A 117368-nucleotide genomic window follows, 5' to 3' on the forward strand; every position below is an offset into this window, starting at 1 on the left:
CAGAGAAAAATTTAAAACATATGCAGCTGCCAGATGGAAGATGTGCTTGAAGAGCTCAGAAAACTGCTGCAGAGCAAACACTGCTGAACAATAGCAACTGGGGCCTGCCTTGGCACTAGTTATCTATTTGCATTAAACAGGGCACAGAAGAGATATTGCTATGGTCTGCTAAATGTTAGTGCTGGATTAAGACCTATTGTAAGTTATGAAAAACACTACAGCACAAGCAGCTATAATGATTTAAGAAAATATGACTGCTGCTGTTGTTTCATCTAGGAGGATGGCACTTATAAAAATACAAATTACTTCATAAAACTGATTTCTGATCTACATGGAATCATACAACCGCATCATGCTATCATGTTTTGCAATGATATATACTACTATCGTTGGCCAGGTTTATGGAAGTAGTCTCAGAAATTATCTTTCCTCAAGGTATCAATATGTAAGAAGACAGGACCTTGGTTTGTGCTTAATTTGCCTAATCAGCTTGGATTAATCTATGTTACCAAGGGTTATTTCTGAAGTCAATTTATACAGATGCTTTGTGTGATATGGGAGATATAAAAAGAATGTCTCCAAAGTAAGATATGTAGAAGAGAAGCACAGAAGTTGAAGTCAGATGAAGGAAAGTTTTTTACCACTCTACCTCATATTTATTGATCTATGAAAACTGATAATATGTAGTTCACATAGTTGATGGGATAATTTAATTAAACACCATAAAAGAAGGCTCTGATCATAATCTGGTTTATAACAAGGTAGCAATCATGACAAGAAATATTTGATTGTTGTTAACAGTTTCCTTTTAGACCTAGAAATATAAACTATGAGGAAGGAATGATGGTCTCTCCACCAGGATACCCACAGAGGGAAGCTGGCTACTCTTTACCACTCTCCAACCTCTACCCCATATCACCCGCATATCTCAGCATTAAGTTATGGCTTATTTAACCCCATCTGGGGAATGATTTATGCACCCCTGCAGGCTAAACCCCAACTAGTATGGACACTAGTCAAAAATGTATTAATGGTTTCCTTCCTAGCAAGTGGAATATGGAAATAGTTCACAGCTGCCATCAATGCCTGATGAATGAGTTTCTGGAGGTGTCCAGAACCCCAGATGCCTGTGAGAGCATCGTGCTGAAACTTTTTGACCTACACCAATGCTGTGCAGTATCTCCACTTGACTAACTACAAACTAAACTCCCTCTGATAGGCTGGGAATACTGAGTCTCTGACCTTAGTTTGCGGTCATTCCCCATCCTTCTCACAAATGTCTCCTCTGTTGTTCTCAAATTCATAAGGTCACACAAAATGCCTGCCCTGTTTAGAACAGAATTTTTTGGAACTGATGTCTACCTAGATTAGATTTGAGTTTAGCCAGTGTCCCTGAGTTTTATGATACTGGATTTACACAGCCATTCACTCCTTCCTCACCTTATGCTTGCACCTTGTCTTGGTTGTACTCTCAAATCCACATAAACTGTTTCCAGCTCACATCCATCTGGTTACTGGCTTTCCATTCTTGGAATAGCTCCTCGTGTCAATAATGCAGCCCAGGCCTACAGTTTAAGTCACTCTTGGTTGCTTTATAACAGCTCATTTAGCATAAAATTCATGCAATGGGGGAAGTTGTGGCTTCTACTTCTTATGAAGTAGTTTGCTTAGGTTAACAAACTGGTTTTCCACTGAGACTAATTTCTTCACTTCTATCTTATGCTCCATATTCAGCAAATAAAAGATTTTAGATGAAAAGAACCACAGTGTTCTCCACACGTAGTACAAGAATTCACCCTGGGTTCCGTAAGAAGGAATAGGGTACTCTACAATACAGTGGCTTAGGAAGAATGTGAAAACATGTATATGTAAGACAACAAAGAATGAATGTCTGACTCTCCTGTGTCCAGAAAAATAGAAGGCCCAGAAGTGGAATATTATGCTGCATTATAGAACATTATTGAAAAGTCTAAACTGTTCTTTAGAAAAGTTTTATTTTCCAAGTTATTTGTACCTATTCATTTAGACTTCCTAACAAAACCTGTTGGGCCACACACTATTCACCTGCATAAATTTACTTGTTAGAAGCATCCAAATTAGGCATCATTAGGCAGATTACACTTTTAGAGTTTAAGACACTTGAAAATATTATTTAAAAATAACTAGTAATAATTTTTAAGATATCTCTATTATATGGGAATGTGTAAAAGAAGTAGAAAGAGGTAAATATCTCAATTTTCTAAAAAGATAATGGATAGATCCCAGTAGTGTGGACCTAAATAGATATATATTAGTTATAATGAAACAAAAACTAAAATACTACATAAGTGGTCTAGGAAAAGTCAAAAAGAATGAACCTCAATTAATTGTAGAATAGATTAGTAAATATTAATTATAACTCATTGTGTCACATTCTGGGGGTACCAATCTGGTCTCGCCCCAAGCATTGCTCAATAGATTATTGGATAGGAATGGGCAAAGGACTTGAATAGACATTTCTACAAAGAAGATATACAGATAGCTAATAAGCACATGAAAAATGCTCAACATCACTAATTATTAGGAAAATTCAAATCAAAACCACTTCACACCCATTAGAAAGACTATTATAAAAAATAATAATAAAAAGGAAATAACAAGTGTTGATGGGGATGTAGAGAAATTGGAACCCTTGCACATTGGGAATATAAAAAACCACTGTGGAAAACAAAAATTACCACATGCACCAGCAATTGGTCTTCTGGGTATATAACCAAAAGAATTGAAGTCAGAGACTCAAACAGATATTGGTACACAAATGTTTATAGCAGCATTATTCATAAGAACTGAAAAGTATAAACAGCCAAGTGTCCACTGACTGTCCATCAGTGGGTAAACAAAATGTGAAATATACACACACTGTACTATTATTCAGCCTTAAGAAAGAATTAAGTTTTGGCACCTGCTATAACGTGGATGCACCCTGAAGACATTACACTAAGTCAAGTAAGCCAAACACAAAAGGACAAACGTTGTATGAATCTGTTTCTCTGAGGTAGCTGGAGTGGTCAAATTCACAGAGACACAAAGTAGAATGGTGGATTCCAGGGGCTGGGGGGGAGGGAAAAATGGAGAGTTATTGTTTAATGTGTATAGAGTTTCAGTTTGGGAAGATGAAAACGTTCTGGGGATGGATGGTAGTGATGGTTGCACAACAATGTGAATGTATTTAACGCCACTGAACTGTACACTTAAAGATGGTTAAGACGGTCAGTTTTATGTTATGTATATTTTACAATAAAACAACAACAAAAGCAACAACAAATAGATTATTGGGTAGGAAGCGTTATCTCTGCAAAGAAGGAGTATGCCTTATCTGCAAAATGAGTGAAGTGACCAGTCATGTCCTTGTATTTGTCCCCTATACCCTGATTATTCTCATTACCTTTCTTCTTTTTGTCCATATTTGTAGCTGAAATCATGCTGCCTGGGAACAATAAGGAGTCACAACCTATTTCCATGATGAAAAGAACAAGGAGGGAAAAGGTAATTCGTCATAGTTTTTCTTTTTCCTCATTCCTCTTTGTTGTTACATACTTCCCATAGTGTTTTCCCTCTCCTTTTATTATTTATTTTGTCTTCATTTTCTTCTCCATCTACCTACTCCTCCTCTTCTTGATCATTTCCTTTCAATCAACGTCATCAATACCTCTTCTTTTCTTTTTCCATTTCTTTTCTTCTCCTAAATAATGGCAAAAGTATGTATCAATCATTAACAAGCTTGGAGCAAGTATTCAGCATCTTCATAGGATTCATAGGTCAAGATATCAAAAGCCCACCACTAGGAATATTTTAAAGTCTTTGTGAATAAACATTGTCAGCTCCCTCACAAGACCACCAAAGAAACTGTTAACCCAACTGAGTTCATCAAGCTTATTGAAGCAAGGGAGATCACCACCTTAATAGTTTCAATAATGTCTTAAAGGGGAGAAATTAGGGAAGGTTTTGGTCTTTGGAGTCTGAGCTAAAGTAATTTAAGGAAATTAACTGGGGTTGGGAAAAGTTTGTGACATATCATTTAAAACTGTTGCAACAGCAGGTTGAAGATCTTAAAGCAAATCTTGATAATCAAACTATTGCTCTGATAAGCAAGCTGTGTGTCTATGTAAATGAACTGTCATGAAAATCATTCACTCAGATATGTACTTTAGTCTGTAAAAATTTATTCAAGCAAAAAAATGAAATTATTTACTGATTTGCCAGTTTATCTTTCTGGTGAAAAATTTCCTGAGCAAACAGTTAAATCATATTGACACAGATGGTCTCAGTTGCTAGTCCCAATAGTTAAATTATGTGGAGGCAATGGTCTTAGCTCTTACACAAGGAATGGTCTTAGGTCAACACAAAGAGACTGGATTTCAGAGAAGTAGTGGGTAAAGACTCCTCTGATATACTCTGGAAAGAAGGTAAAATATAGGCTGGATAGTTCTCAATCAGGGAAGGTCTTGTATACTGGGGGCATTTGGAAATAGGTATAGGGAGTGCTATTTGCATTTAGAGAGTTGTGTCAAGGGATGGTAAATGAACTGCAATATGCAAGGCAGTCCCACACAACAAAGAATTGTGGAAACTAAAATACCAGTAGAGCCCATATTAAAAAGTCAATGGCTGGATAATAGTAATTTTAGGTAGAGTTGCAGTTGTTTAAAAACCACACTAGAAGACAGCAACTTGTCACTTTACATTAGTCATCTCCATTAACATGTCAGCAAATACTGTATATTTTTCAGCATTCTGAAAAAGACATTAAGGAAGAACTAGGAAAAATGAAATAAAGTTGGAAGGGATAGCTAGTATTACAGGTGACACAATAACGTTCAAATTTTTCTCAAAGAATAAAGGAAATGGGAAACTTAACAGAGATAACATATAGATTCAGTATATACCCACCAAAATGAAATTAAGTCAGCTTCTAAAGACCATGCTTAGAAGCAGTTTAAGCAGGGAAGATTTAAAGATTTTGGCAGATTACAAAATCAATATGATTGGAGCACAAATTTCAAAGCATATTAGGAGAATTGTATTGAATTGTGTACATTATATTTTAAGAGAGATATTAGCAAAACAGGGTGAAGCCAGGAGAAAATAACCAAGATGATGAAGGATGTGATGAAGAGTGTGGAGACCACAGCATATCCAAACTGTATGAGAAATTACTAAAGTAATCAAAGACTTTTAGCTTGGTGATTAGAGAAATAGAAGTTAAGGAGAAATTGTTGTCTTCAATAATATATTAAGAACCATCATCTTAAAAAGAAATGTTTGACATTATTCGAGTCTTGCGACTCAATGTGTGGTCCACCTACCAGAAGAATTGGCATCACCTGAGAGCTCCTTAGAAATGCAGAATCTCAGGTCTCATCCCAGACTCATTAAACCAGAATCTGCATTTTAACAAGATCCCCAGATGATTCTTTGTGTCTGAGAAGTGATTAGAGAAGTGTTTCCCAAACTTATCTGAGAGCAATAATCACCTGATATATGTGATAAAATACAGATTCCCAGAACCAAACTCAGACTTTCTGGTTCAGAATTTCCCAAGGGAAAAGGCCAGGTAATTTATAGGTTTAGCAAGTGCAAAGGGTGATATTAATCACACAAATTTGGGAAACTCTATTCCCATTCACAGAACTAGACCTAGAAAGACTACCAAAATCAGATTTTGACCACAATTTCTGAAACTCTGTCCTATCATAAGAATAAGCTGCTTTGGGAGGTAATAAGCCCTGCTCATAGAGCTTTTATAAGCAGAGGCTGACCATCTTTCAGAAATGACAAAGGAGGGAAGCTTATTCTTTGTGGGAGGTAGAACTTAATGAGTATATGTTTCCTTCCAAATATAAAATCTAGATTCTCCTAAATCCAGCTGTGATTTCTCAATTTGTAGAGACACACTTAGTAATAAAAGCCAGAGGCAAATCCAAGAATAAAAAAGAGTTGACCCCCATTTCTGTAGTGCATTCCCACTGATGCCTTTCATGAGCATTTGCTGGTAATTCATCTAAACTGTGATCCCAATGACACCAGGAACTGAAAATAGATCCACAGGTTCCAGGAAGTAATTAAGGGTTTTTCTTCTGAGCTCAGCTTGAATTAACTTCATGGGGTCTTGCAGCTGCTTAGATTTTTCACACCAAGTTATGTCATGGTACATAATTTGATGCTGTAATTTATTCACAGTTAATTCTTATTAAATGGAGCCCAGTGGCAGTTTTACTGTAATAAGGAAGAAAGTACCGCTTGTTTTATTGCCAGAAAAATGTTCACTGAGGTGAAAAATCGACTCACCTATGATCAGCTAATATACAGGTAATTGTTATGTGGAGTTCTCAAATTGAGCAGCTACAAGAGTTCTCAAATTGAACTTCTATGAAATTCCACCCTTATTTCTCTTTTATTACTCTGGTTATTTGAAGATTAGATTCAATTAGCGTTTTGCCCTTCTGTTTCAAATTCTAGCACCAAGTTACACTGCTCACTCGGAATTTTGCAGCAGATACTATAACAAAATCAGACAGCCATCATTTCAGTCAGCCATGCTCTCTCTCTTTTTTATGTACGAAAGCTATTATAGAGGAAAAAATAGTTGCTCTGAGTAAGGAAGGAGAGTGGAGCAAAAGGGAGAGGATCTGATGGGTGTGAAAATTGGCTTTGCCAGTCTAAAGTGTGGACCTTAAATGCACAACCCATTATTCCATGCAAGTACACATCACTTGTGTGAGTATGAGATTTGTGTTGGAGGTATGGCTATGACTTGACAGAAGTATAAAGAGGGGAGAGGAATTATATGAGGTTCTGTGGTGTTCAAAGTCATTTGCTGATAACTTCTTTTTAAGGAACAGTCTTTTTCTTAAGTTTGAATCTAAGAAGTAACACTCAATTCGGTCTCATTGCATGGCATTACCACTCATCAAACATTTCATGCTAGAAATCTCCAAATCGTGCTCAGCGCTTCTTCTTCCCCACCCCATATTCAAATGCTCACCACATCCTCATTATTTCACCTATTAAAATGCCCTTTAAAACAGTACATTAACACATTTCTGAGCACCAGGTATGTGTTGCACATAGTCTCACACTAAAGACTAAGGTCGCCCCTAATCAGCTAGCCCCAAAATTATATAACAAGCCTTTATTTCCTCTCCCTCATTTAAATCTTTCTTTTCCTCAAGAAATGAATTTCTACCAGGATGATCTTTATGAAAGATCTGACTCTTATAAAGTCTAAATGACTCCCAACCGGCTGAAAAACAAAAAGTTTCCCATGTGAGTAATCATGAAAATTGCCTGAGTTCTTTTGAAAGACAGAGAAAAAGGAAGGAAGGAAGGGAGAGTTTTACTCAGGCTGCTATAACAAATTACTATAACAAATTACCATAGACTGGTTGGCTTAAACAACAAATATTTGTTCTCACAGTTCTGGAGGCTGGGATGTCCAAGATCAAGGTGCTAGCAGATTTGGTTCCTAGTGACAAACCTATTCCTGGTTTGCAGGTGGCCATCTTCTCATCGTGTCCTTACATGGCAGAGAATGAGAGAAGCAAGCTCTCTCTTCTTACGAGGGCACTAATCCCATCATGAACACTATCTCTCAAAGACCCCCATCTCCAAATAACATTACATTGGGGATTAGGGTTTCAACATATAAATATGGTGGGGGGAGGAACACAAACATGCAGTTTATAACAGAAAAAAGAAAGGAAGGAAGGAAGGAAAGAAAGAGGGAGAGAGGGAGGGAAGGGAGGACGGGAGGAAGAGAAATCTCCAGGCCCCTCCCTTGTCAATTCTTATTTGGTAGGTTTGGAGTGGGGTCAAGAAAGCTGATTTTTTTACCAGTATCCTTGGAATTCTTATAATTAGGCATGTTTAGGAAACAATAAAGAATACAGCCAAAATATATACCTTGGCATTCAAAATTTCCAATCCACCCTGACTCACCATCTACATAGTACTTCACATTCTTTAAGGTACTTTTTCTTCCAGTCCAGTCATTCACAATTTTGTCTGCAAACCAAAATAACTGTGAGGCTTTGTAAATAACCCACACATGTATCCCTTATCCCTGTATCCCTGGAGTACATGATTCTGTAGGTCTAGTGTGTAGCCCACGAACAGCCTAACAGGTGATTTTGATCACAAAGCAAGATTGAAACCTGCTGCTCTAACCACATCACATTAGACTACCAGCCTTCACTCAAACAGCTAGTCCCTTTCCTTTCACCATGATGATATTTTCTTCTGGCTGGGATACTCTACTTTTCTCCTTTTTCCAACCTGGGAAACTAATTTTCAAAACTCTCTTTAAATTTTCACCTCCTCTTTGAAGACTTTTGTTTCCCCCATCTCAGTCTACAAAAGATTCCCTCTTTTGAGTTTTCTTAATTTGCTCAGATTGCCAGCCTCTTAGTGCATGGTCTCATATCCATTAGAATAAAATTGCCTCTTCTAATAGATTGTGAGAGCCCTCTTTCCAGAGATGGTGACATTTCTTCCTTATATGCCTTGTATACTAGCAACACATCTGGAAAAGGGATGGAAAGTAGAATGGAAGGAACGGGGCAGTCATTGAGAGGGGGTGCAATGGGGGGCATTTGGGGTGCTGGCACTATTCTTTTGATTTGTGTTCATTTGTTTATATATGTTTTACCTCAATGAGAAATTTAAAAGAGAGAGAGAGATGGAATAAAATTGTCCACCATAATGAAGACGAACCTGTGGTTCAGACTCAGAAAGGAGGCTGCCTTGTTACTTGTCTCTCTTCTGTATTACACTTTGCCTGACATCACCTTTAGAGAAGTTGAGGTCTGTGTTTCCCTACCTACTGGTTGCCTCTTTTACTGATTAGAGGCATGGAATTTATTACATAGTTTTTGCCAGTCTGGTGTGTCTTTTAACTTAGAGTCAGATTACTATTAAATAATTATTTAACTGAATCAAAAATTTGGAATATGATCAAATTCTGAGTCAAAAATTCTGATTTCTATGCCTTTCATGCCTCCACAACAATTTAGTAGTTGTGAACTTCAAATATGTTATTCTGTTTCTGAGGCCAAGGTTTCCATAGGATGAAATTGATTTTCATTCATTAAATGTACTATATGATAAACTCTAGTACTATATGCTAGACTCAAGGTTCAACACTGGAGATCAGACAAGCTTGCTGCTCTTAAAATCCTTACAGACTATTAGAGGAAAGAATTATTACAATATAGAGTAAGAAGTATTACAAAAGCCCCCTTGGGAGTGTGCATGTGCCTCAGGAAAGATTATTATCTCCTGTCCAACCCACCTCACATCAGAGTCCTGTTGTGCACTTCTAAAGAGATATGTACTCTTTGGTCTCATCTGGGTGGCAGGAGAGGAAGAGGGACAAATCATAGAATGGAAAGCACATTGTAAAATTTAAAGCCTTGGGAAAGATATGCTGTTCCTCTTGTAATGTTGTCTCTTGATTGACTTTCGACTGGTGGTTGCCTATTACATTGGCCATTCACTACTTCAACTAATTTTTACTGAATCCCAATCATTTGCAAGGCACTATGTTAAAGACTAAGAATAAAGCAGAATAAAGACAGTTTGTCTCTGCCTTTGGAAGATCACAGGAAGAACAGACAACCAGGAAATCAAAATAATGTGGAAAGTGCTATGATAGGGAAGTAGAGATTGCATGTTCATTTCTGAGAGAAACTGACCTAAACTTGGTAAGGTGGGAAAGTCTTTATCTGAAGGATAAAGCGGAACTAACCAAGAAAGGAGGGGAGTATGAAGTTCTGGGACAGTGATTTGGCCAGAGGGAACAGCACAGGCGAGGATCCAAAGGAAAAGAATGTGACAAATTCAGGGAACTGAGAAAAGTTTAGAATGTATGTGAGGAGATAAATTGTAACTTTGGAGGCTGCAGAGGCAGGCATGAACCTGTTTGTGATGGACCATCAAAAGCTTTGTAAACTTGGTTTCAGAGTTTTGACTTATATTCTGGAGGTATATAGCAGGAGATAGCAGAACCCCTTTTAAGTATTTTAAGCAGCAGAGTGATATTATAAGAATTATAATTAAGAGAAAAAAATCACTTTAATTGCAGTTTGAGAAGTTCACTGTGGTTAGGGCCAGATTGGGGCAGGAAGGTAAACCAGGCTTCTCAGCAGGATATATTCACCACCTAGCAGATGGTGTGCTAGGGTATGAGTGAAGGCACCGGATAAGCATTCTTTTTAAAATTTTTGTTGTAGTATAGTTGATTTACAGTGTTGTGTTAGTTTCAGGTGTACAGCAAAGTGAATCAGTAGATACATATATCTACTCTTTTTATAGAGTCTTTTCCCATATATGCCATTAGAGTATTGAGTAGAGTTCCCTGTGATACACAGTAGGTTCTTATTTGTTATCTGTTATATATATTGTAGTGTATATTGTCAATCCCAATCTCCCAATTTGTCCCTCCCCCGCTTATTCCCTGGTAAACATAAATTTGTTTTCTACGTCTGTGTAGCATGGTATGTTTTCAAGAAGTAAACATTTTACTTAGAATTTGGGATAAAATAAGTTTTGTGTTCTGTATTCCTAAGAAGTTTCACCACACACCTGTGCATGCAAGTCAGCAGAACCTTGCTCTTCTCGGTCAGTCAAGCTTATATTTTCATCATGAAAGTTTGGAAAGTAGGACATTTTATTTGTAGCAACAGATTAGAAAACTTGCCATTTTTGTCTAGTCCCTGAGGCTTCCCACAAAATAACAAAAAACCCAAAAACAAAACAAAAACTTGAAAGCAAAGATGATATTACTTCTCAGCCAGGATTAGTGACTCGGTACTAAGCAACAGTCATCAACATAAAAAAACACAGGATATACTGAGATATTTATTTAAAGTATAGGCTTTATTATTGGGGAGATGCAAATTAGACAATTCCAGGATCTGTTGTGTGAAAAAAAGAAACTGAACAATTACTGCAGGAAACACTTTTCCAGCAACATTTAAAAGCCAAGCATGCAAATTTTGAAGGAAAAATCATCAGCAATTTTGGAGCTAAAAAGAAATGTCTTGACTAGGAGCAAAACAAAAAAACCTGATCAAACAAACAAATGAAAAATTGTCTGATACTGCCTTCAAGATCAGTTTCAAAACCTTCTTGGAAAAAAATCTCTCATATTTAGAAGTACATTTAGAAAAGTGCTGTGCTGCAGATATGGCCAAATCTATCTGAGTCAAAAAGGGGAAACCAAATAGTTCCCTTAGAGATCTCACCAACCAACACTTTTTAATATATTCTAAACATAAGAACAATTTGATAAGAGACTGAGGTAAACCTATTTACTTTTGCAACTGCTTGAAAGAACATACCATAATGATTTGGCTGTTTTACTGGTTGGAAAACTAAGTAATTGAAAAGAACTTGTTAGTGAAGTAATTATTATTGTAAAGACATTTTCCACAATTTGATGAGTTTTCTAGGAAAAATGAGTTTTAAATTATATGTAGAAATTTCCTGGGTGAATATAAGATTATTTATGACTTCTGATTTTTCTGTGAGCCAAGAGTTGTCCCAGAATACTCGGTGTCATCAACACAGTCTGCAACTATTCCTGTTGTTCCTTCTCTTCTTATCTTAAGCATCTTAAAGACCTCTAGACATTAAATAAGTAAAACACATAAACCCTACAGATAGAAATAATTTAACACTTTCTAACATAAACCTAAGTAATTATGTTTCTTTCTCATACATCTGCAGAACCACTCCAACAATTAGTGCTATGATAGCAGCAATCAACACAGGGCGTGGGTATTACACTAGAGGTAAGCTATACCAGGGCAGGGACAATGTTATTACAGGAAGACTTAACTCTGAAGAGGGCTAATGAGAGAAGGCACAAAAGTGACAGAATAACTTATGTATATGCTTTAAAAGTTTATAAGTGATTTGGACTCTAAAAGTGTCCAGATGCAAATTTTAATTCATGAGGATGAGGTTAACCACTCCTCTTCCACCCCACTCCCACCCAGTCAAGCGAATTCTCTGACATCAACTGAGTGTCCTACAATTCAACTCAATTCTGACACTATCTACCCAAAGATAGTGTCAGATTCCACAGGTTAAGGGTTCAGTCCTACAAGACTGCCCTCCCTCCCCTGCTTCCGATGTCAGTTATAAATCCAGGATGTTACCTATACTTCTGACCAACTGGCTATAAATCAGAGGGTCCCAAGACTCCCTCCTTGGGTTCAACTAATTTGCTAGAGTGGCTCACAGAGCTCAGAAAACCCATTTACTCACTAGATTGCTTGTTTATTATAAAAGGATATAACTCAGACACAGTGAGATGAAAGAGATGTATCAAGCAAGGGATGGGTAAAGGGCATGGAGCTTCCAAGTTCTCTCTGAGCATGCCACTATCTCCAAATCTCCAAGTGTTTACCAACCCAGAAACTCTCCAAACCCTGTCCTTTGGGGGTTCTATGGAGGGCTCATTACATAGGCATTATCCATTAAACCACTGGCCATTGGCAATTGAACTCAATCTCCAGTCTCTCTTCCCTCCGCAGAGATGACCAAAAGTTCCAACCCTCTAATCACTGGTTGGTTCTTCTAGCAGTCAGATCCCCCCCATCCCTAGAGTACCTAAGGGCTTTCCAGAAGTCACCTTATTAACGTAACAAAAGACATCTTTATTGCTCTTATCACAGCAAATTTCAAGGAATTTAGAAACAGTGAGAAATATATTTTGGTCATCTGAATGACCAATATATGTTTCTTATAAATCACAATATCACAAATTCATAGAGGTTTTGTTTAGTTTTGTTTTTTTGGTTGTGTTTTACTTGTATAATGTCTAGATGTATATAGGAGTCTTAAGAAAATGAAGGCACTCAGCATTGACATGGCTCTGAGGACTTCCACATATTGTGGAGTTAAAAAAGCACCCGTTTTGGAACACTAGGGACATGGTATTTCTATCAGTTTCTTTTATTTTCAGTATAAGCCTATTTTCCTCTTTAAGCCAGTGTGCCAAGGGACCCTTGAGCAATTGAATGCACAGGCCCTGGTGACCTTTTGGCCATTTGCCACATAACTCCTTTTTCAACTACAAAGCTACACCACAAAATTGTAACTAGAAGAACATGGTATCCCCGGGTTTGGGCAATTCCATTTCAAGAAATAATTTATGTAATTAACAATAAGGAAAAAAACAAAAAATGTGAGATATTGTACAGTTCTGTATCCAAAAAAGTTTTTGAATGCCTTTTACTTCATAGTATTTCTATTAGAGACTAGTGGGAGCCTGACTGTCAGTGCCTCAACTAAGAAAATTTGTAAATTAACTTGCCTGTAGACAAATCTTTTTTTTAACCCCTCCTTTCTTAAAGCAAAAGGAAGTCTTTACTGCTCATATGTAATATCTGATTATGCTATATTAGGTGTAGCTTTTGACAAGTTCATTTGATTAATGTATATCTCTGGAATTCTGAATCTTCTCTCACTACCTTATTTTTTTTTTTTAAATGAACCATCTAATTCATTTAGTACTTAGCAAAGGTAAAATTTCCTCTCCTGTGATCTTGTCTGTTTAAGCCACTAGACTATTATTTGAAGGCAGGTACTTGAAGGCATGTGTATACAGTTGACTCTTGAACAACAAGAGTTTGAAATGCATGGGTCCACTTATACACAGATTTTTTTCAAAGAATATGTACTACAGTACTACTACACAGTTGGTTGAATCTACAGACACAGAAGGGCATATACTGAGGACCAACTGTAAAGTTATACTTGGATTTTCAACTGTGCAGTGCCCCTAATCCCTGCATTGTTTAAGGGTCAACCGTGTATACATGTATATACAGTTATATATATATATATATATATATATATATATATATATATATATATATATATAATATATGTATAAAATATATTTATAAAATCTCCCAGCAGAGGTCTCACACAGAATGGCTGTGCCAATAAATTTTGATGAACGAATAAATGAAACAGGAAAAATTAATAAATGTCTAAAGTATTGCTGAGCTCATGATACATACGAAAAAGTTATTTGATATGCAAATTAGTGATTATAAGGCACATTACAAAGAATACCTAGGACGCTGTTTTGTTCCAGTGGTTGATACAATTTTGTCTTCTATGAAATCATCCTGAAAAAATAAATTGTGATTATTATTTCTAAATGACTCAAAAAATGGGAACCCCATAGACATTACTGGGGGGCAGGGGGAGATGAAAGAAGTTTCACAGAAATAAGAATAAACAAACAAAGCTCAAAATTATGATTCAAGAAAATTATGGTGGTAGTAGAATGTCTGAAACAAATTATCAACTTTGTCTTGACTGCTGATGCTAAGGAATCTATATGTCAGTATACACAGTAATTTGTACATACAAGGCATTTCTTTCTCTGTCAAGCAGATTATGGAGTTCTTAAAGAATTTAAAAATGCAATCAAATTGTTTGGGTTCTGCTGTCAAAAAAATATATTTATGAGAATGAGAAAACATGCTCCCAAATTGCCCCGAGCTTCCATTTCTGATATCATTCTACATCACAACTTTCTTCTTCCCTGTAGGTATCTCCTCCACTAGAACATAGACTCTAGTGGAAACTATGCCTGATTTTAATTTGTATCACCAGCAACCAGCTAATGCCCAGCTCATAAGGGGTTAAGTCAGTAGATATCTATGGAATTAATAAGTGAAAGAATGAATGGGCAAAACATGCCTCTGTAATATCTGTAGAGTTCAATTTCAAGTTTATGCACTGGCAGATGAAGCAAGACTACCGGAATTAATCAGAAATGAAAACTATATTCTACTATACCGCCAGAATGCAAGACATTTGCTGTGATTCACGTGGACCTGAGCTTTACTGTCTCATTTCCCCTGCTATTGGGATTTCAACATGGTGAAGGAAAATTGAACACTTACAAGAAAAATTACTAGGAGACCAAATATGTGCAATAATATAACCACAAAATGAAGAGTAAAAATTTAGGCTACCTTATCTGAAATTATTATAAACAAACATTTTGATTAAATAGCAATGCTTTTATCAAATGGGAAAAAATGACCCACACAAGCTTTATAATTTTCCAGCACTTTTCAATTAGTAAATCATCTTTTAAAATTAAAATTAGCAAGCATATATTTGATGCATAGAGAGATTCCACATATAGTGCTATATATAGAGATTTTATTATATATTGATTAAAATGAATATCAGATAAATATCATTTGAAGTTCATAATACCTTTTGAGATAGCTGAGTCAGAAATATTATTATATTTACAGGTCAGGAAAATGAGTGTTAAGTTAAATTACTTGCTCACCTATGCAGGACCGAGATTCAAGCATTGATCCTGTCACTACTCGTGTGAGAAGAAGCAGCTTGCCTGACCATCAATTTCCAGAGACCTTATAAAAGGTATGTGGGAGGGAAACAGCATTTAGGTCTGACCTTCACCCAGACCTCTTTCCCGTGTGCTTGCTTGACTTGCCTATGTCTCCATGGCTTCCGATCCACCGAGGGCACCCGTTCTCTCACTCTTTGCATACCCAGTTATCTGCTTTGGTCATACCCTCCCCCAGCCTCAAACGCAGCCCTGAATTAATTATACTAATCCTTTTGCTTCCAACTGGGAAAAGGAATCAGATATTCTCCTGAGATGCTGGCATCCTGGACTGTCACTGGGATCAGGTGTAGCATATTCAAGAGCAGTCCGGATGCTAAGTTGTTTGCTGTTCCAGGGTGGAATCCTGGCACTGAACCTAGCTGTCTGCCCTCTGAGTTTAGGCACCAAAGAGGGAAGCAAGCATTCCACTGGCACATCTGTGCTCATTTCTGAGAGTCTCAGGAAAGGGCATGATGCTACTCAGCTTCCTTCTGCAGAAACAGAAGCATGGACTTCAAGATATCCATTCAATATTCATCAGGGACACAAACCATGTAGGTGTTATCCTCCTATAGCCTGGAAACCACAGAGACTATGCCGGCTTCCTACCTCCCCAAGGATAGTCTTGCCTACTAAAATATTTAAAAACAGACTCACAATGTTTGTCAAGGAGGTAGAATCATCGTGAACCATAAAAACTAGATTTGCTCCACTGCCCATCCCCAGGGCTTTGCCCCACCACTTAATCAGTGCCTTAACTTGTCCTACTTGCCTCCCTACCACCTCCTTCCAACACCATGGACCTCAGCCCAGAAGGCTTCTTTCTATGGTACCTTGTACTAAGGACCAGAAGCACCTCCCCTACAGCCAGACCATGGGAACCTCAAGCAGCAGCTCCTTGTAAAAAAATTTGTCTCACTTCATCCTTAAAGAACCTGTAGTGAATTTTCAATACAAAAGTTAGAATTCTCAAGATTTCACAGATGAGAAAGTGAGCTTCAGAAAAATTGGAAAGAATGTCACAAAACTATTTTAAGTCAGAGCCTGAACTTAAATGTAGACAGTCTGATTTCCAGCTCTGGGGCAAGGGAAGGGGAGTAGGGGGGCCAGGGGTTACAGAGAATAGAGGCTTTACCTCCACAAGGTGATGCTCTGATACTCACCGGCCTAGGCAGTGACAAACACTGAGGAGGTCTTTATTGTCATAGGGATTAAAGTTCAGTAATGCTGAATTAGAGGTGACCCACTGGTAATGGCAAAAAGCACCAAGACAACATTTGGACAGTTTTTAATCCTGGTTGTTTTAGTCTCGGTGGACTGTTAGTGGAACCACACAGGGAGCAACCACAGATCAAAGGGCTTCAGAACCAGGACATATTGGAGAAATTCTGGTTTTCCCTCCAACAGCCTCCTTTCTTAGGAAAAACTCTCAAACCTTTTGTGACAAGGATTTTTGCAGAAAATGGAGCATATTCAGTGCCTCCCAATTACCCAAGAGCCCAGTTCCCAAACATGGCTTCCAAGGCCTTTGTGCTCTGCCTCTGCTCACTTCTCTACCTCATCTTTCACCTCCAGCTCCACACTGCAGTATGAACTGCCTGCAGTTCCACAAAAGGCTTGTGTTCTCTCTTATTTCCAGGTCCTTGGTCAAACTTTCATTTCTGTGTGGAACATTCTTTTCCATTCTCTTTCTTCTTGTGTCGTCTTTCACAAATAAGCCTAGTCATTATTATGTTTGGAAAACCCTTCTGAATTCCCCTAATAACACATTAGTTACCCTGATGTGTCTTTCTCTTATCATACACTGTACTATACCCTCTTTGTAATGACATCACTCACTCAAAGGAAAGCTCCGGAAGAACAGAGATCATTTTCAGCTGCTAGAAATATGTCTGGCATGTAGTATGCATTCTAAAAGTATTTATTGATTTAATGTTGCTGTTAAAGAGAATTTTAGCTCCAGAATTATCTACATTTATAAAAATTGGAATAGTAGCAAATAGGAATGCAAATAGAAGGATAGAACCAGAATACATGGCAAGTTAATATAGAGTAGATTGGAAGTGGCCCTTGTGCTGGATATTCTGTTTGACCCCTTCCCAATGCACACTCCACCTTAATCAACCCTGCTCTGGGTTCCAGGAGGCCAAATTTTGGGGACCATATATATACCATGTTCTCTTACCATCTGACTTCCTATTAGGTTCTGCCAGTGGATGCAGCAGAAGATTATGAGGCAGCAGGAGTGATTGATAAATTGAGACATTTGTCTCCTTGGCTCCCTACTTTCCAGGCTGCATCCCAGCCATTTAACTACCAAAGTGACCATCTCCTACAGGTGCATGTCTCTCCCAATTCAGGGACAGAGGCTAAGGCTTAACCACCAAGTGTGAATTCCTCCTTCCCCTCCCCCCCCCACACCTTTGTAAACAGTTTCTTTTCAGTGTACCATCTTCCTACAAGGACCCTAATCCATAGAGCCTTATATTTTGTGAGATTTGGACTTAACTCTGCAGGAAGTGAGAACCAAAAGCTTTTAGAATATAAAGATATCCATACAGTTCGAATATTAGCAGAAGAAAATAACCTATTACACTACAGGTTCCTCAGGAACAGAGCCTTTGCCTTATTTGAGTCCATAACCAGTGCCTAGAAGAATGTATGATATACATGGCCTACAATACATACTTATTAAATAAGTAACCTCAAAAACAATTGATCAAATCTGTGTAGCCTAAAGCTTGAATTATAATCAAGTGCAGACAAAGCGCCCCTAGTAGTAACAAAACAGGTAGATTCCAGAGAAATCCTATAAACTAAAATCAGGCCATCTAAATGAGTGCTTCCCTGAGAGAGCAGGACCTGAAAAGGACCTCTTCCCATATAGGTGTTGTTCCAGCCCTTATACAGCCATCTTACCATGTCCACAGATAATTCCTTCTCGGTGATTAACTACACTAGGACAGTGCTGCAGTGAGCAGTTATTGCTTTACAATCCATAAGGACAGACTTGGAATTGAAGGCAGCATTGTCAGCAAGGCACCACTTACCTCATCCTGCAGATATCACTCTGATATCGAAAGGTGATGGACTTCGATAAACTATCCAAGTATAGAGCCTATAAGGGTATTTTTAGAATCAGGAAGCCTGAAAGACAGGTACAAGATGCCAAACAGAGCTGAGGAAGTGAGGGGGAAAATAAGGAGGAGAAATTAAACAAAGAAAAACACTGCTGGATCTCCCGAGCAAGTTCTTCTACCTCCCCCTTGTGGCCAAATTTTCCTAGAACTAGGTATTTTTTTTCCCCCCCCTCAAAATAACATTTATTAGTATTTAGGTCACATTATAAAAATGAAACTTGTTTATTGCAAACAGAATAGAAAATTCACTGGAGTGGATAGGTAGAATACCATGTGAAAATGTGTAAATTCTGCAACCGAGTTTTAAAAATGAATTAATGTTTCAACAAAGGCTTAACCAAGAACAAAGAGATTCATCCAGAGTTTGACTGGTACAGAGTGGCGAACTTCATCTTCATAGAAACTCATGTAATTCTCATGATAACCCTTAACAGTAAATATAATTGTCCCCAAATTAGTAATCTAAGAGTGGATATGAAAGCTTTCACATATTTGGTGCCTACTGTGTTCTAGCATGTGTAAGAATTCTGCATAAACTCATTTAATTCTTAAAATATCCCTATGGGATTAGGTAAGAATAGCAATTTTTATTAAACTTCCCAAGGTAACGTAGTTTATACATTACACAGATGGGACTTTAATTCTCCCGTATTTCCGCTATTCCATGTTGTTTCATCATATTCTTTCTGAATTCCCCTTTTAACTTTCTACCAGTATTTCTTAAAGTTGGACTTGCACACCTCCAGTAGGGACACCTATGACCTCTAGGAGATTCTCCTACCTTTATACTCTTCTATACATCTTATACCTGCCAAAGATGAGGTAGAGACTCTCCTCTTGACCTTATGCATTAGTTACACATTCATGTTAATAATTAGTGCAATAATCAGAATTAGAAAGTACACTTTGTTCTCTTTAACACTCCCCCCGCCGCCCAACTCCTAGAGTAGGGAACACTCTATGGAGATAATGGTGCAGAATTATTCCCTTTAAAATTATAGTAGACACATTTGGATTCAGTAAACAGTGGGAGTTATCAAATTTTCTAAGTTCAAAGTGGAATAATAGAGAAGTGAAGAACTTGTGAATTACTGAGTTTGAGGGCATACTTGAAAAAAACTACAAAATCACATATAGCTATTCAAAACACTATATAATAAAGAGGGGATAAAGGAATGTATTATCTGCTAGTTTATCTCTTTTATCCACACCAGAGAATCTTAATTCTCATTTTCTAGGACTTCTGGGTGTGTTTAAGTCTGCCAAATTAACTCATAAATTTTAAATGATAACTATATATTAATTAGCATTTTAAAAATATGTTATGCAGTTTATTGGAAGAGTTGTTATAGGCTAGGTGGATGGTAGTAAAAGTAAAAGACACGGGAGAGGTTATTATCAAATTTCCAAATGTTTAATAATTTATTTCTTCAGTGCAACAGATCACCCAGTAATGCATAAGAGTCCAATTCTGCTTGGGTTTCGTTCCTGGCTTTGCAACTCACAAGATTGTGACCTTGAGCAAGTTATTTATCCTAGCTAAGCCTCTTATCCCACATTTGTAGTGATGACAACAAAAATCTATTGTGAGGAGGCTCAAATAAATGAGCAACGCCCTTAAGCACTTTAGTATAAGGAAGTTTCGACTGATGTTTGCTCTTTGTATTTGAGCTTGAAAATTACTTCACCCAAAATTTACCTTCAAGAGAGCATCTACTAACCACTGGCTAACAGTGGTTATACCATGGCTGGGATCAAAGCCAGGAACACTCTGGATAGCAGTATTTCTTTGGTGGATTTTCTGCTAATGAGACTCCTTTTCATGCTTTCAAACCTTGATAATATATCTTGTATTTGTATAACAATTACATATTTTCAAATACAATGGTATACATTTTCTTATTTGGTTTGACAACCAACACTTCAGCTTCATGGCTACTCTGCTGTTTCTGTGGCCAGTCCTGCCACTGCACTCTGAAGCTTTAAGTACATGTTTACCCAGTACATGAAGTTGGATCCTAGGCTGGAATTTGGAAAATCACCAAAAGTACACATGGCACCTCCCTGACTTTTGCCTCTAAACACCCATATATTTGCTAAATACTTGCTGGGCTATGAGATAACCTCCAAGAGGTTGCAAATTAAGTGTGTGACACTAATATTCATTGTGTAAGTTAAAAAATAAACTAATATTATAGCATTTGTCTGATTACAAAAGCAAAGCAACTATAGACATATAGAAAAGAAAAGAAAACAATCCTTTTGTTGGTGAGAGTAGATAGATCCTGTTAACATTTTAATGCATTTCATTTTACTATTTTTCTATGAATATTTGTGGGTTTGCTTTCTTTTAAACAGGGGGATTAAAACACATAGAGAATTTTCAATCAATCAATAAGTAAAAATATACGTATCTTGTTACAGAGTCTTTTCAGACAGTGGATGTGATTATCTGAAGTTGCAAATTCAAATATAAATTGTTCTTACAAATGACCATAGTACTGAGGACCCTCCTACCCACCCCCATCAGCACTATGAAGACCAAAACATAGTTATGTTAGTTTCCTCCTCTGTGTCCTCACAGTATTTTTGTCATGTATTCCTAACAGTAACAAATCTGTCTCTCTGAAACTACACTGTGAGCTCTTTGAGGACAGAATTGATGGGTGGTTTATCTTGGGGAGATAATTCAGTGTAATAGTTAAGAGAGAGAATTCTGTAAGATTGCTTGGGCTGGTTTGTTAACTCAGCTATTTGACACTTGGAGAGTTACTCAGCTTCCTCGTTGGAAACTCCAAAGGCTTGTTTCAAGAATAAGATGAGATAATCCACATATGAAGAAGTTAGTCCATAGTAAATGTTCAGTAAACATAATGTTGTAGATCCAGAACCTGACATTGAGCATAGCATGGAGAAGATTCCAAAAACTTGTTGAAACAGATATTTTCAGCGTGAGCAATAATTATGAAGCTGACATCTAAAAGGTCTGATCCAGGCCTGTCACTGACTAGTTATGGGATTTTGTACAAGTCAGTGTCTCTGGGTTTTGTCTTTCTCATCTGTAACATGGGAATAATGAGCGTTTAAAAAAATCAAACTATAACAAGTGTTTCACAAAGACATTATGCTTGAACACCGTGAATAGATTTTCCTGAGAATGAATTCTCAGAAGTGATACTAATGAATCAGAGACTATAAATGCTTTTGAATTTGGTGTGGGGAGGTACATTTTACCTCTCTCCTTTCCAGAAGGGCTATGCCAATTAGCAAACTCAGTAGCATTGTAACAGAATTCATATTTTACTCTCACCAAAAAGAGGACTGTTATTTTTTAAATGATTTGACCAGTGTGATGTTTTCTTTGGTTCTTGCCATTTTAATAGATGCTTTTTTGTTGCTGTTGTTACTGTTGAGGTTCAGCTTTTCAGGTTTTTACAGATGTATTGACAATTTATATTTTTGACTTGTTTGTGCACTTTCTCTTTATATCTTTTGTCTATTTTCCTATAGAACCATTCAACACTTCCTTGTCAATGTGTAATATCTCATGACATATTAAGAATGTTAATGCGGTGTTATATTTTCTAATCATTTCTTTCGAGATACTGACATAAAAATGTTTACAAAATAGAACAGAAGAAAACACTAAACCATAAAGCTCTTAATAAACATTAGCTTTTAAAAAATAATCTCAAAACCCTAAGTACAAACCAAATTTAGACTTCTAAAACTCATTTCTATTAGCCCTTATATCCCAGAGAGTTTATGGCCTTCTATTTATAAACATTATCTCATTAGGAAAATCCAAAATTTCTGGGGCACCCATGAAAAACTGTGTGAAAAAGAGCTTTAAATTTGTCAAATTTTAAAGTTGTCACATTACCTTAAAATAGCCTGCTTTTGCAGTTAAAAGCTTGAGTGAGTTCTCACTGATTAAAGTTAAGAACCTCTTAAAAAATTTAATGAACCAAAACAGTTGTTCTAATATTAAACATTGTCTCAGTAAATCTTAGAGGTTTAGTACTGAACCAGAATAACCTTTTTTTTTTGTAAATTCAACCATTTATTTTAATGCATATTAAAAGATTTTGAAACATTTTGGCAAAATAGGATTAGTTTTCTTTTTCCTCAGGGTTACCCCCCAGACCAGAAACCCCAAAACAAAAAACTCAAACCAAAACAAAAAAACCCTTAACTTATAAAGAGAACACTTGGCTTTTATTTTTTAAAATAAACCACTTAGTAATTGGGTTTCTCTCCTGAAAAGTCATCTTTCTGTTAATGGATTTTTTTGTAGCCCTTAGTTCAGTGCCATTAGTGACCGTTTTATTCACCTTCCTTTCTCTGTTGCCAGAATACCTGTGTTTATGTGTTTATGATCCCATGAACTAATCTTGGGTTGGGAAGAAGTGTTGGTTTTTCTGTTCCTAGAGCCAGCACAGGACTTGGTCCATTACAGATACTAAGTAATGTTTTATTGAACTGGGTAATGGTAAAAACACATACAAGGTCCAAGGTATGAACTTACCTTCTGCCTTCCATAATCTTCTGAGGGCAGATAAAAACAATTTTAAAAATGTTTAGCCAACATTTTCCAAATTGAGATTCCATGGAGTAGTGTTACAGGAGATTTTTGTAGGCCTCCACATGTTCAGCAAAAAGAAAATTAAGTATTTGGGAAACATTGCTTACTTTAGGAGATGCATTATGCACCCATGTACCTATGAAGCCTCTGAAGGGATACTGTCGCATAAAAAAGGGGACTATTTCATACACACCTCTTTCAGTTTCTAACATAAAAAGATGTTTGATTGGTTCATTTTAAAAGCTGCAAGAAGATATTGCCTTATGAAAGAAGAACTGAGAGCTCAAAGTGAGGGTCAGTAGAGAGAAGTATAGGTTAAGAAGCAAAGTGAACTCATTAAATTAATTAATAAGTAATAGAATTGACTTACAGAAAAAAAAATCAGTAATATGGAAAATAAACTGGATAAACAAGAATGCAAGCTAAGAAGATAGATAAATATGATGAGATAAACATTATGATAAACATTTTGAGCAGAACGAAGATTTAACCTATGACTCAAATGTGCTACTCTTGAAAATTAAGACCAAGATATAATTTAAATACTTCTGGGAGAAAAATGAATAAAAAACTGGAAATTACACATTAAATGACTTACCAGGTTATGTGAAAAACACATCAAATAAATCACACCCAGATTTATCCTGGGTCTTGGAATTTTAACTACTTATTTTGGAAATGTACAAACATACGCAAAAATAAAGTGAACAATATAAGGAAACTTCAGGTGTCCATTACCCAGCTTCAGCAATTATAAACATTATTTTAGTTTTTCTCTAATTGTATCCTCTTTTCCTTTTGGGGGAAATATTCCATACAGTTTGTCTATAAATATTCAATACACACCTTCAATAAATAAGAACAGATTTTTTTATATAACCACCATAATATTGTCATATCTAGCCATGTTAATAGTAAACTCAGTTTCCCTTTGGCCTGATCAGAGGCCCTGTATATTATAAAAATACAGGGAGGTTAGACAACCATCTAACTGATTTCAGTTAAAATATCTTACCTTTGAAAAAACAAAACAAAGAAAACAGAAAATACCTTGTATACACATTCTTAAGACCCATCTTAAAGTATTAGAAGGGACTGTGAAAGTGAGGGTCCCTGAAGCCCAACCTTCTTTACCTTCATGGTAAATTTACCCTTGGCTGGAATCTATGTGCCACTCTACAGCACCCTGTTAAGAGGCGGCAAGATTCCACAGGCTGTGTGATTATTCCAAGAGAGGTAGAGAACAGAAAATCTGTCTTGTTACTGCTTTTTCCTCAATATCTAAGATGATGCTTCATACTAAAGGATACTTAATAGATATTAAATGAATGAACAATGGCAGTAGAAACCCCCCAGACTCAACAAAGATTTCTATGCCTCAAATATCTCAGAACTACTGGATCTGAAGCAGCAGTGCTGGGAAGAACTAGGAACTTCTCAGTAGTAACTAGTAAGGACCAAGACCTAAAACAAGACAAGAGCCTGCTCCAATTCTTTGGCACAGCATAGGACCCAGACACTTTAGTATCACACCAGAAAGACTGAGCCCAAATCATGAAACAGACTGAACTTCTTATGGCTGGCAAGGCAGGATGAGGGTTTAAATTCTGATTATCTAGATTAAAAGGAAATAAATATTATTTTTTACCACACAATTGAGGAGTCAGGCTAAGATTCCTAACTTCTTTTAGATTGAGTGCTTCAGTTATGTTAGTCAATGTCCCATATATTATTCCATTTACTGTTATAGTGACCTTCTGATTCTAGTACATAGGGGTTGCAGTCTCAGGTTTTGACCTCAGACAGACCTAATCAAATACTGACTCTTCCATTTATTAGTGTATGACATAAGGGAAGATTTATAACAGCCATAATCATCAGTTTCCTAGTCTTCAAAATATGAATATTGCTACTATCTGTATCACTGGCTTATTGCTCTGAAGGTGAAATAAGATGGCACATAGTAAATTTCAACATGTCTTAGCTAAAGTTATCAAATATGTATATATAGAGAAAAAATGATAGAGAAAATAACTTACCAAGGACATCAAGGTAGTAAATATACAGAAAAAATTTAAGCACAGGTTTTTTGGTCCAATGGCTAGTTCTCTTTCCAAAGTCGTTAAAAATAAACTCCAGAGGACCTTCAAGATGGCAGAAGAGTAAGACGTGGAGATCACCTTCCTCCCCACAAATACATCTACGTGTGGAACAACTCCTACAGAACACCTACCGAACGCTGGCAGAAGACCCCAGACCTCCCAAAATTACTACTACTCCCAAAAGTAGTAAATATACAGAAAAAATTTAAGCACAGGTTTTTTGGTCCAATGGCTAGTTCTCTTTCCAAAGTCGTTAAAAATAAACTCCAGAGGACCTTCAAGATGGCAGAAGAGTAAGACGTGGAGATCACCTTCCTCCCCACAAATACATCTACGTGTGGAACAACTCCTACAGAACACCTACCGAACGCTGGCAGAAGACCCCAGACCTCCCAAAAGGCAAGAAACTCCCCACGTACCTGGGTAGGGCAAAAGAAAAAAGAAAAAACGGAGACAAAAGAATAGGGCTGGGACCTGCACCAGTGGGAGGGAGCTGTGAAGGAGGAAAGTTTTCCACACACACGGAAGCCCCTTCGTGGGCGGAGACTGTGGGTGGCAGTGGGGAAGCATCGGAGCCCGGGAGGAGAGCGCAGCAACAGGGGTGCGGATGGCAAAGCGGAGGGATTCCCGCACAGAGGATCGGGGCTGACCAGCACTCACCGGCCCGAGAGGCTTGTCTGCTCACCCGCTGGGGCGGGCGGGGCTGGGAGCTGAGGCTCTGGCTTCGGTCAGAGCGCAGGGAGAGGACAGGGGTTGGCGGCGTGAACACAGCCTGAAGGGGGCTAGTGCGCCACGGCTAGCCGGGAGGGAGTCCGGGAAAATGTCTGGAGCTGCCGAAGAGGCAAGAGACTTTTTCTTGCCTTTGTTTCCTGGTGCGCGAGGAGAGGGGATTAAGAGCGCTGCTTAAAGGAGCTCCAGAAACGGGCGGGAGCTGCGGCTATCAGCGCGCGGACCCTGGAGATGGGCATGAGACGCTAAGGCGGCTGCTGCCGCCACCAAGAAGCCTGTGTGCGAGCACAGGTCACTGTCCACACCTCCTCTCCTGGGAGCCTGTGCAGCCCGCCACTGCCAGGGTCCCGTGATCCAGGAACAACTTCCCCGGGAGAACACACGGCGCGCCTCAGGTCAGTGCAACGTCATGTTGGCCTCCGCTGCCGCAGGCTCGCCACGCACTCCCTGCCCCTCCCTCCCCCTGGCCTGAGTGAGCCAGATTCCCCGAAGCAGCTGCTCCTATAACCCCGTCCTGTCTGAACGAAGGACAGACGCCCTCAGGCGACCTACACGCGGAGGCGGGTCCAAATCCAAAGCTGAACCCTGGGAGCTGTGCGAACAAAGAAGAGAAAGGGAAATCTCTCCCAGCAGCCTCAGGAGCAGCGGATTAAAGCTCCACAATCAACTTGATGCACCCTGCATCTGTGGAATACATGAATAGACAACAAATCATCCCAAATTGAGGAGGTGGATTTGGGAGCAACAATACATATATTTTTTCCACTTTTTCTCTTTTTGTGAGTGTGTATGTGTATGCTTCTGTGTGAGATTTTGTCTGTATAGCTTTGCTTTTACCATTTGTCCTAGGGTTCTGTCTCTTGTTTTTTTTTGTTTTTCATTACTTAAAAAATGTTTTTTCTTAATAATTATCTTTTATTTGAATAACTTTATTTTATTTTACTTTATTTTATTTTATCTTCTTCTTTCTTTCTTTCTTTTTTCCTCCCTTTTATTCTGAGCCGTGTAGAGGACAGGCTTTTGGTGCTCCAGCCAGGCATCAGGGCTGTGCCACTAAGGTGGGAGAGCCACGTTCAGGACACTGGTCCACAAGAGACCTAGTTCCATGTAATAACAAACGGCAAAAATCTCCCAGAGATCTCCATCTCAACGACAAGACCCAGCTCCACTCAACGACCAGCAAGCTACAGTGCAGGACGACCTATGCCAAACAGCTAGCAAGACAGGAACACAACCCTATCCATTAGCACCTAAAATCATAATAAGGCCACAGACACCCCAAAACACACCACCAGACGTGGACCTGCCCAACAGAAAGACAAGATCCAGCCTCATCCACCAGAACACAGGCACTAGTCCCCTCCACCAGGAAGCCTATACAACCCACTGAACCAACCTTAGCCACGGGGGGTAGACACCAAAAACAACGGGAACTACAAACTTGCAGCCTGCGAAAAGGAGACCCCAAACACAGTAAGTTAAGCAAAATGAGAAGACAGAGAAACACAAAACAGATGAAGGAGCAAGGCAAAAACCCACCACACCTAACAAATGAAGAGAAAATAGGCAGTCTACCTGAAAAAGAATTCAGAGTAATGATAGTAAAGATGATCCAACATCTTGGAAATAGAATGGAGAAAATACAAGAAACGTTTAACAGGGACTTAGAAGAACAAAAGAGCAAACAAACAGTGATGAACAACACAATAAATGAAATTAAAAATTCTCTAGAAGGGATCAATAGCAGAATAACTGAGGCAGAAGAACAGATAAGTGACCTGGAAGATAAAATAGTGGAAATAACTACTGCAGAGCAGAATAAAGAAAAAAGAATGAAAAGAATTGAGGACAGCCTCAGACACCTCTGGGACAACATTAAAAACACCAACATTCGAATTATAGGGGTCCCAGAAGAAGAATAGAAAAAGAAAGGGATTGAGAAAATATTTGAACAGATTATAGTTGAAAACTTCCCTAATATGGGAAAGGAAATAGTTAATCAAGTCCAGGAAGCACAGAGAGTCCCATACAAGATAAATCCAAGGAGAAACACGCCAAGACACATATTAATCAAACTATCAAAAATTAAATACAAAGAAAACATATTAAAAGCAGCAAGGGAAAAACAACAAATAACACATAAGGGAATCCCCATAAGGTTAACAGCTGATCCTTCAGCAGAAACTCTGCAAGCCAGAAGGGAGTGGCAGGACATATTTAAAGTGATGAAGGAGGAAAAACCTACAATCAAGATTACTCTACCCAGCAAGGATCTCATTCAGATTTGACAGAGAAATTAAAGCCTTTGCAGACAAGCAAAAGCTAAGAGAATTCAGCACCACCAAACCAGCTTTACAACAACTGCTAAAGGAACTTCTCTAGGCAGGAAACACAAGAGAAGGAAAACACCTACAATAATAAACCCAAAACAATTAAGAAAGTGGTAATAGGAACATACATATCGATATAACTTAAATGTAAATGGATTAAATGCTCCAACCAAAAGACATAGACTGGCTGAATGGATACAAAAACAAAACCCGTATATATGCTGTCTACGAGAGACCCACTTCAGACCTAGGAACACATACAGACTGAAAGTGAGGGGATGGAAAAAGATATTCCATGCAAATGGAAATCAAAAGAAAGCTGGAGTAGCAATTCTCATATCAGACAGAATAGACTTTAAAACACAGACTATTACAAGAGACAAAGAAGGACACTACATAATGATCAAGGGATCAAGCCAAGAAGAAGATATAACAATTGTAAATATTTATGCACCCAACATAGGAGCACCTCAATACATAGGCAAATACTAACAGCCATAAAGGGGAAATAGACAGTAACACAATCATAGTAGGGGACTTTAACACCCCACTTTCACCAATGGACAGATCATCCAAAATGAAAATAAATAAGGAAACACAAGTTTTAAATGATACATTAAACAAGATGAACTTAATTGATATTTATAGGACATTCCATCTAAAAACAACAGAATACACATTCTTCTGAAGTGCTCATGGAACATTCTCCAGGATAAATCATATCTTGGGTCACAAATCAAGCCTTGGTAAATTTAAGAAAATTGAAATCTTATCAAGTATCTTTTCTGACCACAATGCCATGAGACTAGATATCAATGACAGGAAAATATCTGTAAGAAATACAAACACATGGAGGCTAAAAAACACACTACTTAATAACCAAGAGATCACTGAAGAAATCAAAGAGGAAATCAAAATATACCTAGAAACAAATCACAATGAAAACATGATGATGCAAAGCCTATGGGATGCAGCAAAAGCAGTTCTAAGAGGGAAGTTTATAGCAATACAATCCTACCTTAAGAAACAAGAAACATCTCAAGTAAACAACCTAACCTTACACCTAAAGCAATTAGAGAAAGAAGAACAAAAAAACCCCAAAGTTAACAGGCGGAAAGACATCATAAAGATCAGATCAGAAATAAATGAAAAAGAAATGAAGGAAATGATGGCAAAGATCAATAAAACTAAAAGCTGTTTCTTTGAGAAGATAAACAAAGTTGATAAACCATTAGCCAGACTTATCAAGAAAAAAAAGGGAGAAGACTCAAATCAATAGTTAGAAATGAAAAAGGAGACGTAACAACTGACACTGCAGAAATACAAAGGATCATGAGAGATTACTACAAGCAATTCTATGCCAATAAAATGGACAACCTGGAATAAATGGACAAATTCTTAGAAATGCACAACCTGCCTAGACTGAACCAGGAAGAAATAGAAAATATGAACAGACAAGTCACAGGCACTGAAATTGAAACTGTGATTTAAATTCTTCCAACAAACAAAAGCCCAGGACCAGATGGCTTCACAGGCGAATTCTACCAAACATTTAGAGAAGAGCTAACACCTATCCTCAAACTCTTCCAACATATAGCAGAGGGAGGAACACTCCCAAACTCATCTACAAGGCCACCATCACTCTAATATCAAAACCAGACAAAGATGTCACAAAGAAAGAAAACTACAGGCCAATATCACCGATGAACATAGATGCAAAAATCCTCAACAAAATACTAGCAAACAGAATCCCACAGCACATTAGAAGGATCATACAGTATGATCAAGTGGGGTTTATCCCAGGAATGCAAGGCTTCTTCAGTATATGCAAATCAATCAACATGATACACCACATTAAAAAATTGAAGGAGAAAAACCATATGATCATCTCAATAGATGCAGGAAAAGCTTTTGACAAAATTCAACACCCATTTATGATAAAAACCCTCTAGAAAGTAGGCATAGAGAGAGCTTTCCTCAACATAATAAAGGCCATATATGACAAACCCACAGCCAACACTGTCCTCAATGGTGAAAAACTGAAACCATTTCCACTAAGATCAGGAAGAAGACAAGGTTGCCCACTCTTACCACTCTTATTCAACATAGTTTTGGAAGTTTTAGCCACAGCAATCAGAGAAGAAGAAGAAATAAAAGAAATCCAAATTGGAAAAGATGTAAAGCTGTCACTGTTTGCAGATGACATGATACTACACATAGAGAATCCTAAAGATGCTACCAGAGAACTACCAGAGCTAATCAATGAATTTGGTAAACTAGCAGGATACAAAATTAATGCACAGAGGGCCTCCCTTGTGGCGCAGCGGTTGAGTGTCCATCTGCTGATGCAGGGGACTCGGGTTCATGCCCCGGTCCGGGAGGATCCCACATGCCGCGGAGCGGCTGGGCCCGTGAGCCATGGCCGCTGAGCCTGCGCATCCAGAGCCTGTGCTCCGCAACAGGAGAGGCCACAACAGTGAGAGGTCCGCATGCCGAAAAAAAAAAAAATTAATGCATAGAAATCTCTTGCATTCCTATATACTAATGATGAAAAATCTGAAAGTGAAATTAAGAAAACACTCCCATTTACCATTGCAACAAAAAGAATAAAATATCTAGGAATAAACCTACCTAAGGAGACAAAGACCTGTATGCAGAAAATTATAAGACACTGATGAAAGAAACTAAAGGTGATACAAATAGATGGAGAGAGATACCATGTTCTTGGATTGGAAGAATCAACATTGTGAAAATGACTCTACTACCCGAAGCAATCTACGGATTCAATGCAATCCCTATCAAACTACCACTGGTATTTTGCACAGAAATAGAACAAAAAATTTCACAATTTGTATGGAAACACAAAAGACCCCGAATAGCCAAAGCAATATTGAGAAAGAAAAACAGAGCTGATGGAATCAGGCTCCCTGACTTCAGGCTATACTACAAAGCTATAGTAATCAAGACAGTATGGTACTGGCACAGAAACAGAAATATAGATCAATGGAACAGGATAGAAAGCCCAGAGATAAACCCACACACATATGGTCACCTTATCGTTCATAAACGAGGCAAGAATATACAATGGAGAAAATATAGCCTCTTCAGTAAGTGGTGCTGGGTTAACTGGACAGCTACATGTAAAAGTATGAAATTAGCACACTCCCTAACACCACACACAAAAAATAAACTCAAAATGGATTAAAGACCTAAATGTAAGCCCAGACACTATCAAACTCTTAGAGGAAAACATAGGCAGAACACTCTAGGACATAAATCACAGCATGATCCTTTTTGACTCACCTCCTAGAGAAATGGAAATAAAAGCAAAAATAGGCAAATGGGACCAAATGAAACTTCAAAGCTTTTGCACAGCAAAGGAAACCATAGACAAGACGAAAAGACAACCCTCAGAATGGGAGAAAATATTTGCAAATGAAGCAACTGACAAAGTATTAGTCTCCAAAATTTACAAGCAGCTCAGGCAGCTCAATATTAAAAAAACAAACAACTCAATCCAAAAATGGGCAGAAGACCTAAGTAGACCTTTCTCCAAAGAAGATATACAGACTGCCAGCAGACACATGAAAGATTTCTCAACATCACTAATCATTAGAGAAATGCAAATCCAAACTACAATGAGATATCATCTCACACTGGTCAGAATGGCCATCATCAAAAAATCTACAAACAGTAAATGCTGGAGAGGGTGTGGAGAAAAGGGAACCCTCTTGCACTGTTGGTGGGAATGTAAATTGATACAGCCACTATGGAGAACAGTATGGAGGTTCCTTAAAAAACTAAAAATAGAACTACCATACGATCCAGCAATCCCACTACTGTGCATATACCCTGAGAAAACAATAATTCAAAAAGAGTCATGGGGCTTCTCTGGTGACGCAGTGGTTAGGAATCTGCCTGCCAATGCAGGGGAAATGGGTTCGAGCCCTGATCCGGGAGGATCCCACATGCCGCAGAGCAACTAAGCCTGTGCACCACAACTACTGAACCTGCGCTCTAGAGCCCACAAGCCACAATTTCTTAGCCTGTGAGCCACAACTACTGAAGCCCATGAGCCTAGAGCCCATGGTCCGCAACAAGAGAAGCCACCGCAATGAGAGGCCCGTGCACCGCAACGAAGAGTAACCCCCGCTCGCCACAACTAGAGAAAGCCCGCGTGCAGCAATGAAGACCCAATGCAGCCAAAAATAAATAAAATAAATTAAAAAAATAAATAGAGTCATGTACCAAAATGTTCATTGCAGCTCTATTTACAATAGCCCGGAGATGGAAACAACCTAGGTGTCCATCATCGGATGAATGGATAAAGAAGATGTGGCACATATATACAATGGAATATTACTCAGCCATAAAAAGAAAGAAAACTGAGTTATTTGTAGTGAGGTGGATGGACCTAGAGTCTGTCATACAGAGTGAAGTAAGTCAGAAAGAGAAAAACAAATACTGTATGCTAACACATATATATGGAATCTAAAAAAAAAAAAAATGGTCATGAAGAACCTAGGGGTAAGATGGGAATAAAGATGCATACCTACTAGAGAATGGACTTGAGGGTATGGGGAGGGGGAAGGGTAAGCTGTGACAAAGTGAGAGAGTGGCATGGCCATATATACACTATCAAACGTAAAATAGATAGCTAGTGGGAAGCAACCGCATAGCACAGGGAGATCAGTTCAGTGCTTTGTGACCACCTAGAGGCGTGGGATAGGGAGGGTGGGAGGGAGGGAGATGCAAGAGGGAAGAGATTTGGGGACATATGTATATGTATAACTGATTCACTTTATTATAAGGCAGAAACTAACACACCATTGTAAAGCAATTATACTCCAATAGAGATGTTAAAAATAAAATAAATAAATAAATAAATAAATTTCTGTTGTTTAAGCCGTGAAAAAAAAAAAAACCTTTATTGCTAAAACTGCCAACCACCATCTGAGCTTTCAGCAAGTTGTAATATTTCTGCAATAGAAACAGAGATAACTGATCACAGATCCCTATAACATATAATAATGATGAAAAAGGTTGAAATGTCACCAGAATTACCAAAATGTGACACAGAGACAAGAACTGAGCAAATGCTCTTGGAAAAATGGCACCAGTGGACTTGCTTGATGCAGGGTGGCCACAAATCTTCAATTTGTTTAAAAAGAAGAAAAAAACGCAATATCTACTAAGTGCAATAAAGTGAAGCTCAATAAATGAGGTGTGCCTGTATATACAGTGGAATATTATTCAGCCACACAAAAAGAATGAAATCTTACACTTGCTACAACATGGATGGACCTTGAGGGCACTATGCTAAGCGAAATAAATCAGAAAGACAGATAATGTGTGATCTCACTTTTACATGGGAGAGTCTAAAAACAACAAACAAACAACAACCCTCCTCAAAGAAAACAAGCTCAGAACTGATTGGTGGTTTGCAGAGGTAGGAGGTAGGAGAAATGGGTGAAGGGGGTCAAGGGTGCAAACTTAAGTCATGGGGATGTGTAATGTACAGTATGGTGACTACAGTTAATAGTACTATTGAAAGTACTAATAGTACTAATTTGAAAGTTGCTAAGAGAGTAGATATTTAAAATTCTCATAAGAAAAAAAATGTTTCGTATGGTGATGGATGTTAGGTAGACTTATTGTGGTGATCATTTCGCAATGTATACAAATATCAAATCATTATGTTGTACACCTGAAACTAATATAATGTATATCAATTATACCTCAATTTTTAAAAAAGAGAGAAAAGGAGGTTCTTTGGGGTTCATGCTGTAGTTTGGAAATAGATGAGAACATGCTTTTTCCTTAAAAAAAAAAAAACTCCAGTTTAACAGTTGCCATCTTAAGACATCTAAATACTGCCAGTATTTGATATTTCTAATTCTCTAAATTTTTAATAGTCCTATTATTTTATCATCTTTCCAAATATAACCACTGAGGTAAATTTTCTCACAGACCAAATTTCCAAAGCCATGCCTCATCGAAGTGTTGAGTATTTTGTCTTGCTGGTTTCTCTAATTGCTTTAGGAGATAAAATAAAATCATTGTGAATAGATTTTCTGGAAATCAAGCCTGGAGAGTGGAGCTGTTCAACAGTGTTTTTCACGGTCAATATATACTGTCATACTTTATTTTTCCACGAAGCAATCACCACATTGGTTTCTGGCTCACCTTACCCTTCCCAAATCAGATTTCAAAAAGATTAAACTGAAATGATCTGTTCTGAACATTTTATTTCATCACCCAAATAGGTTGGCGTTTCTTAAGAGATTAGGTTCAAGTTTTAATGTATCTTCATAAAGGAGATGTCTTCAAGTTAACTACACTTTCAGAAATACTTCCTAGGCTTTTTAGCATTCCTCATAGTTTATCTGTTGAAACAGCTGGCTGAGAGTTGCAAACCTGTTTGCTAAGAAAATAATCAGATCCATTAAAGTATTTAATAGCAAGTAGTTGGTTCCTATGAACTACGTTCAAGTATTCTTGAGAATTCTCAAGAATTTAAAGTACCTTAAAATGTGCATACTTATCTGAAACAACGTGGTGCCCCTTACAAGTTTCTTCCAATACCCAAAAGAGTCCACTTGGGATCCTAGCAGGCAATACAGAATCAGAGGTCCCATTCCAACTGTAATGTATCAGTGCTCCTGGTAACATTTTTACACATAACTTATTAAGTCTCACTCTAAACCACAGGACATTTTTCAAGTGTTAACTATATAAACCTCCTTTCAGATCCCATTTGCCCAGAGTGTCTAAGATTTCTCTTCCATTCCTTAAAATATGATAATTCTGTGTCCCTTCACTCTCTTTTAACTTTCTGCATGCATCTTGAGGTCTATCTGAAACTTTTCTTGTTTATTTCCTGCCTCTCCCTTCACCTAAAATTAAACTCCATGAAAAAGCAGGAAATCTGTTTGTTTTGCTGTTGCTTTTTGTGCCACGCCTTAAGCAGTGCTTGATCCTTAGAGGGTGCTTAATAAATATTAAATGAATGAACCTGTAAGTACGGTCCTCTGACTCTCCCTAAATGTCTGTGACAGAGGTTAGCTGCTCTAGTAAATCATTAATAGACAGAGATCATGCCTATTTGGGTAATAATTGATTTTCAAAATAAGTTGTTCTGCCAAAAATAAACCTGCTGAAAGATAAACTGAGGCATATTAAAACTTTTAAGAGGTCATCTGGGCATTTAGTCATTCCGATTGGTGGTGTCAAGCCGGAAGTGGTTAGGGGCGCTCCATCTACAAGCCCCAGGGTAGAGACTTATAAAGTGCAGAAGCATAGAAAGGAAGTTATTTGATGGGCTATAACTTAAAGCCTAGCTGGCTATTTGTGATTTGTTTTCCTTAACATTTTGATTTCATAATCTTGAGCTATTTACAGGCTTGGAGTTTGGTTTGCTTATGTAGGTCATCATGGCATTAGAGCCACATTAGTCTAATAGCCTCCTTGTTTAATTAATTTAACATTGCATAATTAAAAATGAATTATAAAAACAATCTTTTCCATGAGGAAAGGAGGAATATGAGCTAGATAGTTTCAGAGTCACGATGAAAATATTTTTCTGACAGGTATTTCAATAAGGGTGTTTTTATAAGTGAAAGTATTGATATATAATTTAGGTATCTCAGATTAAATTCTCTCAGGGTAAACTGGGGTCACAATATACAAAGAATTTTAGGCAATGTAAAGGGTTTAGGTTTTCTGCCTGCAATGGCAGCAGTTGAATTTTACGAAGGGATAAAACTGTATGGTTTAGCATTTTTAAAATAAGTCCACCATGGATCCACCCTGATTAAGGAAGGAAGAGTAAGTGTATAAGAACCCAGATTGGAAGTTTAGTGAAGAAGCAAAAGTGAGAGATGATGGCGGGTTTGTTCTGCTTCTGTGCTTACCGAGCATTCTTCAGATTTTGATTTGCCTGCTGACTTAATGAACACATTCTAGAAATGCCAGTATAAGAATGCTACTTTATTTTAAAGTTTAACTTTTCTTTTAAAATTAATGTTAGAATTCTGATTTTATAATCAGTATGATGAATTTAATTACTGTGATTCTACTTGTGTTGGAAAATAACATAAAATTCAGGTTTCTGAGATCAGAAGAATGATGATCACCCTTTGGACATTGACAAATTCAACAGGATAATGATAATGGCACCTTATAAAGGCTTGTGGGACTTCTCAGCCTCCATAATTGTGTGAGCTAATTCCTTATAATAAGTTGTATATATGTATATATATCTCCTATTAGTTCTATTTCTCTGGAGAACCCTGATTAATACACTATTTTACTGTGATGGACATTTGGATATGAAGAATGCTGCTCTGGACATTCTTAAATATGATTGTGGTTCAGAGGTTCCCCAGATTCTTGGAGTAGAACCTCTAGGAGTGGATTTCCAGGTAAAAGAGTATGAATATGTTCAGTTGATTACACAGGTTAAAACCCTTTTCAGACAATCAATTTACACACTTACCAGTAGTGGATGTGAATTCCCATTGCTCCACATCCTTGCCAACACAAGGCATTGTCAGTTTATTTTAGCATTTCTGATTATTTGTCATAGAATCAAGATCTTAGAAGTTTTAGTTTTCATTTCTTATGAAACTTTTGTTTTTTTCACATTACTTCTTCTGCATTCCTTTGCAGAAATAGAGATAATGTCCACCGCCCTCCTTTTATTTTAATGTTTTGCCTCAGGGTTAGAAGATATTTTATCAATAAATTTCTTTCACCTTTACTTTTCATTCCTCCTGTGACACCACCCCTTTATGGGATATTGACTATAAGCCTTTGTAGTGCTTAATCAATATACACAATGACAAGAAGACATACTGCAATATTTAGGGTTGTCCCTCCCCCTGGATTTCTGTTAAGAGCTTCTTTGGATGGTTCTTTTTTCACTTAAGACATGCTTTCTCTCATCAGGACAGTAACAAAGACCAAGAAATAATCTTCATAACTAAATACACAGAACTCGTGGAACTCCTTCCACATCTCCAGTGGCTCAAGTTCCAGCCAAGTACACCTGTTCCTTTAGAAATGTGTAGCCAGTACTTCTTACACAGTGATTGCCATACTTCAGCTTATCACTTTCCATTGTTCCAATGGTGTGATTTTTTGAAATGTATGGTCTGATCATTTGAAAAATCATTTTAGAGCAATTCCCAGATAAGTAATATTATTGATACAAAGAAGCAGAAAATTTCAAGGTCAATAAGAGAATTTAGAAATATTTTACTATTGACTTTTTAAAATACATTTGACCTCATGTTACATGTTTATGCACTAAATAGAAATTTATATTGCCTTTTCCATTTAACATTTTGAGTACAGCCTTTCTCATGCCACTAAAAATTCTTCCTAAATATTATTTTAATTCATTATATCAATATATATCACCATATATTTAATCATTCCATTTTTATGGGAGATTTAATTTTCTCTACTATATACAATACTGTAATAATAATCTTTGTGGATAAATTTAACATTTAATATCATTTTATTGGAACTAGAAAACCTGGTCAAATGGTATAAACAATTTAAAACATTTGGTACATGATGCTGAAAGCTTTTCCCTAAGTTTTATAGCCTTGATGTTTCCCTTAGTATAAAAGTATCTGTCTCATGCCATCCTTCCCAAAATTCAGTACATTAGAAATAGAAACGTATTTTGGTTTGCATTATGTACTTTTAACAATGAATATTTTCTGTTGTTAAATGTATAATGCCCTTTACCATTTACTCTATTGAGAATTATCTGTAGCACTGTACTGACGAACCCTCTCCTAAGCTGGATTCTGGAAGGCAGGACTATGGTGGAATAGACTGGTATAAATGTAGGCTGTATCGTCTGGAGGCAAAAGACACCTAAAAGGCAGCTTTTAGGAATGAAGCTTAGGTTAAGAAGTCAGATGAACTATAAATCTAAGAGAGGCCAGGCAAAGAGTTGTGCTTTATTGTGTGTTCTCTTGGATCACTTGTTTTGGGAGAAGCCAACTGCCATGTTGTGAGATCATGAAAAAAATCCCATGGAGAGGTCCATGTGATAAGGAACTTAGATCTCCTACCAACAGCCACATGAATGAGCCATCTTGGAAGCAGATTCTCCAGCTACAAACAAGTCTTTAGATGATGACAGCCCTGATCAATATCTCAACTGAAATCTCATGAAAGACCCTGAGTCAGAACCACCCTGCTAAGCAGTGCCTGTATTCCTGCCTCACAGAAACTGGGAGAAAATAAATATGAGTTGTTCTAAGCTACTAAGTTTTGGGAGTTTGTTATGCAGTAATAAATATCTATTTTACCTGTTTTACATTCCTCCATAGCACTTATTACTATCATACTATATATAATTTATTTATTTTGATTGTTGTATAACTTATCATTTGTAGAGCATAAACATATGGAGAGAGAATTCCATCTGTTTTTCCTACTGATAAATCTTCAGCATCTACAATTACAGCAATAATATTGACAGTACTAATAACATAATGAACATTTATTTGATAAACAAGATGTCTATTAGGCATCTAAGTAGTGATTTCAAGTAGGCAATTAGATACACAAATCCAGAATTACTAGAGGAAGTTATGGCTTGGATAAAGGTTTGGGAGTCCAAAGAACACTGAGAATGTTCTTGGAAATGAATGATGTCACTAGCACTATAGGTAGGAAGCAAAAGCTGTCCCAGGTCACACCTCTATAGTACTCTAACAGTTAGCAAAAAAGAGATGACCACAAAAAAAAAAAAAAAAAAAAAAAAAAACTGAGGAAGAGCAGCCAGTGGTGAAGAAGAGAAAATTATCAATTATCAGCAAGTGACAGCAAGGAATAAAAAGAAAATAATTATAGAATGTCTGCTATTTGCCAATCTAGGCACTTTAAATACTTAACTTCAACCAGTTTTCAAAAGGACTCTGTGAGGTAGGTTTTATTACTCACAGTTTGTAGGAGGAAACCACTTGGAGGCTCAGTACTTGCCCTTGCTCACATTTCCAAGAAGTAGTGGCACTAGGAGTTGAATCCAGATCAGAATATCATGTCTCTGCACTAAATCATTCCTGAGATTGGTATTTAATATCCATCTATTCTGAATATGTGACACTGTGTTATCCTTTTAACAATCACAGCGAAATTTTTTTCAGTTACTATGATACAATCACATATAGAAAAGTACCAGGCAGCTCAAGGTTACAAGCAAAACGTGAAATGTTACACCTCAAGAAATATCAGGTTTCCCAGAGGAACACTTTGAAGACAGGAGATACTTGACTTTCTCACTTACCTTGGCACATTCTGTGACTTTACCTGCATGCTGGAGTTCACCTGAGTAAACATCATAAATTTTATTTGGTGAAGGTCATACTAAAAGTGTAGTCAAGCGTGATGTTTTTTGGATGACTAGCAATTGAAATTATTAATCATTTAATTGAAGAATTCACTTCAGAGAAACTCGTGAACAGAGCTCATGCTAATATTGTCCTGAAGGTTGTTGAGCCCATTCTTGAGCCCACCCAGATATTCCTTTTCATCATATTCCAAGATGTCAATAACAGCGAGATCGACTTTTAGTATAAAATGCTGTGATATTTTCAATGTAGCAATTTGCAACCAAACAGACTTCAAACGTCCATGCATGAGTGATTTTTCAAGTGGGTGACAGAATGACTAAATATGTTAGAAATATCTCTGCAGCATTCCCAAAATTTATATGGCTGACCCTGAAGCCATTCTTGAGCCCATCCAGCTATCCAGATGTAGCTTCCCAAGGAACCCAGATATGCCTCTATTTTGAAAACACTACATATATGTATAGTACATATATAAAATGGGAGAAAGTAAGTCTCTGCTTAAAAATTATATTATGTATAATACTTATATATTGTAAACATATAGTATGAATTTTATACACACACACACACACACACACACACACACACACACACACACACATATATATATATATATATATATATATATATATATATAAAAAATGCTAAATTCCTAAATTCTATTTCTGACCTAATTTATTTCTGAAAGCGACTCCAAACAGGTTTCTGGTCACATTCCCCTCAAATTTACCATGTGCATGGCTGCCAAAATTTGTTTTCAAAAATGCAAATATGGCTATCCACAGTATCTATTCAAAACCCTTCAACATTTCCCTTTTGACTCCAGGATAAAATTCAGGTCCCTAATGTAGCGTAAACCATTCATTATGCATCCCCTGCCTTGTGTTCCAGCTGCATCTCTCATTACTTTCACTCTACCTTGCACTGTATGCTCCAACAATTTCACACTATTAACAATTTTCTACTCAAACAAGCCTGTGCATTTACTCATGCTTCTTCCTCTACCTAGAGCAGCTTCTAATTATCTTCCCCTACCTGACATTTGCTTATCCTTTAAGATTCAACTCAGGCATCACACAATCCTGGAATCCTTCCTGAGCTTTCCAGAACCGGTTGCAGCAAAATACAATTTGCACATCCTTATCACTTTTAGTGATGCTGCAACTATTTATTTAGGCATTTATATCCCTTACTAGAAGTTGACCTCCCAGAGCTCATGATAAATAATGTTTTTTCTCTATATTCCCTGCCTAGTGTTAGAAATTTGGGATGTGGTTTTGGTGCTGGAATACGAATACTTATTCTTCCACCCTTTAGGGAGTTTCTGCCAACAGAGCTAAGTATGAAAGTGGTAATACCATAAAAAATAATGAAGAATAAGTTTGTTAATGTAAGGTAATTTTTTATTCTTCCAAGTGCAGGGGTTATCTGGTAAATGCTGTTGATGTGAAAGGATTAAGCCTTGAAGAATATATGACACTTCCTTTGCTCTGTTTTTCTGAATCTGAAGTGGCCATCACTGTGGATGAGGATGGTACCTACTTTATCTACTTAGCCAATGGCAGAACACAGGGAACCAGATGACGGCTGGGCCTCCTGAGGTAAGCCTTGCCTGGGACTCTAACCAAATAGATTCAGGGAGTACCAGAGGGGAAGTAGAACTTAAGACCCTGTATTTTATATATAGTAATCCCACACTCCAATTGAATGAGTCCCAGTGAATGTCTCAGGCTTTGAACAGTTTAGTAATTCCTTGTCCCTTGTGAAGGCTCTAGAAAGCTGGTTAGACAAAGTGACCATGTTTGTTCCTTCTTGCTTTCTCTTCTATAATTCCTTATTTGTGTGCTCCCTATTAATAATACATCCTTATATTTTTATAACAATTTATAATATTCAAAGTTTCCCATACAGTATATCATATAATCTTCAACAAAACTCAGTTGTTAAACATTAATGTCTCTTTTTGCAGGTAGGAAATTTGAGGATGATAAATGTAAAATAATTAGCCCTGGTTATAAAGCTAATGAGCAGCAGAACCAAGAAAGTTCCCAGGTCTTCTGAATGTGAAACTATGATATATTCAACCTGGTAATGTGCAACAAAGCATGCTTGCAATGCCTATGCATGAGTGTTTCTCAACTCTAGTGACAGTAGACTAAACATGTTAGAAATACCTCTACAGTGTTCCTAAATTTCAGGTAGCTGTCCCTGGTGCCATTTTTCAGCCCCTCCAGTTATCTGGTTCCAGCCACCCCCCAAAACTATAATGTCTCTGTTTTGAAAACTCCTCATATGCATAGTACACATATAATATGGAAGAAAAAGAATGTAAGTGAAAACAAATAGTCTCTTGAGACTCTTTATTTATGAAAGCATTTAAGCCAAGAATCCCATGTGTAGCCTAGTTATTTCAACATAGATTTCAGACAAGTTCCTACTGGCCTGTGGGACTAAAAGTTTGGATCTAAAATGCTGTTTACAGGAGAGACTGAGAATTCCTTTAAAACATCTCAGAAAAGGTAAATCTCAGTTTCCTAAGGACTGAAATTTCCCTAGGGAATCTCATTCTGAGAAAAGAGAAAGTACAAACAGGTTTAGAGTTCAAGGAGAAGGTCTTGCTACTTTTGCAGACCTTGGGATTCAACTTCAGAAGAGAAGGAAAAGTAGGATCTGGGGGTTCCTTCACGTTGTTAATCCTAACCCACCAGGGCATGAAAGAAGCCAGAAACTTAGAACAGGAGCTCTGTCCATGAATAAAAGCTGTAGTTGAAGTGAGAATCTTCCTACACCAGTGGTGTTTCAGGGACGTGAGTTAGTAAACAAGATGTAGGATAATAAGAACCCTCCTCACTTGATAAGAACCCCCAAGTCATCTTATCAAAGATTTAAAAAATTCAAGCACAAACAGTTTAGAAAGTCATTGAAATGTGTAATGTTATTTTGATATATTTTCACCAAAAATGAGTAAAAACATTTTTAACTGTCACTTAAAAGGAATTATTACATGTGGTGGGAAACATGTTTTGTGAAACACCTAATTCTGTGATATACCAGAAAAATAAGTATAAGAATAATAAGAAAAGATCTTGAATACCCTCCATCTCAGGTCTTTGATACTGAGATCTGCTTGGTCATCATTGTGACATAAATATACGTTGAAGATCTTGAGAAACATGTAGGCCCATTAAAAACAATTGTGAACTGACAATCTTCTAGCCTAATTATAAGACTGTGTTTCCCCTAGAATCTATGGCTTTCATCAAGTATTCACCTCTTTGTTTGCCAGGGTGTGCTTTTTGCTTTTTCTCAACCTACTGATAGAGATATGTAATAATTTATAGTAAAAAATGTATAAAATCATAAATTGGTATAAAACAAATGGAAAACATAATAGACAAGAGCTACAATTTACAGTAAATCAGCAAACTAAGAATTAGAGACAGTGGAAGAACCAACCAAATAAATAGTCATAGTTCTTTTTCTGTAGAATAAGCTATCACCTACCTATCAGGAAAAAAATAGACCAATGAAAAAAAGCATTAAAATTATAAGAGTCATAGGAATGCAGGGGAGGGAAGTTTGGGAGGGTTGTAAAGAAATGGTTACTTTAAAATTAGATGTTTTAATTAAGGCTATCTTAAACTTTCTAGAGCTCCAGGGTTCTTTGCTAAAAAATATGTGACAGGATTACATCCCATAGTGTTAATCTTGTGAGATTTTTTTTCTCTTCTTTCTTAATAGAACATTGGGTGTCATTCTCCTCCAGCATACTCCAAAACAGAAATAAATATTCACTGCTCATAGACTTACTTGCAGAGTTGTCTTTTCCCCCACAGAAACTATGTAAGGTTAGGCCTAACAGACATCAGAGAGGAGGAGAAATAGCAACTTAAGTGGGAAGAGAGGTTCATAAGAAAATTGAGAGGAACAGGAGTGGGAGGATGAAGAAGAAACTTCTATAGCAGAATTTCTTAAGTAGGGTTCTCTGGAAACCTAGGACTCCACAAGATGTCACTAGGGATTCCTTGAAAGATTGTTATCAAGTGTTCCATCTTTACAGGACCAGTTACACTGAACGGACTCACAGAACTAACAGTCCTACTGTAAACCTACCTTTGGCAGGATTCCATTTATTACCTGGTCCCTGTAGGCCCCCACTCTAACAGGGTCTGTGACGATACTTTGAGACTCCGGGTAGCAATGTCAACTCAGACCCTGCATCTGATAACCTTCACATTGTCTGGATATTACTATATCCCTGCATCAGTCACCTGAGTAAATGGCTATAGGTATCTTTGGGGAAAACATTATAGTCTATACCTGCCATGGTTTTGCATGGTCCTTCCTCCTGGGGATTTTACTAACTATTCAATTAAAATGTTCTGGGTCTGAAAACTGGCTCAAGTTGAGAATCTTTGCAAAAGAACATGACTTCCAATTAAGGTGGCCTATCCACAATCTTGCATATGTATATTCATTTTCTTTTGATTGTACATATTAAGCAACACACTTGTTGATTGCTAATCTATATTACCACCAGGGATACTATATTCTATTAATCATCTCCCAAGCCTCCTTGACTGTCCTTCTGAACTTATCAGTTATTACAGCAATTGCAGTCTTCTTGCTGCAGCCTTGGGACCCTCTCATCCCCGTTGTTATTAACTAGATAAGCTTGTGACCATCGACCAGGGATGGTGGTGCCCATCCATCTAGTCATTCCTGAAGGCCTTGGTGAATGGTATATTCCCTAAAGTTTCCCACTAGAACCTGTGATAGATCTTCTGGCCTCACATAATTTTTCTGCCCCAACGTGTCCACATCCCTGAGCCTTTTAATCCCTTTCAACACTGTTGGCCACACATACCTCCAACTGACTTCCTGGAAGACAACTTTCTTGATGTAATAGACAATCAGAGGGAAATTTTCATTATAAAAAAGAAATTTTTACATTCCAAAACTTAACTGTCCTCCTGCTGTTTTGCTGTTGTTATAACTAAATAAACCAATGCAAAACAAATTGCATAGGTTAAAAGTGAATTGCATTATGATGACTGTTTTTATTGTTTCATTATTTATTATACACTTTAAAAAATATTTTATTAATGTTTGTATATTACAAACAAGCCTGATGGTCCAGTGTGACAGTTTTTGAAGACAGTATGTGAGAGGAAAGAGAGAGATTCTAGAGTTAGACCTATGAACAATTCCCATATGGTTAGTGATGAAGAATTACAATCTTCTTGGTTATTTCACTGCACCAGTACATCAAGGGAGACAAAAAGAAGTCCTTTCACTACAAAGGAAGCTATTTACCCATGGATTTTCATGCGCTGGTAATGCAAGTTGTATTGATGCAATGGATATTATCTGTGGTAGGCAAGTTAAAATGCAGCAGTGCCTCCAGAAAACTTGGAAAGACACTTAACTACAAATCACATGTATTTGACAAGAAAAGGTGCTGATTATTTTAAACATCTATTGGAATTTCAAAACAGAGTGAAGCTTTTGTCAGGAAAAGGTCACATTCGTGGAAAGTCTCAAAATCAAGTTACTGAGCAACAAAACATATTGCTTAGAAGAAGTTACACAGTTGGTGAGAAACTAAAAATGCCAGCACATAGTGAGTAAAATAAGGTCCAGTAGGAGAAATTGAAAAGGTTCCACTCTCAAAAATATGTGTCAATACAGCGATGATATGTCACATAATATTGAATAGTTTTTGTGTAATGAACAGAAAAACAAGAGCTTTTCTATCCAGGTTGATGAGAGAAAAGGATTTCACCAATAAAGATCATGCTACAGCATTTGTAAGATTGGTGAATATTGGAGGAATTCAAGAAAGATTTCACTGCTGCAAGAAGTTGCTCAAGCTAACAAAGGTCAAAATACATTTAATGTTTTCTTTTCACAGTTGGAAAAAAATACAGATTTATGTTGGAGAAATTATGTTGGCATTTGCCCTGATGGTGTCCCATCAATGGTTGGCTCCATGAGAAGGTTTCTCTAATTGTTAAAAAAGAAAATGCAAACATTGTCTCAACACACTGATTTCTGCAGAGAGGTGAAGATGAAATAAATTACATTCTGCTTGATGCTGCAGAAATCAGGCTTTATTAAGCAAAAACAAGTTTACTTGCAAATGTTTTAAAAACTGTAAAAACCTGGGGAAAGAGCATGTAATTTTCCTCTAAATGCAGACATCTGTTGGCTTAGCAGAGAAGAGTTCTCAGTATGATATTTGAATTAAAATATGTATTGTAGGGTTGCTAGTACTTTAAAAAAATAGTTGCTGGATTTTGCTGAGTGCTTTGAAGAAGAAGAATGCTTCAGAAACTAGCCTACTTAAGAGATATTTTGCTCCACATGAACTAGTTGAACACAAGTGAAAAATTCTTGGGCTTAAAAGGAAACTGAATTTTGGGGGGTGAAAGGTGGAAACTTCATGTGGTAGAAGAAAATGTTGTAATGTTTCCACTGCTGCTGGGGTTTGAAAATGTAGGAAGGGAATCAAGTTATATTGAAAAACACCTAGGAAAATTGCAGGAAAAATATGAACAGTTTTTTCCTTCCTGTAACACATACGTATGACTGAATATGGTACTTTCTCTGAACCTTCTGCTCAGCCTGATGACTTGACTTTGAGAGAAAAAAGAAGAACTTTGTGAGCTGCAGACTGATCTGATATTCAAGAGGATATTTATTCACTTGCTTTAGACAAGTTCTAGATTTCTGTGAATAAAGAGCACCCTGCCATTCATTGGAAAGCAATGAACATCGTGCTAAAGTTTTCAGATTTTGACATGTGTGATCCAGTTTATTCATTTAGCAGTCCTCAAGAGGACAGAAATTATCTTATTTCTATTGAAAATGAAATCTGTGTGTGCTCATCTCAAGTTTCATTCAGAACGGAGAATTTCTGCAGTAAAAATGAAGCACAGATTCCACATTAAAAGATAAAAGCAGGGCTTCCCTGGTGGTGCAGTGGTTGAGAGTCCGCCTGCCGATGCAGGGGACACGGGGTCGTGCCCCGGTCCGGGAAGATCCCACATGATGTGGAGCGGCTGGGCCCGTGAGCCATGGCTGCTGAGCCTGCGCATCCAGAGCCTGTTGCTCCGCAACGGGAGAGGCCACAACAGTGAGAGGCCCGCGTACCACAAAAAAAAAAAAAAAAAAAAAAAAAAGATAAAAGCTGGCTTTATTTCTAGTTTCTAAAATAACACTTCTATGTATATAAACTTATAAAAGAGAATAAGAAACCAATACATACATATATATAATTTTGCAACTGCTAGAATTAAAATAAAGCTAGGGTTAAAATTGACATAATCACATGTCACTCAGTTTTAAAAAAGAAATGATCAAAGCCTTGCATGAAATTGTATTTAGGATATATATTTTATCACATTATCTTGTCTTATGGTTTTAGTAACTTTACTATATTCAACATTGTCAATAAATTTTCCCGTTGTAACTTGCATTACTTAACTTAACATTATCTTTATTTAAATTAAATTTACAAATCTACCTTTAGAAAATTAAATCTTATTTTGACTTAAGCCACTTATTTAACATAGGCAAACTACAGCCCACAGGCCAAATCTGGCCTGCATGAAAACATGTTTTCACAAATAAAGTTTTTATTGAAACACAGCCATGTCCTTTATGTTTATGTTTATTGAAACACAGCCATGTTCTTTATGTATTATCCATGGCTGCTTTTCCTCTGAAACAGCAGAAATGAACAGTTGTACAGAAACTATAAGACTTGCTAAGGCTAAAATATTTATCATCTAGCCCTTTACAGGAAGAGGTTGTTGGTCCGTTTTTAAGAGAAGCTTACTATGTTTGCCTTATGAGTTTTTAAATCTTTGAAAAATAAAGAAAAATCTAAGCTAGGCTTAAAAATCTAGTTGGATTTTTTTTCCCAAGAGGTTTGGCTATAAAGTCATTCTTGATTTAAACAGAGAAAGGCCGAATTAGCAGCTTGTATAATAGAAATTTGTGCAAAGACTTTTAAGGCTATTTAGATAAAATTTTTGAAAATCAAGTAAGAAATTTATGAAAAGGAAAACCTGAACTTTTCTTTATCAATGCTACTGACTTGCATAGAGTTTATTCCCTGTGTGGGGAAGGGGAACTACAAAGAAATAGGCTAATAATTTAGCCAAATAAATAGATCCACAGAAAAATATCATTCTCTATTCAAAAGAACATTAGCAATTATTGTAGGATTATCGCATCTACTTACTGGTAATCCTAAGGTACCATGAACTATTGCTATAATACTTTTTTTGCAGGGATTTCCTGACACCCTGCTATATTTCGATAGTCCCTCTAGGATAAGAAGATTGAGAAATGCTGCTCCAGAGGTTATGGAAATAGAGTGTAAGGGACCCAAAGAATCAGCTGTCAGTGAGTGGGATCCCCTCCCACCATCCTCAAATCATTGATGCACAGCCTGCCCTTCAACTGTCCTGGAAATATGTAAGCTTCCCTTTTATAAGAGCAGAGATTGTGGACCCAGGAGATGGACATGCACGGAGATGAAGGTAAGAAGAAAGAACCTCACCATCCCACCATAATAAAATTTGATAGAAGCACTTGAGAACGTCCCTAAAGGCAGCACCTAAGGAGGAATTCAGCTTTCCTGTTACAGAAAGAAAAGAGCATTCCCCCAACCAGGAGAGGGAATGGGGCAGATTATGAAGTATAACAGAACTGAGTCAATTCCTACCTCTTAACTGCCTGAGTGCAAGGATGAAATGAAACACAGAGATAAAGCAAGAGAGAGAGCTGAGAAGATGTAGAAAGGTAGAGTGAGGTGAGAGGGTTCCAGAGCTTTCCCCTGCAATACTTTCTGAGACTGGTCACATGAGTACGTCATTTGCAATTAAGGGCTGAACAGCACCATATTGTATCATTATTTTCTTGGAGGGTTGGTGGGGTGAGGTGGCGACCAGAGGTTCCACAATTCCAACTCATTAGCTGGATCTTAATGACTTAACTTCTCGGCTGATACCAGCCCAGTCCTTGTCAACAAATGCAAATTACAAATACTTACTTGCTACAGACTAACTTCATTTTGAGTCATATTTGTTTACTCTGTCCTGTTTGAGACTCTGAACAAGTTTCTCTGGAAAAATAGAAGAGGGAAAACAGTAAGAGAGAAAGAGAGAGCTGGTAAATTTTGGAAACAGATCCCAGAATTTTAATGCCAACAAGAAGGGAAGGCATGTAATTTGTAAAGTACCCACAGGGCCCTAAAACATGATTGGTCAACACATAGAAAACATTTTCAAACCTTTTCTTAATTGTAACAGATGGTTGAGCAATAAATTTCTCTTTCAAGCTAAAGGATGTTCTGCAAATATATCTGGCTGGAGCCCAGGCTGGCCAGCATAGTATTGCATTGTTCAAGGAAGATGGAGTCTGTATTACTGAGCTGTTAGAATTGCTCCCATTAGCTGCCTGAGTGGAACTATTATTGAAGCTGAAACTCTTAGTATTACAAAATTTCAGATCTAAAAGGAAAAAGCCTTCCATATTCTTCTCATTTTACAGATAAAAAAACCCAAAAACAACAAAAAAGTAAAATCTAGACAGGTTAAGTGATATTCCCCAAACCACAAAGCTAATTAATTTCAGAGCTGGAACCCAAACTTGAAACACCCAGTTTTTATTCAAGTGCTATTTCCACTCACCATTATGTGTGATGCCACCAGTAATAATGAACCTCAAAGAGACTAAAAACATGTCCAAAGTCTCATAGCTAGTTTGTACAAAATTTTGTATATGTCCAAATCTTCTCACTTCAGGTTCTATGATTTCTGCACTAGATCCCATATGACAGCTTATAAAATAATTCCCAGAACTATTAGTTCTCTGCCTGGGGCAGAGAAAGAAACATTGACTTACAAATTAAATTGACCTAAATTCTAACCTCAATACTGTCACCTGCTAGCTGTGTGCACCTTAGCAATATATAGGATCTCACTAAGTATCAGAATATCGGTTAATCATCCATAAAATGGACATGTTAACACCAACATCTTAAAGCTGTTATGAGTTTTAAATAAGAATATATATAAAATACCTAGCACTGTGCCTGTCATATACCAAGTACTCAGTAGATACTACTTGGGTCCATTTTCCTCTATGTCTACATCAAAATGTTCATATTCCTTAGGATATATGTTGCCAGTATGTCACTAATTTGAAGTGGAGAGAAGAAAATTTTCTACTCTGTACAAACCACATCATCCACCTACTTAGATCTTCAAGTCAGTGGTGGGGACTGAACTAGGGAGGGTGAACAGGAAAGTGAAAAGGGTATATCTAAAAAATGTGCACCTGGGCTTCCCTGGTGGCGCAGTGGTTGAGAGTCCGCCTGCCGATGCAGGGGACACGGGTTTGTGCCCCGGTCCGGGAAGACCCTGCGTGCCGCGGAGCGGCTGGGCCCGTGAGCCATGGCCGCTGAGCCTGCGCGTCCGGAGCCTGTGCTCCGCAACGGGAGAGGCCACAGCAGTGAGAGGCCCGCGTACCGCAAAAAAAAAATAATAATAATAAAATAAAAAAATAAAAAATGTGCACCTGATCACAAGTGAAGGGAAACAAGAGAAAATATATATAGGCTTTCAATTTTAGTGCCATCTATTTCAGCCCCTGTAATTAGTTGTAATTTATGATAAGACCTGCCCCTGGGAAGTCTTTCAAACACCAACTATACCCCAAGCCTTCTAACAGAAATTCATTTCATGTCCTCACTCTCAGCCCACTTATACATCTAGAAGAAATATGGATCTCTCATCCAGCAGTCAGATGTGAAGACTTGTGGGGTGAGAAAATAGCAATAAGAAGCCATGTAGTCTGGGTCTCTCTGGCAAGGAGGTTAGAAGAAGTGGGCTCTTACTCTGGGTACCCTGAACTTGGGTGTCTTTAAGCTGTTACTGCCTTATCAAAAAGCCAGATAACAACCTCAGAATCCTGACTCAGTCAAGTTGCCATTATTGTTCCCATTTTATGGATGAGTAACTGACCCTCTAACCCAGAGATTTACATATTGCAAGTGACAGAATCAGCTTGCAAGTGACAGAATCAGTATTGCTAGGGAATACGTTCAAGGAAAGGAAGTCCAGGCTAGGTCATCAGAGCAAGAGTTACAGAGAAAGTTCCAGGAACTAAAATCAAACGACCCAGAAACAAGTGGCAACCATTGCCTGCCAAGAGGCTTTAACTTCTACAGGGCTGGTAGAGCTAGTGAACAGACATGAAGAATGTCAGCAACATTGGCCAAAAGCAAGCAAAGGGGACCCTAAGCAGAGATTCCCTCTTAGGCATTTTGAATGTGGGCCTTTGCACAGGCTGTTTACCTGGAATACTCTCATCTCTTCTTAAGTAATCTGAGATATAAATACAAATAGCAATGATACTAGAGTTTTATCTTTGTTCCATGGAGGAAAAAATACTGAAGTTCTTTTAGTTAATATGCACAGAAATCATCTGGATATATCAGATTATAATGCAAAAACTTCAGGACTTAAAACAACACAAAATGTTTTATGGTTCTTCAGGTCAGAATGCAGAAGTGGGTCTATATTCAAGATGTCTACAGAGCTGCATTCCCTCTGGAGGCTCTCAGGGATAATCTGTTTCCTTACCTTTTCTAGTTGCTAGGGGCTACTAGCATTCCTTGCCTTACTGTCTCTTCTTCCATCTTCAAAGCACATCACCCTAACCTCTACTTCCATCACCATATCTCCTTTCTCTGACTTTGATGTTATTGCTTCCCTGTCATAAGGAGTCTTGTGATTACATTGAACTCAGCTGAGTAATCCAGGATGCTCCCCCCCATCTCAAAATCCTTATCGAATCACATCTGGAAAGCCCCTTTTACCCTGTAAGCTAATATATTCACAGGTTCTAGAGATTAGAACATGGACATCTTTGAGGAGCATTATTCTATCTACCAAACAATTCTTAATTTTTTTTTATTTGGAGTTTAAAAAACCTATTCCTTTGTTTTTATTTACACATCATAGCACCTTTCTTCTAATATCCCATGTTAGAAACTTCAAAACCAGCAATGATTACTCCCTCTCTTTCCTTCCCACATCCAAACTCTAAAACATCTCAAAATTTTTCTCTCTCTATCCCATTTGTATCCTTATTTCTGACTCTTTTTACCTATTGCCTGGATTTTTTCAAAGGCATCCAAACTCATCCTCATGCCACCAGTTTCTCCCTGCTCCAACCCATTTTGCAAAGTTCTTCCAGTTATGACTTAACACACAATTGTAAGTCAGACCCTTGTTTAAAGACTCCAACAGCCACTTATCGTCTAACAGGGTAAAGTTACAGGGTAAAGTTACCCCACCTCAATTTGGCAATAAAAATTCCTTCACAGTCTTGCTGCAAACTGCTTCTCCTTCCAATTCCATTTGATCTACCTTACATACCAGCCACACAGAACTTCTATTTCCCAAAGAGGTCTGTGAGCATTTGAGAATGCTTTGACTTTACTCATTGTGTTGCTCGGTGCCCTTAATCTCTTTCTCTAGTTAATGAGATTCAAGTCAGTCTTTTCATACAGCCACCGAGATACTACTCCAATGCACCTTAGTTTCTCTGAGAATCTTTTCTCTAAATGCTGTACGCTACCAAATTACTCATTCCCATATATGTCCACAACAATACCTAGTTCTCTTTAATATTGCATTTATGACACTGTACTTAATTAGTTTTTATTTTCATCATTGTATGCCATTTCTCAAACTAAGAGCTCACTGAAGAAGGCAGGGACTAGTCTCATTTTCATTTCTGATCCAGTGCTTAATACAGGCCTGGATCAGAGTAGGTGCTCAATAACTCCTTTGTTCTGAGTAAAACTGGGATTCGGACTGGTTCTTTGCACAACAGTGGATATGGGACACCTGGAAATCAATTTACTAGTACTGATATGCATTTTCAGTTTTACTTGGAATAGATTATAATACATAAAAAGAAAGAAAACCATTTCTTTTACTTTTTTTCTTTTTCTTTTTGCACTGATATTTGGAGAGATAAGGCAATGCAAGACAAGGTACATCTGTTCTGATCCATCCTAAGAGCTAGATCTGACCTGGATAGAAAGAGCAACAATGGGAAGAAGCTAAAGGGATCATAAGAAGGAATATTATAAAACTTTGGGAAAGAAGTGCTAATTTAGAGTTTCTCATGGCAGAATTTCACAGAGGTAGGTGCAAAGTAATTGTCCTACACTACCGTAGTCTGTGGGATGAGAGGGTTAGGAAAAAATCTTTATTCTGACCAAGTAATAAGGGAGGACATGGCACCCAGCAAAATTCCACTCTTACAGGAAGTCCCCTCAGTCATGCTGATGCAGAGGACCTTCCCTTAAGTGGCTTTTGGGCATCAGATCTTTGGCAAATAGATCAGAAGAACATGAAATAATTTATTCAGAGGTCATATAAACTCCTTTTGGGGGATTCCCAGAAATAATTGTGTCTACTTAGGAAGTATTAAGCAAGTTGAGGTTCTGCCACCATGAAAATTAGAGCTAAGAGTCATGGGAAACTGAGTGTTCAAGTTTATGCAACCTCATACTTACCCAAAGCTGGTGAGACCTGAGGTCATTCAGGTTAAATTAAAAATTTAATGAATGAGTGAATAATAAATGCACAGCAGAACTGAAGTCGGTGTTTGTTCACTTTTACCAAAATGAAGGTTTTATTTGTAGTACCTGGTCTATCCTTAGTAGGAAATTATGAACTTATGTTATTGAAGGTCTGTTTCAGATATGAGTTAATTATTTTAAATGTATAATTCAATGGCTGGCACATATTCTATGTTTGATTCCTGAGACTGTCGTCCTTACCTAAAATTAACTGCATCTTTTATAACATTATACAGCAGTATTTTCATCTGTGGAGCAATAGTATCAATGAACTCCAATTTATCCATTACATAGTATAAAGGAAAGCTAGATAAGTGATGTGATTGTTTGACTAGGAGATGAAGAAGCTGTATCAAATAAAGCATGATGATCAACTTAGCCTTGCTGTTAACTGAGGGGAAAAACACAATAGTTTAGAGTTAAAAAGTAAATGGAACATTAATATAGTGTATCTATTCTGTTGTGTAACTGCCTATGAGATGCTAAGTTGAAATATTGTCTAACATTTTGCCAGTAGGGGGAAAAAATAACAGCAGATGGGCCAAGCAGAAGGCAGAGCTAAATCATTTTGTATTCTTTCAATGCAGTTTTTTTCAGTTTCATGATAAATAGGACTGTGATAGATAATCCTACATCAGAAAACGTGTATAAGATATTCTCGTAATTATATTACACATGTTTCTTTTAGGGCTACTTTTACCAGTAAGATATTAAAACTAAGATCTTTTCTGGGAGGGATGGATGAAATTAGGAATTCGTGAGTATTGCAAGAATTACGTAAAGATGGTAAAAATGGAGAGGCTTCTACCAAGAAACTGCACACCGTGATGCCACTGCCCTGCATTTGATGTAAACCGATTTTACCCATGAAGATGTTTATTAGCTGTCATGCGCCAACTCTGATCTTGTTCAATTTGTCATCAGGAGCTAAGTGGTATAACAGCAAAGGTAACAGATGTTGAGAATGACAAGCCAAATTATTAGAAACAGCCAATAATTTCACCTCAAAAGTAAATGGCTTGACTTTATAATCTCCTGAATTCATTTCTTTCATAAGCAGTATATGGATTTGCATTGTTGAATTGGAATGCCATCTGTTTCCTGGACGCAGATAACCTTGGTTCCTGCCCCACATGATAAGTCCAGTCATTACAGTTCAACTAGCAACTCTTGTCATTGTAAACCACTTCTTCCAACTGCAACATTCTCAATCAGGATCATAATTGGAAGACAGATAGCATTCCCCCAGGAAATGTACATATATTAGTAGGCCCACCTCAGGTCCAAAGCTTTGAATTGCACATTGCCCAGCATATTTTAAGTGGTAGGGAAGTACGCTTATAAAACATCTTCTGTAAACTTTTATACTGAGACACGCTAGTTTATTAGTAACGGAAGCTAGTTTTATTTAAATAATAACACCTTATACTGGATTACTATCTGCAAAATATATATTAATTCACATTGATTGTAACAACCCTGTGATCATTATTGACAATTTACAGAGGAGGAAATCAAGACCTTGAGAATTTAACTAATTTATTTATCAAATCTTATTGAGGATTTTCTGGGTGTTGGACAAGAGAGGCACCAAGGATATGCCTATGAATAAAACAGACATGGATTCTGTACTCATGAGTCTTAAATGTAATAGCAGAGACAGGAAATAAGTATGTTATATTATTAAGTATGACAAATTCTGTGAAGAAAATAAGAGAGTATGATCAGAGATCACAGCAGGATGGTTTAATTTAGATAGGAAGGTCAGGAAAGCCTTCTCTGAAAAAGAGACATTGAAACTGAAACCACAGGGGTGATTGGGAACCTGGGCAAAAAGTAAAAGGAAGAATGGACTAGGCATAGATTTAGGAAGGCTTTAGGTGAGAAGGAAGTTAACCCTTTCATGGGGGACTAGTGAGCTGGTAAACCAAGGGAAAATTGACATGAAGCAAAACTAAGTAGGAAAACAGGGGACATATTATGAGGTCACATTATGATCTACCAGACTTGCCCACTGTCACACAAGTAGAAAATGGCCTCACTGAGAATAGAAGTTGTCTGTTGATTTTTATTCTAATTCTAGTTCTATTTCCATTCACCTCTATGGTGCTTTCTTCACTGGAGAGAGAAATGAGGCGCTCACATAGGATCATAGATGTGTACAGGTGAATAGATGTTGCTATGAAAACAAACAAAGCAAGCAACAAAGCAGCTCATTGCTTCATATCTGTTACCTGAAAATGTGTTTGTTGTTTTTGTTTTCTTTTGTTTGGTGGAGGACTTAAGTTGGTGGTGTGATGATGCATTAATGAATAAGCTTGTTTTCCTGCCAAATTAATCATTATAGGTAGAATAGTTACTTTACATGAGCAGCTTTTTGTCATTGTTACTCTGGGCCAGATAGTTCATTTCTTTGGGGACAAGTTCCTTACCTGGAAGAAGAGAAGGTTGAAAGAGGTTTCTAAGAGGCCTTTATCAATTGCTCCTGGCACTTATCTGCCAACCACAGGGGAATCAGCCTTAAGATGCAAACCTTGATGAAATCATTGAGCCTTTGTACCAATCCATATCAAAGCTTGTTCTACCTCTTTGCTTTCTGTAATGGGAATTAAAAAGGCATTTCTGATTAAGCTGATTGAGGTGGATTTCTCTATTTACAGGTGAAAGCATTCACATGTCTATCTTTTCTATTTTAACATAGATTATCGCTATATTGTGTGTGTTCTGGTGTATTCTGGACTTACTAATACAAATTTTGAAGGCATCTTTTTTGAGCACTTAGAGTGCAAAATTTTTTGCTAGGCAAAGATGAATGAGGCATATGGTCTTTTCCCTAGAGGAGCATAAGAACATAAAAGGGAATAAATGAAATACACAAATACCGGTTATCTAATGTAGAATACATATCTATTATGAACATATGTAAGGTGCCCTGCCTAGTAATCCTACTTATGTCCTATTTTCCCCTTCCATGTTTTTTGTTGTTGTTTATAATATTTAGTAAGTCAAATCCATGGCTTAATTGAACCTGCAGATATTTTGGCAGGAAGGGTATTTCATTTGCATTGCACTGTAAAACAGTAGAATTCTGAAAGCTGTGATACTTAGTTTCTTTTTTTCTGCTGTGCATTGTAATTCTCCTCTCTATTGTAGTGGATTGAATAGTATCTTCCAAAAATTTACATACACCCAAAGCCTCAGAATGTAACCTTATTTGGAAATAGGAATTTTGTACATATGATCAAGGTAAGGACTGAGGAGATCATACGGTGTAAGGGTAGGCCTTAAATCCAATGAGAGTGTCCTTATAAGAGACAGAAAAGGAGACAGATACACGGAAAGGAAAATGCAGAGTCAGTCTCTAGAGGCAGAGATTAGAGTTATGTGTCTATAAGCAAAAGAACACCAGAAGCTGGAAGAAGTAAGGAAGGATTCTCCCCTAGAGCTTTCATAGGGAGTGTGGCCCTGCTGGCATTCTGATTTTAGGTTTCCAGACTCCAGACCTATAAGAGAATATATTTCTGTTGTTTAATACACCAAGTTTATAGTAATGTGTTATGAAACCCTAGAAAAGGAGTACAACAACCATTCTGTTTTGTTACATGTTACAATTTGGTTTTAGCTATGCTTTGGGATACGAGAGGGCTCTATGTTCACCTTAGACAAAGTGCTTTAAGAAAGCTTGGCTTCTCACTGCTTGAATAACCACTACTAGTGAGAAATGCTCATCTGTATAGAGTGTAACAGTTGCCAGAAGCAAGTTGCCAGAAGCAAGCAGGAAACAACAGGAGGGACTGAGGTATGTCTGTCTGAGGTGTGACAGGTGATTTTCTATTATATTCTTGAAATTTTGTCTATTATGTTAGGAGACTCCGGCCTTACTTAAATCTTTTATTTTAACAGGCAGTCACCCTGTTTAAATTTAGCACACAGATCCTCGCCTACTTTTGTGGGCTGTGGTTCCAATAATGACAAAATTTTCAGAGGCTTTGCAGTGTGACCTTGGTTGGCTCGGTTGATTTGGTACCTCTGGGGTTCCCACTGGTCCCTTCTGGTACTCTCATAGGGGAAAGAGTTTGCCTTGGTGCCTCTAGGTTTGGAGAAAAGATCTGAGGCCCACAGAGCACTCTCATGGCAGCCGCTATTATGGCAGGATCCCCAATCACCAGTGTCCCCTGGCCACCCCCATATCTCTCACTGAGGGAGGGGAGTCTCATCCCTGGGATGAAGAGATTTACTTGTCCCAGCCACTTGTGTCAAAACCCCTGGCCAGTGCCACCAAGCTGCTGGGTATCTCTGGGTGGAAAAAGGGAGTCTCAGGCCTAGTGGGAAAAGAGAGAGCTTCCCTGGCCACTTATTTTCAGTAGGGCTCCCAGTGGATTCATCCTTTGTGGATACTGCCTATTCTAATGATGTTGTCTGCTGGGCTCCATCAATCTGGGTGAGAAATGAGCCTAGCTGGGCTGTCTTCTATTGCCAGATTGAGGCTGGGATATGCCAGGCACGAGTTGTCTCCTTCAGCTGGGTGGGAGTCGTAAGAGGTCCTGCTGCTGTGTCGTTCCTCTGGTCCTAGGTTCCCCTAACCAATTCACCTTCCTCTTTCTGCCATTCAGAGTTCTCTTTCGGTTACCTCTTGCATCATTTCCAGATTTACAGTTGTACTTAGTGGGGAGAGGCAGGCAGAAAACGTCTGGTTTTTTAGGCTTTTAGACCTAAAGCTTCCACTTCCCTCAGGGGGAGACAGCAAGAAAGGGTGTCAAATTCCCAGCCTTTAATTAAAAAAAAAAAACTACTAAAAAAGTTAATGGTTAAGTTATAAGACAGAAAAATATGGGACAATGATGGCTGACCTATTATTTCTCACCAGAGAAGAAATTTTTAAAATGAAAATCTCTGGGCTGTGGGTGGAGGATGAGTTGAGCAGTAGCCAGATGTGGTCCTGAAGGGTGTCTCCAAGACTAAGCCCCGAATGCACCTCCAGCTAGCATTATGAGAGAGGGTACAGGAGCCCCACAGGATGTTTGGTGACCCACTAATAGAGGAGAACTATATAACCCCTTCACAAATAAGTAATTATAATAAAGCTGAGACCCTGAGAGACCACAGCAGGAGTTCCCCAAGTCACATGAGCAACAGTAGAGCTGGAGCTGGTTGTCTTTGGCCCCAGGGAGGCCCCACCCCTTCCCCAGGCCCCAGAGATAGGAAGTTAACTGGGGATACAGAACTTTAGACCCTCTGTCCTATGATAGAGGTTTCCCAGATGCAGAGTGTTCAGCCCAACTACAAACATGGACACCTCAGCAGATACTAGATGAAGGGATAATAATGGCCAAAGATGAGTTGGGATTCTGCATTTCAGTGGATATGGGTCTCTATTTCTTGTTAATTTCTCCTGATGTCCTGATGCCATGTATCCACCTCTCCCTACACCTAACATTCCCCCTGCATTGAGACACAACTATAGGAAAACGTGAGAGGGAAAAATTATGTATCAATTTAATGGAATAATACAGAAGTGACTAAAAACAAACCAGAATTTACTGAGTTTACCTAGAATAACCCAAATTAAGTTTCTCTGCCATCAAGTTAAACAGTAGCTTAAAACAGAAATTAGATGTAATTCTAGACATGACACCTAGCCCTCCTATTTTGATGTGCAGTCTGTGGACTGCCTAATTGTGTTACTATACAACAAAATGTATACAGAGTCAAAATAAATTAGTTGTAATAAAACAAATATATTTGCTATAGATAGTCTTACCCACCTATAAAATTGTGTAGTGTATAGAAAGTAACTCTGAGTCTCTGTATATCCTCTAAAAACACTAATATTGTGAATGATTTTCTCCCTTTTCCAATGTGTGATGATTATATACAATATTCTTTAAGCAATTTCTTACACAGACTAACACCTGTTTTCTTTTCCTCACTTCCCAAGGTGACATAATTGCAAACAGAACTTTAAGAAAGCTATACACAGTAGATTTTCTAAAATGAAAAAATAGAAACACCCTAAACATTTAAATATAGGGGAATAATCAAGTAAACTGTGAACTTATGAATTATTGTCAGTTACTAAAAGTCAGAATTAAAAAAAATTTTAACAGTGGAAAAAACACTCAGGTTACATCAATCTGGCAATACTGTAGACTGTTAAACATATAATATGTTCTGTAAAGCTATGAACTGCTTCTTTTCAGCGTGAGGATATTTCTACCTTACTTGTCTGGGTCAAGTTCATTTGTTCTTCATCCACACATGAAAGTCACCCTCTTCACTGATTGTCAGTCAGAATGAATCAAAATCACCCTCCTTTGTGCTTCATCTCTGCTCTGCACTTAGGTTTCATTACGCTTGTGGTGTTATCTTATTTCTAATCTTTCTGTATCTTACTTACCTTTGTATCACCAACTACCAGCACTGAGATTATCCCACATTAGTTGCTCAGTCCTTGTTTGTTGAATGCATAAAAAAGAGACAGGGACCTGATTAAAGACCACATATTCAATACAAGTTTCTTGGATAATTGAGGGGTTTAACACCTTAAATGGGAATTGTCAGTATTGATAAACACTAAGAAGAAGAAACAAAGGATAAAGGAAACTGACTGATTTCAGAAGTCGCACACAAATTTATTGAACATTCATAAAATGAAAGCTTCAGAAAATGCCATGGAAGCTCGAAGGAGGATATCTTTCCTTCTTGGATTCTGTCAAGAGTTCAATTGATTAATTAGAGAGCTGTCACATCAGCGGTTTATCTTAAAACTGAACTACTTTTATCAGCAAGTTATTTGATTAGCAGTAAAGTCACAAGGCTGCATTTCACTTGAATTATTTTTCCTTTGTTAATTTTCTGGAGAGAAGAAAATTAGTCAAAAGAAAGAAAAAATTGTGTAAAGAGACAAATCATTGAAACTCCAAGTGCCATTTATTCCTGTTATTTATCAGGAATTCAAATTAGGCTTTCATTAATATTTCATCTCAAAACTCTAATTGTAAGTCTATACCCTGACCAACATGATAAGCGTAATCTGGGATTTAGTTCTTATTCTCAATATGTAGTACTTTAGCTATTTTAAACTCTGTTTGTGGTGATGGCTAGTTCAAGTAGCGCTAATAATGGAACTCCATTACAAAATCTTGTTTGAGTCTTTCAGTATTTGTCATGAGTCTGACTAAAGAACTCTGAAGTTCTCGCATTAGACAGGATTGAGGAATTCTATAGATTGGGTTTATAGAAAGCTGACAAAGCAATAAGGGTTAACAAATCCTCCCTCCTCCACCGGAGCCAAATCCCTGTCATGAAAATTGTCTTCTCAACCGTAAACTAACCAATAACATGAACCAACCATACTTTAGAACCTTCAAGAGAAATCTGAAGTAAAAGAACCAATAACCTGGGACATTTAGAACTAGAATTTATTTCTGCTTCACTTTATGCCCTTCCACTTCCTTGTGCTAAATTACGCTTTATTGTGTAGAGAAGAATGAGACTGAAGAATGAGACTCAGCAACACCTACATTTGAATACAAGTCTAGCCTCCGGACAGATGCCCCATTGCAATCTTACTAAATGTTTTGTTTTGAACTTATCAGCTCTGAATTGCGTTGCCTCTTAGGTTCCTGCTGCCTCCATGAAAGTAATAGACGGACTTCAGTCATTATTTAACCCAGTGGTTCTCAGTAGGAATAATATCTCCTTCCAGGGGCATTTTAGAAATTTGTGGGTGCAATCTTTGAATTGTTGCAATTACTGGGGATCTGACTGGTATTTAGTGGGTGGGAGTCAGAGATACTAGATGCCCAATAATGTGTGGGACAGCTGCCCAAAATGAAGACTTATCTCTCATCCTCTGTAACTTGCAAATATCCCTTAAAGATCAGTGGTTCTCAAACTTTAGCCTACATCAGAATCACCTGGAGGGCTTGTTAAAGCACACTCCCGGTTTTTGATTCAGTGGGCCTAGGATGGGGTCAGGCAATTTGCATTTCTAACAAGTTCCCAGGAGATGCTGATGTTGCTGGTTCAGGGACCACACTTTGAACTATAGCTCTAGATAGGTAGTTATGTAGGTGGGAAATCTAGATTTTTCTGAGTCAGAAAACTAGACCCATTTTATGTATAAAAAGCTATTTTTGCATGGTTTTTATATACACTGAATATTCTAGTGCTATTTAAGAGATTTAAACTTCATTGTGATCAGGCTTTAACAAGAGTTGTTTTAACATTTTTGAAAATCCTATCACCAAAAATTAGTCATTACCAGGGTCAATGCCAGCACCAAATACCACACACCCTTCTCTGCCTGCACGTACAGATTTCACAAGTAAATATGTAACAGGAGATTCGAAACTTCTTTTAATAAACTTAGAACCAAATATCATTCAATTAGTAAAGAGATATAAAAATCAGAGATCTCTCTGCATTTCATTAATGTAAATTGTTTCAAAATATTTATATACACCCTATTACAGCACAGATGTAAAAATTATATATTGAAATCATTAACTTGAGTATGCTAGTTGGTTTTTTTTTTTTTTTTTTTTTTTTTTTTTTGCGATACGCGGGCCTCTCACTGTTGTGGCCTCTCCCGTTGCTCCGGACGCGCAGGCTCAGCGGCCATGGCTCAAAGGCCCAGCCACTCCGCGGCATGTGGGATCTTCCCGGACCGGACACGAACCCGTGTTCCCTGCATCGGCAGGCGGACTCTCAACCACTGCGCCACCAGGGAAGCCCTGCTAGTTGGTTTTTTAATCTTAGTCTAATATTATTCTCAGAGATCTATTGTGCGTCTCTACATCCTTGTCATTACTGTTTATTTTTCCAATCTGTCTTCTATGCCCACCACATGTCAAAATATACAGTTTCTAGGTCCTTTCAGGTATTCGAGGCCTATAGAAGGATTACAAGATAGGGCATACTTTTTCTATTGCTACCATTTTCCATGTCATAAAATAAAGAATTATTTGGATATTATACTAAAAGATAAGGCCCATTTCATTGGAAATTATAATATGCTCCCTCATTGTATCTATTTATCTGTCTCTAATTTGCCTTGGCATGTTAACTTGTTTTCAGTTAAGGTCATTTCTCTCTTTTCCCTACCGTATACAGATAAGTCTGACCTGCTTTTATTGCTCTTCTTTTATTTTTCTATATTTCTATAGAATGGCTTCTGATCACCTGATAGACACCAGGCGTTTGGATAAATCCAAACATTCACTGTAAGCAAGTACAATTTTATGACCATGTCAGTATGTCCTTCTGTAGAGTCATACCTGAACATTTGCCTGTTGAAATACACATATTATTTTATTAGAAATTCCTTTTCTTAAAATTTGTCTTTTTTAAAGATAGGTCTTTTTACCTATGTTGCTGGTAATCATACCTGTTGTAGGTTCTATTGTATATGAACTTCATTTCAGGAATAAAGAGGACATTAGAAATATTTGTTATAAAAGGGGATGCTGGCTGTGATAAAGCTGAGAACACTGACCTAGTCCAATCTCTCCAGTTATTTTTGTGTAAATGCAGTTTCACAGGGAAAAATAAGTATATTTACCTGAAAACCCACAACTATTTAAAATCTGTGTTTACCAATTTCAAATCCAATGATCCTACAACCAGAATAAAAATAATGTAGCTGTTTTGTCCTTTTCCTCTTTCAGTGTAGAAGGCAAGAATTTGAGTACAGAGATTTATGTAATCTCTGATCATGGATTATAACAGCAACTGAATTTTCTTCATGGCTTCAGGTATAATGCTTCTAGGGAAAAGTTTACGTATTGGTTTTCTCCATCTAAAATCTATACCTCCACAGGTTCTTATTTGAGCCAAAGAAATTGTGTTGTAGATGATCCCTTTTTCATTATAGCATACCTTTGCTCTGCCTTCAAATGCAGGAAATTGGTTCAGGCAACATTTTGAAAGGGATACATTTTCCAGGAAAAGGCACAGAAATGGAGGCAATCATCTTAACTGACAGAAAAGAGTGGTGAACTCAGAAAGGCTGAGAACTTAATCAGTACTGAATCAGACTAAGCACGATGAAGTACCAGATCATTAGATAGCAGCTTTCAAAAGTGCAATACTTACAATCCAGGAGGAGCCTGGGTGCTTCGAAAGCTTGGCTCGGCAATTATTAAGCGCTCCCACTGCACACATCATGGATTGCTGAGAGCTGGTCAAAAGTTTACTACCACAGGATGCAATAATTGAATATGTCTTTGCATGTGACCTGGGGAAATTAATCATTTTCAGCAGCTTATATATTTTAAACTTATTACTTTAGCCTTCCGCAGAATCAGTGCCAACCGCATTGGTTTTATTGCTGTTATTTTTGTTGTTATTATTGTTTTATGGTTATAGTTTCGGTTGTTTGTTGTTTTATGTTGCTCTCTCAGCAATAGGGTCATTCTAAGGAAGAGTGCCATGAAATTAGGGCAGGGAAAAGCTTTAATCATTCTAAGGAACCACAGAATTTTGTTTTCTTCTCTCTGATCATAAGAAAGGTGTAACACATCTAGGCTCTGCTTTCATCTTCTCTGCCAGAAAACTCAGAGCCCAATTTGGAATACAACTACAGGAAATATTTGGGCCTTCATTGTAGGCATATTTGTCTTTTCTTTTCCACCCTTCTAATTTTTTTCTATTTTATTGTGATTTTATTGAATTAATTGTTGTTTTAGTCTACCTGGAATCCTCTCTTGAAGGATATTGGAGGGTGGACAAATAGACTTGCTTATGTAGGATCATAATGATTGTCCTATAGGCAACTACTTTGATTTCAATTGTATGAGATTTTGTTTCCCTTTTAAAGTTTCCAGTTGCCCAGAACCTGAGAAAGAGATATACTTTCTTAGGAAGAGTGAATACCTGAGAGTATTTGGTTGGAGCATTCAGAAAAGATACCCAGGGAAGAAACATGAAGTAACAGAATAGATTTTGTATCTAATGAAAGAATACTCTAGAATAAAATTACAGTAAATTAACAAAGATCTTGACTCTGAAACTTTGCAACTCCTTTAAGGAAAGCCAAGGTTGTCATGAGAGAAAGTAACAGGATTGTTAGTGGAACTGTCTTTGAAGAACATTCCAGGCAGAGGATAGAGGTCTCAAGGTGGGAGAGCACTTGATGCATTTGAAGAATAGACAAAATCAGGGTGGCAGAAGTATAATGAGCAAGAGTAAAAGTAGTATAAAATTAAGTTAAAGATCTGGACACAGGGAGGGTTGAAAAAAGACAGTGGCATAATCTGATTTGCATTTAAAAAGTATTACTTTGGCCTCCATGTATAGAATAAACTGTGTATTGAGACGAGGAAGGTGGGTAAGAGAAGAAACACATAGGAGACTGTTGCAGCACTCCAGGTGCGAGACGATGATGGCGAGGACTGCTGTAGTATCTGCAAAGGTGGAGAGAGGGGGTTGGATTCCGGATGTCTTTTGGAGACAGAGTTGACTTATCATGGGGACAGAATGAATACAGGATAAGAGAATAGAATGTCTAAAAATAATTCTCTGGTTTTTGGTATGAACATCTGAATGGACTGTGTTATTTAATTTGATGGGAAGGTGGAGGACATTGTGGGAATAGGGTAGGAAAAGTGATGATTGGTTCTGTTGAGGGTATACTAATATTGACATGCCTAAGAGGAGGTGCCAAGTAGTTCATTGGATAAATAAGCCTGACGTTCATATATGAAGTAAAGATATTCATTCTGGAGTCAATGTCATGTACATGGTTTTTAAGGTCATAGTACTGAATGCTGTCACCTAGTGAGAGAGTGTAGAAAAAGAAAATGTAGAACAGAGCCCCATCTATTTTCCTCCTTTTACTCCTTCTCTCCTAGGAACAAGCTAAGGGGAAAAAAATATAAAGAAACTTGTGTCCTATCAGGTCCTGGGATTGTGACTGAGTGGGTCATAATTCCTCATCACTCACCTGTTATTTCTGCAAATTCTGTTAATTGATTCAATGGTGGATTTCCTTGATAACTGGATTTTAACCTTATAAAACCTTATCTCATGGAGGTTTTAGTTTCCATTTTGTCATGTTTTTGCTTTTGCTTTTTTGCATTGCACTTCCTACTCATTTCAGCAGGGAAAATACCCAAAATCCGTAATTCTAATTTTGATGACAATAATTGTCATCATTGTCTTTGGACAAAATGAACAAAGACCACAGAGTCAGAAAAAAACATCAGGAGAAAGGAGTCACAACAATATAAAGGAAATTTAAAAAATAGATTTATATGAAGTTTTCAATATTTACAGAATATGTTCATCTATGCTTTTCCTATAGCAAATATTTGGGGTAGGGTTATCTGACATGTCCCAATATCTCAGGTATCATGTAGACACTGGAGATAGGGATAAGCCTTCAAAGAGCTTATGCTGTGTTATAATGTATTGTACTTTATCTTTCAGAATAGTATATACTTTTTTTTTAGCCACCATTTAACAGGTACAGCAGTAAGGCTAATCTGTCCGGCAACACACAAAAATTGGAAGAATTAGTATAAAATTTTATATAATAGCTGGGTTTAAGAGTTGAGTTATTGGGTTCTCTCTCTCTCTCTCTCTCTCTCTCTCTCTCTCTCCATATATATATATATTTAGTAGGCAGAATCTGGAGTTGTTTTATATAATAAAACCCCATTTTATAAAATTAAACAGATTTCTCAGTTACAGCCAGAGTCATTACAAACTAAAATCCATATCATTTAAAAATAAGTCCAGAAGAATGAGGCACACAGTGCTTTCAATCTTTTCTAAATATAACAGAAGAGTTTCATTTACATCTTCAAAAAATGTTAAATGAGACTTTACACCAAATTAATTTTGAGGAAAGAAAACGAAAAGGATATTTTTTTGAAAATTGAAAGACAATGTAAAATCCTGCTCTAAAAGAGGTCCCTGTACAATTAGGTTTAGTACATCACCTGACTGTGTGGTTGGAGTCATCCTTTAATAGAGATGAAAAAGAGGAATCTGGTCTAGTCCTAGGATAATGGCTAAGTGTTCAGTAGGGATGGATGTTAAGTACTCTGGTTTATTACATTCTGTTTATTGCATTTTTGAATACCTTAAAATGACAATTTAATATAGCTGAAATTATAAGGGGTGTATTTTCTGCCAGCCACTTTTTAGTGAAAACCTGTGAGATATGACTAGGGATCAGAGGTTAAGTCTTTATTACATATGGAAACTAGAATGAATTTCTAAAAATGAAAGGGCAACTCCCAGCTGTGAAGAGTTTTATGTTTGTTTTTAACAGACTTTTTACTCCTAAGCCATGACTCGTATTTAAGGGTTCCCCACTTCAGAACAGACCCTTGAGGCAGGGAGTTTTAACTCATAAATTTAAGCAAACATTGATTTGTTGCAACTTTTGAAGAAGTCATAAATATAAGCTTTATGTGACCTTAGCCAGGATAGGGAAATACTGATCAATCATGAAACGCTGACTTAGTGGAGGATAAGAACCTTCAATAGAATATCACAGCCAAGAAAAAAATTTCACCTGATGAGGTGTCTTTATAGGAAAAATAAATACAAAATATTATATTTCCTGGCTTTAAAAAATAAGAACAGGAAACATAAAGCCTGTATCTTTTAACTCTCACTGTTATGGGATGATTCAACCAAAAAAAAAATATGTTACTGATATTTAAGGGAATGGGGGGAAACAGAAGCAAAAGAAAAAAAAGATGAGTTAAACAAGAGGGTGAAGCTGGAGATAGAGGAGAGAATCCAACTAAGAAGCAGGAAAGAGAGAGGAGAAAGAACCAGATGCTTGAAAACACAGAATGTGTTTATCCTTAAGATTAGGTTTTGCTGAACATAACAGAAGATGCCAAAATAGCAGTGGCTTGAACAAAATAGATATTCATTTCTCTCTCACATAAAGCCTAAGCAGGCAGGACAGCTCTGGCCACAGCCATCAGCGATTCTGGCTCAGTCAGTCACATTGCCCTGCCCACCATAGTATGGTACCATGTACTCCAAAATGGGTGCTCACATGCTCCTCCATCAAGTCCATATTCTAACCACTCTTTGGGAGTAAGGGATAAAGAAAAACATGGCTTCTTCCATTAGTCAAGTTTCCTTGAAGTTGTACACTTTCCTTAGTCATTTGGCCAAACCTAGATGTAAAGGAGTCCAAGAATTGTAAAAGTTATTTCAAGTTTAAAATTGGCATTTCTATTACCAAGTAAAAAGGAAAGAATGGATATTTCTATAGACAATTTAATACTCATTTACCCCATAACCCATCATTTATTCATTTTTGTCTGGGATCACACAAATTAGGGTTTTTTGAAGTTATAACAAACTAATATCTCTCAATTCTTCTAGACAGTCAAATTTTTCTGTTTCTATGTTTAATCATTAAATAATATTTTGGAAGTCAATTTGTATCTTCCCATGAAATTTTGAAATTTTTCTTCAGATTTGGGAAGGAATTACTTGAGATTTTAAAATTTATTTTGAGGCTTTTATATTATTCAGTCAATTTACTATGCTCATATCCTTAATATTTTCTTTCTCCCACAATTCCAATTTATAATAAGAATCTGTTGGTATGATTAGTTAAGGCATCCAAACTTCATGTATTCTTTCAAAAAAGACAAATTATCAAATGTAATTAAGTTGTTATTCCTTTGTAAGGCACTGCCTGTAAAAAGAAAATTAAGGAGAAAATGTCATTTTAAATCCACAAGCCCTTATTTAGAATTAAGGAACTAAAAGCTCTTCCTCCTATTGTGAATGACTCTAAAATAATAATGTGTCAAAGAAAAAATACACTAAGAATTGCATTTTTGTAGTATTTACCAATATTGAAATGCATAATCAAATTCTGATAAATAGGATGCTACAGGACTTCCAAGGCTAGGTCATAAACGTTGATATGGTTTCTATCTGGCTCTCTCTTTCTCCAGGACATGAATGTTTGTATCCCTGAGTTGCCACGTAAGAGTCCAGCTAGTCATGCCACCATGTTGGAGAGATTATGAGGAGAGATACATAGAGACAGAGCAAGATGCCCAAGAAGACCATCTTAGTTCTGGCAGAGACACTGAGGCTTGACATACCATCTCCTTTTCCAGAAACAGGTATGATCTAAGATGGGACTGTATGTGACAGTTTATTAAATCCATTCATTTGCTAGCTATTTCTGCTGATTAACCTGATTAACTTACATTCATATATTGTGTAATGTTCTGAGATCCATCTCTGGAAAACTCAACATATGAGATCAAAAGCTAAAGACTTGGGTGTCACAGGCAGTGTGTTTATTTTCTTCAGAATATAAAGTTATAAAGCATTTTGTTCAATGAACAAAGACTTTTTAAGGCTTTATGATTTAATTACTTACAACAAAGTCCTACTCTCTTTTGGAAGAGAAAGAAACATGACACATAGAGGAGATTTAAATCCAATGGAAATAGTAATGTGCAGTTCCAAAGCCCTTTATAGATATTATTTTATTCAAACGCCACAGCAGTTCTCTATTCCTACCCTAGAGATGAAGAAACTGAGGTTCAGAGAAGGTAAGTGTATCTCTGTTCAAGCATCACTTCCTCTACAACCACCCTGACTAAATCAAGTCTCTCTATTATGTTTATGGTACCATGTTCCTCTCCTTCATAGTGCTTATAACATTTACAATTTGAATTCATTTATGCGATTAGTTAAGTATTAAATTTGTTTTCTCCACAAGATTGTACATTTCACTGGAGCATGGACTGTGTTTCTTTTTGTTCACCATTGTAATCTCTAGCACCTCTCACATGACTAGTTTAGTGTAAGTATTCAGTAATATTTTATGAATGAATTAATGAAGCTATACTCTCCATTATTATTGAAATAACATCCAAAAAGCACCAAATCTTTGAAGTGAATCTGGACTTCCAAATCTGTAGCTCTTCACATGTTTTGAAAGGACTTTATCTCGGGGCTATACATGATGAAATCTCACCAGATTTTTAAAATGCTCTCCCACTGAGCTAAAATTCAAATTTTTAAACTCAGTCACCCAAAAGAAACAGATAATTACTAATAAAACATAAAAGTAAAGGTTTGTTTCAAAGAAAATCTTTTCATTTATTCAATGATTTACGTATTTCTTTTCCAACAAATACTTTTTATACCTCCTTGTATTTAAAATCACATTAAGTGCTATAGAAAATAGAAAATTAAACATAATATGCAATCCCCATCTCAGCGTCCTCATAATCAGTTTTAAGAGACTAGAAAAACATGTCACTTTTTGAAATGGAAGATGATAAATGATTGGGTTCCAGAAGTATTGTGCAGGGAATTAGTCCTATTAGGCATTCATTAAAGACTGAAGTTGTTAGATGTAGTTTCATGAAAAAGGCCAGAGAAACAGAATAAATCATGGATTTCTTGTGGAAACTGCACATATGGCTGAGGCATCTAATGGGTGGGTGGCAGTGCAGCTTGAAACGGGAATTAGGTGATAATGATGGAGGGGTAGGGAAAGAACCAATCATGAAGACCCTTAGCTTCTCTTAGTCCTGAAACCTATTGGAAGCCATGGCATAATTTTCTCATTAGTAAGTCATCTTGGAACTAATGTAGATGATAGAATGGGATAGATTATGGTGGCGATGGCTTATAGGAGACAATGAGATAAGCTATGAGTATTCTAGATAATATAGCTATGAAACATCAGAATATAGAAGTTATAGTTCTTGGGTATTGAGAGAATACCATGAGGTGGGAGGAGTTGAGTAGGTTGTGAAAACATAGTATAAGTCCTGGGATTCTTGTTTCAGAGGTTGGGAAGAAGATGGTGCCATTTATTGAAGAACAAAAAGAATGGTAAAGCATGCAAATTTATGAGAGTGGATAAATCATTCAGTTTATATACATATGAAACAAGCTAGTAGTGGAAATGCGATGGTAAATATCCATGTGGCAGTTGAAATTTAAAAAAATAAAATAAAATAGAAAAAAATATAAATAGACTGCACAAGCAAAAGGATTGATACAAAGTGGAGCAGGAAGAGTGAAGACACAATTTGAACATCATCAACACATGGAAGGTACTCAATGGCAACTTTAGAGTGAGTTACACAGGGTCAGTATGTATCAATAGTTTGAGAAGATCAGAAAGATGAGGACATAATTGGAAAATACCAAGAGTTACAGCTTGAACAGAACTAGAGGAGATTGAGAAGGATTGGCCCAGATATGTGAAGAAAAACTGGTGAGACTAATGTCACCCAAACCAGGGGAGGACAGACTGTGCAAAAGAGGAAATAGTTAACAGTGTCAAGTGCTACTGAAGTTCAAATAACATAAGAATGGAAAATAAAGAGGTTGAATTTGGCAATTAGGAAATTATTGGTAACCATTGTGAAAGCAATTACAGTTGGGTGACAGATGCAGAAGGTAGGTTTCACTGGGTTGAAATGGAACTGGCAGTTGAGGAAACCAGTTCTTCAGTGAGAAGAGATTAATTTTCAAAAAGTTTGTCTATAAAGGCAAGGTGAGATATAAGCTAGTGAGGACTGTGTGGCAAAAGGAGGGTCTTTTTATTTTAATATGGCGGAACTGAGAAGATGTATTTGATGGTGGGGGTAGGGGGGTTAGGTACAAACTGGTAAAAAGAAAACCATTGAATTAACAAGATTCTTAAAGAATTTGGAATGGATGGGATCCAAATTACAGGTAGAGATATTTGTTTTGAATAGAAGACTGTGAAATTGAAGGAAAGTTGTTGAATGTGGGACTCAATGTCATAAATTTGTAGGAGATGGCAGAGGAAATTCCTGCCTGGTGCTCTCAATGTTCTCAGTAAAACTGAAGGTACAACAGAAAAGATTCAGCAGTAGGTGAAACAAGAAAGGGAAAAATGAATTGGTGGACAAGAAGCACAGAGTTGTACAGGGTGGGAGGAATGAGGAGGTAGAGAAGATGAGGATCTTCTATATTGAACGTTGGCAGAGTTGATATTAAAAATACTTACCTAATAGAGCATGAATCCTATCAATCAGAGTGGACAGCACTCAATCAAGAATGTTGGAATTGGGTCTTGGAACCTCTCTCTGGGCCAGATTTTAACCCTTCCTTTTATCTTGGGGAGGTCCAAAATGGTCCCACCATAGTGGCTTTGTTAGCTAAGTCAGTGGCTATGGGGAAGCCTTGAAATAGCAGTTATTTTTCAAATTGTGTGCATTTATTTCATTACTTTGACAATTGGTGTGGTCATACCTGTACAGTGGTCCCTTGGTGTCTGAGGGACACTGATTCCAGGACCTTTGACAGATACCAAGATGTTCAGGTCCCTTATATAAAATGATGTAGTACAGCTGGCCCCCCATATCTGCGGGTTCTGCCTGTGTGGGGAGAGGACCAACTGTACATACTGACTCAATATCAGTCTTTAGTAGTGGCCAAGGAAAACAAAGACAGTCTGGCCTCCATATTTTGGTTTTAACCCGTTTTCTATGCCAATGGGCAAAGAGGTACCATACACCACAGTTGTCAGTGTTGGTCTAGAAAAAAAATGTTGATTTTCAGTTCACTGATTAATTCAAGATCTTTGCTCCAGATTCCAAATAGACAGTTGGTGAGAAAGGTTTTTTTTTTTAATTTTATGACTCACCAAAGTTAATCTCTGGATGGAGGGGATTGAAATAATAAAGTCATAGTCATAATAGTAGACATTTCTTATCTACCCCACCTCAACCAGACATTCCCACGGTCACACTCTAAAGCTTGTGATTATCAAGTATATCATTAGCACCAAAGTCTTTATTTCTAGCATCCTACCCTAGGATAAATATATCTTGATGTCTTAGCATATTCCTTCTATATTCCCACTCTGAGATTATTTGACTACATTGGGACCTTCAACACACTGACTCTACCATTCTTTTTTTATTATTCACTCTCCTAACCCATGTCCTCACTTGCTTCTTACCCAGCTTACACTCCATAACCCAGCATTAAAATAATCCTCTTACATGTATCTGCATTTTCTTTCTCTTCCTCTCCCTCTGAAGAACTTACAGTGTAAAACCCCTACTCCTATTAATCAAAATTTACCTGCTTCTTCCTCTGTACTTGAGCAGCTAAACGTATTGGGAGAAAAAAACACAATGATGCTAATTTGTCACACTTTAATAAATTCCACATAACATCCTGTAGCAGATTTTACCATTGCTGGACAAACCTACATTTCCCTAATTTATTTACTCTCCCGCTCTACCATACTTCTAACCATTTCCCATACTTCCTTCCCTCCTGCTTTCTCCTTCTCACTTTCAGCTGATGCCCTCATGTCTCACTTCACTGATGATGCAACATATACAGCAAAAACTGCATGGAGTCAAATTAGCCTTGAAAATTTCTTGGAATGTTCCACATTGGAGATTGATACATCCTCTCATAAGAAGTCTAATAAAACCAGTTTTTCCTCTGGCATTGAAGCTTTCCTTAGTTTGGTATCAGATAAAGTATATAACCTACATTCACAGTCCATATTGTACCCAAAATATCTGTCTTTAGACGTTATAATCATCCTTTCTACAGCTAGATGCTCACTCTATGAGAGCTATGTGGGAAATGACCTCAGCTGGGGAAGGATCATATTCACCTCTCCTAGCTCACTCTCACTCTGGAGCTTAAGTTCATGGAATGAAGTGGTAGGACAAATATTTATACTATATAAACATATATTTCTATAGCTTTTTAATCTCATGTTTTGGAGAGTTGGAGCTGCTGAATGTGAAATGTTAATTCACATTATATAACAGATGTATGATGTGACCCCACCGAAAAATAAGATCCATTTTCTGTTTCTTGTTAAATTTGGTAGTCTATTTAAAATGCTTAACACAGTGCCTGGCATCTAGTAAACAATAAATGTTAGTTGTTATTAGTAGTGTTAATATTCAAGTGTTAATGTTACAGCCAAGTGGAGAGGACATATGAATATGAAGATAAATGGTGGCATATGATAAATACTAAATAACAATTATAGGTGCTTAGAGCAGAGTGATCACCATCAGATGCTTCCTTGATGATTAGATGTGAAATGTTACGCATAAAAATGGGTGAGATTACAAGAAGAAAGCTAGCAGCTGTGAACCAACAGTTCAGATAAGATACAGGACAACATTGGCGATAATTTCTGGACCATTTCCAGAAAAATAAGCCACAAAATCAAAGTTTACATGCATATGTTTTATGGTTTTCAAGAAATATTTACCTTCATTCTCTATCTCATTTAATCTTCATGGAACTTAGTTAATGGAAGGACAGGTATTCCTATCTTCATTCCGCTAATGAATAAACTGTCCATTGGAGAGTTTGTAATTTGCCTAGCTTCCTTCCACTCGGTGGCACAGCCTGCACCAGAGCTACATAGTGGTCCTTCCGACTCTAAATCCAGAGCCTTAGCCATTGTATTCTTCCTGTTTAGCCTGCAACAGTAATTCAAAGAAAATAAAATGTGTTGCGATGGTGTCAGGCTTAATATATTGCTTAAAGTACTTTGTTGTGTCGACAAAGTCCATTTAAAAAGAATGTGAAAATCTTTAAAAGTTGTGTAACCACCAATACCGTTATCCCATTACCTAGACACGCTGGTATCATCTTAATTCAAATATTTGTAAGCAGAAAGAAAAGAGACGTTCATTTTTATTCACAACGCCTTTCCTATACCATCTGGAACAAGCAATTTCCTTTTGTGTGCCTTTAAACTGTGTTAAAAAGAAATTAATTTTACCCTGAGGGCTTTCACTGTGAATCTCACAACTTTCCTTCTGGTTTTTTCTCAATTTCATCATCAGTAACAAATTGTTCTTATAGGGGGAATTGTGCTTGTCAATTTTTCTAGTTTAGCCTATCAGATTTCTCATTAGGTCTTGCCACTAACAAATGCCTTTGTTTTCTTTCCAAAGTTGTCGGCAGCTATTATAATTATTTTATCATAAGAACACAATTTAATTTGGTGTGTAAGTATTAATTGGAAAATTACCTTTTCAAATTAGTTTATAATGGGAACGATTATGTTTACTGTCACTTAGACAGTGGCAAATAAAAAAGAGTCAATTCAACTAAATATATGTTATTAATAATTAAAATATAAATATCTGTCTTGTAATTGTTTAATTACATATTTCTTGCAGAGTTTTTGTGATGACTTCAACAGGTGATTAGAAAAATCTGCTGATGCATGACCTCAGCTTCCTAAAGGTCAGTGGTCTTTGGGAGATGAAAGACGAAATAATAGAAAAGTGCTATTACTTTTATTAATTCTTTCTTGAGTCACTACTCTAAATTGGGCTCAGGTTTGTCATCAGGGACATAAAGGTAGACAAAGCACAGCTCCTGGCTTCAAAGAGGTCAGTCTAAAATGTCAATATCAACAACTACCAGTTAGTCAACATTTTCTGAGTAATGAACAGAACTCCAGGTTTTTTCACAAAGTACATAACTATTTTCTCATTGAAATATCATATCAACCCTGGAAGGAAAACACGTTGTAAATAATGTGAAATTCACAGAACTCACTTATTAAAGGTTACACTAGACCTAGGAAGTAACAGATGGATTCAGGATGTGAACTGATTCAGTCTCTTTGTCTCTGTCTCTGTCTTCTCTCACTATGATGAGATAAGAGCCATACTGGTGGTGCAGCCACCATGGTACAGAAGCCCAGAAGAATCACTGCCTCACCCTTCTTGGCCAATGCTGCTAAGAAAGACCTGACCTTGAGTTAGTCAAAGAAAACCCTATACTCACTGAGCTTACCAGTTTTCTAACACACGCTGTCATTAGAACACATCCCAGAGACAATGTTGTCCATGGCATCCCTCTTAACAAATCATCAGGCATTACTGAGGCTTTTGGTCAAAGCTTCCAGATGTCATTCTGCTCTGTCTAAGCCTAGAGCCATGACCACTTAAACTCCCACTGCAGTATCATAACCAATCTTTAGTTCAGGTAAACAGGCATTTTTGAGCCCCAGCTCTTGTGCCGGACACTGAACTGGGAGATAGGGGTAAATGGAAAATTGACACATGATGTTCACCCTCAGAAATTCTAAGGGAGAATGCACTACAAGCTCATTTTTGATGAGGATGAAGAGCACAATAGAAATCTATTTGGAGATAAATGGCAAAAAATGTTTTCTTTATTAGAAATATCCAAAACTTAAACATTGTCAGATGTACAAGAATGTTCTGCCTTGGTTGGCATCAGGTGGAGTTTAGGAGGGGCATCTAAGTAAAGAAAGTTTAAACATTTAAGACAATTCCTAAAAATATTTATTTAAAAATTGATTAGAGAGGCATCTCTTCAAAGTACAGACTGAAGTAGGCAGATTAGATTTAAAACCTAGTTTAATTTTATCAGTTTCAAACTTTGGTGCCAAATCATTTATCTACTTCTCCTCGACTCAATTTCTTCAACCAAAAAAAAAAAGTTAATAATGACATCTATGTTTTCTTGCTGTATGTGTAATGCTAGAATAAGATAATGTGTTAAGTGCTTAGCACAGTATCTAGCATATATTATCGAGGCAAAGTGTAGACATATAAGCTGAGAATTTGTATTAAAATTTTCAAGATACATGTAATTTACCTTCATAGATTCTGAGTCATGTAGGGTCAGAATATAAGATATTGGGTTGTTTTGACAATTATTTTAGATAAATGTATCAAATATTTATATGTGAAAAAGGGATTAGAACTCAGAAATGCTAGCTTTTGTAGTCCTGTGATTTATGAAGCATCAGATAATGCTGCTTTTTGTTTTTTTAATCGCAGGGTTGTTATGAATTTTTTAAGCTGGAGACCTCACATACTCAAAGTAAACCCACGTATACATGCCTTAGACCAGCATACCCTTATATGCTGATGTGAGCGCATCATAGTTGTTCTGTAAATGCCTGTGGCGCTATTTGAGATGTGGATTTCTCACAGCAGGAACCATGACTTCTCTCTTTGAATCTTTAGTGTCCGATACATAGCAGTTGCTCAGTAAATACTGGTTGGAGAGAAATGGATAACTTTTACCCATTTAAACATTATACATTTCATTTTGTCTGATATATACGTACAGGATATAACTCAGTTTCTAATCACAACATAATAGTGAGAAGTACTGAGAAAATCACACAGTTGGGGAATTTGATGCAATTACTGTACTTAAATTCACGAACACTGTGATCATCGGCCTCTGATAGATATTCACTTACACTCTGCAACCCTACTATGTTTCTCCAAGAAGCTTATTTTTCTGTTATCTACTCAGCAATGTACTTTTCATCATTTTCACCTCCCCCCACAACCACTTTATTGTGGTTGTCTTGCCTCTTAATTCACAGATAAAATAGAAGCGAAATTTGGGGAACCCCTCCTCTTCCTATTGCTAAGTCAACAAACCTACCTGACTCTACGTCTATCTTCTTCTACCCTCCGGATGCAATGGAGATGGTATCTCCCTCACCATGCCCAGCCCAGTCATTCCTACACATGTATTCTGAATCCCTTTGACACTCACCTTTACAAGGACTTTGCTTCCTGATTGTTCTCCCTCTCTTCTGCATCCTCCATTGCTCCTTCTATACTGAATTATTCCTACTGGCATACAAAGATTGTCCACCATTGCTCGTCTTTGAACAATATTTCCTTACCTCCTCTTTCCCTGTTCCCCATTTCTCTGCTCCGTTCATAGCCAAGCTTCTTACAAGAATTGTCAGCACTCACTGTCTACACTTCTCCCAGCTGCTCACTCTTCGATTCATTGCTGCTTAGCTTCTGTCCCCTCCATTTCTCTAAAACTATTCTTGTCAAGGTCTCCAGTGCTTTCTGTTCTCACTAGACCTTCAACAGTGGACCATTCCTTCATGAAATACTCTTCTTTCTTTGGACCTACAATACCTCTTTGTCCTGACTTCTCTCTCTGCATACTCCTTCTGTCTCCTTGATCTTTCTCCATTCTACAACCTTCTCTTCTCTCTACATCCTTTCACTAGGTGATCTCATCCATTCCCATGACTTTAAATATCACATATGCAGCAACAATTCCCCAGTATATATCTGTAGCCAAACAGTTTTTTCTTCCCTCTGACCCCATGAATCTAAATCCATTTAACATATAAAAACACAGAACTTCATGTTTTTCCCTTTAAGATTTATTCTTTCATCTATCTTGCCTATATCAAAAAACTGGCATGACCATCCACACGAGCACTAAAGCCATAAGTCTAAACATCATTGTTAATGCCTCCTTCTTGTTCATCTTTTATATGCAATCTATCAACAAATACATTTTTATCTTGAAAATGTATCCCTTCCTCTCCTTCCCTGCTACCATCCAGCATCAGGTCACTATCATCTCCTGCCTGGACGTCTGCAATAATCCTCCTACTGAGGCACTGTGCTTTCTTACTTTACCCTTAGTCCCCAATGCCTTCTTCACACATCAGCTAGCAATTTTGTGTAAAAACCCAATCAGATTATGAGACTCCTCTTCTTAAAACCCTTCTATATAATTCCATTTTGTTTAGAATGAAGATAAATTGCTTATGATGGCCCAAAAAGAACACTATGATCTTATTTACATCTATCAGCTCGTTTCCAGTCATTCCCTGCCTTGCTCAGTATACTTCTTTCAATCCATAGGACCAACAAGCTCATTCCTGCTATAGGGGCATTCTGTCTCTGGAATGCCCTCCTTCTTGCTCTTTATATGGTTAAATACTTCACATCCTCAAATACTGCTTTCTCAGAGAGAAACTTCAATCATTAACTGATCATCTTACTAAGTAGCATTACTCGCGTCTCCTTAATCATCATAAAAAGCACCTTTTTCACTTATCATTTTCATTGGTCAAGTTCATCAGTTGACTTTCATGTTGCCAATCCAATGATCATTTCTTAATATTCTACTTGCTCATGCTGTCAGCAGCATTTGACATGGTTTGTCAGTTCCTTTTCCTTAAAACATCTTACTAGCTTTCAGGTAGTGGTATACTGGAGCCCACTTTGCAAGAGACAATGTTAATTTTTTTGGAATTTTGCAAGCCTATTATTAAATAATTCGTAGCTTAAAATAGTCCATGGTAAAAGTATTTACACTAAAGACACTGGCAAGCGCTACAGATCAGGGCATTGCTCTTTTAGTTTTTCTCCTGCCTTGCAAAATTTTCCTGATCTTTCAATGTTGGAGTGCCCCAGGGCTATCAATTCTTGGACCTGTTCTCTTTTTTAGCTATACTCACCCTCTAGGGGATCTCATCCAGGTCCATAGTTGTTGATGTTGACAAAATTTATATCTACTTTTTGTTGACTACAAAATGTATATCTCTAGCTTTGGCCGTTCTACAGAATCTCAGATTCCTTCTATCCCCAACCGCCTTGTTAACATCTTCATTTCAGTGTCTAATCAAGCATTTCAAGCTTAATATTCCAAAAGCAAATAGTATGCCAGCTTTCCCCAAAAGCCCCTCCATGAGTCTTCCCCATGTGTCTGGCCAAAATCTTAGAGTTGTCTTGACTCTTTTCTTGCTCTTACACCCCATATCCAATCCATCAGCAACTCTTTCTACCTTCAGAACATACTCTGAATCTTGCCACTTCTCATCATCTCCACTGCTTTGAAGTACTATAATTTCTTACCAAAATTTTTTCAATAGCCTCCTAACTAGTATCCCTACTCCACCAGCCAACAATCTATTCTCCACTCATCAGCTCTAAGGATTCTTGTGGCTTTCTGCCTCATTCATTTTAAAATCCAAAGTAATCCCTAGAACCCATAGGTCATATCCAACATGGACTCTGGCTATCTCTCTGACTTTGTTAACCATCCACTGGCCTCCCCATTCCCTAGGCTCCAGACACAGTGGTCTCATTGCTCTTCCTTTAAGTTCTAACAACCTTCAAGTAAGAGCCTTTGCTTTTCCATCAGGCTAGAATATTCATTGCCTGGATATCTGCAGGGTTCATTTCCTTCAGTTCTTTACTCAGATGTCAGCTTATCGGAAAAGACTTCCATGATCACCCCCAATACTTCTATTTTCCGTTTATAGTCTTTAGCAAAATATGCTTTAATATTATATTATGTGTTTAGTGTGATTCCCTCCATTAGAATTTAAGCTCCAAGAGGGAAGAGACTTGGCCTGTTTTATTTACTACTGATTTCTCAACTTTTAGAACCATGCCTTGCACTTAGTAATATTTATTGAGTAAATGATGACTAAAACATTTTTTGTGTGTGTACTTGTTTACTTTTGCTGGGATATAAGCTCCAGCTCCATGAAAGCCTACCAAAAAGATTATATACTATCACAGAAGCTGTTGATAAACCCCTAATATACCTGCTTGATACTTCCACCCAATTTTCCCAACAGAACCAAACTCAACATGTCAGAAATGAACTCATCATTCTACCCATCGAATCATGTCTTTCTGACTTTACTGTTTCCATTAGAGCAATGTAATCCTCTCAGTCATGGAAATTTAAATATTTAAAGCCACCTTTCACCTTTCCTTCTTCTCCCTTATTATTAGGTCTTACATCAACAAATGCCAAATTTTAAATTATTACTTCTGTGAGGACTCTCTGCCTCTTTATTCTCACTGCCACCACACTAGTTCAGACTTTAATCTTTGAACTGTTTCCATCATCTTCTAAATAATCTCTTGATTTTTATCTCTGAGTGATTTTTTATGCTACTATTAACTAATTAATCACTCTAAATCATATCTCTTGTACTCAAATCTTCAAACGTCTAAAATTATCTATTTTAGCTTCAGTGACCATATAATTTATTGTCCAAACAGGGACACTTTTGAGAGTGAAAGGGGCACTATTATTAATTCCACTGGGCCAGCAGGTATGGTCCAGAACTGTTCAGGAAGACTGTGGTCACTTTAACTTTCACAGGGACTGTCAGTTGCCTACTCAATAATCATGCCTCCCTTCTTCTTTCTGAAAGAAAAACTTTTTTTTTTCTGGAATTCACTCCTCCTCAACATAATTTAGTTGATACAAATTAAGTTGTCTTAGCCAACATGACATTGATCTAGGAAGAAGCATGTGATGTAATTTTAGCCCATGAAATATGAAAGATAGTCTGCTTCAGGAAAGGAGATTTTTGAAAGATGTTTCTATACATGTATAAAGACGGTTCTTATTCCTCTGATGGTTCATGTCTTGTCCACATTTGATGCCTGGGACTATTATAGGCAACTTGTGATCATGAGGTAGCTGGCAGAGGACAAAGCTGCTATCCTAGATTTAGCAGAGAGAAAAATGAACAGAACTTGGTTCTTTGATGATATGGTTGAGATACTGAATTAACCAAACCCAGGATACCCTGAATCCAAAAGCAGGGTATTTTTCTGCTAATGTGAGATAACAATTTTCCTTATTGTTTAAATAAATTAAGGCAGAGTTTTCAGTTACTTGCTGCAGAAAGCATTCCCATTTGATGCAAGCTAAATACAAATCTCTCTTTCTGGCTTTCAAGATTCTTCAACTTATGTTCGTGTCCTCCCCGATCTACAACTTGTTTCAATACATTTCACTTATGAGCCAAACTGGAAGGCAGTAATCACTTTTTGGAAATATTCTTTGATTTCCCATGACCATATCTTTGTTTAGGCTGCCCCTAATTTCAGAAACAACCTCTGTTCATTTGTGCATACTAAAATACTTAGGGCCCACTCCTCTCAGATATTATCTCCTCAGAAAGGTACCCTGATTCCTGAAATAAGTCTTATCTTTCTCTCTTTTGAATTCATGTTGCAATAATGAGCATACTTCTCTCATGATGTAGATTTGACCCCATCCTCTAGTATTGTGTACAATTCTTTTTTTTTTTAACATCTATATTGGAGTATAATTGCTTTACATTGTTGTGTTAGTTTCTGCTGTATAGCAAAGTGAATCAGCTATATGTATACATATATCCCCATATCCCCTCCCTCTTGCATCTCCCTCCCACCTCCCTATCCCACCCCTCTAGGTGCTCACAAAACACCGAGCTGATCTCTCTGTGCTATGTGGCTGCTTCCCACTAACTATCTGTTTTACATTTGGTAGTATATATATGTCAGTGCCTTCGTCTCAGCTTACCTTTCCCTTTCCCCATGTCCTAAAGTCCATTCTCTATGTCTGTGCCTTTATTGCTGTCCTGCCCCAAAGTTCTTCAGAACTTTTTTTTTTTTTTTAGATTCCGTATATATATGTTAGCATACAGTATTTGTTTTTCTCTTTCTGACTTCTCTCTGTATGACAGACTCTAGGTCCATCCACCTCACTACAAATAACTCAGTTTTGTTTCCTTTTATGGCTGAGTAATATTCTGTTGTATATATGTGCCACATCTTCTTTATCCATTCATCTGTTGATGGACACTTAGGTTGCTTCCATGTCCTGGCTATTGTAAATAGTGCTGCAATGAACATTGTGGTACATGTCTCTTTTTGAATTATGGTTTACTCAGGGTATATGCCCAGTACTGGGACTGCTGGGTCATATGGTAGTTCTATTGTTAGTTTTTTAAGGAACCTCCATACTGTTCTCCATAGTGGCTGTATCAATTTACATTCCCACCAACAGTGCAAGAGGGTCCCCTTTTCTCCACACCCTCTCCAGCATTTATTGTTTGTAGATGTTTTGATGATGGCCATTCTGACTGGTGTGAGGTGATAGCTCATTGTAGTTTTGATTTGCATTACTCTAGTGATTAGTGATGCTGAGCATCCTTTCATGTGTTTGTTGGCAATCTGTATATCTTTGGAGAAATGTCTATTTAGATCTTCTGCCCATTTTTGGATTGAGTTGTTTGTTTTTTGATATTGAGCTGCATGAGCTGCTTGTATATTTTGGGGATTAATCTTTTGTCAGTTGCTTCGTTTGCAAATATTTTCTCCCATTTTTAGGGCTGTCTTTTTGTCTTGTTTATGGTTTCCTTTGCTGTGCAAAAGCTTTGAAGTTTCATTAGGTCCCATTTGTTTATTTTTGTTTTTATTTCCATTTCTCTAGGAGGTGGGTCAACAAGGATCTTGCTGTGATTTATGTCATAGAGTTTTCTGCCTATATTTTCCTCTAAGAGTTTTATAGTGTCTGGCCATAAATTTAGGTCTTTAATCTATATTGAGGTTTTTTTGTATATGGTGTTAGGGAATGTTCTAATTTCATTCTTTTACATGTAGCTGTCCAGTTTTCCCATCATCCCTTACCTTATTGAAGAGGCTATCTTTTCTCTGTTGTATATTCTTGACTCCTTTATGAAAGATAAGGTGACCATAGGTGTGTGGGTATATCTCTGGGCTTTCTACCCTGTTCCATTGATCTCTATTTCTCATTTTGTGCCAGTACCATACTGTCTTGATTACTGTAGCTTTGTAGTATAGTCTGAACTCAGGGAGCCTGATTCCTCCAGCTCCATTTTTCTTTCTCAGGATTGCTTTGGCTATTCGGGGTCTTTTGTGTTTCCATACAAATTGTGAATTTTTTTGTTCTAGTTCTGTGAAAAATGCCATTGGCAGTTGGATAGGAATTGCATTGAATATGTAGATTGCTTTAGATAGTATAGTCATTTTTACAATGTTTACTCTTCCAATCTAAGAACATGGTATATCTTTCCATCTGTTTGTATCATCTTTAATTTTTTTCATAAGTGTCTTATAGTTTTCCACATACAGGTCTTTTGTCTCCTTAGGTAGGTTTATTCCGAGGTATTTTATTCTTTTTGTTGCAATGGTAAATGGGAGTGTTTCCTTAATTTCTCTTTCAGATTTTTTCATAATTAGTGTATAGGAATGCAAGAGATTTTTGTGCATTAATTTTGTATCCTGCTACTTTACCAAAGTCATTAATTAGCTCTAGTAGTTTTCTGGTAGCATTTTTAGGGTTCTCTATGTATAGAATCATGTCATCTGCAAACAGTGACACTTTTACTTCTTCTTTTCTGATTTGGATTCCTTTTATTTCTTTTACGTCTCTGATTGCTGCGGCAATCAAACTAAAGAAATATTTTTTCTGATATGAGAATTGGTACTCCAGCTTTCTTTTGATTTTTATTTGCATGGAATATCTTTCAAAACTGTGTTGAATAATAGTGGTGAACATGGGCAACCTTGTCTTGTCCCTGAACCTAGTGGAAATGGTTTCAGTTTTTCACCACTGAGAATGTTGTTGGCTGTGGGTTTGTCATAAATGGCCTCTATTATGTTGAGGTAAGTTGCCTCTATGCCTACTTTCTGGAGAGTTTCTATCATAAATTGGTGCTGAATTTTGTTGAAAGCTTTTTCTGCATCTATTGAGATGATCATACTGTTTTTACCCTCAATTTGTTAATATGGTGTATCACATTGACTGATTTGTGTGTATTGAAAAATCCTTGCTTTCCTGGGATAAACCCCACTTGATCATGGTATATGATCCTTTTAATGTGCTGTTGGATTCTGTTTGCTACTATTTTGTTGAGGATTTTTGCATCTATGTTCATCACTGATATTGGCCTGTAGTTTTCTTTTTCTATGACATCTTTGTCTGGTTTTGGTATCACGGTGATGTGGCCTCGTAGAATGAGTTTTGGAGTGTTCCTCCCTCTGTTACATTTTGGAAGAGTTTGAGAAGAATAGGTGTTAGCTCTTCTCTAAATGTTTGATAGAATCTACCGGTGAAGCCATCTGGTCCTGGGCTTTTGTTTGTTGGAAGATTTTTTTTTTTTTTTTTTTTGCAGTATGCGGGCCTCTCACTGTTGTGGCCTCTCCCGTTGCGGAGCACAGGCTCCGGACGCGCAGGCTCAGCGGCCATGGCTCACGGGTCCAGCCGCTTCGCGGCATGTGGGATCCTCCCGGACCGGGGCACGAACCCGTGTCCCCTGCATCTGCAGGCGGACTCTCAACCACTGTGCCACCAGGGAAGCCCTGTTGGAAGATTTTTAATCACAGTTTCAATTTCAGTGCTTGATATTGGTCTGTTTATATTATCTATTTCTTCCTGGTTCAGTCTCGGAAGGTTGTGCTTTTCTAAGAATTTGTCCACGTCTTCCAGGTTGTCCATTTTATTGGCATAGAGTTGCTTATAGTAATCTCTCATGCTCCTTTGTATTTCTGCAGTGTCAGTTGTTACTTCTCCTTTTTCATTTCTAATTCTGTTGATTTGAGTTTTCTCCCTTTTTTTCTTGATGAGTCTGGCTAATGGTTTATCAATATTGTTTATGTTCTCAAAGAACCAGCTTTTAGTTTTATTGATCTTTGCTATCATTTCCTCATTTCTTTTTCATTTATTTCTGATCAGATCTTTATGATTTCTTTCCTTCTGCCAACTTTGGCATTCTTTTCTTCTTCTTTCTCTGATTGCTTTCGGTGTAAGGTTACGTTGTTTATTGGAGATGTTTCCTGTTTCTTGAGATAGGATTGTGGTGCTATAAACTTCCCTCTTAGAACTGCTTTTGCTGCATCCCATAGGTTTTGGGTCAACGTGTTTTCATTGTCATCTAGGTATTTTTTGAATTCCTCTTTGATTCAGGGATCTCTTTGTTATTTAGTAGCATATTGTTTAGCCTCCATGTGTTCGTATTTTTTCCATTTTTTTTTTTTTTTGCTGTAATTGATATCTAGTCTCATAGCATTATGGTTGGAAAAGATACTGATACAATTTCAATTTTGTTAAATTCACCAAGGCTTGATGTTCCATGAGCACTTGAGAAGAAAGTGTATTCTGTTGTTTTTGGATGGAATGTCCTATGAATATCAATTAAGTCCATCTTGTTTAATATGTCATTTAAAGCTTGTGTTTCCTTATTTATTTTAATTTTGGTTGATCTGTCCTAGGTGAGAGTGGGGTGTTAATGTTCCCTACTGTGATGGTGCTACTGTCGATTTTCCCTTTTAAGGTTGTTAGCATTTGCCTTATGTATTGAGCTGCTCATATGTTGGGTGCATAAATATTTACAACTGTTATATCTTCTTCTTGGATTGATCCCTTGATCATTATATAGTGTGCTTCTTTGTCTCCTGTAATAGTCTTTATTTTAAAGTCTATTTTGTCTGATATGAGAATTGGTACTCCAGCTTTCTTTTGATTTTCATTTGCATGGAATATCTTTTTCCATCCCCTCACTTTCAGTCTAGATGTGCCCCTACGTCTGAAGTGGGTCTCTCGTAGACAGTGTATATACGTGTCTTGTTTTTGTATCCATTCAGCCAGTCTGTGTCTTTTGGTTGGAGCATTTAATCCATTTACATTCAAGGTAATTGTTATGTATGTTCCTGTTATCATTTTCTTAATTGTTTTGGGGTTGTTATTGTCGGTCTTTTCTTTCTCTTGTGTTTCCTGCCTAGAGAAGATCCTTTAGCATTTGTTGTAAAGCTGGTTTGGTGTTGCTGAATTCTCTTAGCTTTTGCTTGTCTATAAAGATTTTAATTTCTTGGTCAAATCTGAATGAGATCCTTGCTGGGTAGAGTCATCTTGGTTATAGCTTTTTCCCTTTCATCATTTTAAATATGTCCTGCCACTCCCTTCTGCCCTGCAGAGTTTCTGCTGAAACATCAGCTTAACAGCTGATCCTTCTGGGGATTCCCTTGTATATTATTTGTTGCTTTTCCTTTGCTGCTTTTAATATTTTTTCTTTGCATTTAATTTTTGATAGTTTGATTAATATGTGCCTTGGCGTGTTTCTCCTTGGATTTATCCTGTATGGGACTCTCTGTGCTTCCTAGACTTGATTGACTATTTCCTTTCCTATGTTAAGGAAATTTTCAACTATAATCTCTTCAAATATTTTCTCAGTCCTTTTGTTTTTTTCTCTTCTTCTTCTGGGACCCCTATAATTAGAATGTTGGTGTATTTAATGTTGTCCCAGAAGTCTCTGAGACTGTCCTCAATTCTTTTCATTCTTTTTTCTTTATTCTTCTCTGTGGTAGTTGTTTCCACTATTTTATCTTCCAGGTCACTTATCCGTTCTTCTGCCTCAGTTATTCCACTATTGATTCCTTGTAAAGAGTTTTGAATTTCATTTATTGTGTTGTTCTTCATTGTTTGTTTGCTTTTTAGTTCTTCTAGGTCCTCGTTAAACGTTTTTTGTATTTTCTCCATTCTATTTCCAAGACTTTGGATCATCTTTGCTGTCATTATTCTGGATTATTTTTCAGGTAGACTGCCTATTTCCTCTTCATTTGTTTGGTCTGGTGGGTTTCTGCCTTCTCCTTCATCTGCTGTGTATTTTTCTGTCCTCTGATTTTGCTTAACTTACTGTTTTTGAGGTCTCCTTTTCGCAGGCTGCAGGTTCGTAGTTCCCATTTTTTTTGGTGTCTGCCTCCAGTGGATAAGTTTGGTTCAGTGGGTTATGTAGGCTTCCTGGTAGAGGGGACTGGTGCCTGTGTTCTGGTGGGTGAGGCTGGATCTTGTCTTTCTGGTGGGCAGGACTCTGTCTGGTGGTGTGTTTTGGGCTGTCTGTGAACTTCTTATGATTTTAGGCAGCCTCTCTGCTAATGGGTGGGGTTGTGTTCCTATCTTGCTAGTTGTTTGGCACGGTGTGTCCAGTGCTGGAGCTTGCTGGTCATTGAGTTGAGCTGGGTCTTAGCATTGAGATGGAGATCTCTGGGAGAACACTCACCGATTGATATTATGTGGTGCTGGGAGGTCTCTGGTGGTCCAATGTCTTGAACTCAGCTCTCCCATTCAGAGGCTTAGGCCTGACACACCTGGACAGAGCACCAAGACCCTGTCAGCCACATGGCTCAGAATAAAAGGGAGGGAAAAAAAGAAAGAAAATAAATAAATTTATTAAAATTAAAAAAAAATTTAAATATTATTAAAATAAGAAAAATTTAAAATGTAGTAAAAAAAAAAAGAAGAGAGCAAGCAAACCAGTAAACAAATCCACCAATGATAACAAGGGCTAAAAACTAAACTAAGATAACCATATAAATCAGAAACTAGTCAGTCGCATACAGCAAACCCGAAATCTACAGTAGCTCTCAAAGTCCACTGCCTTAATTTTGGGATGATTTATTGTCTACTCAAGTATTCCACAGATGCAGGGTACATCAGGTTGATTGTGGAGATTTAATCTGCTGCTCCTGAGGCTGCTGGGAGAGATTTCCATTTCTCTTCTTTGTTTGCACAGCTCCCGGGTCTCAGCTTTGGATTTGGCCCCACCTCTGCATGTAGGTCGACGGAGGGCGTCTGTTCGTCGCTCAGACAGGACGGGGTTAAAGGAGCCGCTGATTCGGGGGCTCTGGCTCACTCAGGCCAGAGGGAGGGAGGGTTACGGAGTGTGGGGCGAGCCTGTGGCGGCAGAGGCCAGCGTGACGTTGCACCAGCCTGAGGCAGGCGCGCCATGCGTTCTTCCGGGGAAGTTGTCCCTGGATCCCGGGACCCTGGCAGTGGCGGGCTGCACAGGCTCGGGAAGGGAGGTGTAGAGAGTGACCTGTGCTCACACACAGGCTTCTTGGTGGTGGGCGCAAGAGCCTTAGCGTCTTATGCCCGTCTCTGGGGTCCGCGCTGTTAGCCGCAGCTCGCGCCTGTCTCTGGAGCTCCTTTAAGCAGTGCTCTTAATCCCCTCTCCTCGCGCACCAGGAAGCAAAGAGGGAAGAAAAAGTCTCTTGCGTCTTCGGCAGGTCCAGACTTTTCCCCGGACTCCCTCCTGGCTAGCCATGGTGCACTAATCCCCTGCAGGCTGTGTTCACGCCACCAACACCAGTCCTCTCCCTGCGCTCCGACCGAAGCCCGAGCCTCAGCTCCCAGCCTGGCCCACCCCAGCGGGTGAGCAGACAAGCCTCTCAGGCTGGTGAGTGCTGGTCAGCCCCGATCCTCTGTGCAGGAATCTCCCCGCTTTGCCCTCTGCACCCCTGTTGCTGTGCTGTCCTCCGCAGCTCCGAAGCTTCCCCCCTCCGCCACCCGCAGTCTCCGCCCGCGAAGGGGCTTCCTAGTGTGTGGAAACCTTTCCTCCGTCACAGCTCCCTGCCACTGATGCAGGTCCCCTCCCTATTCTTTGTCTCTGTTTTTTCTTTTTTCTTTTGCCCTACTCAGGTGCGTGGGGAGTTTCTTACCTTTTGGGAGGTCTGAGGTCTTTTGCCAGCGTTCAGTAGGTGTTCTGTAGGAGTTGTTCCACATGTAGATGTATTTTTGATGTATTTGTGGGGAGGAAGGTGATCTCCACTTCTTACTCCTCCGCCATCTTAAAGGTCCTCCCAGAAGAGACTTAAGATAAAGTTTTGTTTAAAGTAAACACTGCTCTTTTTATGTAATTATCTAGCTGGATTATTGAAATAGTCTTCAAAGGAGCAACTCCATTCTCCATTGTTACCAAACACTGACATTTTTATAATTCTCTTTCCTGTTCTCTTTGACACTTTTATGAAAATCCTGACTTGACCTACCTTTCAGATCTTCTTCAATATTATGTTCTTTGAGTTAGTTTTCCAGTCTGTTGGATCAAGGAGTTTTCCTTCTTCGTATTTTACAAAGAATTCTCCCTTTTTTTTCCCCTTTGTGCTTTCTAGTTTCACTCATTCATTTGGTGCCTGGGGCAGAGGCCTCACACCTGGCTCTTCAGACCAGAGTCCATAGTGCAAAATGGCTGCCAACCTATTACGTACAATTCTAAATTTTACCCCTACACTTACTCTTCTCTGTATGCTTGCACCTGACTGTAGACAAAAGGAATATCACTTGCCATCTGGTTCTACAAAGATTAAGTCATTAGCCGTAGCAGTCACTGACCTACAGTACAAAACAGGCCCTCAGATAGTTAGGTATATTTCAGGAGAAATTTTTATGAACACTGATGCTTGCATCTCGACTTACAGCTCTTACATTTTATTTTATTTCTTTCCGTTGACATGACACAGAATTTTGCATATGCAGGAAATATATCTTAAATTGAAGTTCTGAAAATATTTCTTTATCTCTAGTTATAGTAAGTTAAATAATATATTTTTATAATTTCAAGCCACTGCACTTAAATCACTTTCGTGTCGTCAAATCACTATTTTTTAATTGTTTTTTATTTAGTTTGAGAGTTTTTTTTCATAAGTATATTTATTTTATCTATTTATTATTTTTGGCTGTGTTACGTCTTCATTGCTGTGCATAGGCTTTCTCTAGTTGTGGCGAGCGGGGGTTACTCTTCGTTGCGGTGTGCGGCCTTCTCATTGCAGTGGCTTCTCTTTCTGCAGAGCATAGGCTCTAGGCACGTGGGCTTCAGTAGTTGTGGCATGTGGACTCAGTAGTTGTGGCTTGCAGCCTCTAGAGCGCAGGCTCGGTAGTTGTGGCACACGGGCTTAGTTGCTCCGCGGTATGTGGGATCTTCCCAGACCAGGGCTTGAACCTGTGTCCCCTGTCTTGGCAGGCAGATTCTTAACCACTGCATCACCAGGGAAGCCCTCAAATCACTATTTTCAAATAAAGAATAGAAAAAATGAGTATTTAATGATCAACATTTTTTTTTGACTGGCAAACATATGCTACAAATAATGCAATACTTCTTTTGCACACATCTGCCCTAGGTAACAAGTTGGCCAAAGTAATTATTTTATTGGCAGTGTATTTCTACAATAAATATCAGACACTTTAAAGAGATATATGGAAGCTTGCCATGTATGACGCTAAATTCCTTATTGAATTAAAAGGAATAGGGAGAAATACAGAAACATGTATCAGTTTATTGTTATACTTCTTACTCAGATGAAATGCCTCTGATTTAGTATGTTGGATTTCAAACAGACTTGAGATTCTGTTTCTGTTCCAGTTACTTTATTTGAAAAAATTGAACTTAGCAAAAGAGTGAAAGGCAGGGAGAGGCAGGAAAGGACTTACTTACATTGACTGAGTGCCTATTGTGCCAGGTACTGTGTTAAGAACTTTTTGTACATTTTCTTATTTTATTGTCAGAACATTCGTATAAGGCAGGTATTTTTAATCTCCAGTTTACCAATGAGAAATTGGAAGCACAGAATAGTGCTCACAAATACGGTTATTAAATGATAGAATCAGGATTTGGAACCCAGGTAATTGATTACCTAAACCCAGGTCACCTTTACCAAATATGATGATAACTTAATATTTTTGGATTAGAAGTCAAAAGCTATGTTTAATAATATAGAATTTTTAGGATGTAAGTTGAGGAACTCACAAGTTTGTAGAAGAAACAAATGCCTATAAATAATATAATATAAAGAAAAATCTAATAAGACCATAAAGAATTCAGAATTGAAGTGCTAAACTATCTGAATTTAGATTTCCCTAAAGGAACTAGATGTGGATAGGTTATTTACAAAATGAATACAAAAAGTACAGGGAGAGGGTACAGAGAGTGAGACAAGGAAGGGCAAAACACCAGTAAATCATGCATTAATAAACAGATACTCTGGGCAACTGATGCTTAATCCCACTGAGAGCCTCTGAGGAACTACTCCACCAGCAGATGGCAGAGCTGGAGTAGTTACCTACCCATTCCCATCGCTTAGAGCTTGAAGATTATCCCTGCGGGGTGTTAAATCCCCAGCACTTCTGGGCTTCCTTCCACTCCAAGCAGTGGCACTGGAGAAAGTCCTAAGGCAGAGAAGCAGAGATGCAAGCACTTGAGATGGGAAACTGTCAGATGCACATGCACAGGTACAGGACGCGTCCACCACTCAGGGGAGATGGGTGAGTAACAGCACGGTCAGCCACATATGGGAATGTAAAGGAGAAAATATTTAAGGAATACTGAGAAAATCAGGGCAGGCATCACAGAGGAGATGTCATTTGAATGAGGCATTGAAGAATGGATAGAATCTAACTCAGCTAGGTCTGGCAAGAGGTGAGGAAGAAAAGCAGGAAGTAGAGTTGAGTTTTGTTCAATTTCAGTCTACCCTGACCACCCAGTTTAAAATTGCAACCTATCCTTCCCACCATTCCTTCCCACAATTCTTATCCCCCTTCCTTGATCTACTGACTTCCCATAGCATTTATGAAAACAATACATAATTCACTTATTTTTTATATTTACTGTTTATGGTCCATACCACTCACTTCACTAGAATACAAGTTCCAGGAGGACAGGAATGTTTGTCTATCTTTTGTCTATCTTGTTCACAAATGTATCCTAAAGGCTTAGAACAGTGCCCAGAACTTCAGAGTAGTTTTAATAAAAATTTGTTGGATGAAAGAATGAACCTGATCATTCAGCTCTTGAGTTAAAGGATGGCTATCTCTAAGTTTAAGAAGATGGAGAATCTGAAAAGAGAAGTAAGTATGAGAAAAGAATGAATGAATTCAGGTTGGGCCCCCATTGAATTGGACATGAATATACCAGTCGTGTTTTTCAGTGCCCTGAGGAAGGAAGAAGGGCAGGAATCAATGCTTGGTTGGCACTCTGTGTCTTTGCTGTTTAACTTGATATTCAGCATCATACATCTGGTACATTTTCAAGGATCTTTTTTCTCAGGAAATCATCTACATTTATAGTATTAATATACTCTGGCGGGTACAATAATCTCACATTTTTCTGGCATCATCTATCCTCAAGGGCTTCTAGATTTTGTGCTAAAATGTTATTTCTCTTACAGTTTTGCATTTACTTCTTTAAACTGAGAGCATCTGTCACAGGAGCTGGTACTGCTTAGCAGCTCCCACTCACTCAGTAGTCCTCTTACCATCACTACCAAACTTAGGAATCTGCTTTCCCTGGGACTCATTTTCTGCTCTAAAATGTCACCAGATTCTCCTCTGACTCCACATGCTGGGTGGAGCTTGGGGATACAAAGTCTTTAGAGGTGAACATTGTCCTCTGACTTTGTGTCATAGGCAGTCTTACAATCAAGATTATTCTAGCCAGTACTGACACTTATGATAGTTCTTGGATGATCAGATAGAAATGGTAAAGGTTCATGTGATAGCCAATGTCTGTTTCTGACATTTAAGTTTACACCTACTGTGCCCTGACAAAATGAAATTCATTTGTATAGATTACCATAATTTGGAAATATTCTTAATTGTATTGAAGTTTACCTTTGTGCTAATGATGAAGAAATGGTTTGTTAAGCAAATTAATAGAGGAAAACCATTGTGAACAGAATACTTAAAGTTTATAACTAATTCAAAGAAGAAATTACTTTCAAGCAACCTCAATGGTGCTTTAAAAGCATCATTTACATTTATATGTAATACCTGGGATGATAGGCTAATTACAGTTGTTTTTATTTATTCACTGAGCCTATTTCTCAAAGCGTTCTCTTAAACTACATTCTCATATTCTATTATCTAGCTTCCTGGAAAGTAAAACAAGTGGGTTTTTAAAATATCCAATACTTTAGGTTCTTCCCTAAATCTGCTTCCACCCAATCAATGAGGTTTGCCAACAGTGAATTCACCAGCCATGAAGCAACATCCTCAAATTAAAATGTCAAAAGCCCAATGCTATAAGTTTCAACATGAAGAAATTTCAGGTTTTATAGCATTGTTTGAAAAGAACAAAGAAACACTAAGTGAATATTATTTAAGCCAGGTGCTAAGAGCTCCCTCGTGGAGTATAACACAGTGAGGGGAGCCATAGTCATATAAAGCAATCCTTTGAAGGAATCTTGTGCTTTTAGAAGATAGAGGAGCAAAGAGAAAAATGACTTTCTTGAAGTGTCTCATTTTCTGAGCACTGGTATCTCCATTGCTTATTTCACACTGCAAACTCTAATGTCTTTTTATCCTGATAATTACTAGTGCTAAAAGGCATGTCTTCTGAATATTGTGTGGATATGTTCCTCCCTCCAACTATGATTCTGCCTCTGTTTCAGCCAGAAGTTCTCTGTATTTATCTATTATACTTTGTATGAGATTGAAGAAAGAACTTGAAAAACATGTCTTTAGTGTTTGTCCTAGTAATTAGTGTGATGATTTTAGTTTTTGTGTTTTAACTCTACAGTGTAATTGTATATAACATTACCAGTTGGTATATAGATTCAATGAATTAGTTTTTCTACTAAGAATAGTTATTCATACTAATTTTTCTTTGCTCACATTTTTTTTATTCTACAAAGAAAATAGTTGCAAGCCAAAGACAGAGGGGAAATAGAAAGGCATGCTGAGGACAATTACTGACTGGCACACTGGGGTGAAATTAGGAGTACAAATGGGTCAGGCTTACACAGGGCTGACCAGCTGTGTCTATGCTGAAATTAGCTCCAGTATCTACTAAACAACTGAGGAAGGCAATTCATTTGATTATGCTTGGCTTAACACTCTCTTCTGTATTGTTACATCTGCCATTGAGACCCCCTACATTGGCCCAGAGACTCTCTAGTTCTGTTTCACCAGAAAAAATATTTCTTGTCTCTCACAGGATGTGGAGGAAAGTTAGGTACCTGAAACACCTGAGTCGGGTTGACACCCTGGAGCAATAGCTGGTCTTCATATACATTTTCAAATCATTCTCTCATTTTTGTCTACTCCATCCACTTAATCTCTCCCAAGCTTTTGTAACTAATGCTTCTAATTCTTTAGGCCTTTTCAGAATGCTATGGCAAAAAAAAAAAAAAAAAAACTTAATTCTCATAGTGTCTCTCTCTGCAAACACTTAAATTTGAATTTGTTTATTCTGTTAAATCACATGCTATTTCACCACCCATTTCCATGTTCATATATTTTAGCTTAGAGTTAGACATTATCTAGAGTACATATTTAGAGAATGTGCTGCTGTGTCTTGTTCTCCTTACTGTTTGTGTGCGATTCTCCACAAGGAAAAAGAATTGAAACCTGAAGTTGAGTGTTCTCTCTTAAGAACATCTGAAGTTAACTAAAACAGGAATGAGGCGAATAGCATTCCAGGAATAGGCAACAACGTGGTTTCTAATAGCTACTGTAAAGCATGTATGTGATGGCAGAAGAATGCCTCCCTCCCCACAAAGATGTCCATACCTTAATCTCCAGAATCCGTGGATATGATAACTTACAGGGCAAAAGGGACTTTACAGATATGATTAAATTAAAGATCTTCAGATGAGGATAGTATCCTGGGTTATCCAGGTGGGTCCAATCTAATCACAAGGGTCATTAAAAGGAAAAGAGGGAGGAACGAGACAGATCAGAGAAGATGACCAGAAGCAGAGATCAGAGAAGAGCAAGATTTGAAGAAACCACAATGCTGGCTTTGAAGATGGGCAGATGGGCCACAAACCAAGGAATGCAGGTGGCCTCTTGAAGCTAGAAAAGTCAAGGAAATAGATTCCCCCTTAGATTCTCTGAAAGGAATGTGCCCTGCCAACATATTTTGGACCTCTGACCTTCAGAATTATAAGAGAACAAATTTGTCTGGTTTTAAGCCACTAGGTTTCTAGTAATTCTTTAAAGTAGCAATAGGAAACTAATTAAATATATGTATATGTGTATATATATACATATATATTAATATATACATATGTGTGTGTGTGTCGGTGTGTATAGGAAAAATATAGGGAGGAAAGGTAAGTATATAGTCAGGTGGAAAACAGTGAAGAGTCTGGTATATCAAGCTAAGGAATTTAAATTTTATCCTGAATGATATGACCATTGAGAGATTTTAAGCACAGGGATCTCACAATTAGTTTTGCACCGTGAGTTTTTCACTCCAATCACAATTTGGATGGAGAATAAATTGGAGGGGTCAAAACCAAAAGCACATAAGTCAACTTGGAGACTATCTCTGTAATCCAGTCAATGAATGCAATATTCATTAGCTAAAATTATCAATAGGAATGGAGAAAAGGTAATAAACTGAAGATATACTAGAATGTCTGATTAGATATGGAATACTAAATAAAAAGCAGGATTCTAAATGACTCACTAATTCTGTGATAAGGAGGATGCTTTTATTTTTTTGAAAATAAAGAATGGAAAAGGATTGGATTTGGTAAATATAGGAGCTGGATTTTAGATATTCTGTGTCTGAGGTACCTGTAAGGCTTACAAGTAAAAACATTCAGTAGCAGTTGGATACGTGGTAAATGGATTGGGCTTTTCAACACCCAGATATGTATAATAAATGCCAAAGAGGAAGAAAATATGAAGAATAATTTAGAGAGACTTCCCATACCTTTTAACCTCATTTAGACCCATGAATTTAAATAATATTTATAAACTAATGATTCTGAATATATAGCTCTAGCTCTAGTCCTTATAATATACCTGAGCTGAATCCCTACTCAACTGTTTTCTAGACCATACTACCTTAACATCTAAAGACATACTAAGTCTTATCCTTTATCTATCTAGGTTAATAGAACTATCACTCCTTGGTTTCCAAGCCAGAAACCTCATGTCATCTTCAACAACTCCTGTTATCTCACTCATTATATCAAATCAATCAGCAATTCGTGTCAATTTTACTCAAATATCTCTGGAACCTATTCTATCCACTCTATCCTCACTGCCATTTCTTTGGTTCAGACTCATATAACAACCTTCAATCCATCCACTGCACTGGCACAGAAGAGACGTGATAATATCATGGTTCCAACATGGCTTTAGCATCAGGTACCCACAGAATACTTTTGAGGCAGGAAAGAGCCACCATACAGTGAGCATTCTGAGGTACCATAATGAGCTCTACGTATGGATGTTGAAAAAAATAAATGTACTGAATTCCCAATAATTATATTTGCAAAAGAATGTAGAGGAATAGACTGAGATAGTAATGCATTTTTATGTTTAAACGTGGGAAAGCACGTGTCTGCATGGAGGTTGGATCCAAGCTCACCTAAATTGACACCACAATTCATCTCATGGCATACATCCAAAAGTCAGGCACAGTGCATGCAAATAGTTATTTGATCTCCATATGACTAGTCACTCATTTTGTGTTCATTTTAGAAGCATAACCTAACACATTCTGACTGTGTTTTCATATACTGCTATATCTGCCCATTTAATGGCAACACAGCAATTATAAAAAAATAAAGTGGTCAGTGGTATCCAAATAAAGGATAGACGAAGCCAAATGAAAAGGGAAGAGAATATCACAGCCTTTTATTTTAAAACCCAAGTTTCAAAGTGCATCATCTCCATGGCACATTCTGAATGTCAACAGTCTCTATGATATGGTTTCTTTATTTGACCCTAAGATGGAGCTCAATATTAGTTTCTCAGCAATGTATTATCTTCTTAATTATTTTACTTTCATGTAAGTTATTGAACATAGATGTCCTTGTACCTAGATTGTAAATGACAACAAACAACCAGTACACCAAAAGGCTTACGTTACTTATAGTAAGTTTACAGTACAATCCACCAAATGTCCATTATTTACAATTATTTTTCTTCATGGACATTTCTTTTGGGTCTATTCTAGAATTCATGCTGATAATGAGTTTTTGAATACTAATTTTATATGACACAGGGTCATATTTGAAAGCTTTTTATCAAATAACTGGAGATGTAATCTTAAATACACCTCATCAATACAGCTGTCTTAAATCTCTGAGAATAAATAATGATAAAAGAGACTTAGTTTTTGACTTGTATACCTGAAGCTGAAACAGAGTGGGTGTTTTAATGGAGCTTTTAAGTGGATAATAGACATGCAGTGAGCATTCTGAGGTATGATAATGAGCTCTATATGTGGATGCAGGACTATATTTTTCACTGGGTTTCTGCACAAGAAAGCATTTGCAATTTATAAAAGAATCAGGAGTCTATTTACATGGCCACTGGAATGTGTGCTAAATTTCCTTATGTATTTAAATATTCCTATTTTCACACCCACTACAACCATTATTTAGTTTGCAGATTCATTAAACTGTATAATGTGTTCTTATTAACTGCCAAAGAAATCATGTCAAATTAGGTGTAGATTTTTATGACTTAAAAAAAAAATCACACAATAATGCAACATGCTCAAGATGTTTGAATCACAAAATGGGTATGAGGAGAAAAAAAACTTTAGATAAAAATCTTTCATCCAAGACTTCAAATTAATGCAGTTAATGTACTCCACTTACAGGAAAGCACTAGCTGTGATTTTGGGGAGTGGCTTGATGAAACTACATCTAGATTCTCTAATTGCTAAAATGTGACACACCACACAAGTGATTACAAACAGAATACAAGGAGCCATAGAATCCTGACAAAGCAGCAGAAACTCCTGCTCTTGCAAATCTCAGTGTGGTTAGTATAAAAGAAAGAGTAAGCGAAGGTACAAGTATAAGCTATGGTCAGGTACTTTGACAATAAAATATTCTGATTTCCTAATAAAATCAACAATTGACTTCCTGCAAATAAGATAATGTAAAAGCAAACATACAAGAATTTTATAATGCCTTATATTTCCCATTATATATACCCTACAGAAAGTGGGAACATGATTTGATAGAAACAGCACGGACTTTGGTACAGACAACTCTGTATTCCCATCCTATCTATGACACTTCCTAGCTCTATAGTTGTGGACAGACTATATATCCTCTTTATTTTTGGTTTTCTTCTTATTAAAATGTAGCAGGGGGTGTACTTTTGACTCAGCTGATGAGCTGACTTCTATTTATAATCCTATGGAGTCAAGATATTCTGAAGGGCTCTCTAAATGATAAACAACTAGATATTTTATGTATGTATATAATCTTTAAAACATTACTGGACTCACAAGTAGTTTTAAAAATTCAATATCTTCCCCTAAAAATTTTTTTAAATGGAGCTAAAACCAAAAGGTTTGACCTTGATGGTATCTGAATCACCCTTGGGGCCCTCCTTCTCTTTCATTGAAGGGTAGCACAAGTTCACAGCCAAAAAGCTCTAAGGTCCGGTCCTGTAGGGTATAAGAAATCCATCAGCCTTCCTTCATTTCATCCTACTTTCTCTGTCCCCTTTAGTGCAAACTGGCATTGTCTTTGCTGGCATAATTTCATCTCTATTCTTGGCCTCTGTTGAGGTGGTTGGTTGTATCCATGGTTCACACCCACACTTAATCTCCATATCAAAAAGTCATTCAGACACACCTTGGTATTTTTGGTTTTTGTGTATTTTTTGTAGTATGAACAAGCTGAGAATTTCCTGAATCTCTAAGTTCTATTCCTTTTTGCTAAAAAATTCCATCTTCAATTTATCTTTCTCCTGTCATACTTTACTATAAGTAGTCAGAAGGAACCAAGCCATTCCTTCAACACTTTGCTTAGGAGTCTTCTTAGCTAAAAGTCCAATTTCATTGCTCATAAATTGTATCTTCCAGAAAACACTAGAACACAAACATAATTCAACCAAGTTCTTTGCTACCTTATAACAAGGATTGCCCTTTCTCCATTGTCCAGTAACACATTCGTCATCTCCATCTGAGACCTCATCAGAATGGGCTTCACCATCTGTATTTTAACCACCATCCTGTACATCATTATTAATGTATTTTTCAAGACAATGGAAGCTTTCCCTACACTTCTAATCATTCAGTTCTGAGCCCTTAACAGATTGCCTTTCAAAATACCTTTTTAGGGAGATTGCCTCAAGATGGTGGAGGAGTAAGATATGGAGATCACCTTCTCCCCCACAAAAACATGAAAAATACATCTACATGTGGAAAAACTCCTAGAAAACATCTAATGAATGCTGGCAGAAGACCTCAGAGTTCCAAAAAGGCAAAAAACTCCCCACGTACATGGCCATGTGGCTGACAAGGTCTTGGTGCTCCACCCAGGGGTCAGGCCTAAGCCTCTGAGATGGGAGAGCCAAGTTCAGGACATTGGATCACCAGAGACCTCCTGGCCACATGTAATATCAATTGGCAAGAGCTCTCCCAGAGATCTCCATCTCAACGCTAAGACCCAGCTCCACTCAATGACAAGCAAGCTCCAGTGCTGGACACCTCATGACAAACAACTAGCAAGACAGGAACAAAACCACACCTATTAGCAGACAGGCTGCCTAAAATCATACTAAGTTCATAGACACCCCAGAACACAGCCCCAGATGCGGTCCTGCCCACCAGAAAGACAAGATCCAGCCTCATCCACCAGAACACAGGCACCAGCTCCCTCCACTGGTAAGCCTACAAATCCCACTGAACCAACCTTACCCACTGGAGGCAGACACCAAAAAAAATGGGAACTACGAACCTGCAGCCTGCAAAAAGGAGACCCAAACACAGTAAGTTAAGCAAAATGAGAAGACAGAGAAACACACAGCAGATGAAGGAGCAAGGTAAACACCTACCAGATCAAACAAATGAAGAGGAAATAGGCAGTCTACCTGAAAAAGAATTCAGAGTAATGACAGCAAAGATGATCCAAAGTCTTGGAAATACAATGGAGAAAATACAAGAAACGTTTAACAAGGACCTAGAAGAACTAAAAAGCAAACAAACAATGATGAACAACACAATAAATGAAATTCAAAATTCTCTAGAAGGAATCCATAGCAGAATAACTGAGGCAGAAGAACGGATAACTGACCTGGAATATAAAATAGTGGAAATAACTACCACAGAACAGAATAAAGAAAAAAGAATGAAAAGAATTGAGGACAGTCTCAGAGACTTCTGGGACAACATTAAATACACCAACATTCTAATTATAGGGGTCCCAGAAGAAGAAGAGAAAAAAAAAAAAGACTGAGAAAATATTTGAAGAGATTATAGTTGAAAATTTCCTTAACATGGGAAAGGAAATAGTCAATCAAGTCTAGGAAGCACAGAGAGTCCCATACAAGGAGAAACACGCCAAGACACGTATTAATCAAACTATCAAAAATTAAATGCAAAGAAAAAATATTAAAAGCAGCAAGGGAAAAGCAACAAATAACATACAAGGGAATCCCTGAAAGGTTAACAGCTGATCTTTCGGCAGAAACTCTGAAAGGCAGAAGGGAGTGGCAGGACATCTTTAAAGTGATGAATGGGAAAAAGCTACAACCAAGATGACTCTACCTAACAAGGATCTCATTCAGATTTGATGGGGAAATTAAAACTTTTACAGACAAGCAAAAGCTAAGAGAATTCAGCACCACCAAACCAACTTTACAACAAATGCTAAAGGAACTTCCCTAGGCAGAAAACACAAGAGAAGGGAAAGACCTACAATAACAAACCCAAAACAATTAAGAAAATGGTAATAGGAACATACATATCAATAATTACCTTAAACGTAAATGGATTAAATGCTCCACCCAAAAGACATAGACTGGCTGAATGGATAGAAAAACAAGACTTGTATATATGCCGTCTACAAGAGACCCACTTCAGACCTAGGGACTCATCCAGACTGAAAGTGAGGGGATGGAAAAAGATATTCCCTGCAAATGAAAATCAAAGGCAAGCTGGAGAAACAATTCTCATATGAGACAAAATAGACCTTAAAATAAAGACTGTAAGAAGAAACAAAGAAGGACACTACATAATGATCAAGGGATCAATCCAAGAAGAAGATATAACGATTGTAAATATTTATGCACCCAACATAGGAGCAGCTCAATACATAAGGCAAATGTTAACAGCTATAAAAGGGAAAATCAACAGTAGCACCATCATAGTAGGGGACTTTAACACCCCACTTTCACCAATGGATAGATCAAGCAACATGAAAATAAATAGGGAAACACAAGCTTTAAATGACATATTAAGCAAGATAGACTAATTGATATTTATAGGACATTCCATCCAAAAACAACAGAATACACTTTCTTCTCAAGTGCTCATGAAACATTCTCCAGGATACATCATATCTTGGGTCACAAATCAAGCCTTGGTGAATTTAAGAAAATTAAAATCGTATCAATCGTCTTTTCCAACCACAAAGCTATGAGGCTAGATACCAATTACAGCAAAAAAAAAAAAAAAAAAACCTGTAAAAAATACAAACACATGGATGCTAAACAATAACCAACAATAACCAAGAAACCACTGAAGAAATAAGAGAGGAAATTAAAAAATACCTAGAAACAAATGACAATGAAAACATGATGATGCAAAGCGTATGGGATGCAGCAAAAGCAGTTCTAAGAGGGAAGTTTATAACAATACAATCCTACCTCAAGAAACAAGAAAAATCTCAAATAATCAACCTAACCTTACTCCCAAAGCAATTAGAGAAAGAAGAACAAAAAATCCACAAAGTTAAGAGAAGGAAAGAAATCATAAAGATCAGATCAGGAATAAATGAAAAAGAAATGAAGGAAACGATAGCAAAGACCAGAAAAGCTAAAAGCTGGTTATTTGAGAAGATAAACAAAATTTATAAACCATTAGCCAGACTCATCAAGAACAAAAAGGGAGAAGACTCAAATCAACAGAATTAGAAATGAAAAGAAGTAACAACTGACACTACAGAAATACAAAGGATCATGAGAGATTACTATAGCAACTCTATGCCAACAAAATGGACAACCTGGAAGACATGGACAAATTCTTAGAAAGGCACAACCTTCTGAGACTGTACCAGGAAGAAATAGATAATATAAACAGACCAATCACCAGCACTGAAATTGAGACTGTGATTAAAAATTATCCACCAAAGAAAAAAGCCCAGGACCAGATGGCTTCACCGGCGAATTCTATCAAACATTACAGAAGAGCTAACACCTATCCTTCTCAAACTCTTCCAAAGATAGCAGAGGTAGAAACACTCCCAAATCATTCTACGAGACCACCATCACCCTGATACCAAAACCAGACAAAGATGTCACAGAAAAAGAAAACTACAGGCCAATATCACTGATGAACATAGATGCAAAAATCCTCAACAAAATACTAGCAAACAGAATCCAACAACACGTTAAAAGGATCATAATCATGATCAAGTGGGGTTTATCACAGGAATGCAAGGATTCTTCAAGATATGCAAATCAGTCAATGTGATACACCATATTAACAAACTGAAGGTTAAAAACCATAAGATTGTCTCAATAGATGCAGAAGAAGCTTTCAACAAAATTCAACACCCATTTATGATAAAAAAAAAAAAACCCTCCAGAAAGTAGGCATAGAGGGAACTTACCTCAATATAATAAAGGCCATATATGACAAACCCACAGCCAACATTGTCCTCAATGGTGAAAAAGTGAAACCATTTCCACTAAGATCAGGAATAAGACAAGATTGCCCACTCTTACCACTCTTATTCAACATAATTTTGGAAGTTTTAGCCACAGCAATCAGAAAAGAAAAAGAAATAAAAGGAATCCAAATCAGAAAAGAAGTAAAGCTGTCACTGTTTGCAGATGACATGATACTCTACATAGAGACTCCTAAGAATGCTACCAGAAAACTACTCGACTAATCAATGAATTTGGTAAAGTAGCAGGATACAAAATTAATACATTACTGATGAAAAAATCTGAAAGAGAAATTAAGGAAACACTCCCATTTACCACTGCAACAAAAAGAATAAAATAACTTGGAGTAAACTACCTAAAGAGACAAAAGACCTGTATGCAGAAAACTATAAGACACTGATGAAAGAAATTAAAGATGATACAAACAGATGGAGAGGTATACCATTATCTTGGATTGGAAGAATCAACATTGTGAAAATAACTATACTACCCAAAGCAATCTACAGATTCAATGCAATCCCTATCAAACTACCAATGGCATTTTTCACAGAACTAGAACAAAAAGTTTCACAATTTGTATGGAAACACAAAAGACCCCGAATAGCCAAAGCAATCCTGAGAAAGAAAAATGGAGCTGGAGGAATCAGGCTCCCTGAGTTCAGACTATACTGCAAGTCTACAGTAATCAAGAGAGTATGGTGCTGGCACAAAATCAGAAATAGAGATCAATGGAACAGGATAGAAAGCCCAGAAATAAACACACACACCTATGATCAACTAATCTATGACAAAGGAGGCAAGAATATACAATGGAGAAAAGACAATCTCTTCAATAAGTGGTGCTGGGAAAACTGGACACCTACATGGAAAAGAATGAAATTAGAACAGTCCTTAACACCATACACAAAAATAAACTCAAAATGGATTAAAAACCTAAATGTAAGGCCAGACACTATAAAACTCTTAGAGGAAAACATAGGCAGAACACTCCATGACATAAATTACAGCAAGATCCTTTTTGACCCACCTCCTAGAGTAATGGAAATAAAATCCAAAATAAACAAATGGGACCTAATGAAACTTAAAATCTTTTGCACAACAAAGGAAACGATAAATAAGATGAAAATACAACCCTCAGAATTGGAGAAAATATTTGCAAACAAAGAAACTGAAAAAGGATTAATCTCCAAAATTTACAAGCAGCTCATACAGCTCAATATCAAAAAAACAAACAACCAAATCCAAAAATGGTCAGAAGACCTAAATAGACATTTCTCCAACCAAGATATACAGATTGCCAACAAATACATGAAATGATTCTCAACATCACTAATCATTAGAGAAATGCAAATCAAAACTACAATGAGGTTATCACCTCACATCGTTCAGAATGGCCATCACCAAATGTCTACAAACAATAAATGCTGGAGAGGGTGTGGAGAAAAGGGAACTCTTCTGCACTGTTGGTGGGAATGTAAATTGATACAGCCACTATGGAGAACAGTATGGAGGTTCTTTACGAAACTAAAAATAGAACTACCATCCGACCCAGCAATCCCACTACTGGGCATATACCCTGAGTAAACCATAATTCAAAACGAGTCATGTACCACAATGTTCATTGAAGCATTATTTACAATAGCCAGGACATGGAAGCAACCTAAGTGTCCATCAACAGATGAATGGATAAAGAAGATGTGGCACATATATACAATGGAATATTACTCAGCCATAAAATGAAAGAGAACTGAGGTTGTAGTGAGGTGGATGGACCTAGAGTCTGTCATACAGATGAAGTAAGTCAGAAAGAGAAAAACTAATACCATATGCTAACACATATATATGGAATCTAAAAAAGAAAAAAAAAAAAAAAGGTCATGAAGAACCTAGAGGCAAGACGGGAATAAAGACACAGACCTACTAGAGAATGGACTTGAGGCCGCAGGGAGGGGAAAGGGCAAGCTGAGACGAAGTGAGAGAGTGGCATTGACATATATACACTACCAAATGTAAAATAGATAGCTAGGGAGAAGCAGCCGCATAGCACAGGGAGACCAGCTTGGTGCTTTGTGAGCACCTAGAAGGGTGGGATAAAGAGGGTGGGAGAGAGATGCGAGAGTGAGGGGATTTGGTGATATATGTATACATATAGCTGATTCACTTTGTTATACAGCAGAACCTAGCACACCATTGTAAAGCAATTATACTCCAATAAAGATGTTAAAAAAAAATCCCTTTATAGGAACATTGGATTTTTCTAGTATGCACCTCAAAAACTCTTCCAGCCTCTACTCACTATCCAGTTCTAAAGCCACTTCCACATTTTAAGGTATTTGTTAGAGCAAAACCCTACTTCTTGGTACCAGTTTCTATCTTAGCTCTGGCTGACATTATGGGAGCTCTATACTCATGACCTCATTCAAAACTACTTCCTAAAGGCTCCACCTCTAAATACCATCACACTGGGTATTAGGAATTCAACATATGAATTTGGGGGGGACACAAACATTAAATCCATAGCACTGCCATGGTACCCTACCATAAAATTTATTGATCTGCCATGGTACCCTACCATAAAATTTATTGATCTGTACAGTTATTGGCTGTTCATTTATCTGCCTTTTTCGTTAGAATGAAGAACAACATTTTTGCCATTTTTATGGTTGTATTCCATGCATCAAGCATAGTGATTATTGGGCCCAGATAAATATTTATTGAATTGCAGAAGGAATTAATATGTGGAATAGAAAGATATAGTTCTTTTTCTAATAGAATATTTTCAATATTTATTAATACTTCTCTAAAGGGCAGCAAATGCAATTTTATTATTTTACACATTTTCAATGAATTCACAGTTCTTTTCATTAATTTATAGTTTGTCATACCTTTTTCTGAGAAGAGAGAAATTACTATTAATTTATAGATAAACTCAAATCAGGTGATACCTCTTTCAGAAGTTAGTGCTAACATTCAGACCAAAATCTCCTAAAAACCAGCATTCAGCATATAAAAATGATTCCTTAAAATGCTCAGTATTATGATGGTTCTTTCTGTGGTGTAGACAGAAAAAAGAACTCTATATTTTTAATAAAGAATTGTGTAACTTAACTATAATTAGCTAAAATCCATACAGCTATTATTATTGAAAAAAAGTGTTCTCATTTTTCAAATATAACACACAAAACATTGAAAACACCATTTTCCAGAATTCATTTTTTCCTTTTTCCCTGTCTAAGATGTATTGAAGTGTTGAGAACTGGTGAATAATTGTTTTATCATTCATTCTAAACTCTACCCAATGCAGACTACATAAATTCAAGCCTATTATTCTCATAGCATTTATTTCATATTGATGTCAGTTTACTGCTTCAAGAACATTTAATTGAATCTGTTGAATAAAGGAGATGAAGCATTTTTGGAAATAGGAAATTACACTGATATTGATAAACTATAAAAAATCAACTTACAGGTGCCTCCAAGGTCTGACATGGGAGTAATTAGTTCCATTTTATTAATTTCTAATTCTGCTTTCTGTTTGTAGCACAGGAAGCATTTTATCAATAATGAAAAATATAAATAAAAATTAAAATCTCTTGCAATCCCACCTCACTAAAAAATCCTTTGTTTTCGTATTTTATGTTCCGTTTATCATAAGAAAGCAAATTTTATGCATTTGAAAGTAGTGCACACTTTAATGTTTTTTGCACTTGACAGTATGTATAAGCACTTTTACATGTTGCTGTTCTTCACAACAATACGTTTTAATGGGTGGTTTATAGTCTACAAATTGATATCCTGCTTTTTTTTTTTTTTTTTGCAGTACTCGGGCCTCTCACTGTCGTGGCCTCTCCCGTTGCGGAGCGCAGGCTCCTGGTGCGCAAGCTCAGCGGCCATGGCTCACGGGCCCAGCCGCTCTGCGGCATGTGGGATCTTCCCGGACCGGGGCACGAACCTCTGTACCCTGCATTGGCAGGCGGACTCTCAACCACTGTGCCACCAGGGAAGCCCCCGATATCCTGCTTTTTACTGAACCATTTCTCAGTTTCAGACATTAAGCTGCTTTCAAGTTTTCACTATTATAATTAAGTTGGCAATGAATACTTTTGCATGTGATTTCTTTTTTCCTTAAAATAATATAGTCTCGAAAATATCAACGAGAGGTCCAAAAACTTGAAAATTTTCAAATTTTTTGCTATTTGGTTTTCAAAAAAATACTACAATTTATACTCAGGGCAGTGTGCATTAATGCAGTAGTTTCAACACACACTCACTTGCACATATAAGGTAATTTAATAGTTGTAAAAAGATATATCATTTGATTTTACATCTTTAATAATTAGTCACATTAAACTTTGTTCCCTATGTGATTATTGGTATGTGGACTCATTATCCCCTTCTGGATTGCGGCTCCCTGATATAAGGACTCTTAAGACAATGACAAGATTATAAAAAGCTAATAATCCTCTGAAGGGAAAATGATCCCATCCCTCTTTTAGCCCCTTTCCAATTTGCTGGTTTATTCTTTAACTATGTCTGATAGGGATTTGTATTATACTTTATTCTTACCACAAAATCAATAATTCAATATTTTCTGATTTGGGGACATGATATGTATCATTCTGCATTTCATCTTATAGAGGAAGTAGGGATACTAATTAAGTTGGGGACGTGGGTAGGTGCAAGCTCTATAATTACAGAATAGCATAGGTGTTTCTATTTGACATATAATCTAAGAACTCATATAAGTAAAATATGAGGAACTCCTGAACTTAAGAGTACCACTGAGCTTATTCATGATTGTGTCACTTTAAGGTCGCTATTAACACTCTGATTCTAAGGGGACTTTTAAAATGTATTAAATGCTACTTTTGTAAAAAATAGCTACTATGTGTCAAGTGGTATATTTTTTCTATATACCTTATATCTAATTTTGCCAGTAATCCTATAAAATAGATATCCATTTTCTCCACTCTACAGGTTAGGAAACTAGGAATCAGAGAAGTTAAGTATCTTGTCCAGGTCCATGTAGTAAATGGCTAAGATGAATTTCATATCCAGTGTTGTCTCTCTCTATAGCTATGATCTTTCACTTATACTGAGTTATTTAAAAGGGTAAGTATATTTTCTTCTTTAAACCTTAATTTTCTATTATAAATTATACTTTAACATTAGTATATTTTAAGATATGAATAAATTATAATCCATGTAATCAAAACTCTCAACCAATTTCTATTTCTGCTTATTAACCAAAAAATATTTCTTTCCATATAAATTTTCTCCTGAATTTAAAAAACCCAGTATAAATAAAAAACACTTTGGAGGCCTTATCTCCCAGTGCTCTGTTACACTAACTGTACTTTCTGGGTAACAGGCTCATTTACCATTCTTTGAACATGATTTACACCTTCTTGCTTTTGCACCTTAGCTTATTTTCAACTGCAAACCTCCTTCTCCAGCTATTAGGGGTGTAATCCAAAAGATATCTTCCTTATGACAGATTTCTTAATAACTTCAGTCAAAGTAACTCCTACCTCTTTGGAATAGCTATACGACTTTGTTCTATGATCTTCTACTTCATTATTTTTATTCCACACAGTGTATGGAAAGAACATGGGCTTTGAAGTTGTACAGGCGTGATTCAGTACTCTTCCCTAGTCTAAATTATGTCACTTTTCTAAAGATTGGCATGTCAGTTAACTACTGCTGTGTAACAAATCACCCCAAAACTCAGTGTCTTAAAACAGTACGGATTTCTTCTTGCTCTTCAGTCTATGAGTAAGCTAGGTGGTTCTTGTGGTCTTGGCTGCACTTACTTATGTATCTGCAATGAGACTTGTATCAAGGAGGCAGCTTTACTGGTCTTGGCTGGAGTCTTTCATGTATTTGGTGGTTGGCTAGCAATAGATGATGTAGAGAAGTCTCAGGACCACTAGACTTTTTCCACATAATTTCTCATCCTCCATTAAGCTAACCTGAGCTTTCTCCATATGGCAGTGAGCATTCCAAGAGAGAGCAAGTGGTTGTCTTAGAGCCTAAGCTCAGAAATGACAGTCACTTCTACCACATTCTGTTGGGCAAAAACTAATCATAAGGGAAGTTCAGATTCAAGTGGTAGGAAATAGAGTCCGCCTCTTAAAGGGAGGAGCTGCCAAAATCAGCATAATGGGAATATCTACATTTCAGAGCTGTTAAGAAATAGGATATCTGAATGAAAAGTACGTAGCAAATGCTTTAAATATATATGTATACTCAACATGCTAAGTTACATGTTCCTTACACATATCAGCCTGCCATACCCTACACAAAGTCCACAAGAAATACCAAATGAATGGATTATAGGAATATATAATTTAGAAGACTTTCTGAAAAAGATTTTTAAAAAACATTTTAATAAAAATATGCAATTAAATAGATACACTATTGCCTCAAAATTATATTTAACTCAAGTTTGTAAAATATATAGCAAAATAAAAATTGATGCTAAAAGTCATGACAACTTTAACCATTTTTCTTTAAATTTCTCTTTCCTAATTTATATTTTTATGTCATATAAAAAGTGGGAATTTTGAAAGGAGGTATTTGATCATTTTCAATATATAATTTGATCAGGACCATTATTTTTGGCAATAGATTTTCTTTTATGGGAAGAAAATAGAGTATATAAATTCTGCATCACATGCTGGGAGAAAATCAGTATGGCTACACACTTCTCATGCTTCAAAGATTTTTACTATAATAGAAATCTACAGGAACATAACACCTTCGAACTTCACTGCCTCAATGTGTCTTAGACAGACATGGTGAGAATGCATTCTCGTGAGTTTTACTTGCTGAAATAAAGCACACATTGTGTTTAGTAGCCAAACAAATGTGCTGACTTTACTTACAGTTTTAGAAACCACCTTATTTTGTCAAAGAGCTTTGAAACAATAATCTGAAAAAACTAGTATTTCCAAGAGAAAATTGAATATACATGTGTTTATATATGTAGTAAAATTCAGGGCCCAGATTTGACTCATATAAAAATGAATAAAATTTCTCTCATTCAATAAGAAAATACAATCCCCTATGATAATGAAACTTCCCTAATTAATCTCCTTTTACAGATTTATATGTTTCTATAGAACCCTGAGCAGGCACTTCAGTGTTTCTAACATTTGACTGACATTTTAGCTTTTATACAGGTTAAGGGCAATTTTCATACATGTAAAAAAAAATACGCAAGTTTGAATGTTCTATATACAATATTTAAGCTTTTAAAATTAGTGTTTCAAAGTTATGAAGTGGTTCAAAAAACTCAGACAACAATGTTGAATAATATAATAAAAATCATGTGCTTGGCACCTAGCTTTACCATATTCTCACATTATTCCATATTTGCTTTAGTTATACTTGGGGTTTTCTCTAAAATTTTTCATATTTCCATTACCTTCATTCCTTCCCACAGGTAATCTACTCTCATTAACTCAACGTGTATCATTTATAGTTAGGTTTTCTAATATTTCCATTTGTATTTGTCTCTAAACAATATGATTTTGCAGAATTTTACACTATATAAATGATATATTATAGGTAGGTATTATTTTTCAAATTGCTTTGGGAGCTTTTTCCATATTAATATGTGTTGCTCAGGTTTGTCTGCATTATTTTTGTAACATTCTATTTTATGACTATATCGCATTATTTATTCTCCTGTTGATGGACACTGCAATTGTTTCTAATTCCTTCCCTTTTCAAACAATGCTGCCAAAAGGTCTAGGACATATCTCCTTTTGTACACATAGAAGAGTTTCTCTGCTAGAAAATGAGCTGCTGAGTTATGGGGAATATACTCCTTCAACTTGACTAGATATTACCAGTTCACAATTCATTTGCTGTGGTTGAGAGTTCCCATTCTCCACATTTTTCTTTCTATAATAAGTTATGTGCTTTCTTATTGTCATATAATAACACCTGTAATGTGTCTCTTAACTCAGACCTCAGTGTAGTACTCAACTATGTAATTGCCATACTCCTCATCAAGATCATGGATCATGATTAAACATACCAGTTGGTCTACCATGGTTTGCAGCAAGGAAGACGTTTATTTTGTGAGAGGAAGAAATTGGGAATGTTGAGAATGGGACCTCTCTCTGCTCCCATATGGAAGGAATGTTTGATTGGTTAAAGACTGACTATAGCCAGATGAATCCTCTGCAAATAAACATACGGATCTCACAGGGCAAGGCTCTTGGGATTTTGTAGCCTGGGAATCAGTAGTTAAGCATTCTTACCCCTCCACTCCCAAGTTCTCCCAGAAAGTCTATATTTTGAGAAGCTCCTCTTGTCTTTGGAATGAGACACCTTTGGTACGTGTTGTGTTACAGTCCAGGAGACACCAGATTTTGCCCTCCTATCCCCCAGAAAGTGATAAGTCTATTTTGCCTACTGTTCTGATTTTGATCTTCCAGGTGGCATCAAGTTTGTCTGATATTATAATGATACATTAATGATATATCATTATAATGATACATTAACCTCTTCAATTCCCAGCAGCCTCATTTATTCCAGGAGAGACAACTGGGAATCAGGGAGGGAAAGCATTTTCTCAGAACAGCGAGAAACTAGCAAACCATAGATTGTAACCCAGTCCTTCTGCTTCTTAGCAAAATGTTCTTTTTCCTATACCGTTCTTCCAAAATGACTCCCTTTAGTTGCTGTAGTTTCTCCTCTGAGATTTTATTGGCATTTGCAAAACTGGGTTTTGTAATGTGTTCCTAGAAATAATACTGTGTAAATATGGACTTTAGTCTCAATATTATACAGGTCCTCTGCATTGTATTCTACCCGCTGTCGAGTCTTACAGCCACAGAATTTCAAAGCAGGAAAGGATCTTCAAAAAGTTGGCTCAACACTATCAATTTCCAGATAAGACAAAGGTGAAAAATTAAATATAAAGAGGTTATTCGCCCAGTGTCATACTGCTAGCAAGTGGCACTACCACTATCATACTAACTTCTTCTAATTGTAACTGTAAAGGACAAAATAAAACTTAGCTACAAAATCCTATTAAACAGAGATAACTACTATTAAAATATCTTTGTTTCTCCAATCTTAGTATCCATCAGAAAAATTTATAAAAGAGAAATAAAGGGATGCCTTCTCCCCTGTATTAATTGTTTATATCTGAACCATAATACATTTTTAATTGAAGACAAAGACAAATCTTTGGGTGTCCAACTTAGGCTGACTTACATTACGGTATGTCACAAGTTAGGCCACGCCTCTGTGTTTTTGCTTATCTGTGTTTTTGCTCCCACTGCCTGTATCCCCTTTTCTCCTTTCACCTCCAATACTCATCATCACCCTGAAGGAAAAAAACCTAACCATATTGCCAGACACAATTTGATTCTCCTCCTGAATTAAGATTTTATTAATTACTCAATAATAATTGACCTCTCCTATCTTTGTAACACATTGTAGCTTGAACTTATACTTGTCATAAAATGAAGCAATTTTTTTTCATCTTTCCAAGTATATGTCTGTACCTTGGGATTACAGACTAATTCATCTTTCTTTCCTCAGTACTTAGCAGGATAGGTGTTCTGTGAATATTTGTTAAGGAAGGAGAAAAAGAGAGAAGGAAGGAAAGAAGGATGGACTCTGATAAACTGGAGCCAGACTGTGGTAAGGGACAATAGCCTTTCAGCAAGAGAATTGTTTTTATGAGTAGAAGGAATTGGTCTGAAAAGACATGGGCCCCTTTCAGTGTTTTTATTTGTATCCGTTCTAACCCAGGTAGGATTGTGTATACGTCCAGAGAGAATAAAAAGGGCTGTGTGTCAATCGAAAGGTCTGTTTCACTAGACTCAGTAATGACTTGGGACCCAAATAACTCTGCTGTAGAACACTTCTTTTTACAAATGAACATAACATACTTCACAAGTGCAGAAGTACTTGCATATTGGCAGCAGTAATACTGGCTCATGCCATCATAGATCACTGGACATGATGCCGTTAAAATAAGGGCAAAACAGTTTTGGAGCAGCTGCTGAGAAATCCCTATTATACTAGCAACCTTGGCTGTGACATTAGCAAATCTTGAGAGTGGCTGGTTTTCAATAAATTGTGGTGGTAAAAATGGTCTGATTCTAAGGCCAGTGAGAGGTATCTGCTTAGACCAGAGATGTGTCATCTTGGAGCAGCATTTCTGTAGAATTTTTGAGGCTGGTGGTTGTGGAATCCTGACTCAGTTAACAGAAATGAATTAGCTAATTAATTTCTTCACAAATTCATTCATCATATATTTGCCTAGTGCCTTACCTCTATGTAAGTCATAGTCCTAAGTTTTTGCAAGTGCTGGACATACACTAGGGGACAAAACATCTGAATTTTCTTACCTAGTGCAACTAAAATTTTAGGAGGAGGAGATAGGAAATAAACAAGTAGATGAGTAAATAAGTAATGGAATTTTAGGTATTCATACACAGCATGGGAAAGAAAGGAATCAAGAATGACTTCTAGGTTTTGGAGAATGGTTATGCCATTTACTGAAATGTAGTCATTTTGTGATTTTTTAGTGAGCAAAACCAAGTGTTTGGTTTTGAACATGTAAATTTGAGATGCTGACTTGATGTTAATGGAAATGTTGATTAAGCAGTGGAATATAGGAGTCTGGAGCTTGATGCCCAGCAATGAATCTCCACTGCAACAAGCATGGAATTAGGGATAGGAGCATTGGTAGTGCAGCCTGGAGCAATACATACAGGCTGACAGCAAGCGGCTGCCTGGACTGATTCATAATCCGTATGTCCCCATCTCTTGTGTGTTCCCATATATGTTTGAGGATGGTTACTCTGAAAGGAAAGGACCTAGAATTGTTGAGGAGTATGTGGAAGCTTGAAGCAAGATTTGAGTGCTAATGTTGATGTGCTCACATTGATACCTACAAATTAGTAAGGTATGGCATATTCCCATAATAGATGTACATGCAGAGTGCTATGTAATTGTTTAACAGTGTCCCAATGTGATTATTTACTCTCACTATATAATTCACAATGAACATTTATTAATGTCAACAGACTAGTGGTGTTACGTCAGTGGAGATGGGTGACAAAATGGGAGGGTACTGGATTTGGAACCAGTGTAAGTAATCTTCCTTCAATGAAGAACTTGTTGCCTCAGCTGCTGGGAGTCCTACTGGCAGACAATCCTCAGCTGTCACCACCTTCAGGGGTTGCTTCAGTTGCAGAGAACCATGTTTCCCCAGTTCACGCCCCTTCCCAGGGTGGCCCACACCCAATGTGGAGAGTCCATGTAGGCAGACCACGGAGAGAGCTATGGCTGAGAAGCCCAAATGGCTCTCACACTGGATGCTAGAGCCTTCCCAGCCCAGGCATCAAACATGTGAGTCAAGCCTTAGAGGTGACCTAGCCCCAGCCATCACCTGATTGCAACTGCTTGAGAGACCCCAGGTGAGCATTGACTAGCTGATCCTAGTCAACCCTCGGGTGAGCAAAGAAATGAGCGCTATTATTTTAAGCCACTGTTTTAGGGTGGTTTGTTCACAACTACAGATAACTGCAATTATGATTAAATTATTTTACTTCTTTCAGCCTCAATTCCTCTATCTATGGTATGGGAATAATTTTATTAAAACTTCCTGAACCTAACTCATGAGCATGTTGTGGAAATAACTTTAATAGTAATGTAAACTAGGCATTAGAGGAGCAACTTACTATAATTATCACCGTAAATCATCATTAACTTGGAAGGGACTGTGCAGAATACCAAAAAAGCAGGGCTCTTAATTTCAAGGAGCAATGATATCACCTTTCAGTTCACAATCATTTGTCCTAACCACACAAACATTTGTGGCATTATCTATGGAATTTTTTTTAATATAAATAAAGGATCTGGAATGGGAGGGGTGGAATGGAAATCAAGAAGTGGACTTAAAAATGATAATGTAACATTTACTTTTGTTTAGCCCCTCTGTATAGCTCAGATCAGCAGGCTATTTTCAAGCATATTTGTAGGTGGCACAATTTTGTCCACTCCAGCTTCAAACCTGGAAACTCGGCACTTAACAGTTAGCCTCTTTTACACTCACTAAACACGGCCTGCCCCGCACCCCATCTTCTCTTTGTTTTCTTCCCCTATATAATTTGAATGCCTATATCTCCAACTAGATATGTCTTTAAAGAAACAGATCCAGAGATTTCTTTTTGTAGTTGTGCCCTAAGAGTAACTATCATAGCACTTCGTAAATAGCAGATACCTAACACATGTTTTCAAAATAGATAAATATAAAATCCAACAGTGCAAATATAATTTGAAAGATAATAAAGGATCAATGAGTACTTACTACTAAGATGCTTTCCATTTAATTGAAAGTTGAAAATTCAACTATCAGTTTAACCTATTTCTTTTCTTTTTTGATTTTCTAGATTCCAAGATTTTCCCCTAGTTGCTAGTACAGCCTGCCAAATAGTCCAGTTCTCCCCTTCTCCTTGTGCCTTTCCAGGCACATTTTGAGATTGCATTTCCTGAGCCCCTTGTCATAAATAGCTGTGGTGAATTGTGAGTGTAAGTGACGTGTGTCACTTTGGATGGAGCATTTTAAATTCTGGTTCTAGGCACTTCCAGAGCTCTTGTTCCCTCTAGCAGGTATCTACAAGATTCTAGGTAGTGGCTGCTCCATTAGGCTGGCTTCCTTACTGACTAGGAAAAGAAGAAATGCCTCCTCCCTCTGCAATGGATATGTAGTATAAACAAGAAATAAGTCGTTGTTTTTAAGCCCTTGGTAATTTTTAGTTTTTTTCCCCACAGCATGATTTCCTGATATAGCCATTCTGATAGAGCACCTAACGCTTAGTGACCAGAACTGATTGATAGGTTTGGCAAAGCCTGAGAGCAGAAGAATCACAGCCAGGTATTTCTTTCCTTTCCAGTTCTTTGTCAGTGGAATATAAATCGGTTTAGTAATTCAGCACTTAACTTGAGATGCCAACTTGTTACCGTAGAGACCACGAGTCAGCACTTCTAATGACTGAATCATAGGCACACTTTAGGCTTTCCAAACTCTACATTAGATTCTGTTAAAATAGCCTATAGTATCCCAAATTTTATCTGGCATTATCTTAGGTGGATTCCCCAAAGAGTAGACTGAGACAGAGATTTGTGTGCAGTAGGTTTATTTGGGAGTGCTGTGCAGAACACCTGTGACCTAGTAAAGACAGCAGAATTGGCCAGAGGGAGAAGCCGCACTGCGATGCAGTCACAAGGCTCCAACTGATGGCATGGGGAGCTCTTCAGATGGCCCTTTATAGTGGTCCTGGTTGAAGCAAAGGGGTTTTTGTGTCCCTGCATCAAGTCATTGGATATGGGCCAACGCAGAAGAGGAGGTGTAACTTTCAGCTGGGCAACTTCCTTCTGTGGAGGACAATGCTGGGGAAGAGGCTCAGCTGTAAGCAATCTGCAGCCAACACTCCTGGCAACTGGAGGATCTCATGCCTCTACCCGAAGGAGGATTCTGCGTGGTATGGCACAGACCCGCTATAAGAGTGGTATAAATTGCTAGTAAAATTATTGGAAGCCTGTACAGGGTTATCTCCTATCAAAGCCATTACCTCCTTGTATTGTCCCCAAATGATCTGTCCACTTGGACTGTTGTTTCCCTACCTCCAACTGTCAAAGGCATATTTTTCCTTAAGGATTCAGCTCAAATACCATCTAGGAAAATCCTCTGAGGATGTATCTCTTGATGATGTCCACAGCCATGATTTTTTTCTTCTTTTGGGCTTCCCTGGGACTCTGCACCAATCCTGTGTTACAAGTTTGCCTTATATGAGGAAAAGGTCCTTTAAGTGAATGACTGTAGGGTTGCTTCTCAAGCAAGGCATAGAGAAACTAGGATGGAAGATGGTGGGGTCGGGGGGAATAACAGGAGGGATTCCGATGCGACACTCTAGTGCCATTTGTTTTTCTGGGGTCCCACACAGATGACACTATGCCTGTGAGTCCCAGACTATCTTGTTGACCCATTTTGTGTCTTGTAAGTTAGAGTCTTCTCTCTTTTCACCATATTCTATTGATTGTTTCCCCAATATTATTCTTAAAGTTCTATTCAAGGATTGTTTAAATGTTCCATTCTTGACTTGGCCTTATTTCAGAGCCTTAAAGGGAGAACAGATCATTTCAATTCCTTCTCAGGCTTTCTGTCCCCACTCCCCACCCGACTCTATCCGCACCCACAGCTGAATCCTGCATGGTGGTTGTGCTACTACTTATTGAGGTATTTGTCGGAGGGAGAGGGAAATGTCAGAGAGTAAAAGTCTGGGCTGTTAGGTCTAACTGTTATTTTACAAGTAAAAATCCTACCTACAGAGTCAACCTCTGATAATCTGTTTTAATTTTTATTTTGCAGGAAAGCAATTTCTTTATACTTTGAATTAAAATCATTCATATACCTATTTTATTTCCTCATTAGACCTTAATTTATTTGAGATAAAGAATAAATTTAAGAAAATCATCAGAAGCCTTAATTTCCCCATTTGCAAAATGAGTGGCTATAATTCTTCCAGGGCCCTTCCCTCTGTAGAAGTTGCTTCTATGCCCTTGCCTGTGCAATCTATTCTGCTGATTATGTCAGCCTAAAATGATAGGATGTCACAATTCTAGAATAGTTGAGAATACCTTATTCTCCAGTTTCCATATTAGTTTGCTGGCAGATATGCTGCCTACATCTTTTTGTTACTGTCAAGTAAAATTACTGCTCTGGAATAGAGGGCGAGAATAACACAAAGAAAGTAAAACAAAGAAATTTCACAACAGCCATCATCAGGAATTCAGGGGCAATTTGACTTACAGCAGCTTGAAATTTTAAAAGAAAAACAGAAAATGCAGTCTGTTTTTTCATTTGCTTTCTGTTTCTTCTTTAAACAAGCATACTCTATCTCCCCAAAGATTTTCCCCTAGAAAGAAAACACATTGCACAGCTTGACCTCTAATTTAAAT

The 117368-nt window shown here is 37.4% G+C and overlaps 1 long non-coding RNA gene across 2 annotated transcripts; it reads left to right on the forward strand.

Annotated features, from left to right (window-relative positions):
• Positions 1-3450: 3450 nt before the first annotated feature.
• LOC307188515 lies at positions 3451-68488 on the forward strand. 2 transcript variants are annotated; one of them, XR_013828963.1, is made up of 4 exons: positions 3451-3525; positions 15379-15465; positions 41211-41301; positions 68321-68488. It is a non-coding gene; the product is annotated as an uncharacterized lncRNA (long non-coding RNA). The 2 variants fall into 2 exon arrangements; XR_013828964.1 differs by lacking the exon at positions 68321-68488 and adding an exon at positions 48001-48247.
• Positions 68489-117368: the final 48880 nt, after the last annotated feature.

This window comes from Stenella coeruleoalba, assembly GCF_951394435.1.
Source record: "Stenella coeruleoalba genome assembly, chromosome: 7".
In the NCBI taxonomy this organism is placed as follows: domain Eukaryota; kingdom Metazoa; phylum Chordata; class Mammalia; order Artiodactyla; family Delphinidae; genus Stenella; species Stenella coeruleoalba.